This window comes from Pseudophryne corroboree, chromosome 1, assembly GCF_028390025.1.
Source record: "Pseudophryne corroboree isolate aPseCor3 chromosome 1, aPseCor3.hap2, whole genome shotgun sequence".
NCBI lineage: Eukaryota > Metazoa > Chordata > Amphibia > Anura > Myobatrachidae > Pseudophryne > Pseudophryne corroboree.
The window spans coordinates 960,285,133-960,429,311 of record NC_086444.1 but is presented as its reverse complement, the minus strand read 5'-3'; the positions used below and the strand labels follow the sequence as shown (position 1 = coordinate 960,429,311).

The 144,179-nt window shown below is 41.8% G+C and overlaps 1 protein-coding gene and 1 long non-coding RNA gene across 3 annotated transcripts; one reads left to right on the top strand and one right to left on the bottom strand.

Annotated features, from left to right (window-relative positions):
* The first annotated feature begins 88,308 nt into the window (after positions 1-88,308).
* On the top strand, positions 88,309-90,754 carry LOC134977634 (uncharacterized). Of its 2 annotated transcripts, none has more exons than XR_010190283.1 (3): positions 88,309-88,602; positions 90,328-90,477; positions 90,587-90,754. It is a non-coding gene; the product is annotated as an uncharacterized LOC134977634 (long non-coding RNA). The 2 variants fall into 2 exon arrangements; XR_010190284.1 differs by lacking the exon at positions 88,309-88,602 and adding an exon at positions 88,613-88,780.
* LOC134977468 (uncharacterized) lies at positions 88,985-91,567 on the bottom strand. The gene is made up of 4 exons (XM_063946514.1): positions 91,255-91,567; positions 90,613-90,672; positions 90,325-90,537; positions 88,985-89,712 (listed from the first exon to the last, which is right to left on the bottom strand). Exons 1-4 carry the CDS (start codon positions 91,406-91,408, stop codon positions 89,033-89,035), a joined length of 1,107 nt encoding a protein of 368 aa, XP_063802584.1. The 5' UTR covers positions 91,409-91,567; the 3' UTR covers positions 88,985-89,032.
* Between the last annotated feature and the right edge of the window lie 52,612 nt (positions 91,568-144,179).

Genomic DNA, 144,179 nt, shown 5'->3' with positions numbered 1-144,179 from the left:
AAATTGCTGATGCATTCTGAGCTCAGCCCTATCTTCATGGAAATCAAGTAAGGGCTCTTGTATGACAATGCCCCCAATTCTGACACATGTCTAGCAGATGCCAATGCCAACAGTGTGACCGTCTTCCAAGTAAGAAACTTGACATCCTTCTCCTGCAAAGGTTCGAACCAATCCGATTACAAGAACTGCAGCACCACATTAAGATCCCCAGGTGCCATAGGAGGCACAAAGGGTGGTTGGATGTGCAGAACCCCTTTCAAGAATATCTGAACCTCAGGGAGGGCAGCCAATTGTTTCTGGAAGAAAATGAACAAGGACAAAATCTGAACATTTATGGAGCCCAAGCGGAGGCCCACGTCCACACCTGTTTGCAGAAAGAGGAGAAACCATCCCAGTTGAAACTCCACCATTGGAAACTTCTTGGATTCACACCAAGAAACATACTTTTTCCAAATCTGATAATAATGTTTAGACGTAACTCCCTTCCTAGCTTTAATCAGGGTAGGAATAACCTTTTTCGGCATTCCCTTCTGAGCTAAGATCTGGCGTTCAACCTCCATGCCATCAAATGTAGCTGCGGTGAGTCTTGATAGGCGAATGGCCCCTGTTGTAGAAGGTCCTCGTGAAGAGGAAGAAGCCTCGGATCCTCCAGCAGTAATTCCAGAAGATCCACGTACCAAGCCCTCCTTGGACAGTCTGGAGCAATGAGGATTGCCTGTTCTTTTTTTAGTTTGAGAATCCTTGGGATGAGTGGAAGTGGAGGGAACACATACACTGACTGGAACACCCACGGAGTTACCAGGGCATCCACCGCCACTGCCTCTGGGTTTCTCGATCTGGAACAGTACCTTTGAAGCTTCTTGTTGAGAGGAGAGGCCATGATAGCTACCTGAGCTGATTGCTGATAGCGCCACCGTGTGCTTATCTTCCAAGAGGAGGATTCTTGTTACCTCTGACATTGCTGCTCTGCTCTTCGTTCCACCCTGTTGGTTTATGTAGGACACTGCCATTACATTGTCCAACTGAACCTGAATGGCCCAATCTTACAGAAGATGTGCCGCTTGAAGAAGGCCGTTGTATATGGCCATTAGCTCCAGGATGTTTATTGGAAGGATGGATTCCAGACTTGACCACCTTCCTTGGAAGTTTTCCCCTTGTGTGACCACACCCCAACCTCTGAGACTTGCATCCGTGGTTAGTAGGATCCAATTCTGAATCCCGAATCTGCGGCCCTCGAGTAGGTGAGAAGTTTGCAGCCAGAAGAGCAGTGTCCTTGTTGGCTCCAAATGTGACTTTGGAAGGTTCAGGATCCACCTGTGATCCTGGAGTAGTCGAGTTGAGAGAGCAAGATTCTGCAACAACCTCTCCCTGGAAGATGCTTTTATCAGCAGATCATCCAGATATGGAATTATGTTCACTCCTTGCCTGCGAGCGAGTAGCATCATCTCTGCCATGACCTTGGTGAACACCCTCAGTGCTGTGGAGAGGTCAAAATGCAGTGCCTGCAACTGATAGTGACAATCCAGCAGCTCACATTGGAGATTATCCTGGTGAGGCGGCCAGATCGGAATGTGATGGTACGCATCCTTGATATCCAGGGATACTAGGAATTCCCCCTCTTCCAGACCTGAGATCACTGCTCTCAGAGACTCCATCTTAAATGTGAATTCCCTCAAGTAGGGGTTCAATTACTTAATTTTGGCTTTACCGAACCGTCCGGTTTGGGTGCTACAAACAGGTTTGAGTAATATACCTTGTGTTTATTGTGAGGTGGACCTGGAACAATAACATTTGTTCGGACCAATTTTTTAATGGCTTCCTGCAGGATAGCACTTTCTGTCAGTGAAACTGGTAAGCCTGATTTGAAGAATCTGTGAGGTGGGAGTTCCTGAAACTTCAGTCTGTAGCCCTTGGTAACAATGTCTGTCACCCAGGGGTTTAGGCATGATTACACCCAGATGTGACTGAAATTTTTTAGTCTCTCTCCCACCTGCCCGATCTCCAGGCTGGGAGGTCCACCGTCATGCTGTAGATTTTGAGGAAGCAGAACCTGGTTTCTGTTCCTGAGAACCTGTTGGTGCAGGTTTTTTTGATTTTCCCCCACCACCCCTAAAGAAGGTGGAAGGGGATTTTGATTTTTTTTTTAATTTTGCGGCCCAAAAGGACTGCATTGTATACGTAGGATAAGATTTCCTCATCAGTGGTGCTGCTGAGGGGAGAAAGGTTGACTTGCCCACAGTTGCCGTGGAGATCCATGCATCCAATGCGTCCCCAAACAGATCCTGAACTGTGAAGGGTAGGTTCTGTACACTTTTCTTGGATTCTGCATCTGCAGTCCATTGGCGTAGCCAGAGTCCTCTGCGCACTGAAACCACCATGGAAGTAGCCCTTGCATTCAGCATGCCAAGGTCCTTCAAGGCTTCCACCATGAACCCAGCAGAATCCTGTATGTGACGCAAAAACAATCCAATGTCGCACCTATCCATAGTATCAAAGTCCTCTAGTAATGTGCCTGACCACTTTACTATGGCTTTAGAAATCCACGCGCAAGCAATAGTGGGTCTTAAAGCCACGCCTGTAGCAATGTATAGTGAGTTGAGTGTAGTCTCAATCTTGTGGTCAGCCGGCTCTTTTAGGGCGGTTGAACCTGGGACAGGTAAAACCACCTTTTTAGACAACCTAGAAACAGAAGCGTCTACTATAGATGGGTTTTCCCACTTCTTTCTATCCTCCTCAGGGGATGGGAAAGCAATGAGAATTCTTTTAGGGATCTGGAATTTTTTCTCTGGGTTTTCCCAGGATTTTTCAAATAAAGAATTTAACTCCTTAGAAGCCGTGAAGGTGAGCAAGGATTTCATATTTTCCGTAAAATAAGATTCCTGTACTTGTTCAGGAACCTTCTCAGAAATATGTAAAACATCCCTAATGGCTTCAATCATTAGCTTCACCCCCTTAGTAAGGGATGCATCACCCCCCTGCATATCCCCATCACTGTCCCCTGTATCAGAGTCGGTATCAGTATCAACTTGCATTATCTGGGCCAGTGTATGCTTTTTGGGGTATGTAGGTAGGTTAGTAGAGGAAGTAGTCGGAGCTGAATGCTGCAACGCCTCTACAGAATTTCTCAAAAACTGCATCTCTTTCTCATTATGGGACATCCTTGATGAAATCTGGGATATCATCCACCTTAATGAATCCACCAATGGGGGTTCAGATTCAGAAGGCTTGGAAAGCACATTGCAGTCTTGAGTACATGGAATAGACTCCTCTGGCGAAGATACACACTCTGCAGCACATGATACAGAGCCCTTAGACATGGTAATGTGGATATATACACTCACACACACATATACAGGAAAATGGCAGACACAGTTTGCCCCAGAGTACCTTCAGAGAGTTACCGAGTATAAGGAGCCAGCCACACAGTGCCTCTGTGGACAGTTATTATGATAAAAGCCTGGCGCTGACTAATCAACCTTAATAGGTTGAATAGTACTAACTACACTCCCCCCCCCCCCCCCCCCCCCCATCTATAACACCCTGGTACCACAGTAACTGGAGTTATGTGGGGTTCAGAGCTCCCTGTCAGGGTCCTGTTCAGCATTCTGGAGGGAGAAAATGGCATTGGTGAGTGCTGGATCCGCTCTGAGGAGAAGCCCCAGCCCCCTGTAATGGCGCGCGGCTACCTGAACAATGATTATACTAGTCTGAGGTCTCATGGTGCTAACAGCAGGATTAGCCCCTGTTAGCTATATACACCAGTGTTAGGGTGATCTTGCTGGCCCAGGAACCCCCTCAGCAGCATATACATACACATGTTGCTGAGTCTTTATAGAGCGCAGCCTGCCATAGCTGTGCTCAAACCCTTGTGCTGCCATTCCCACCAGCGACCCGCTAACCGGGCCACCGGCGCTGTACTCACCACTCTTCTTTATTCTGGCTCTGTTAGGGGATGGCGGCCATGCTGCGGGAGTGAGCGGTCACCTCGTGGGCTTGCGATCTGCACCCTCAGGAGCTCAGTGTCCTGTCAGTGGAGATAGAGAACCATTAACTTCTAGAGTTGGTTCCTAATCCCACCTCCCTAAGTCCCACGAAGCAGAAAGGCTGTAGCCAGCAGTCTCCCTGTACCTAACACTTTTAGAAAAAATATAAGGTAAGAAAAACTCCTAAGGGCTCCCCTAGCTGTGACCGGCTCCTCCGGGCACATTTTCTAAACTGAGTCTGGTAGGAAGGGCATAGTGGGACGAACCAGCCCACACTATTAAATTATTAAAGTGCCAGTGGCTCCCAAAGGACCTGTCTATACCCCAAGGTACTACATGGACTCCAGCATCCTCTAGGACGTAAGCAAAATTGAGCTTATTCAATTACTTTATTCAGTTTACCTACAGATCAGACCTTGTCTAAATTGCTGTATTGCACCTGCATATCACAGCTAATCTTCATTTACTGGAATTAGGAAAGTGTGATGACAAGTATACATAATCAGCTCTAATTCTTGAGCAAAGTGAGTTATTACAACAAAGATATGTAGTTTCATAAGTTCTGCGATAATAAGAATACTCATAAATGTGTTTATTATATCTGAATCCATAACCACTAGACATGCATTTTACTTATAAGAAGAATATCTGAATTACCAAGATATTTCCTGTGTGAAACTTCTATTCCTGCTGTACTCCAAAGCCCAAGAGAACCCACAAACTGTCTTGATTGGGCAAGATGGCAAGGCAGTTCCAACTGAATATAAAGAAAAGGAAGGAAACAATGGCCCTCATTCCGAGTTGATCGGTCGGTATTTTTCATCGCATCGCAATGAAAATCCGCTTAGTACGCATGCGCAATATTCGCACTGCGACTGCGCCAAGTAATTTAACAATGAAGATAGTATTTTTACTCACGGCTTTTTCATCGCTCCGGCGATCGTAATGTGATTGACAGGAAATGGGTGTTACTGGGCGGAAACACGGCGTTTTAGGGGCGTGTGGATGAAAACGCTACCGTTTCCGGAAAAAACGCAGGAGTGGCTGGAGAAACGGAGGAGTGTCTGGGCGAACGCTGGGTGTGTTTGTGACGTCAAACCAGGAACGACAAGCACTGAACTGATCGCACAGGCAGAGTAAGTCTGAAGCTACTCTGAAACTGCAAAGTAGTTTGTAATCGCAATATTGCGAATACATCGGTCGCAATTTTAAGAAGCTAAGATACACTCCCAGTAGGCGTAGGCTTAGCGTGTGTAACTCTGCTAAATTCGCCTTGCGACCGATCAACTCGGAATGAGGGCCAATGTGCAGAAAAACTCAAAATCATCGCCAATTGAATTCCACTTTATGTCAAAAGAAAAATCAATATCCATAGTTAAGGTATAAAATCCAACAAGTTCATAGGCTACTACAAGGAGATGGGAATTTAAAATCTGCTAATGAGATGTGAAATGGATTTTTCTATTGAGCACTGTCAATCTGAATAGAAAAGGGAACTGAGTTTCCAATGTTTTCTCAGGTAATTACTCACTTCAAATAGGGGCCAATGGTCATTAACCTACACTGATGTGTCTTTCAGGACCAATTTGTATCAATGGACTCAGTATCATTTTTAGTGTCTTTTGGGACTTTTTATAAAGAAAAGTAATTTATACTAATGGTCTATTTTGTGCGTTTAGCTATAAATATGTAATTTTGCTTCTGCGACTATAACAGCTCAATGAGATGAAGGAATAGCCTATTAGTATCCATTTGATGGCCGTATTCCTGTGACAATCATTTCTATATTTTATTTCTCCAGAGCATGAAAGACATTTTACTATAACCACTTCATGACTGAATGTTTTTCACACTTTGTTACCTCAATGTTAGTAATGATGCAACTAGGTGTTTGCATAGTACAATTTAATTAAATATTATACAGTACATGTTGATATTCAGTTTCACACAATTTGTGTGATTAGTTCAATTTTAACACATTAATTAAAAAAGTCTAATGCTCCCTAGCTCAATAATATCACGTATATAAGTTACTTTATAAATGTTATGACAAGAAGTAAAAATATGTATTTTTGTTGTATCAGTGACTGTTTCAGGGGTGAAAAGTGGAAGTGAGGAAGTAGTTTTGTATGTAAAAGGAGTATTTTTTTTGGAACATTGTGCAGGAACCACGTGTTATACATCATTGAAGAAATCGCTCATATGCCAAAACGCGTTGGTTGATGAGGCTGTAGCTGAAAGTTCCAAATGAAATATACATCTCAAAATGGTTTCTGGTGGACTTAAAACCTCTTTGGCTATTGCAAATTCAGTTTTGTGTTAATGCATTTTAACTATGAGCTTATAACCTTGTTTTAAGAATTGCATAAAAGAATTGGTATATTATTAAATGGGCTTTTCCTTCCCTCACTTATACCATTATCTCCTCCCACTACCAACAAAGGCACCAAAGTGTGGGCTTAGCTGTCACTGCTTATTTGGGTATTATGACTGCTGATGCAGCAATGTTTATAAACCTTACAGTATAAGTATCTTTTTCATGCTTTCTTCATGCCGTTTCTTTTATTGACTTTGTTAGGTGCTTCAGACCACTTGTGGTGCCATATAAATAAAAGACAAATAATATTATTAATAAAAGATTGTAAAGTCTGAAGGTCCCTCCAGAAAGGATAACAATGACCCCATAACTGTTCTCCTAAAGTTGCCTGCCAAAATCTTACAGGTTTGTGGTGTCTAAAACACGTACTCACTGGTGAAATTATTGGGTGGTCCAGGTGTGCACTGGACCACCCATTAGCCAGATTGCAAAAGAACAGCAGTTAAAGCGGTGTATAAATTAGAGATGAGCGGGTTTCGGTTCTCAGAGAACCGAACCATACGGAACTTCACGCTCTGAACCCGGTTCCGAGCCCAGCTCGGGTTTTCCCGCCGGACTTGGAAACCAGAACGAGGCAAAGCATCATTATCCCGCTGTCGGATTCTCGAGGGATTTGGATTCCATATAAGGAGCCGTGCGTCGCGACCATTTTCACTCCAGTCTCGGAGAGTGTATTGAGAGGACATGTCCTCAGTGTCTGTGTGGGCGGGAAAGTGGGGTGGCGAGTTTTGTGCTGTGTTGTGCTGCTCAGTCCAGTCCAGTGCAGTCAGTGTATTGTGCTGCATCAGTCCAGCCAGTCACAGTGTTGGTGTCCTCTGCTGCTATGTGTCCCCAGTGCTGCTGGCTGCTGTGTAAGTCCCTTGCATTTTTGCTGTGTTGTCTTGCATCAGACCAGGGGTAGTGTCTTTCTTGTGCAGCATCAGTCCAGTGACCAGTCACAGTGGTGGTGTCCTCTGCTGCCATATATCCAGTTTAGCTGTATAAGTCCCTTTCAGTGGTGCTGTGATGTCCTGCATTAGACCAGGGGAAGTCTCATGTGCATCAGTCCAGTGACCAGTCACAGTGGTGGTGTCCTCTGCTGCCATATATCCAGTGCAGCTGTATAAGACCCTTACAGTGTTGTTGTGTTGTGCTGCATCAGACCAGTGGTAGTGTCCTGGCCATCAGTCATTCCAGTGACGAGGCAGTCACAGTGGTATACGCTGCTGCTATATGTCCACTGCTGCCTTATAATAATAATAATAATAACAACAAGTCCCTTACAGTGTTGTTGTGTTGTGCTGCATCAGACCAGTGGTAGTGTCCTGGCCATCAGTCATTCCAGTGACCAGGCAGTCACAGTGGTATACGCTGCTGCTATATGTACACTGCTGATGTATAATAATAATAATAATAATAACAACAACAACAACAAGTCCCTCACAGTGTTGCTGTGTTGTGCTGCATCAGACCAGTGGTAGTGTCCTGGCCATCAGTCATTCCAGTGACGAGGCAATCACAGTGTTATACGCTGCTGCTATATGTCCACTGCTGATGTATAATAATAATAATAACAACAACAACAACAAGTCCCTCACAGTGTTGCTGTGTTGTGCTGCATCAGACCAGTGGTAGTGTCCTGGCCATCAGCCATCAGTCATTCCTGTGCCGCATAGTATGCTATTCCAGAATTCCAGAAAAATAATGGAGAACAAACATTTGGAGGATAAAATAGGGAAAGATCAATAACCACTTCCTCCTAGTGCTGAAGCTGCTTCCACTAGCTATGACATAGCAATGAAATGCCATCAACATTGTTTGTCAAGGCCGATGTCCATTGTGATAGCAGAGGGCATGTAAAATCCAAAAAGCCAAAGTTCAGTAAAAAGAACCAAAAATAGAAATTGAAATGCTCTGAGGAGAAATATAAACTTGCCAATATGCCATTTACGACACGGAGTGGCAAGGAACGGCTAAGGCCCTGGCCTATGTTCATGACTAGTGGTTCAGCTTCACATGACGATGGAAGCCCTCATAACTGAGGCCTTGACACTCATGTTGGTGTTTGACGTGCATCTGGTATCCGCCATTAGTGTAGTGGGATTTAGACAATTGATGGAGGTATTGTGTCCCCGGTACCAAATCCCATCTAGATTCCACTTCACCAGGCAGGTGATAGTGACATTTTGCCATTTAATTCCAGTGATTTGGAGGTATAATTCTTAATTCCAGTGATCTAGCCAATTAATTCCAGTGATTTGGACGTATAATTACAGTGATTTGGACGTATAATTCCAGTTGGAATTGTTTGTGTCGCTTGGCTTAGTCATACAGCTACCTCATTGCACCTCTTCGACATCTTTGCATGAGGTGCTGTTTGCGGCCTAGTTTTTGAAAAGTGCCATCTTGTGTGACACTGCCGTATGAGTCCAGGGGTACTGCTGTATTAGTCCTGGGGTACTGCCGTATAAGTCCACCAATTGCAGATTTTTTAAAAAGTGACTGGAGCGTGCTGGAGATGCTGTCAGTGGACTAAACAATTGCGGCCCACTCTCGACATTCAGCCACTGCGTGACACTACTAGATGGGCCAGGTGGTTGTGTCGCTTAGCTTAGTCAAACAGCAACCTCGGTGCACCTTTTTTTCTTCTTTGCATCATGTGCTGTTAGGGGCCTTTTTTTGATATCTGCCCTCCTGTCTGCCACTGCAGTGCCACGCCTAGATGGGCCAGTTGTTTGTGTTGCTTGGCTAAAGGGGGGTACTCACGGAGCGATAATCTAAGCAATCTGACTAGATTGCTTAGATTTTTAGCATGATCACTCCATGTGTACTCCCCACAGCGATGCGCAACCCCGCGCATCACTATCGCTGGTGCTAGATTGGCCTGCCATGCAGGCCAATCTAGCAGGTCTCTCATTTCACCCGCTGGGTGAAATGAGCGGCCCCCCCGTCTCCCCCGCACACTCAGCACACATTGCGCTGTGCTGAGCGGTGGGAGATATGTATGCTGAATGGTTCGCTCAGCACACATCTCTCCCACATCTGCCCATGAATACAGGCCTTTAGTCATTCAACTACCTCATTGCAATTCTTTTTCTACTTTGCATGATGTGCTGTTTGGGGCCTTTTCTTTTATATCTGCCCTTCTGTCTGCCACTGCAGTACCACTCTTAGATGGGCCAATTGTTTGTGTCGCTTGGCTTAGTCATACAACTACCTCATTGCAATTCTTATTCTTCTTTGCATCATGTGCTGTTTGGGGCCTTTTTTATATCTGCCCTCCTGTCTGACACTGCAGTGCCACTCCTGTGGGTAAATTTACTTAGATGGGAGTTCTATTTAAGATGGGATGTTGCCCATAGCAACCAATCAGATTCTACTTCTCATTTATCTAGCACCTTCTAGAAGATGGTACCTGGAATCTGATTGGTTGCTATGGGCAACATTCCATATTAAATAGAACTTTCATCTTAGTAAATGTATCCCCTAGATGGGTTAGGTGTTTGTGTAGTCCACTTGTGTCGCTTAGCTTAGTCATCCAGCAACCTCGTTGCAACCCTTTGGCCTAAAAACAATATTGTGAGGTGTGAGGTGTTCAGAATAGACTGGAAATGAGTGGAAATGATTGCAAAATTACCCCCCATCTCTGTAATTTTAGCTGTTGTTATGTTTTTTTTAAAAATCATCCAGATCCAAAACTAAAACACGAAAGGGTGGTTTTGGCAAAACCAAGCCAAAACCAAAACACGAAAGTTGATTTTAGAACCAAAACACAAAACACGAAAAGTGCCAGCCGCATATCTCTAGTATAAATGTGATATGATTTACATGCATGTAATGCAGGATGCAAAGTGATGGTGTTACACTACTGTAACTTGCACACCAAGACATTACAAGCTATTCATTATGGGGGAGAAGTGGTATCAGTGCCGTTATGTGCATGGATATCACTTCTCCCCCACGTATGAATGCAGGGATGTGTGCAAGGTGACAGGGGTGCTATGTGCAGGGCCGGTTCTACACTCTGTGGCACGCAGGGCGAAAGTTTCCTTTTGCACCAGGTGTCCCCCCCAACAGGCAAAAAAGGGTTAGTGCGCACCGTAGGCGCGCAACAAACAATAGGGGCATGGCTTCATGGGGAAGGGGCATGACCAGTTATGCCCCCTGTAGCTGTGCCCTCAGTAGTTGTGCCCACAGTACTGTACCCTCAGTAATTGTGCTCCCAGTTCTGTGCCCCAGTACTGTGCCCCCTTTAACTGTGCCCCTGTAGCTGTGCCACCTGTAGCTGTGCCCTCAGTAGTTGTGCCCCCAGTACTGTGCCCTCAGTAGTTGTGCCCCCCAGTACTGTGCCCCCTGTAGCTGTGCTGCTTACAAAAATAAATTATTAAATAAATAGTCACCATCCCCGCTCATGCTTCCCAACTGCTGCTGCCCACCGTCTTCAGCCACCGGCGCCGCTCCTCGGATCTATGGGAGAGACGTCATGACATCTCTCCCATAGCTCCTCATAGACAGTAGAGGTCAATTATGACCTCTAGCGGCTATGGCCGCTCCCACAATGCTGTGCGGTGTGCAATTAAATCATCTGGCACCAGTAGCGGATCTTGCCACGGTGGCGGCACCCTCGGGATGGCGGCGGTGCCCTCAGGGCAACAGCGCCCCGGGCAATAGTCCTGCTTGCCCGTGCAAGATCCGCTACTGGCTATGTGTCCCTATCTACCGGCGCTGCTATCTACAACATGTAACGTATGAACGGTAAGTGCTACTGATTTCAACAGCTGCAAGTGTCATTGCCCATGCACTACAGCAGAGACAGCACTGTCCCTGGCTGTGGCAGCTGACAGCATAGGGCTACACAGGAGATCTTGCGTGACCTGCGATATCTCGTGCATGCCCAGCAAGATGGCTAGAGAAAAGACACAGCACATCAGCACTAGGTTGATGTGCTGTGGGGGGGTCTGTCAGCGATCAATGGAGGCAGCAGTTTTCATTCCCCTGCCTCAGCATCCGAGATGTTAATTCTGCTAATTAATGCTTCACCTTAGTAAAGAGGCGAAGCAGGATGTATTCAGGGTGGGACTGGCCCACAGGGGTACAGGGGAAACCACCAATGGGCCCCACTGCCTGAGGGCCCACTCCTTTCTTTAGGGATTAGGTTCCAGACTGTGCACTTGTGTTATACATGGTAGATATGTGGCATTACACTGCACAAGTCTATTGTGTATTTGAAGCCTCTGTGGAGGTTGGCAACACCCTTTAGTATGGGCCCCTATCACTGCATTCCCCCGGTGGACCCTTCATGCCACTGTCCGACACTGGATGCATTATACAGTACCTGCACGATACATGCGGGTAGAATACATTTTTACCACAGTAGTTTATCGGTGTACCCATCAGTATCTGGAAAATTCTCCTCTTGAGAGACATTTAGGGATATGTCCTTTCTAACTGGAGGATGGTAAAAGAAGATGTATGGTAATAGGGCGCACATGCAGTAATGCAGTGGTTCCCAAACTTTTTTGAGTCAAGGCACCCTAGAGTATCAGATTTTTCCACGGCACCCCTAGATAAAAAGTTTCTTATTGAGAAATTTAGAGAGATATATTAAATTAAGTAAATTATGTTATATGTCATCCTCAGGGTCAGTTATATGGCGAGGGACAATATTCACTTTTGTTTGTCCACATATTTTATGATTGACAGCCACAAGCACTGGTTTTGTCTATTAAAATTACCAGAAATAATTTGAGTTGGTCCTGGACCACCAATCCAAGGCACCCCTGCACTGGTTTTGTCTATTAAAATGACCATAAATAATTAGAATTTGTCCTGGATCACCAATCCAAGGCACCCCAGGATGTTTAAGAACCACTGCAGTAATGCATTTTGGTCAGATGTTGCGCAGCAGAGCATTCTTTTCAACATTTCTTCATGTTCTTTAAAATATCAGACATTCCCAAAATTACTTGGGCTTTTAGGACCTGTCCGATGTGGTTGAAGTACCGATGTTTGAGCAGTTGAGTGATTTGTTTTGAGCTGCACATGCGCCACAGTGGCATTGCACACATGTGGAGGTTGAGTAGCGATGGTGGATGCAGTGTGGTTTTATTCACAAAGTGAGTTACAGCTAGTGAGTGTTTGGATAAAGTAATGGTGTTACTACAAAAACTGCAGGCACATCACAACGATTATCTGGTTGCAGTTGTAAAGGCTCCAGATGCGGATTATGAGCTTACTTGTGATGGGCATTGTGAGCAACCATACGTTTGATCAGATGATCAATGGTGCAATGATGTGTGACCGATGGTGCATTTTTACACACAAGTTGTTGTTCTCAGACTCAGCCGGTGGGCGTCTCTATACAAATTACAGCAGCTGTGGTATTAGCATATATTTGCAGTACTGCTACATACAAAGATACAGTCGGAAATTAAATAGCATACACCTCTGAATCGTGTTCTTAATTTGTAGACACTGTGCAGATAAGATATATTTCAATTACATTTGATCAGGTATGATAGTGGAACCATAGTGAGGTGTGACTGGATGTACGTTAACACTTGTTAGGGTCTCCTGCCCTGTGCTGCCACGTCGTCATGGCAACCGGGAGACAAGTGCTAGTGGAGTAACCTGAGCGCAGCTGATACTCCGGTTCGGGTCTTTTGCTGTGCAGTGGTTATAGGCTCGGTGCACGGCAGGGGATCCGGTGCTGGTTTTTGTGCTCACAGTCTGTGAGGTCTGAGTGGGGCGTGGACAGCACCTGCTTTATAAGGCCTCTTTTCAGGGTAAGCAGATGCTGCTGAATCTTTGTTGGTTAGTCAGTTCATGAAAGTTAGCCAGTACTGTGTAGCTTTGTATTTGTTTGTTGCTTACTGCAAATAGGCCTGGGGATTTGGTATTACACTCTGCCAATCCAGACCTAGCAGTAAGACTGGAGTCAGTCGTTTAGCTTGCTGGGGTTCTGTTACTACTCTGTGAACTTAGCAAGTTTGCGGCTGTATTCTAAGACTTGCCTGTCTAATCCTGTCTCACTGTGCTAGGTGTCAGGGGTCAGTTTAGTGGCAGTAAGCTAAAACCTGTGCACTGCAAGTGAGAATTAGGATTGTGGAGATTCTCCTTGTGTCTATCATTCCATCTCTGACCAAGGAGTTTACTGCCACACCCGTTGGTAACCCTTTAGGGTTTTGCTGTTGCCCTTAGCAACAGCATTTCGGGTTCTCTACGTATTAAAACACAACATCTTGCTTTTCCATCTGAGCAGTTCTAATACAAGGGAGATACCCAGTTCCTTAGCCTCTGGGCTTCTCTGTTCACTTTGTGTGTATTTTGTTACCCTATCACCTTCTGTGTACATTATGTCATATCCCCCAGTTTGTCTGTGAGTCCATCTGTTTTGCATAACAGTTCAAACACCAGTACATTCCTGCAGACACTGGAGTGCATAACAGTTCTGACACCAGTACTTTCCTGCAGGCACTGGTGTGCATAACATATTCAGCAGCCTAATACTCCTGTTGAAATTTTGTGGGAATATGGAGCATACCCCTCAAAATACGTTGCAACAGGTGGTCGATCAGGTGCAGGTCCTGACTCGACAATTTAATGATTTGTCCATTAAAATGCACACCTCCCAGGCTGCTGGCGGAGCTCCCGCAGCAGCAGCACCTGCAGGGGTTAAGGAGCCGAAAGTAAATCTCCCGGATCGTTTTTCTGGAGATCGCTCGCAGTTCTTTTGTTTCAAGGAGAGCTGCAAGCTATACTTCCGGCTTAGGCCTCAGTCTTCTGGGTCGGAGATTCAGCGGGTGGGCATAGTGATTTCCTTGCTACAAGGAGACCCACAGGTCTGGGCATATGGGTTGCAGCCTGACTGTCCGTCGCTTAAAAGTGTTGATGCTTTTTTTACGGCACTGGGCATGTTGTATGATGACCCTGACAAGACGGCCTCAGCCGAGGCTCAGATTTCGATCCTTAAGCAAGGGCGAAGGCCAGTTGAGGTTTACTGTACGGAGTTTCGGAGGTTGGCCCATGATACCCAGTGGAATGACCCAGCCCTGAGACACCAGTACCGAAGAGGTCTTTCTAACCAGATAAAGGACCAACTGGTACAATATCCCTTGCCTGATAGCTTGGATCAGCTCATGCAGTTATCCATCCGGGTGGATAGACGGCTGAGAGAGCGTAGGCTTGAAAGGGAGACTGAGATTTCCTTCCTTCCCAAGGGAACCTCAGACTCTGAGGAATTTTCTGAGGAGCCTATGCAGATTGGGGCTACCCGCCTCTCCTCGCGTGAGAAGACGCGGAGGAGACAGCAGGGGTTGTGTTTGTACTGTGGGAATAAAGGTCATGTGGTAGTATCATGCCCAGAAAAGCCGGAAAACTTCAGGGCCTGAGGGTGATGGGAAATATCCTGTCAGGCCAGAAGTCAGAATTTCCCAAGAAGACTTTTATCATTCCGGTGACCTTGAAGATCCTCGGTCAAACTGTCAAGACTGAGGCCTTTGTGGACAGTGGGGCCGACGGGGTTTTTATGGACCGCCAATTCACCCTGAAACACTCTGTTCCCTTAGTACCCTTGGCATCGGAAATTGAGATTTGTGGGTTAAACGGGGAACCATTATCCCAAGGTAAAATTACCTCTTGCACTAGCCAGATTTCTTTGTTTATTGGAGCCACACACTCTGAAAAATTGTCCTTTTATGTGACTGTCTGTACTTTTGCCCCATTGGTGTTGGGGTTACCCTGGTTAAGGGCCCACAATCCTCAATTTGACTGGGTCTCTGGGGAGATTCTTAGTTGGGGTACTGATTGTTTCAGGAGTTGCTTGAGCCTTCCAGTCAGGCTCTCGCAGCTAAGTTTGCCAGGATTGCCAGGGTGTTATGCAGATTTTGCGGACGTGTTCTCCAAAAAAGTTGCAGAGGTACTACCTCCCCATCGCCCCTATGACTGTGCCATTGATTTGTTGCCAAATGCTAAGCTTCCCAAGAGCAGGTTGTACTCCCTGTCACGTCCTGAGACTCAGGCTATGGCAGAGTACATTCAGGAGAACTTGGCTAAGGGATTTATCAGACCTTCACAGTCTCCAGTTGGGTCGGGGTTCTTCTTCGTGGGTAAAAAGGACGGTTCGTTGCGACCCTGCATCGACTTCAGGGAATTGAACCGTATCACGATTAAAAACTCATACCCACTGCCTCTCATTTCGGTCTTGTTTGACCAGCTTCGTACTGCCACCATTTTTTCTAAGATTGACCTACGCGGTGCGTACAATCTAATCCGAATAAGAGAGGGGGATGAATGGAAGACTGCCTTTAATACCCACTCAGGGCATTATGAATATTTGGTGATGCCTTTTGGGCTCTGTGATGCCCCGGCAGTCTTCCAGGATTTCATGAATGATGTGCTCAGGGAATATTTGGATAGATTCTTAGTTGTATACTTAGATGACATCCTAATCTTCTCCCATTCCCTGGAGGAACATCGGAAGCATGTACGCTTAGTCCTCCAGAAACTCAGAGACCACCGGCTTGGGGCGAAGCTGGAGAAGTGCGAATTTGAAGTTCAGCAAATCGCATTTCTAGGATATATTATCTCCCCAGAAGGTTTCCAAATGGAGGGTTCCAAGGTACAGGCAGTCCTGGATTGGGTGCAGCCCACTACTTTGAAGGCGCTTCAGCGTTTCCTGGGCTTTGCGAATTTTTATAGACGATTTATCGCTGGATTTTCGTCTATAGTGGCGCCCTTGGTGGCCCTCACTAAGAAAGGGGCGGATGTTGCTCACTGGTCTTGTGAGGCTAAAGCGGCTTTTGCCCGTCTCAAAAGGGCATTTGTTTCGGCCAAGGTGCTGCGACACCCAGATCCAGAGCGTCCTTTTGTGGTGGAGGTGGATGCCTCTGAGATGGGTATTGGGGCAGTGCTTTCTCAGATGGGAGTGTCTGATAATCGCCTTCATCCCTGTGCTTACTTTTCCCGTAAATTTTCGCCTGCCGAGATGAATTATGACGTGGGTAACCGGGAATTGTTGGCTATTAAGGATGCACTCGAGGAGTGGAGACACTGGCTTGAGGGGGCTAAGTTTGTGGTCTCAATTCTCACTGACCATAAGAATCTGGCATATTTAGAGTCAGCGAAGCGTCTCAATGCCAGGCAGGCACGATGGGCTTTGTTTTTTGCTCGCTTTAATTTTTTGATAACATATCGCCCTGGGTCAAAAAACATCAAGGCTGATGCGCTCTCGCGGAGTTTTGCTCCAATCCAGGAGACCACCGAGGAGCCGTTGCCCATTGTTTCCCCATCATGTATTAAAGTGGGCATTACCCAGGACCTCTTATCATTAGTCCTTAGAGCACAGGAGCAGGCTCCTCCAGACCTTCCGGTAGGTCTTTTGTTTGTGCCTCCTAGGTTAAGACAGCGAGTGTTCCTGGAATTCCATGCCAAGAAGTCGGCAGGTCACCCGGGTATTGCCAGAACTCGGGAGTTGCTATCTAGGGCGGTGTGGTGGCCCTCGGTGGCTAAGGATGTGGATCAGTGGGTTCGGGCATGTGACATCTGTGCCCGAAATAAGACTCCTAGAGGGGTTCCTGTTGGCCCATTACATCCACTCTCTATCCCATCTAAGCCATGGACCCACATTTCAATGGATTTTGTGGTGGACTTGCCCAAATCCTCGGGGATGACAGCCATCTGGGTTGTCGTTGACAGGTTTTCGAAGATGGCGCACTTCGTTCCACTGGTTGGGCTGCCATCAGCCAGACGCCTGTCTGAATTATTTATGCTGCATGTTGTGCGTCTCCACGGGTTGCCACTTGATGTGGTCTCTGACCGCGGATCCCAGTTTGTGGCCAAATTCTGGAGGGCATTTTGTTCCGATCTCCAGATTTCTGTCAGCTTGTCGTCAGGCTACCATCCGCAGTCTAATGGGCAGACTGAAAGGGTGAACCAGTCCTTGGAGCAGTTCCTCAGGTGTTATGTCTCCAAGTGTCAGACTGACTGGGTTGCTCATCTGTCCATGGCGGAGTTTGCCTATAACAACGCGGCTCACTCTGCTACAGGGATCTCTCCCTTCCTTTGTGTGTATGGGCATCATCCTAAGGCCAATTCTTTTGACCCCCTGGACTCCACGCCTGGTGGTTCCTCTGTGGTTTCGGTCCTTAGAGGTATTTGGCGGAAAGTGAAGAAAGCCCTTGTGTCTGTGTCATTAGTGACCAAAAGGGTTTTTGATAAGCGGAAAAGACCCTGCAGCTTCAAATTAGGAGACTTCGTCTGGTTGTCTACCAAGAATTTGAAGTTGAGACAGCCATCTCATAAGTTAGGGCCCCGGTTCATCGGCCCTTATAAGATCACCAGGGTTATCAATCCGGTGGCATTTCAGTTAGATCTGCCCCGTTCTTTGGGTATCAATAAAACATTTCATTGTTCCCTTTTAAAACGGGCGATTAGTAATCCTTCTTCCAGTGGAAGACCTTCCCCTCTTCTGATACGTGGCCAGAGGGAGTTTGTTGTTGAAAGGATTCTTGACTCCAAGGTGGTTCGGGGTCGGCTGTCATTTTTGGTGCACTGGAAGGGGTATGGCCCGGAGGAGCGGTCGTGGGTGCGCAGTTGTGATCTTCATGCCCCCAGACTGATACGCTCTTTCTTCTCGCAGTTCCCCGATAAACCCGGTGGTAGGGGTTCTTTGACCCCTCGTCAGAGGGGGGGTACTGTTAGGGTCTCCTGCCCTGTGCTGCCACGTCGTCATGGCAACCGGGAGACAAGTGCTAGTGGAGTAACCTGAGCGCAGCTGATACTCCGGTTCGGGTCTTTTGCTGTGCAGTGGTTATAGGCTCGGTGCACGGCAGGGGATCCGGTGCTGGTTTTTGTGCTCACAGTCTGTGAGGTCTGAGTGGGGCGTGGACAGCACCTGCTTTATAAGGCCTCTTTTCAGGGTAAGCAGATGCTGCTGAATCTTTGTTGGTTAGTCAGTTCATGAAAGTTAGCCAGTACTGTGTAGCTTTGTATTTGTTTGTTGCTTACTGCAAATAGGCCTGGGGATTTGGTATTACACTCTGCCAATCCAGACCTAGCAGTAAGACTGGAGTCAGTCGTTTAGCTTGCTGGGGTTCTGTTACTACTCTGTGAACTTAGCAAGTTTGCGGCTGTATTCTAAGACTTGCCTGTCTAATCCTGTCTCACTGTGCTAGGTGTCAGGGGTCAGTTTAGTGGCAGTAAGCTAAAACCTGTGCACTGCAAGTGAGAATTAGGATTGTGGAGATTCTCCTTGTGTCTATCATTCCATCTCTGACCAAGGAGTTTACTGCCACACCCGTTGGTAACCCTTTAGGGTTTTGCTGTTGCCCTTAGCAACAGCATTTCGGGTTCTCTACGTATTAAAACACAACATCTTGCTTTTCCATCTGAGCAGTTCTAATACAAGGGAGATACCCAGTTCCTTAGCCTCTGGGCTTCTCTGTTCACTTTGTGTGTATTTTGTTACCCTATCACCTTCTGTGTACATTATGTCATATCCCCCAGTTTGTCTGTGAGTCCATCTGTTTTGCATAACAGTTCAAACACCAGTACATTCCTGCAGACACTGGAGTGCATAACAGTTCTGACACCAGTACTTTCCTGCAGGCACTGGTGTGCATAACAACACTCTCATGTACAGGAGGACAAAATATGTAATACTCTGGACAACTTGCTGTATAGTCATCTATCAACCTGCAACACCAACCTTTACCTAAACTCATGGTAACGGACCTGGGTTGTCTGGATTCTACTATATGGGATTCTTTGTATCAGGGAGAGCAAAGGGCATTGCTTTTTTAAAACCTTGCTTTACCTGTTTAGTTTTAGTCTGACTCGGGATCCGGTCAGGATCCCAGCAGTTGGGATCCCGGCAGGAAAAATACTGATGCCGGAATCCAAACACTAGTCGGAATGCTGACCCTGGCATCCCGAATAGGGTCACAAGCCCAGTGCCGGAATCCCTTCTACTGTGATCCTGAACAAGTGTGTGCTGGCTCATCAGAGAAGTACGCTGTGATGGGGGGACATTAGATTTAGGCTGTGGGGAGGAGGGGTTTGGTTTAGGCACCCCTGGGGAGGGTTAGGGTTAGGCTGCGGGGAGTGGGGTTACGTTTAGGCTGCAGAGAGAAAGGGTTAGGTTTAGGCACCCCTGAGGAGGGTTAGAGTACTGGGGGGGAGTGTTAGGTGTACACAGCAGGGAGAGGGAGGTTAGGTTAGGCACCCCTGGGGAGGGTTAGGGTTAGGCTGCGGGGAGGGGGGTTACGTTTAGGCTGCAGAGAGGAAGGGTTAGGTTTAGGCACCCCTGAGGAGGGTTAGAGTACTGGGGGGAGGGTTAGGTGTACACAGCAGGGAGAGGGAGGTTAGGTTAGGCACCACCGGGAGGGTTAGGGTTAGGCTGCAAGTGTTAGGTTTGGGCTGATAAAACGGAGGGTTAGGGGGCTATTAGAGGAAGGTAAGTATAATTACTTTCCTCTGTCGGGATTCTCAACAACAGGATGATGCAGTCAGTATTCTGAACATCAGCATCCCGACCGCCGACATATCGATCCCAACCCATCTGACTCCATTCATTTGGTGCAAACCTGAGAGACACAGCTCTGTGCATCCATCTTTACATTGCTGCATATTCTCTATTAGGCTATATATTACAGCACATGCATTTTGTTCTCTCTTTACAGTCTTTTTAATCTTAAGTAGTGGTTTTTATTACCACTTGTTTGCATGTACTGGATTGTCTCACAAGTCTTTTTTGTCTGTGTTATATGCTCATGCTTGTTTTTTTCCTAATCAGATTATTTTGTACCAGGGATGTGCAGTAAGGGGAGACAGAGGAGGCACTGCCATTAATGATTAAAGTAATACAAAGAATATACTTACTGTATGACACATATTCTGTGTCATAAGTATCTTCTTTATATTATGGTAATCATTTCAGTGTAAATACATGTTTAAAATTTATTTCAGAGGCATCGAGAGCAATGCCATTCCGGCCAATTGTAAATGGCCGGAATCAGGGGGCGGGCAGGGGGTGGGGCCAAACATTGGGCTGTAAAAGCCCATTGAAAAAATCAGTGTAAGCGGCTCCTATACAAGTGCCTCAGTGCAGGAAAGTGCTTTCAGCCAATATAAAAGCACGCTCCTATCACTGAAGGCAGATGTGTTTGGGCACTGGGCAGAAGATTCAGCACTGACAGTGACAGTATCCTGCTGTCACTGTCAGTGCTATACAAGGAGTGAGAGCGATAGTGTCATCCAGTGTCTGCTGCAGTGTGTCAGTGCATGTAAGTGTTTAGTTACAGTACACTATCACACAGTTTATATACTACTATGGCTTTATTGTTGTCCAGGTCTTTAATACCCCTTTAACACTGACAAATATTTCCCGGGTTACTGCACATGAAAGCGCATCAACCCGGGAATTTGCTCAGTGTGAAAGGGTCCTGAAAGAATATCACAGGTCGAGCGTCCCAGCATTTCATCCCAAGTCTCTAGGCCTGGGTTGAAACTGGAACCGACCTGGGAGGCATGCAGTATGAACGGGTAAGCTGGGTCAAGGCGACCCGGCTTCCGATCTCTGCATAGGAGGAGGCGGTGCTTGGAGATGATTGTCTCCAAGCACCGCCTCCAGTAGCATCAGCGGTGAAGTCACCAACCCGGCAATGTGCCAGGTCGGTCCGCAAGTCTGAAGGGTTCTCAAGCAGGGTCGAACCTGGGAAGCATCCGTGTACAAATTCCCGGGCGTGACCTGGCTATTGTGAATCTGAAAGGGGAATCAGTAACTTAATAATAACTTAACTTAAATAATTACATTAATGTTCTCCTCACACTCCCTCCCTCCCCCCCACCCCCGCCCTTCTACACATGAAGGTTTTTTATTATTTATTTTTATAAAAATGTGCGCTGTATTTGCCTGCTCATCATGTTTGATGAGCAGGCACACTTTGCGGTGTGAGACCCGGCATCAGGGGTGGTAGCGGGCGAAGGCGGCTGCGGGACTTTAGCGGTGGCGGGACTTAAGTGGCAGCAGCGGGACTTATGTGGCATCGGAACTTATGCGGCGGCGGGACTTTAGCGGTGGTGGGCATCGGCAGTGGTGGCAGGACTCAGTGGCCATTTTGACTGTAGGCTCGGATCATGGAACCAGTCCCTGTCAGCCATTAAGGCACACTTTGCACTGGCATTACCAATTTTAAAAATGGCGCCAAAGTGCCATTTTTTCAATCCAAGATGACCAGCTTGGGCCAATCGCGGCTCGCCGAGTCATCGCCTCACCCCTCGGGGCTGGTTGATAGAAGCCAACACGAGCCATGTCAGGCAGTTCATCGGCCAGGAAGGAGTAGGGAAGAGCTCCTAAAGAAAGAAGAGAAATGAAGTCCTGGTGGGCGGTGGCCATGAACAAGAGCTTAAAAGCTGCCACCCACTAGGTGAAGACATCAGAAGCCCTGGGGAGGCAGCAGCCATGAAAAAGAGGTTACAGGTTGCTGCCCCCTAGGTGAAGGCGCTGGAAGCCCTATTGTGTTGGTGGCCGTGAAAAAGAGCTATATGGCTGCCATCTCGCCAGGTGAAGATGCCGGAAGCCCTGGCGGGTTGGCAGCTGCAAAAAAGAGCTATATGCCGCCAGCCCACCATGTGAAGCTGCAGATAAATGAATTATTAAAAAAGCCAGTGTTGTATTTTTATTTTAATATTTCAATTACAGGGGGGACTATAGGTACATAGTTACATAGTTTGTGAGGTTGAAATAAGACAATCCATCTGTCGAGTTCAACCTATTTGAGTTCTCCTACTCTGCATATTTTCAGGAGTAATTTTATCTGTTAATGAAGTTGGCCATTTTATTGTATTTTCTCCTTTTATTATAACTATGGTACGTGATCTATCCTCCATAACCCTGTATATCCTTATCCATAAGGAATTTATCTAGGCCATTCTTAAAAGTATTGACCGAGTCTGCCATTACTATTTTCTCAGGCTCTCTAGGCCTTCTGCTAGATCGTTTATGAAAATGTTGAACAATAGCGGTCCGAGAACAGACCCTTGTGGCACACCACTTAGAACTTCAGACCAATTTGAAAAAGTTCCATTTACCACAATGCGCTGCTCCCTATTATCTAACCAGTTACTAACCCAAGTGAATTTTGTGCTCCCTAGCCCTAGTTCATGTAACTTATAGGTAAGTCTCATGTGTGGCACTGTATCGAAGGCTTTAGCAAAGTCTAAAAAGATTGCATCCACCACCTTATCGTGAACAAGGTTCGCACTGTTTCATAAAAACCTAGTATGTTTGTTTGACATGATCTATCCTTCACAAATCCATGTTGGTTCCTAATAATTATTATTTTTGCTTCAAGGATCTTCTGTACATGATCCATCAGAATGGTTTCTAGGACTTTCCCCACTATAAATGTTAGACTAACTGGTCTATAATTGCCTGGTTCAGCTGTACTTCCCTTTTTGAAGATTGGCACTACTTTTGCTATACGCCAGTCTTTAGGAATCATGTCTGATGTAAGTGAATCATTGAAGATTAAAAATAGAGGTCTTGCTAATTCAGAGTGTAGCTCAATGAGAACGCTTTGATGAATACTGCACTGGACCAGGAGACTTATTAATCTTAATTTTTTTCAATCGGTCACAGACTTCCTCCTCACTTAAATAAGCACTAAGCAGTGGGACATTGGGGGTCATTCTGACCTGATTGCTCGCTGCAGTTGATCGCAGTTCAGCGATCGGGTCAGAATTGCGCATGCGCCGGTGCTGCGTTGCGCCAGCGCATGCCAGACGACCAAAGGCCGCCATTCAGTAGCGATTGCCTCTGCATGATTGAACGGGAGGGGGCTGGATGGCGGCATTAAGCTGCCATTTAGGGGGCGTAGTCCGGCCAACGCAGGCATGGCCGGACCGTTGGGGGGATTGATATATTTAAAAAAAAATTGGGGTTTGATTTTCTTTCCTTTGCTACTAGCGTTTCAGTTTCTACTTTAGCCCTTCTTATTTCTTTTTTGCATAATTTGTTGCCAACCTTATAGTACTGGAATGACTTCCCGTCTGTTTTGTATTTTCTGAATGCTCGCCTTTTTCTGACCATTAATTCCTTAATATTTTTATTAAGCTATATTGGTTTGTAGTTTTTAGTTCTTTGTTTGCTGCCCATGGAAATAAATTTCCGAGTAATCTCATCGAGCAGTAATTTTAACACCTCCCATTTTTCTGTAGTGTTTTTTCCTTGAAACAAAATGTCCCTGATCACAGGGATGCAAAAAATGAACCTTGTGCAGCAAATGGTGCAGTTTAATTCATAAGGTCAATGTTTCTGGGTTTGGAGACCCCATTGTCAGGACAAACCACAAGTGTACAGTGATAAAACCACAACATAAATACCTGTTCCAGTGCACCTCCAGCCCTCCCCGTCACGCTGTCATCTGCATTCACCACTTTTGCTCACCTGACCAGACGTAGAGTCTAATGAGCCGTCCAGTGGGGGCGTCGAGACTATCACCATGGCGACCACTGTAAACAATTACAGCAAAAATACAAATACAACAAAATACTTAAAAATATCAATGGCAACAGTCTCAACGCCTCTGTTGGACGGCCCATGAGACTCTACTTCCGGTCAGGTGAGTGAAAGTAATGAATTTGGAAACTGGACGATATTTTTGTTGTGGTTTTATCACTGTACACTTGTGGTTTGTCCTGATGATGGGGTCTCCGAACCCCGAAACGTTGACCTTATAAATTAAATTGCACCATTTGCTGCACAAGTATTCCAGTCTCCTGAGTACTGCCTCTTTACACGCTATGTGTATACATATATATATATATATATATATATTAAAAAAAAAATATATATATATATATATATATATATATACATAAATATATATACAGGGTGATTCAAAAGTCACATTACACCCTTTTGTTTCAAAAACTGTGCAGGAAATGGGAAAACTAAAAACTCCAGTAAGGTATGGGTGAGGTGGGATATCTTTTATGGTATGTACCAAACATGGGTGCCATCTTGAAATTGTCCATCTTGAATCTAATTCAGTTTTTTCAAATGGAAAGGGAGTCGTGTAACAGGTCAAACAACATCAGAATATGCTGAAAAGTTTATTGTTACAAACAGATTTGAAATATGAGATCAGAATGATTTAATTGAAGCAATTGGTTATGTGATACGAAATGATATGAAAGAGTAGATTAATGCAGCCCCATTTGTAGCAGTTGAAGTTGATGAGACAACAGATGTCACAAGCAAAGCCCAGCTCTCTGACACCCTGTACATGGCCAATGGATATGATCTCTGGCTGTCAAAAGGGGATCAGTACTAAATGCCGCCGGCCGGAATCCCGGCGGTCGAAATACCGACGCCGGAATCCCGACCACACAATCCCGACAGGGGTGGCGAGCGGAACACAGCCCCTTGCGGGCTCGCTTCGCTCGCCATGCTGCGGGCGCACTATTATATTCTCCCTCTATGGGTGTCGTGGACACCCATGGAGGGAGAATATGTTGGGATTGTGGCGGTCGGGATTCCGGCGTCAGTATTTCGTCCGCCGGGATTCCGGCCGGCGGCATCTTGACTGCATCCCATCAAAAGGGGTGGTCTTCAGGTTGCCAGCGGCCAGGCTCTCGATGACCACCATGCCGCTAGAGACGAGTTTGACAGTTTTTATAATCAATTTAATCAGAAATTTGTCACCCTTAGCCTGACAGACAATGCCCGAAGTAAGGTGATGAGATGAGAAGCAAAGAATGTTTCATAACATTTTGGACAATGTCAGTGTTCAAATGAAAGCTAGGTTTGACCAATTTGCTGAGTTAAGTTTCCTAGGTTTGGTTGATTGCACAAAATGTTATGATATGTCCCAACATTTTGACGACACCAAACTGCAGAGTCTTGCAAAATATGCTAAATACTTTTACTTTCTTAGACTAAAGACTGATCTTAATGGCTTGTATAGCTCAGAAATGGTGAGGAACGAATGCAAAACACCCACACAGCTCCTCAGCTTTGTGACCGAGAATAATCTCATGTAAACAGTTACCAAAGTGACAAAGTTACTCCAGCTGGTGCTCACCATACCAGCGACAACAGCATCCATTGAAAGGTCATTCTCTGTTTTGAAACGACTCAAAACATACACTAGGAATAAGACTGTGGAAGGAGGGACACGGAGGGCAAAGCGCGCGGCTCTCCTGTGTCCCTCCTGTGTCTCCGGCGGCGTGTGTGTGTTAAATGAACTGCCAGTTCGTGAGCTCTGATTGGCTCATGAACCGGCACTTCATTTAATACACACACGCCGCTGGAGACGGAGACGCAGGAGGGACACAGGAGAGCCGCGCGCTGTGCCCTCCATGTCCCTCCTTCAGAAGACAACGCGGGAGCGATGGAGGGTAAGTACCCTTCCTGGCACTGTGGGGCATATCTGGCAGCATGAGGGCACATCTGGCACAGTGGGGCATATCTGGCATATCAGGCAGCATGAGGGCACATCTGGCATATCTGGCAGCATGAGGGCACATCTGGCACTGGGGCATATCTGGCATATCTGGCAGCATGAGGGCATATCTGGCACTGTGGGGCATATCTGGCAGCATGAGGGCACATCTGGCATATCTGGCAGCATGAGGGCATATCTGGCACATCTGGCACTGTGGGGCATATCTGGCAGCATGAGGGCATATCTGGCACTGTGGGGCATATCTGGCAGCATGAGGGCATATCTGGCACTGTTGGGCATATCTGGCAGCATGAGGGCATATCTGGCACTGTGGGGCATATCTGGCACTGTGGGGCATATCTGGCAGCATGAGGGCATATCTGGCACTGTGGGGCATATCTGGCAGTATGAGGGCATATCTGGCACTGAGGGTTGTGTATGGCTAGAGCTGCATTTCCCACCCTAGGCTTATACTCGAGTCAATGAGTTTTCCCAGGTTTTTGTGGTAAAATTAGGTGCCTCGGCTTATATTCGGGTTGACTTATGCTCGAGTATATACGGTACATTAGCATCTTGAAATGTAATAAAGGACAGTGTGACTGAATAACAAAGAAATCTCAAGTTGAGTTCATGAATATTGTATAGGTATTAGTGACAGAAGGGGTGGAGGAAAGGAGACAGACAGTCAGGAGGTGCTGGACTTCAAAAAAGGGAGAAGCTGCAAGTGAAAAAAATAAAAACAGTCAATTAACAAATGCCACCAACAGCAACCCCCTACCCTGCAGCGCTATGCGATAGCAATTGAATTGCGATTGCTTCGCTGTCGGGCATTTGCACACTGGGCGGCCTTGCCCTATGCTGGACGGCCCCCAGCATACGATCACAGCTTCAGTTGCAAAACTGCAACTGAAGCTGAATAAGGTCCTAAAAACACAACCACAGGAGTACACTAGAGCTGATGGTAATTTCAGGTAAGCTTTTAGCACTATATATAACAAACTGGGTATAAGCTTACAAAAAGTCTTGGAGATGAACTTACAAAAACTCTAAATCTAGTTACATATCTATAGGTGCATCTGACATATATGAGGGGGTCTCCAAAAGAAACAGGAATTAATGATTGATTAATTAATTAATTATTTGTACACTTTTAAACTTCTGTCTCCCTCAAAGTACAATACTTTCCACATGATTCAATATATTGTCCAAATGTTTTTACCATTGCTCAAAACATTTTTTAAACTCATTTTCATTGAGCCTTTTAGTACTTTTGGCATTTTTTATTTCACCTCTTCAATATCCGCAAAATGTTTTCCTTTAGGTCTCTTTTCATCGGAGTGAATAAAAAATAGTCGTATGCGAGATCTGGTGAATACGGTGAGTGAGGCCAAGGTGTCATGTCATTTATGGCTAAAAGTTACTTAACACTCAATGTTGTGTGGGTAGGTGCATTGTCATGATGGAAGAACCAGTACCCTGTTTGCCACAAATCGGAACGTTTTGTCCTCAAATTGTGTCGCAACCTTTTCAAAACTTCCAAATACTTTGGTTGACAGTTTGATCCTGGGGTACAAATTCTGAGTGAACAATCCCCGTCACATCAAAGAAACAAATGAGCATTGTTTTCACATTTGACTTCACTTGTGCTTTTTTGGGGTGAGGATAAGTGGGAGTTTTCCATTGACCAGAATGCTCTTTTGTTTCTGAATCGTAACTGCAGCACCAATATTCGTTTCCTGTTATGATTTTGGTAAAGAAATTAGGTGTGCTTCTAAATGTTCCTTCAAAGCATGCCAATCAGCCAGGCGATTGTCTCTATGGTCAGCAGTGAGAACACGAGGCATGAATTTTGCTGCTAATTGTTTCATGCCCAAGTCCTCAGTTAAAATCAGCTAACAGGAACTCCATGAAATCCTAGTCAACTCCACGAGTTCATCAATGCACCGACATCCATCTTCCAGAATGGCTTAACACATTTTCATCACATTTACACCAGTTCGGCCAGACAAAGGACATGCGGAACAAGGTTGATATTCAATTCACATTGCACCATTCTTAAATTTGTGTTTTACTCATGGCAGCTTTCTTGTGAGCTGCATTTTTCCCCAAAAGGAAACAAAACTTAACATCAGCACATTGTTCGTATGAATAAGACATCACAAAAAAAGGCAAAAGAGTGAATAACTTGTTGGAAAAAAAACACTGCAGTCAAACGCTACCTTTTCTCCGCAATGTCAGTATGGATACTGGCTCGAAAGGTTTCCGCAAACATTTACCTAGCAGCGGAAGCCCATACTACAAGCCTTCTAGAACAAGATTCCGGTTTCCGGATTTTGGTGTTTTTCTGGTGTTTTTCTGCACACCTGCTGCTACTCACCAGGGCCACCATCAGAGGGTGACTGCCGGGACTGCAGTACCAGGCACCAGACAGATACAATATGGATAAATGACAATATGGATGAAAAAATAACACAAGGAACACATGGAAACATCACATTTAACATAAGTCAGCGAGAAAGCAACATTATAGGAGTAGTTATAACCCCGGCCGTGTCACCAATGTGCACGCACCATCCCGCATATGCGTGGCCACCAAATACTATCAACACACTATGAGTGCGAACAGCTCTGCCAGATTTGAAGGAAGAAGTGTCCGCGGGGTGGGTGGGTGGCGGTGATAAAGTGTTGCGGATGTAACGCAAGAAAAATGGTGGCGGGGCGGTGGTGTTTTCAGGGTGGCTGCATGACATCACATGCAGCCACTCCCATGAGAAAAATGGCGACTGACCGCCTGCATATGCAATATAGCTGCAGGGGGTCATCCACAGTTGCTGTGACCGCAATTAAATTGTGGTTGCATGCTGTGCAGCCTGCCCTCAGCAGGTGAAAGAAAGTATTGCAGATTCTGCTTTTCTGTGATCCCGGTGTGACTTTGTACGCAGTTGCTGAGATTAGCAAAGCCGCCAGTGACATTTGCATATTGTGGCACAGTATCTGCGTATGGAATTGCAGCTACAAATTAATTAGCATACAACTCTGAATAAGGATTATATACAGTGTCGGACTGGGGCATGAACAGCCCATCGGGGGAATGCAGTAGTTGAGGCCCATACTTAAGAAACTGGGCCAACCATTAAGGCGGGTACGCACTAGATGATATTGTGAATTAGGGACGTGCAGTGAAGTAAATGGCTCAGGAGGCACTGGTTAGTACTAGAGCCATATTTACTCACTATATATGAGCCAAAGGGTGCCTGTGGTCATTATATACAGGTGCAGCAGTATATACTCCTGGAAATTTGCTGAGTTTTGATCAAAGATGTGCGGAAAAGACAGGCAGGCGAGGCACTGCCTCACCTGCCATAGACTTTTTACTCCAGAGTTTTGATTATAAAAATGATTAGAATAATACAAAGAAGATATTTCTAATCTATTCTTTGTATTTTTCATATACTTTATACAGTCAAAACTCTGGTCCAAATGCTAGTGTGACAGGAAATGCTCTGCCTCACCTGCCTCACCTGTCTCACCCCACCGCACGTCACTGTTGTGAATTATGTGCCCGATCCGACACATCATTCACGATATCATCTAGTGTGCATGCACTATATTGCTGATGATATATCAACGTCATCCGTTGACCCTGCATGCACTGTTGGTCAGGTGGGCGACATCACCAGCGAGAGCCATGCTGCCAAGAGTAACAAGGTACAAAGCAAGTGCACGGTGTGGAACCTGATATTAGAGGAGGGTTGGGGGCCACAGCACTGGGGCCCTTTGGGGATTTCCCCTGTACACCTATGGGCCAGTCAGAAACTGCCTATATATTAGACCTACATGAGCACTACTGCTCCACAAAATTGCTTAAATATGAATTTCTTAAACTGTGATTTAACCTGCTTTTCCTTTTGTCAGGACACCATTTTATTAATGTAGATGAGATAAAAGTAAATAATGTTAAATCCATTCATTTGACACTAGAGATTTTAACATTTGAACTTCTTTGCAAACTTTTTTTTTTTTACCTCATGATACATTTCTGAAAGTATCATGGAGACTTCACCTTTTTTCCTGATACTGTCATAGCAGGAGTCAGAAGCAGGGTGTTATCACACTCCTTCATCTTAGTACATCAATGAATTCAGAAAACCAAAAGAAAAACATAGACGTACTGTATTTTATAATAGATACCGTTTGAATAAGTTTCTCTTTTACTTTTTTCTTTTACAAAGCTAACACTTTGATCATTTTCCACTTGATCAAAGTGCTCTTTGAAGTTATTTGAAGGATTACAGTATTGGAAGTGTATTTTACTTGTAGATAGGGGATAGGTATTAGGTACTAATAACTGGCTAAATAAAAAGGTCAGTGTTAAATGTGATGCAGATAGAAATTGATATACAATTTGAGCTGCAAAAACATTTCTGATATTGTACAGAGATAATGTAAGAAAATTTTGGCTACACTTAGTTTACGAATAATATATATATTTTATTATATACTGTACACTAGCATCAAACTTTATCTATATTGCAATTAGTTATTATAAGGGGTATATTTGCCAAAGGTCAATTGCCATCAATTTGATTTATTTAGTTTTTAAAAACAATTTAAAATTCATGAGAATAAAACTAACTGTTGTGTTTCAAGGGCTAAAACACGTTTACTAACACAATTTTTTGTATTCATATTTAAATGTTAGCAAAGGTGTGTTTTGTCCACTGAAACACAACATTGATACCCACTGAAAACTAAATCGACCTTTAGTTAATATACCCCTAAGGGTCAACCACATACTATACATTAAATGACTCATCCCACGTGTGCAATATAGTAATGAGTGGATTTTATGCAACACCAGCAGCAATATGTTGAACTGAACACATTATTGTATGTATTGTGTCCCTAATAAAATGCATTGTATTTATTGCAAGGATTGCCAATATGCTCATCATTACAATAATGGCCACACATTTGTCATGTAGCACAAAGTAGAAGTATCTGCAGTGGTGACTGAGCTGCAATTTATGAACAGGATTAAAAGAAGCTAGTAGATCAGGGGCATCTGTTTCTAGTGCTGGAACCAGCTTGTCACTTTTATTATGTTTTCAATGGCCACTCACAGACAGGGGTGTATCTATAGGTCTGAGCGCCCCTGGCAAAGTAAGGGAGTGGCGCCCCCCATGTTACAAATAGGGACAGCGCACAGAGAAAGAGGGGCATGGTCTTGTGGGGAAGAGACATGGCCACAGAAAAGTACACAAGCATTTCTAGAGATGACACCCCTCTGATAGGAGACATGGTACAGCATCACTATACATTTTATTAGAAGACAAAAAAAAAAAGTCATCCCCCTAAGTAATTTGGTCCCCTTACAGTTGTACTACCTGTATCCCTCTGATGGCATCCCAGGGAAAGCAATTACTTTTTTATTAGCATTCCTTCCAGTGGGCGATGTGTGGGACTTATTGTCGTCAGTTTTCAAGTATAACTGACGACACTCTCCTGCTGTAAACATGGTTGCTATTCCCGCTGCCGCCAAGGTCAAGTTGCAATTGTACAGTAGTTGTTGTAGCCTAATAGAAAATGTAATCATAACTGCTGCGTGCAGATGTTGAATAGATATACAAACAGGATTTTGTTATTGAATTCACATGATTCACTCATAGGGGACATAGGGATAAATGTATTATAGCGGCACGCATCATGCTGCTATAACACTTCCTGCTTTGTCTCACTACCGAGGCAAAGCAGGAAGGGACATCAACAAGATACCGAACTGGGGGAACGAAAGCTCCCCCTGTGGTGATGTCCCCTCTGATGCGCTGTGTCTCCCTGCCCGGACCAGCTCCACTGCGAATGTGCGGGATCTCGCTACTCAGGCAATATCCCAAGCCCACTCCAGAGCCAGCACCCGCCACAGACAGGGACAGCTCTGTCCCTGCTGTAGTGTATGGGCATCGCCATCTGTAACTGTCGAAATAGACAGCTGCAGGTGTCAGAATGGTCAGCGCTGCTGACCATTCATACATTGCCCCCTTATATCGGTGTGCAATCTGTTAGGTAGCAGCGCCAATATGGACATGTCACTGAGCGAGCACCGCAGCTGTTTTACATGGGGGAGAAGCGGTATAGTGCACATAACGTGCACCGATACTGCTTATCCCCCATATCGGAGGGTAATATATTTACCCCATATACTCCGGGACTAGAAGCCTATTGTCAAATTGGATTCCTAAAGAATTTAATTGTGTTACTGCACTGAGCCAAGACTTTGACTGGAGAGCATTGTGACTACTCCACAAATTTGTGTAGTATTTTAACAAATCATTACATTCCTTAGCCACATATACTATCTTTGGGTGATTATTCTGTCATCAGAGTAGAGATCAGATTAGCTCACACATATTGCATTACACTATAATTCATAATACATAACAACAATTCATGACATACACACCACCATATATTCCCTTCTCCCTCCCCACCCCCATCTGTGCCGCGCTTGATCAATTAATATTCATTTCAGTATACATTCTGCAGTGTCTTCTTGTTTTATTTTAAGACCCGTTATCCCGTCTCATCATGCCCCAGAGCCGGTACCTGGAGGCCACCTTTGTTCCCTTTTTCTTCTAGGGCGGCCCAACAGCAGGGTCCAACTCCTCCTGCAGCCTCCAATCTCCTCTTTATGATGAGCTAAGCCGGAGCTGTCTCTCCTCCATCACTGCCACTGTGCAGATGGCTTTGTTTTCCACAGTGGGAGCTGCCGGCATTCCCACAGGGACTTGCATGCAGCTGTATTCGAAATTTAAAGTGGTAGGTATGCCAAAAGGTTGAATCTTTTCTCTTTAAAGGGAGTCTCCAGGCACTCTTCAAGTGCCAGAGTATTAGGCTTCTAACTTGTATTCCAGTATCTGTTTTTGTTAAAGTTCCCTGTGAGATTTTGGTATGTGTGACTGGCAGACGGTATGACGGCGGTCACAATACCGATGTCGGCATCCCATTGTTTAAAATCCCGACTGGTAAAGTAAGTATGCTATCCCTTATTCCCTACCCCCTAACCCTATCCTTTCCTTCTTGCAGCATAAACCTAACCTCCACCTTAGTGCCTAACCCTAACCTCCCCCTAGTGGGAGGTTAGAGACAGGATTCCTTGTTTGCCACCATTTGGACAATCTGGAAGTCTAATTAGACCTGTGACAAGTTCTAAGTCTGCTTGAAAAGCACAAATATACGGTGCGGGGATACACAGAGTGAGTCATTGCTGTTGGAGACCAACAATTGTTTATATGTATTTTCCAATGTCTTAAATGTTATAGTATTTTTAAACATATCCGTTTAATTTATCATATACTGTATGAGATAGCAACAGTGCGATTGTTGGGATTGACACCCTTTTACCAGCTACTATTGATAGTGCAAGGAGAACGACTTGGTTTTATTGTAGTACCAGCTTTGTACTCAGTTTTTAATGTATCAAATATTGCAACCACTCTGGGGGTCATTCCGAGTTGATTGTAGCTGTGCTAAATTTAGCACAGCTACGATCATGTTCCCAGACATGTGGGGGGATGCTCAGCACAGGGCTAGCCCACCGCACATGTCTGTCCGGGACCCCCCACACAAGTACAAAAGCATCGCACAGCGGCAATGCTTTTGTACTTGTTGAGTAACTCCCGGCCAGCACAGCTTTTGCAATGTCAACGCAGTCCCTGCAGCCCACCCCCCGCACGGTCTGGCCACACCTGCGTTGGCTGGACCATGCCCCCAGGATCTCCCATTGGCACTACAAGGAACAGCATGCCTTCCAAATGCTGCTCCCATTCAATGCCTCTTGCACACAAGCAGACAAACAATTTGGAAGCTGCTCAATCATACCTGGAGATAATTATATATCAGATGCTGGAAGGGGGAGGGGTCACAGACAAACAACAGACAAAGAGGAAGGGGGGTGCAAATCCCCACCTCTAAATTCCCTTCCGCACACTGAAAATTACCTGTAACCATCCCTGAACTATCTGGTAATAAATTTATAAATGAGCCATTAAACAAATACAATATGCTAACAGTGAGCAAATTTTGAACATTTAAGTTTTATAGGTTCATATTAATGGGATTTGTTGTCCTTACAACAAGCAAATTTGTAATGATAATTAAATATGCAAGAGATTCTGATGAATGAAACTAATAATCTAATAATATAACCTTTTTTATTAAAATGTACCAAAAATATTATTATATTAAACATTTACATTTTATAGAAAAACATTATATAGGCTTTTTATCACAAATAATAATTAAAATTTCAAAATACTAAACAGTTTGTTGCAGAATTTCAGACCTTGTAATTATTTAGACTAATTATATAAAATTTAATTGAGTTTATAATTAAAATATAGTAATATTATAAGAAGATTTAGCAGTTTTTTATTAAAATATACCGTAAACAAAATTAAGCATAGTTCCCAGTTACACAAAATTACCTTTAGTATATTATCTAACCAGTTATGTTTTGTGTGCTATTTACATTAAATCTATGCACCATCATTTTCTCTTGCACGTTACAATCAGGTAACGTAACAGTAAAAAAAACAAGATTGGGTAATAACAGACCTAAAGGTAAGCGGATGGTGGAGGGAATGTATGTGTGTGTGTGTGTGTGTGTGTATGTTTGGGGGGTGCGGCTAGATGGTGTTGCAGGAGAACACTCTAGGCATATGCACTGCTAATAATAATAGTAAACCCTACAATTTAATATAGAGAAATAAAAGGTGGTGCTTGACATAATTTTTGGCTAAAAATATAAGGACACATCCACCTTGTTTAGATGATCTCATCATCAGATGGGTCCCCAACACTATGGTACAAAACCCAGGGCATGGGACTCCCCAAGTCAGCATAGGCCAACCACACCAAAGCACCACACTAGTGAGAGGTTAAACTTTGTGTTAATAGGAGTCCCAGATGCTTACTTGCCAGATGGGATTTGTATAGCCAATTTCTGCATGTACGGCAAAATTGTACAGAAGAACAAACTTGTTATGAAAAAGTGGAGGAGATGGGAAACCATTTCTTAGAAAAAGGTTATGTCAATTAATTAATACTAAAAACAAAAGAAAGCTAAAGGAACAGAAAGAAAAGACTTACTATTATTAGTTTTATAAAAGAGGAAAAGTAATTAAGGATCATCACAGGTCTTTTATCTGTAATTTTAATGCACAACATAGGGAGATCAAATCAGTTTTTCAAAAAGTATTGGAAAGTGCTGAAGGAGGATCCTAGAAATGGTAATAAAATACCAGAAAGACCATATATATACTGTGTGTGTATGTATATATATATATATATATATATATATATAATGTATATATATATATATACTGTATATATATGTATTTATAAGATAAGAACAGAATTCTCATGGGAACTATATCCACCTCAGAAGATAAAAAAACAATTTATATTAAACATTATTTATTAATAAAATCTATATCACTGTTGCAAATATTTGTAACACAAATGAATAAAAATTATTTTCTTAAGATCATATACATCAAATAGACAAAAACATATTGTTTGGACAATAAATTGAAGAAATGTATTCCGATGATATCGGCTGTTACATAAGGTGCCAGATCTTCAATAAATTATTTCAGATGTATGATCTAATCCACATATTTGAAGAAACCCAACGTGTTTCGTCCGTTAGGACTTCATCAGGGGATATAATCTAGGTGGCCATTAGGAAAGAATATGTAAGTCTTAGATTCAATTGTCATAAACACTCAAATTTTTCCTCGAAAATCCACATACATACCAGATATCAATATTTATGAATTTCAACATCATATCCAGATTATTATGCCATTGAATATAAGTAAGATATCTGAAAATGTCATCATCAAAATATCAGTTCACATATATGGAAAGGTACAATGTTCTAAAAAATACATAACAGTATAAATGAACATAGGAAGGAAGGAAGGAAGGAAGGAAGGAAGGAAGGAAGGAAGGAAGGAAGGAAGGAAGGAAGGAGAGCGAAAACAGGTCTGACAACATCATAAAGTCATATTTAATAATTTGCTAAATGATTGAATAATAGCTACACTTCACATCAAAAAATGGTTAATACAGTAATAACTGGTTATTAAGTTAATAATACATTTGGAAATCATTCCAGAAATCATTAAGTTAATATTACAACTATCAATCCCTTTATACTAGATAATGATAAGATAATTGTAGTCTTAATTAAGATCATAATGATAATATTAATTCATCAAATTTCAAAAAGATGACAAGGCTAATAATTGGATTGGTAATTGGATTAATTGATTTTAAATGAATCATTCAAACAGATTGGTGATCACATTCCATAAATGTACATACCAATTTAATTTCACCAACTGATATCAATAAAATGCAGTGCTGTGAACAATTCCTATGAGCAGAAAGGTATTTCAATAAACTTATTGGGAAATTGTTACCCCAAATATAATTAATATAAAACAAACAAATGGTATATCATACCCCTCAATAATATAGAGTCAAAGATTGCTAACACTATGATATAGTAACATAGTAACATAGTATCTGAGGTTGAAAAAAGACAATTGTCCATCGAGTTCAACCTATTTGTGGTCTCCTATGCATGATGATTTGACTAAAATTTCTGACTGATGCTGCTGTCAGCCGTTGCATTTTATCCCTATTTATAGTAACTATAATGCATGACTATGCACCATACCCCTGGATATCCTTATCCATTAGGAATTTATCTAACCCATTCTTAAAGGTGTTGACAGATTCCGCCATTACAACTCCCTCGGGCAGGGAATTCCAAACACGTATTGTCCTTACCGTGAAAAAGCCTTTACGACGTATTGTGCGGAATCTCTTCTCCTCTAACCTGAGCGAGTGTCCACGAGTCCTCTGTGTTGATCTAACCAAAAACAGGTCCCGCGCAAGCTCTGTGTATTGTCCCCTTATATATTTGTAGATGTTGATCATATCCGCTCTTAGTCTCCGCTTTTCCAGTGTAAACATGCCTAGTCTTTCAAGCCTTTCCTTGTATTCCATCGTCTCCATGCCCTTAATTAGTTTGGTCGCCCTCCTCTGTACCTTTTCTAGCTCCAGGATATCCTTTTTGTAGTACGGTGCCCAGAATTGTACACAGTATTCAAGGTGTAGCCTCACTAGTGATTTATATAACGGGAGTATAATACTCTCGTCCCTAGCATCAATACCCCGTTTTATGCATGCTAATATCTTATTAGCCTTCTTTGCTGCAGTCCTACTTTGGGTACTACTGCTTAGCTTGCTATCTATGAGGACACCTAAGTCCTTTTCCAGTACAGAATCCCCTAATTTTACCCCATTAAGTAGGTAGGTGTAATTTTTGTTCTTGTTACCACAGTGCATTACCTTACACTTGTCTGTGTTGAAGCGCATTCTCCATTTGGCTGCCCATGCTTCTAATTTAACTAAGTCGTTCTGAAGAGACTCGGCATCCTCCTCTGTATTTATAGCCTTACACAATTTGGTATCATCTGCAAAAATTGACACCATGCTCTCTAGACCTTCTGTTAGGTCGTTAATGAAAATATTGAACAATAGCGGTTTTAATACTGAGCCTTGCGGCACACCACTTAGCACTTCAGTCCAAGTTGAAAAAGATCCATTAACCACAACGCACTGCTCCCTATTATCTAACCAGTTTTTGACCCAAGTGCATATTGTGCTTCCTAGCCCTGATTCTTGTAGCTTGTAGATAAGTCTCATGTGTGGTACAGTATCGAACGCTTTGGCAAAGTCTAAAAAGATTACAACCACGTCTTTACCCTGATCTAGGTTTGCGCTTACTGTTTCATAAAAGCCAAGTAAGTTGGTTTGACAGGATCTGTCCTTCATAAACCCATGTTGATTCCTTTTAATGACCTTATTGACTTCAAGGAACTTCTGAATACTATCTCTTAGAATACCTTCCAATACTTTCCCCACTATAGATGTAAGACTAACTGGTCTATAATTACCTGGTTCAGCTTTACTTCCCTTTTTGAATATAGGCACTACTTCCGCTATACGCCAGTCTTTGGGAACCATACCTGATATAACTGAATCCTTAAAGATCAAAGATAGCGGTTTTGCCAGTTCAGAGTGAAGCTCCATTAGAACCCTTGGGTGAATACCATCGGGCCCTGGTGATTTATTAATCTTTAAATGTTTTAATCGGTCACAGACTACTTCCTCGCTTAAATAAGTACCTATCAGTGGGATATTCTCATTATTGAGATTGTGTGTCAGTCCCTGAATTGGGTCCTCTCTAGTGAATACTGTTGAAATAAACTAATTTAGTGTGTCCGCTATGTCATTATCATTTTTGCTTAAGACTCCCAACTTGTCTTTTTAAGGGCCTATACTCTCCTTCTTTAATCTCTTGCTATTAATGTATTTAAATATTTTTTTGGGATTCGCTTTGCTTTCCTTTGCTACTAGTTTTTCAGTTTCTACTTTAGCCGCTCTTATTTCCTTTTTGCAAATTTTGTTACATTCCTTATAGTGCTGAAATGACTCTGCTTCCCCGTCAGATTTGTATTTTTTAAATACTCGCCTTTTCTTGCCCATAAGTTCCTTAATCTTTTTGTTAAGCCACATCGGTTTATGATTTTTATTCCTTTTTTTGCTGCTCATAGGAATACATTTGAGTGTATTTTTAGCTAGCAGGAATTTTAGTACCTCCCATTTCTCTGTAGTATTTTTTCCTAAAAACAAACCTTCCCATTCAATATAATTCAGCATAATTCAGAACAGATGGAAACCCTCAGTCGGGTAGGGTCATCATAATACATATACAGAATTACAAACAGATGGAAAAAACCCTCAATTGAATATGGTCACATTAATATAAGGGACCATGCTGATGATGGACTTGTATTATCAACTAGGGAGATCAAAAATGCCCATAATAATGAAATTAATTTAATTAACATTTATGTAATAATTAAAAAATGGTTATAAATTGATCTGTATAAATTGGAATTGAATTAATGGGATTATTGTTGTCATGATATTCATTATACATGAGTATGAATTCATGTAGAGTGAATATTATGATTACTGTTAGTTATTATTATTTATAAATTAAAATAGCCCAATTATAGTACACCTAGATTATATAGCCTTAATAGATATATTGATTAATTAATGTAGTCACATGTCACATAAAAGTTATCCACAGATTATGATCTTAATTAACTAGTCATTTCAGACTAATTGGATGAGTCACTCTTATCAAGCTATTAAATTGGAATTGGCATCATTATTATATTAAAATAATTTAATTAGTCACATTTCACCATTTGATTTATATTATCGTAATTTTTATAAAAGTTAATTAATGTAGTGAGTACTTAAGATCAGTGAATGGATACAATTACCGTTCATAATAAATAATATTAAAAATCACATTGATATGTATTAGTTTTTCACTTATTAAACACATAATATATATATTTTTATTAGTCATATATTTTATAGTCATATTAGCACTAATATATTCCAATTCACATTGTTAATAGTCAATTAATAATAAATGAATTCCATAAACAACAGAGATTATCAGATCCTATAGGGTATGGGAATTGAGGATACAACAGAGATCAGTGCTATATTTCATTTTATAGTTGCCGCTATTGCTAGCGGCTATGTACTGGATCTTCCAGCTGGATCTTCCAGCTATTGCCATCACCAGCGGCTACGAGATGCGCCCATTGGAACGCACCACGGATCTCAGTGGAATGCACAACGCACTTCCGATAAGGCCTTTCCGCCGGAACCGGAAGTGCGACCGTGGAACGCACGCCACTCACTAGATGGAACACAAAAAGCATTCTTAGATGCTTTGGCCCCTTATTATTCATCTTTTGGGACATAATAATAATAAAAAATGTCTCTGAGTTACAATATGAAAGTTTTTACAGTCTGGTCTTTCATTTCAATAGCTAAAAATAGGCTAAAAACGTTTATTTATACTAATTGTTAAACAGGAAGTGATGTAATCACATTAGGTGTATATATAGTTGCCCAGGTCTCACCTTCACTTATAGCTGTGAGGTGAATCCTGAGGCATTGTGAAGGTGAGCTCATTTTCCACTTACATTTAATAATTTATTAAGATTTAATGATTAACTGATAGTTTTTCAATGATCATTTAGGAAATTGTAAATCCTGTCCTTGAATCACACCATCACTTTCACTTATTGTTGTGAAGTGATTATTGATACACCTGAAAGGTGAGCTTGAAATTTATTTATAATTATTTATATTTATTATTAATTTGTAGAAGTGGGATTGAACCATCTATAAATTTGATAGGGACTCAATCATATTAGCAAATATAGAATTGGACAGAAACTCTGTCATGTCATTAATTACATAAATGTTAATTAAATTAATTTCATTATTATGGGCATTTTTGATCTCCCTAGTAAATAATACAAGTCCATCATCAGCATGGTCCCTTATAAAATTATTTAAATGATGTGTAAAAAATTTATTAATGTGGCCATATTCAATTGAGGGTTTTTTTTCCATCTGTTTGTAATATATGTATTATGATTACCCTACCCGACTGAGGGTTTCCATCTGTTCTGAATTTTGCTGAACATATCATAGTATTAGCAATCTTTGACTCTATATTATTGAGGGGTATGAGATACCATTTGTTTGTTTTATATTAATTATATTTGGGGTAACAATTTCCCAATAAGTTTATTCAAATACCTTTCTGCTCATAGGAATTGTTCACAGCACTGCATTTTATTGATATAAGTTGGTGAAATTAAATTGGTATGTACATTTATGGAATGTGATCACCAATCTGTTTGAATGATTCATTTAAAATCAATTAATCCAATTACTAATCCAATTATTAGCCTTGTCATCTTTTTGAAATTTGATAAATTAATATTATCATTATGAGCTTAATTAAGACTACAATTATCTTATCATTATCTAGTATAAAGGGATTGATAATTGGAATATTAACTTAATGATTTCTGGAATGATTTCCAGATGTATTATTAACTTAATAACCAGTTATTACTGGATTAACCATTTTTTTGATGTGAAGTGTAGCTATTATTCAATCATTTAGCAAATTATTAAATATGACTTTATGATGTTGTCAGACCTGTTTTCGCTCTCCTTCCTGCTTTCTTCCTTCCTTCCTTCCTTCCTTCCTTCCTTCCTTCCTTCCTTCCTTCCTTCCTTCTCTCAGATGTTCATTTATACTATTATGTATTTTTTAGAACATTGGCCCTCATTCCGAGTTGTTCGCTCGGTATTTTTCATCGCATCGCAGTGAGAATTCTCTTAGTGCGCATGCGTAATGTTCGCACTGCGCATGCGTCAAGTAACTTTACTAAGAAGAAAGTAATTTTACTCACGGCTTTTTCGTCGCTCCGGAGAACGCATTGTGATTGACAGGAAATGGGTGTTACTGGGCGGATGTACGGCGTTTTAGGGGCGTGTGGCAGGAAACGCTACCGTTTCCGGAAAAAACGCAGGCGTGTCTGGAGAAACGGTGGGAGTGCTTGGGCGAACGCTGGGTGTGTTTATGACGTCAGCCGGGACCGAAAAGCACTGAATTGATCGCACAGGCAGAGTAAGTCTGGAGTTACTCAGAAACTGCTAACTCGGTTTTGATCGCAATATTGCGAATACATCGGTCGCACATTTAAGATGTTTAGATTCACTCCCAGTAGGCGGCGGCTTAGCGTGTGTAACTCTGCTACATTCGCCTTGCGAGCGAACAACTCGGAATGAGGGCCATTGTACCTTTCCATATATGTGAACTGATATTTTGATGATGATATTTTCAGATATTTTACTTATATTCAATGGCATAATTATCTGGATATGATGTTGAAATTCATAAATATTGATATCTGGTATGTATGTGGATTTTCAAGGAAAAATGTGAGTGTTTATGACAATTGAATCTAAGACTTACTTATTCTTTCCTAATGGCCACCTAGATTATATCCCCTGATGAAGTCCTAACGGACGAAACACGTTGGGTTTCTTCAAATATGTGGATTAGATCATACATCTGAAATAATTTATTGAAGATCTGGCATCTTATGCAACAGCCAATATCATTGGAATACATTTCTTCAATTTATTGTCAAAACAATATGTTTTTGTCTATTTGAGGTATATGATCTTAAGAAAATAATTTTTATTCATTTGTGTTACAAATATCTGCAACAGTGATAAAGATTTTATCAATAAATAATTTTTAATATAAATAGTTTTTGATCTTCTGAGGTGGTTATAGCTCCCATGAGAATTCTGTTCTTTTCTTTTATCCTATCTTTGTACCTATTCTGTTAGGAGGTATTTCTCATTGGTCCAAGCTCTTCTTAATTTAGAGCACTAAAGGGACTTAACTATTTCTATAGATATATATATATATTATACAGTAGACACCTTCCCTGAAAGATAAGCTGGTACATAGTGCAATTGAGGATATAAAGAGAACCAGTAGTAGAAGCCATGGTTTTTATAGATGTGGTCTATGTACGATTTGTAAAATAGTGAAGGGCCAAAGTAAGATCAAGGAGTTCCAGGAAGATGGGGCCAAGTATGAGATAAGGGACTTCATCACCTGTAACTCTAAAAACATGATTTATGGGTTAGAGATTAAATGTGGATTGGTCTAAATTAGAAAAACCAGCCAAAATTTAAAAACCAGCTTAGCGGAGCATAACTATAATATCAGAAAGGGATTGAAACCCATACTGTATATATGCACTTTAAAAAAGAACATTCCTCAAATCTGTTACATTAAAGCGTTTTGGAGAATTATGGAATAGGGATACTGAAATTAGGCTTTCTAAAGCAGCAATGAGCTGTATACACCAATTAAAAAATCTGGTTCTGAATTTGTCTTAATAAGGAATTCAAGCTCAAATGGTTTTAATACATTTTATGCATCTGTCTAATTCAATATTTTTATCATTTGCTTTTTGTATTTTTATCATCTGTTTTTTGTATTATATGCATTGCTATTTTTTAACATAGTGTATATTTCTATTTTAATATATACGGACTAAGACTCTCTTTATTTTCACTCATTTGGTGTAGCGCTAAGTACCACCTTTTCACCGATATATATATATATATATCAACTGGACTTTTGAGGACTGATTTATTCAATCATATGGACTCAAGATTATATGGAAGACATTTAATATTTCCCCACCATGGATTTGATTAAGCAAAGTATCGCGGGATGGTTTACTTAAAGTTTTATCCTGTTGGAATACATGGTGAAATTCAGATGCACTTCCACCGGTCATTTCCACCGGCAGCATGAAGCCGCAAGTAGTGGAAAAATGGAGCTAGTATAGGAAAAACTGATTGGACCTTGTTAACTATAAATATGTGTCTTAAATACATAGTCACTATGCTTCTGAGGAAGCATGTGGTATCCGAAATGCTTAAAGCAAGGTGACTACTGATCGGGTGAATTTCTGTTGGAGCTATCTGTTACCAGGAAAAGGAAGAAAAAGCACCCTGGACTTTTTAACTCCTGCTCCAGGAGTTAATGTTAAACTGACTGCCAAAGAAGTGGTACCCCTGTCCATTTGAGAATGGTTATATGCTTGTTATACAATTTGAATCTGTGAGTTTGATGTGATAATCAGTTTCTAACTTTGCTTCCTGGCAATATTGTACTAAGAACATGATTCAATAAGGATTGCAAATTCTGCTAAGCAGTGGAATTTGCAATCCTTTGGATCAAATCCTGCGGGCTGCCGATCACAGGGCAAGGCCGCCCAGGATGCTATCAGCCACCTTGACCATGCTGAAATTGCAGTTGCACCTAAGTTTCAGCATAATCGCAAAAAAATAGGTAGCCTCCTGCCGGCACGGATATCCGCCACCATTTTTCTGATCGCAGAAATCATGCCCCTGTCACACTAATCATTTGACTGGCACCACTCCCGTTTCTCCATTGCCGCCCCCACAATGCTTCATCTCCACCTTTGAAATGGAGTGTTTCCACCCCCCGCGAATGCCTTTGCCTGATTGACAGACAGAGGCATTCGCATTTTCTTCGGTTGCCCGCAGAATATGCAGATACATGCGCAGGATGGGCCATGTGCCCGCATCCTCTTTGTAGCTTTTTCATATTGCAATCCAACCTGAATTAGGTCCTATGTCCTCTTCTTTTTTCTGCATTTGAGATAGCAGGGAAGTGATACTATTGGGGATTAAAGTGTGGAATTGCCTCTCATAGGAAGTAAAACGACCCTGAAAAAGTAAACAGTCATAACAAGGTTTGGAAATCTACCTGATCTATTGAGAATTAAATGTCAAAGACTTCTTCCTATGTTTAATGTGTGGTTTAACATAAGGTTGAGTGCGCCAATTGTGAGAAATCATTTTCTTTTCATTGTTATTGCAGAGGAGTGGTAAAACCTCCATTTTTTATAGGCTACATTCTATAGGTTTGCACAGTCCAGATCATTTTCTGTATAAAGTGTTAATAAGATGCAAAATCTATGTGTTACATGGGTGAGCTGTAATGTTAAATGATGTTACATGGGTAGTAAAAGGTAAGAGAGCCCTGTTTACAAGCTTACAATCAACTGTAAAGGGAAATAGGCATGGATACATAAGGTTAAGTGCTATATAATGCATATTGATCTAGCCAAATTGAACTGTAAACCATGATTGATTAAAAAGAAAATCTACAGTTTCATCATATTGTTTTTTAATGCAACTTTTGGTTATATATTGGCTATTTTTAAGTCTAATACAGTGGGGTATATTTACTAAGATTCGTATTTTCCCGTTTGAGGTCAAAGTTCAATCACGAATGACATCGAAAGTGTAAATATGCAACTTTTTGAATTGATTACGACTAATTTACTAAGCTGCCGTATTCTGCATTTTCGGGTTTTCCGATGTCGATGTCATTCGTTTTTTTTGGCAGTGTTTTACGTGAGTGACTTGTAAAACACTGCCGACTTTAATACAATGAATCTCGGCCGGATCTGAGAGATCCGTGCTGGGCTTCATTGTGCACTTTGTTAAAAAAAAAAAAAAGTTTAAACTTAAAAAAAAAATTGCGTGGGGTCCCCCCTCCTAAGGCAAACCAGCCTCGGGCTCCTTGAGCCGATCCTGGTTGCAGAAATATGGGGAAAAAATGGACAGGGGTTCCCCCCAGTGACGTGCGGTGGGGTGAGGCAGGTGAGGCAGAGCCTTTCCTGTCATACGAACATCTGTGCAAGAGTTTTTACTGGATAAAGTATATGAAAAATACAAAGAATATGTTAAAAATATCTTCTTTGTATTATTCTAATCATTTTTATAGTCAAATCTTTTGAGTAAAAAGTCTATGGCAGGTGAGGCAGTGCCTCACCTGTGTATCTTTTACGCCCATCTCTGATCAAAACCAACCAAATTTCCAGGAGTTTATACCTCTGCACCTGTGTATAATGCCCACATGCACCATTTGGCTCATATATTGTGTGTAGATCTGGCTCTGGTACTAACCAGTGCCTCCTGAGAAATTTACCTCACCGCACGTCCTTGGTTCCCCCATATTTAAACAACCAGCATCGGGCTCTGCGCCTGGTCCTGGTTCCAAAAATACGGGGAACAAAAAGAGTAGGGGTCCCCCGTATTTTTGAAACCAGCACCGGGCTCCACTAGCTGGACAGATAATGCCACAGCCGGGGGTCACTTTTATACAGTGCCTTGCGGCCGTGGCATCAAATATCCAACTAGTCACCCCTGGCCGGGGTACCCTGGGGGAGTGGGGACCCCTTCAATCAAGGGGTCCCCCCCCAGCCACCCAAGGGCCAGGGGTGAAGCCCGAGGCTGTCCGCCCATCCAATGGGCTGCGGATGGGAGGCTGATAGCCTTTGTTCAAAGTGATTGATATTGTTTTTAGTAGCAGTACTACAAGGCCCAGCAAGCCTCCCCCACAAGCTGGTACTTGGAGAACCACAAGTACCAGCATGCGGCGGAAAAATGGGCCCGCTGGTACCTGTAGTACTACTACTAAAAAAATACCCCAATAAAGACAACACACACACACCTTGAAAGTATAACTTTAATACATACATGCACACCAACATACATACATACTTACCTATGTTCCCACGCAGGTCGGTCCTCTTCTCCAGTAGAATCCATGGTGTACCTGTAGAAAAAATTATACTCAGATACTCCAGTGTAGAGGGCTCCTCTGCTTGTAATCCTTTTGTAATCCACGTACTTGAAAAAATAAAAAAATGGATACCCGACCTCGCACTGAAAGGGGCCCCATGTTTTCACATGGGACCCCTTTCCCCGAATGCCAGAAACCCACTCTGACTGATGTCTAAGTGGGTTTCTTCAGCCAATCAGGGAGCGCCACGTTGTGGCACCCTCCTGATCGGCTGTGTGCTCCTGTACTGTCTGACAGGCGGCACACGGCAGTGTTACAATGTAGCGCCTATGCGCTCCATTGTAACCAATGGTGGGAACGTTCAGGTCAGCGGTTGACCGAAAGTGACCTCACCGCTGACCTGAAAGTTCCCACCATTGGTTACAATGGAGCGCATAGGCGCTACATTGTAACACTGCCGTGTGCCGCCTGTCAGACAGTACAGGAGCACACAGCCGATCAGGAGGGTGCCACAACGTGGCGCTCCCTGATTGGCTGAAGAAACCCACTTAGACATCAGTCAGAGGGGGTTTCTGGCATTCGGGGAAAGGGGTCCCATGTGAAAACATGGGTCCCCTTTCAGTTCGTGGTCGGGTGTCCGTTTTTTTTTTTTTTTTCAAGTACGTGGATTACAAAAGGATTACAAGCAGAGGAGCCTTCAACCATGGATTATGTGAGTATAATTTTTTCTACAGGTACACCATGGATTCTACTGGAGAAGAGGACCGACCTGCGTGGGAACATAGGTAAGTATGTATGTATGTTGGTGTGCATGTATGTATTAAAGTTATACTTTCAAGGTGTGTGTGTGTTGTCTTTATTGGGGTATTTTTTTTAGTAGTAGTACTACAGGTACCAGCGGGCCCATTTTTCCGCCGCATGCTGGTACTTGTGGTTCTCCAAGTACCAGCTTGCGGGGGAGGCTTGCTGGGCCTTGTAGTACTGCTACTAAAAACAATATCAATCACTTTGAACAAAGGCTATCAGCCTCCCATCCGCAGCCCATTGGATGGGGGGGACAGCCTCGGGCTTCACCCCTGGCCCTTGGGTGGCTGGGGGGGGGACCCCTTGATTGAAGGGGTCCCCACTCCCCCAGGGTACCCCGGCCAGGGGTGACTAGTTGGATATTTGATGCCACGGCCGCAAGGCACTGTATAAAAGTGACCCCCGGCTGTGGAATTATCTGTCCAGCTAGTGGAGCCCGGTGCTGGTTTCAAAAATACGGGGGACCCCTACGCTTTTCCCCCCCGTATTTTTGGAACCAGGACCAGGCGCAGAGCCCGGTGCTGGTTGCTTAAATATGGGGGAACCCCTGTCAATTTTTTCCCCATATTTTTGCAACCAGGGCCGGCTCAAAGAGCCCGAGGCTGGTTTGGTTTAGGAGGGGGGACCCCACGCATTTTTTGGGGGGAAAAATTATAACATTTCCCACCCCTTCCCACTGAAAAACATGCACGGATCTCATGGATCCGTGCATGCCTATACAAACACGGGATAAAAAAGCAGGTCTGTTTTTTTTTAGCACTTTTTCACGATTTGTATTTTATCACGGCAGTGTTTGGCTATTGTCGGCAGTGTTTGTGTTTTGCACTTTTTAGTAAATTCCCGATTTCTACCAAATTGCAGGCGTATTTGACCGATGGTGTATTGATTCGTGATTTTTTCCTAGGACTTCCAAAATATTACGAATGCCCTCATCACTGCCGTGATTTTTGCTTAGTAAATTACCGAGATGACACTTTGAAGAAAAAACGGCATCTCGGTCAAAATCGGGACCTTAGTAAATATACCCCAGTATTGTTTATTTACATTTTAAATGTGAATAAATACTAAATAATGTTATATTGATTCAAATCAGATTTGTATTAAACTTTATAAAAATCTGCTTAACGTTGTATTGATTACATCACTTGTAAATAAATTATATCTAATCTAATTATATCTGCTTAAAGTGACTAGGTGTTAATTAGTTGCTTTTATCATTCATGTATAAATAAAAGTGCCAAAGTGCCTAACTATTATGTAATGTTATTTTAGTTGCATCCTATAAATCTTTTTTAAATGTATTTGCTATACATATAAATATTCCTACTACTAAAAATTAGAGATGTACGACGGGCACTTTTTTCGTGTTTTGTGTTTTGGTTTTAGATCTGGATCCTCGCTCGTGTTTTGGATCTTGATTGGTTTTGCCAAACCACCTTTTCGGGTTTTGGTTTTGAATCTGGATGATTTTTAAAAAAAACACAAAAACAGCTGGAGTCTCATAATTTGGGGGTAATTTTGATACCTCAATAACATTCATTTCCACTGATTTCCAGTCTATTCTGAACATCTAACACCTCACAATATTGTTTTCAGGCCAAAAGGTTGCACCGAGGTCACTAGATGACTTTACAAAGTGACACAAGTGGGCAGCACAAACACCTGGCCCATCTAGGAGTGGCACTGCAGTGTCAGACAGGATGGCAGTTTGAAAAACTAGGCCCCAAACAGCACATCATGCTAGAAATAAAAGAGGTGCAATGAGGTAGCTGTATGACTAAGCTAAGCGACCCAAGTGTGCGGCACAAACACCTGGATCATCTAGGAGTGGCACTGCAGTTGCAGACAGGATGGAACTTTTAAAAAAACTAGGACCCAAACAGCACATCGTGCAAAGATGTAAAAGAGGTGCAATGAGGTAGCTGTATGACTAGGATAAGCGACACAAGCATGCGACACAAACACCTGACCCATCTAGGAGTGGCAATGCAGTGGCAGACAGGATGGCACTTTTCAAAAACTAGGCCCCAAACAGCACATCATGCAAAGAAGGAAAAGAGGTGCAATGAGGTAGCTGGATGACTAAGCTAAGCGACACAAGTGTGAGGCAAAAATACCTGGCATATCTAGGAGTGGCACTGCAGTGTCAGACAGGATGGCACTTAAAAAAGCTAGTCCCCAAACAGCACATGATGCAAATTAAAAAAGAGGTGCACCAAGGTCGCTGGATGGCTAAGCTAAATGACACAAGTGTGAGGCACAAACACCTGGCCCATCTAGGAGTGGAACTGCAGTGTCAGACAGGATGGCACTTTTCAAAAACTAGGCCCCATCAGCATATGATGCAAAGAAGGAAAAGAGGTGCAAAGAGGTAGCTGTATGGCTAAGCTAAGCGACACAAGTGTGTGGCACAAACACCTGGCCCATCTAGGAGTGGCACTGCAGACGCAGACAGGATGGCACTTAGAAAAAACTAGTCCCCAAACAGCACATGATGCAAAGAAAAAAAGAGGTGCACCAAGATCGCTGGATGGCTAAGCTAAGCAACACAAGTGTAAGGCACAAACACCTGGCCCATCTAGGATGGGACGCAGTGGATGAATGTCAAAAGTGATCCACAATTTTTCGGGCCACCAACAGCATCTTCTGCACACCCCTGTCATTTCTCAAAAACTTCTGCACCACCAAATTAATTGTACAGTATGTGCAAAACATGGGATGTGCTAGAATTTGCCCAGATGTAATACACGCAAAATATTGGTGGCACAGGAGAGTGTACCCCTAAACCACACACACATGTCAATGCCTGTAAAAATACTTTGGATAATAATAACCCTTTTATTTGGACGGAGTTATATAACAATATGCAGCACAGAAGAGCATACCCCTAAACCACACAGGGCAAACCCTTAAAAATTATTTGAATTGCTATTAAATATGAATAACCCCTTTGTTTGGAGTAAATAATATGCAGCACAGGACAGCACCACTGGACTTATATGGCAGTATCACTAGGCTTATACAGCAGTACCACTGGACTTATACGGCAGTATCACTGGACTTATATGGCAGTACCACTGGACTTATACGGCAGTATCACTGGACTTATTCGGCAGAACCACTGGACTGGACTTATATGGCAGTACCACTGGACTTACACGGCAGTACCTCTGTACTTATATGGCAGTACCACTGGAGTTATACGGCAGTACCTCTGGACATATACGGCAGTATCACTGGACTTATACGGCAGTATCACTGGACTTATACGGCAGTACCACGGGACTTATACGGCAGTATCACTGGCCTTATATGGCAGTATCACTAGAATTATATGGCAGTACCACTGGACTGGACTTATACAGCAGTACCACTGGACTTATATGGCAGTACCACTGGACTGGACTTATATGGCAGTACCACTGAACTTATATGGCAGTATCACTGGGCTGATATGGCAGTACCACTGGACTGGACTTATACGGCAGTACCACTGAACTTATACAGCAGTACCACTGGACTTATACGGGAGTACCACTGGATTTATACAGCAGTACCACAGTGGACATATATGGCAGTATCACTGGACTGGACTTATACGGCAATATCACTGGACTTACACAGTAGTACCACTGCACTTACACAGCAGCACATGGACACCACCACTTGACTGATGCAGGACAACACAGCACCTCTGCAATGGACTGGAATTATACAGCATCACTAGACATATGGCAGCAGAGGACACCCCCACTGTGACTGGACTGATGCAGCACAAGACACCACCACTGGAGTAGTGCAGCATGGCATAGCACCACTGGACTGGACTTATACAGCAGCACTGGACATATGGCAGCAGAGGACACCACCACTGTGACTGGACTGATGCAGCACAAGACAGTACTGGAATGACAAATAAGACAGAGCAGGTCACCACATCACTTTCCCGCACAGACAGACACTGAGGAGAGAGACACATCCTCTCGCTACACTCTCCAGGACTGTAGTGAAAATGGTGGTGACGCAAGGCTCCTTATATGGAATCCAAAACACGCAAGAATCCAACAGCGGAATGATGATGTTTTGCCTCATTCTGGTTTCTGAGTCAGGTGGGAAGTCCCGAGCCAGGCTCGGATCCGGGCTCGGGAATTGATGTTTAGGGGGGGGGGGGGGGGGGTTCAGTTCTCAGAGAACCAAACCCGCTCATCTCTACTAAAAATATGTGTGATAAGAAATTTGATTTAATTTTTTGCACCTGATTTGCTATATATTTGCCCTGTGGTATTATGACACTAGTACAGGGCCACCACACCTGACACACTGGGCCTGATTCAGAGAAACATGCATTGCTGATGTTTGCAGACCACTGTATAGTGATTGTTTTTGCTACTGTGTGTGCATGAAAATCCTAAAGAAGTCCTACGGCACAAGCATTACACAGAGTGTATGCACAAAGATTCCATTTGTAGTGACTGAGATGCAAAGTATCACATTTTTTGGAAAAATCCTTGGCATTCCTGGGTTGTGACTGGGAGATAGCTGAACAGACGCAGAGATGTCTGTCATACTGCCGTACAGTGTTTCACTTAGTCATGAACGGCCCACCAGGGGAATGCAGTAGATAGGGCCCATGCTTAGGGATGCGGTTAGCATCCAGAATGGGTGTGGCCAGCCACCATAGAGTATTGACTAACAATTACAGAGTGCATGATCTGGGACACTTCATAGATACAGAAAATACTGCTAGCATACACGATAATGTACCAGATTAATAACAGTTATGCACTGAAGAAAATACAGCATAATACTGTGCAGTATAATTTAACATGTGTATAAAGTATAATTCACGGGAACAGTCTGAAGCCGTATCCCTAGAGGAGAGGGTGGACCCTCAGGGAGCAAGGCTCCATCGGGGGTTTTCCCTTTACCCCTGTGGGCCAGTCTGACCCTACTGCCGTATTACAGGAATCTTGCGAGTAGTGCCACTGAAGTGTTTGCATACTGAAATCTGCACTTGCCATTTCAATGGTGCAACTGATAGTGGCATTTAAATATGCAGCAGCTGTTATTACAGCATCTGTGGATGCTGAAAGTGGGTGTCTCAGAGGAGGACTATGTACAGAGCCGGCCCTACCACTAGGCAGCTTTAGGCAGCTGCCTATGGGCGCCGGCATTTTAAGGGCGGCGCAGAGTAAAAAAAAAAAAAAACAATGTAAGGCCACCGCGTCCCGGCTCACCAGGTGTCTTCCCTCCTGCTCCTTTACTGCTGCGTCGCTCACTCCCCCCCTCCCTTCTCATACCCGCCCCGATGTCCGGGGGTGGCACATTCACCCAGGGAGGAAAGGACTTCTTCCCCTAATGGCACACCCGTCACCCCTCGCAGCGCGACCTGACCGGCGGCAGTTAGAAGAGCAGAAGGTGCGGGACAGGAGGAGGGGGTCAGAGTGCCAGGCACATATTTTTAGCAGGCAGCCGGCGGTTATCAGGAGGAGCCAGGCTGACTGATAAGCTGCCAGTGGCGTAACTACTGCCCCCGCAGTCCTCGCGGTGGCTTGGGGGCGAGGGGCTGCGGGGGCGACACTGACTTAGCACAGATTGACATGCGGACGAGCGTCCGCATGTCAATCTGCGGTCTCCTTCCCTCCGCTGCTGTAAGGAGGGACACGGAGGGCACAGCACGCGCCTCTCCCGTGTCCCTCTTGGCTCTCCGGCCGGTCTAATAAAGGAAGTGCCGTTCGTGAGCTCTGATTGGCTCACGAACCGGCACTTCCTTTTTTAGACCGGCCGGAGAGCCAGGAGGGACACGGGAGAGGCGCGCGCTGTGCCCTCAGTGTCCCTGGGGGGGGAGAGCAGGCACTGTGGGGGAATATCTGGCACTGGGGGGAGCAGGCACTGAGGGGGCAAATGTGGCACTGTGGAGGAATATCTGGCACTGGGGGGAGCAGGCACTGAGGGGGCATATGTGGCACTGTGGGGGAATATCTGGCACTGGGGATATATACCTGGCACTGTGGGGGAATATCTGGCATTGGGGGGAGCAGGCACTGAGGGGGCATATGTGGCACTGTGGGGGAATATCTGGCACTGGGGATATATATACCTGGCACTGTGGGGGAATATCTGGCACTGGGGGAAGCAGGGGAGCAGGCACTGAGGGGGCATATGTGGCACTGTGGGGGAATATCTGGCACTGGGGGGAGCAGGCACTGAGGGGACATATGTGGCACTGTGGGGGAATATCTGGCACTGGGGATATATACCTGGCACTGTGGCGGAATATCTGGCACTAGGGGGAGCAGGCACTGAGGGGGCAAATGTGGCACTGTGGGGGAATATCTGGCACTGGGGGGGAGCAGGCACTGAGGGGGCATATGTGGCACTGTGGGGGAATTTCTGGCACTGGGGGGAGCAGGCCCTGAGGGGACATATGTGGCACTGTGGGGGAATATCTGGCACTGGGGGCATATACCTGGCACTGTGGGGGAATATCTGGCACTGGGGGCATATGTGACACTGGGGGGGGTATATTTGGCACTGGGGGCATGTACCTGGCACTGTGGGGGAATATCTGGCACTGGGGGCAAATGTGGCACTGGGAGCACGGCCCTAGCAACAAGCACTACCCCTAGCAATGAGCATGACACCCAGTGCATGAAACCCCTGGCAACGAGCAGGTAATTTAAAAGTAATTAGAAGCCTTACTGTAGGACTTAATGTGTAATGGGCATTACGGTGTGTGTCATAATGTGTCAGGCATTACGGTGTGTTGTATACTATATCACGGGCATTGTGGTATGTGGTATAATGTTTCAGGATCATTGCGGTGTGTGTCATACTGTGTCACAGACATTGTATGTGCTATAATGTATCAGGGGCATTGCAGTGTGTAGCATAATGTATAACATTGCGATTCCTGTCGAAGAATTTTTGGCTTGGGGGAGAAAAATTTCTAGTTACTGTAAGCTGCTGCTGGTCGGGGCTGTACAGGGGGACGGATCTGCAGTTAGTGGAGTAAGTCCTTTCCTGTCATCCCTGGGTGAAGGTGCCGCCCCCGTTTTTTTTTTTTTAATGGTGGAAATCGCGCCTGCGGCAGCCGCTAGTTGCAAATAGGGGGAGATGCAGCAGAAGCGCGCAGCTCCTCTCAGCAGTAATCATCTGTGGGGCTTTGTGACAGAGCCGGGTGAGAGCAGGGTAGCGGAGCCGGAATAACGGTGAGTCAATGACTATCTCCCAGCCGACGGGAAGGGTGGGGAGGTGAGTGCGGTGTGGTCTGTGTCTCTTGTTATTTGGGTGTGTGTTTGTCTCTGCAATATGTGTATGTATGTCTTTACTCTGTGTGTATGTATGCTCTGTGTATGTGCTACTGTATGTGTGTCTATGTATGTATGTAAACTACTTTATATATTTATCTTGATGATGGGGGATGGTTGACCCAAAAACACTGTTGTTGTGTGTTGATATCCCGCCACAGGTGAGCACTGGCAGTTGTTTGTTTATATTCACATGAGTAAAGGGTTGCTGTCCCCCGCACATATTGAGTGCCTAGTTATTGACTTTATGCAGCGATGGGACCTGGGAGGCATTAAGTGTATTCTCGATGTGTTTTTTGTCTTTTACAGAGCTCAATTGATGATCTATTATATGTATATATATATATATATATATATATATATATATATATACACATACAGCAAAGGTACCCGGCACTCCCATGGCATGTATTTATTTTTTTATTTTATCATTTGCACACACATATATATATATATATATATATATATATTTTTTTTTATTTTTTTTTTTTTGGGGGGGGGGGGGTTGCTGATGATTTGCCTAGGGTGCTGGGAAACCTTGCACCGGCCCTGACTATGTAACAGCATTTTTATAAAGTTGCAGAGGGGCGACCGCCTAAAAGTGCGACATGTCTGCATCCATCTCTGAATTAGGAAAAAAAAATTGACTCTCATATTGTATGATTGGATTAATTGTAATCCTACATATACACCTGAAATGTAATTTTGTGAGTTCATTTGGAATAGAGTGTACTTTTGACTTTTTATTCAGTATGACATTAATATTACAATATATCAATATAATTAATAGAGTTCAGGGATGGCAGTATTTGTAGAAACAAGAAGATTTCTAGATTAAAGGGATTTGTAGATTTATGTATGACTGAAAGGTCACACACAAACAAAAAAGGCAGATTAAATTAGGTTCTGCTGTCAATTTCTTTGCTTATATACAGTGTGTTGTCAAATTAGCACTTTAGATTTGTTATTCCTTTTAAAATACAGGTTGAGTATCCCTTATCCAAAATGCTTGGGACCAGAGGTATTTTGGATATCGGATTTTTCCGTATTTTGGAATAATTGCATACCATAAGGAGATATCATGGTGATGGGACCTAAATCTAAGCACAGAATGCATTTATGTTTCATATACACCATATACACACAGCCTGAAGGTAGTTTTAGCCAATATTTTTTATAACTTTGTGCATTAAACAAAATGTGTGTACATTCACACAATTAATTTATGTTTCATATACACCTTATACACACAGCCTGAAGGTCATTTAATACAATATATTTAATAACTTTGTGTATTTATCAAAGTTTGTGTACATTAAGCCATCAAAAAACAAAGGTTTCACTATCTCACTCTCACTCAAAAAAGTCTGTATTTCGGAATATTCCGTATTTCGGAATATTTGGATATGAGATACTCAACCTGTACTTCAAAGCCTAACATATTTAAATGGTGCTGTAAAAAATGTCTATGAGGCCGAGCCCACCCCAACGTTCAGTTTCTAAGTGAATCAGACTGCCAGCTCAGGTTTTCTCACCTTGCTCAGATTCCAAAATGACATCTTCTCAGCGTTGGATCTTGTGTGTTTTAGAATCAATATAAGTCCTTCCTGCAATAATTTGGGCACCATTTCACACGTGATCGGTATGAAATACCTCCAATCAAAATCCCGACGTTCAAAATCCCGACACCAATTGACCGATGGTCAAAATCCCGACAAGGTCAAAATACCGACATGGACAAAATACTGACATTTAAAATACCGACAAGGTCAAAATACCGACATGTAAAATGCCGACAGGTCAAAATACCGACACACATTTTCTTGTTGTTTTTTGTGTGTATGTCGACATAAGTCAACATGGACACCATATAAAGTGTACCGCGTCCCCTCGCATGGCTCGCTGCGCTCGCTATGCTCGGCACACTATTATATTCCCCCTCCAGGTCCACTGGGATGGTAAAGTATGAACAAGTTGGTTTCAATGAAAAAAATCATGAAAAACTCATGTCGGTATTTTGACCTGTCGGCATTTAAAAAAATGTCCGTATTTTGACCTTGTCGGTATTTTAAATGTCGGTATTTTGTCCATGTCGGTATTTTGACCTTGTCGGTATTTTGACCATTGGTCAATTGGTGTCGGGATTTTGAACGTCGGGATTTTGATTGGAGGTAAACTGACTGCATCCCTTTCACACAGGGCCACCAAAGGGAGGAAACTTTCACAGATTTAAGCAAGCATACTGTTTGATAGGCACCCACATGTCCCTAGTGCTAATACTGGCTAAGCTAGATGGATGTAGGCAGTTAGCAAAACATTCTTCTTTTTTTATTTTTATAGTGCAGGAACATAAATATTGCTTGCAATTTGGCTGAGTGTGGCACACTGATGCTGTACCTTATTTGCAGTGTTAACCCTTGGTGTACACTGTTGTTGAATTTTTGTCACTGTCCATAGTGCTGCCCAGAGCTCCCACTACAGGGCAGCATAAAGAATTTACTGGTGTACACTGGTGCTGTAACTGTCCACAGTGCAGCCCAGAGCTCAAAATACAGGGGCAACATTAACTCTTGATGAACACTAGTGTTTTTTTTATCACTGCCTGCAGTGCAGTATTAACCCTTTATTGATACACAATGGTGCATGTCATCATTACTATAAAATAAGCGCAGTGATTCACAGCCGTGTGTAAAAAAAAGTAACAAAAAAATGTGGGTGTTGCTGTGCCAAGGCATTAATAATATAAATGCCGTGAGTCACAGTGTGAAGTAGTTGTCAATTGTTAAAAAACAGAATAAAAGTTTTAATTTGTAAAACATGTGTGTCAACAGGGCCAGGTCGTGCCAATGCATTAATAATATAAGCACTGTGAGTCACAGTGTGAAGCTGCTATCATTTGTTAAAAAATAAATATTAAAAAAATAAAATTGTGTGTGCTCAGGGCCAAGCCGTGAAATTGAGTTAATAATATTTAAGTGCTGTGAGAATCACAATGTGGCGTTATTGTCATTTGTTAAAAAGAAAAAAAGTGATGTATTTAAAAAAACAATTGTGTGTGTTCAGGGCCAAGCCATGCCACCGTGTAAATAATCAAAATGTATTGTGAGTTGATATGGATCATAATCAGTTGATAGAAGAACAGGAGCAGCAATCAAGTACTAGAGCTGTGGCTGCCGACAGTCATGATGATTGTGATATTAGTACTTCAACATCTACTAAGCCAGTGCTGAAGGCATAGAGGTTTTAAGAAAGGGCCCCTGAAATAAAATAAAAATATTTCAAAATGCAAGGAAAGTTTACTGCCAAAAAAACATAAAATTGCCAACCACAGTAGCAAGGAAAGGCTCAGGCCCTGGCCTTTATAGAACTGCTTTTAGACAGGCATCTTCTCCTGTAACCTCACATGATGATGCAACACCTTCTCACTCAGAGTCTAAAATGGATCAATTTGGTGGTACAGAATTTGTTAAAATATTACAGGGCATGCCAGGATGCTGTCTGTGTCCCAAAGAATGTCAGGACTTTTTTTTTTACATTCAGCCATAGCATGTAGTAGATTGCAGCAGCTGCAAGAACCATTTAATTTGCCATGCCACCCACTGAAGCAAGAGGTAGTAACAAGGTAGTAACAACACTTTATATGATTCAGCGAATGGTGGAACAGCAGCATGTCATCCAAGCATACACAACAAGCCATGACATAGGGAGAGGAAAGAGAACGTACCTTAGTCCAGTACACTTGGGAATTCTATTCATTTTATACAAGGTACTGAAACCATTTGAAGTAGTACCTGTGAAGTTCAGACAGTGCCATCATATCTGAAGTAATTCCCTTAATTAGACTAAAGGAAAGGCAGCTCAAAAAACTGAAGGAGGAAATTAAACAAAGTGATTTCGCTAAGTATGTTGGACTTCTAGACCAAGTTCCTTATTCACTTCACCAGGACCAAAAGGTTGGCAGCTCAAGTGGCACATAACATGATGACATCTCCTTCAGTTTCTTCTGCAATGTCAGCATCTGGAGTCTTACTGTACCTCTGGTTCTGGTCTCTGTGGCCTTCCTGTTAGCTGGCTGGTGTGGCTGCAGCAGATAGGAGCTGTAGCAGAGAGGTCCTCAAGTGCCGCTGCCAAGTGTCTGGAGGCTGGGGTCCGGGTCCTGGGGAGCGGAGCATGGCAGCCGGAGGTGTCTGTTTTCAAGTGTTCTATTGCTGGAGTGCGGCATCTGGGAGGCTGAGGTCTGAGGTAGTGTCTGTGTGCTGGTTCCACATGTGTCCACTGTGCATGGAGCCACCATGTTGCAGACCAAGTCAAGCCAAGCCAATAGGTATCCCAGTTTGCATCCAGCCAATCTTGTGCAGTCTTCCCTTATAAAAAGGGGTTGATGCTTAGTCATGGTGCCAGTGCTTCAAATTACTTGCTGCTGTAAGATGCTCAAGCTCTGTGCTCCCAGGTTAACCCCAGGTATCCTGGTTCTGTTGTGGCCGCCCGGTGGTCAGTTCTGTTATTGCAGTCCTTTGCTCCCAGTCCAACTGTTCTTGCGGTTTAACCACTGTGTCCTCTATCTGGCAGAGGGTCTCCGTTTGCTGACGGTGCTCACAGTGATCCTCTCTTCAACATCGTTCTTCAAGTCGTCTTTTCATTCAGTGTTCTTCAGCATCGTTTACAAATCACAAGTCAACTCTTCATTCAGTGATCTTCAGTATCGTTTACAAATCACAAGTCATCTCTTCATTCAGTGTTCTTCAGCATCGTTTACAAATCACAAGTCTTCTCTTCATTCAGTATTCTTCATCATCATTTTTAAATCACAAGTTATCTCTTCATTCAGTGTTCTTCAGCATCGATTAAAATCACAAATCATCTCTTAATTCAGAGTTCTTCAGCATAGTTTACAAATCACAAGTCATCTCTTTATTCAGAGTTCTTCAGCATAGTTTACAAATCACAAGTCATCTCTTTATTCAGAGTTCTTCAGCATCATTTACAAATCACAAGTCACTTCTTCATTCAGTATTCTTCAGCATCGTTTACAAGTCACAAACATTTTGTCTTTCAGAATTCACTCAGACTTATCTCCTAGTCGTTGTGTATGATTGAGGTCTCAGTAAAGCTGAATTAATCTTTCTTCAGTGTATCGTTCTCGTTCATTGGGGGTAATTCTGAGTTGATCGCAGCAGCAAGTTTGTTAGCAATTTGGCAAAACCATGTGCACTGCAGGGGGGCAGATATAACATTTGCAGAGAGAGTCAGAATTGGGGGGGTTATTTCGTTTCTGTGCAGGGTAAATACTGGCTGCTTTATTTTTACACTGCAATTTAGATTTCAGTTTGAATACACCCCACCCAAATCTAACTCTCTCTGCACATGTTATATCTGTCCCCTCTGCAGTGCACATGGTTTTGCCCAACTGCTAACAAATTTGCTGCTGCGATCAACTCAGAATTAGGCCCACTGTCCTGATTGCCTACCCCTCTACATCTTCGGGCCTAAGTCTTCAATCCATGAGTAAGAACTACATTCAGCCACCTCATTTCCTTCCTTTGCCGATAGCTGCTCCCTCAGTCAATTATCAGTCATCAGATCCCCAACTCAAGCCAAGCGTGACAGTAAGCACTGGCGCCATGGATCTGACGAGTGATCAGGCTACTGGGGGTGATGCAGCCTCAGACATCCTGTCATGTTTAAATAAACAGGAAGCTACGCAAACTCAAATAGTGCAGTTTATGCAAAGTATGTCAGCCCGTCTCGACTCTCTCCATGCAATCATATACATACCTTAAGTGTCAGCTTCCATTCCTGCCACTCCAGTTCTAACAGCTCCTGTGCCAGTTCCACTTCCATGATTGCAATTACCTTCACATAGTAAGTTTGACAGTACTCCAAAGCAATGCCACGGATTCCTCAACCAATGTGAGATTCAGCTTGAGTTAAAGTCGGTGAATTTACCAACCGCCCAACCAGGATAGCTTATATTTTTCTATGCTGACTGGTCAGGCGTTGGAATGGGCATATCCTCTGTGGGATAGAGCGGATCCCATTCTTTCAAATTACTCCGAATTTGCATCAACTTTCTGAAAGATTTTTGATGAACCGAGCAGGACTTCTTCAGCTTCTTTGGAGATTCTGCATTTGCGACAGGGAACTCGAACCATCAGTCAATACTTTATCCAGTTTTAAACCCCCTCTTCCAAACTTGGTTGGAATGAAGAGGCTCTTATAGCAGCTTTCTGGAATGGTCTTTCAGACAAGATTAAGGATGATCTAGCAACTCTAGACATTCTTTGCAAGTTGGACAAACTAATCTCTCTATGCAACAAGTTGGATCTGAGGTATAGAGAGCATTAATTGATGGTAGGCTGCACTTTACTCTTTCTAATATTAATATAAGGTAGCTGCTATTTGAACACTAATAGTTAGGGAAACTCGTTCCCCTAACAGTTAAATACAGAACCCAAATACACGTTTCCAGCGCTTTCCTTATATTAATTCACTCATATAGATTTCATACATGCAAATGAGTATAAAAAGTAGATAATACATTTTATTTAAGATAGCGGTATTTATATATGTATCAATATTCATATATTTATAAATAGTTTAGTATAGATACCTATGTGATCACAAACATTTCCTTAGCTTCTGTTAATAAGCTGATTTGAACCTAATACCAGTATAATCAAAAATAAAGACAACACAAACATAAACTAATTAAATACACAAATGACATGTATCTTTGTAAACGGACACAACTGTTTCGATTGTGCGGGAGCTGATACACCAACTGGCGTTTTACTCTTCTCCCTTCAAATTAAAATTATGGTTTCTTCTTGTCAGAAACAGGCAAAAGTGTGTGAAAATCCCGTGTCTACAGGTTTCAGTCCCACAGGTGTCTGGCGATAGGTAAGGATCGGGGCTGGCTCAATCGATATTATCTGCAATCTATGCATTTTGCCTTAAAGCTTTGTCAGGATACTGGAGATAGTCGATTGCATTATGTTGCTGCTTTTTATCCCGTATGGACTCCATTCACATTGCCGCCTCTGGTTTTTACTATTAATTTATCATGTCCTTTGATTCTGTTAATTAATTAATTATGTCTTTTCATACACAAAACACATGACAACACAAGACAGAAAAAACAGAATAAAACATTCCTATCTTTTTATCTTTTTTATATAAAACTGATTTCTTCATAAATAAAATTAAATTAAATGTAGTTAGTATTCTTGTATTAATCTTTTATTTGGTGTATGATCCTATGAAACTTCCTTTTTACTTCCAAAGTGGCTGTGAAAAATAAATATAATTTAGACTCTTTAATCTTTTAAAAAGGGTTTCAATTCAAAGTCTATATTGAGCCCTTTCAGACACAATGTTCCTAATTCATAGATTAGTTTTGTTTCTTCTTTTAATAAAAGATCCTCCAAAGTGCCTCCTCTCCATGGCAATTTCACATGTTTATGTCCCACAAATTGTAGTAGTGATGGATCACTTTCATGATATTTATTAAAATGTGCTGGTACACTGTGATCTTCCTTCTTGTTCTTAAAATTACACAAATGTTTGTTTATTCTTTTGATAAGTTTCCTAGATGTCTTGCCTATGTATTGGAAATTGCATGGACATGATAATAAATAGACTACACCCTTCGTGTGGCATGTTATTTTATCTTTTATTGTGTAATTTATACTGTTTGACGTTGAAGTGATTGTTGTTATTGCCTTATTTGACACACTACGGACTTTCTTACATGCCGCACACATTTTACAATGGTAGAAGCCTTTTCTGTTGTCATTGCTTCCATGAGTGCTTGACATCTGTGAAACCTCTGCGCACTTTGAATCCTTCTGAACTCCTGGTAGTCTATCAGGACTTTCAAGATGTCTTTAGCAAACAGGGAGCTGACACTTTGCCTCCCCTTCGTAGTTAGGACTGTCCCATTGATTTGATACCTGGTAAGACTCCTCCAAAAGGTCGAATATACCCTCTATCCCTTCCAGAGACCCAGGCCATGTCAGACTACATTTTGGAAAATCTCAGTAAGGGTTTTGTTCGCCCCTCTTCCTCCTCGGCCAGGGCAGGGGTTTTTTTTTCGTGAAAAAGAAGGATGGGGTTTGGGGCCATGTATAGACTACCCGGGGTTTGAATGAGATCACTGTGAAGAACAGATATCCTCTGCCCCTGATTCCTGAGTTATTCAATCGAGTGACAGGGGCCACCATTTTCACTAAGTTGGACCTTTGAGGTGCTTATATGATGATACGTATTCGTTCTGGAGACGAATGGAAGACCGCTTTTAGCATCTGGGATGGACATTATGAGTATCTAGTGATGCCCTTCGCTTTCTGCAATGCTCCAGCAGTCTTCCAGAAGTTTGTGAACTAGATATTCAGAGATCTTCTTTACAGTTGTCTAGTGGTATACTTGGACGATATTCTAATTTTTTCTAAATATTTGAACGTCCATCGTGAGCAAGTCAAAGAGGTCTTAAACCATCTTAGGAAGAATCATTTTTTTTTGTAAGTTAGAAAAGTGCACCTTTGAGGTACCCTCAATCTCCTTTCTCAGTTATGTCATCTCCGAACAGGAGCTACAAATTGATTCAACCAAGGTCCAAGTGATTCGTGATTGGACTCTTCCTACAACTCTAAAAGGGATCCAATGATTTCTTGGCTTTGCCAACTTTTACAGAAAATTTATCAAGGACTACTCCACTACCATCACCCCAATTACCATGTTAACCAGGAAAGGAGCCAATCCTTTAATTTGGCCACCTGAGGTTCTGAAAGCCTTCACATTCTTAAAAGAGGCCTTCATGTCTGCTCCTATTCTTTGCCAACCTGATCTCAGTCGCCCCTTTCAGGTGGAAGTAGATGCTTCTTCGGTGAAAGTCGGGTCAGTTCTTTTTCAGCCCTTTGAAAATAAGAAAAGTCATTCTTGGGCACATTTGTTTCGAAGATTCACCCAAGAAGAGCAAAATTATCCTATTGGTGTACAAGAACTGTTGCCCATAAAATTAGCTTTTGAAGAGTGGCGATATTTATTAGAGGGAGCACAACACCCTATCTCTGTTATCACGGATCACAAGAATCTTCTGTACCTTCAGACAGCTCATTGTTTAAACCCACGGCAAGCCAGGTGGGCTCTCTTCTTCTCTCAGTTCTCCTTCAAACTCTCTTACTGCATAGGAACCTTAAATCGAAGAACAGATGCACTTTCTCATTCTTTTCACATGGATGATTCACTCGAATCCTCTGTAAAACAATTTATTCTGAATCCGGCTTAATTTGCTTCAACTCATACTGTTCCTCTTCCTCCTCCGGGGAGAACTTTTGTGGCACCAAAACTTTGCAGGAAATTGCTTACATGGGCTCATTTTTCATCTTTCCTGGGTCATGCCGGTGGGCTTAATACTCTCAAGTTCATTCAGTGATTCTACTGGTGGCCTATTCTTAAAACGGATGTCTTTGAATTTGTAGCAGCCTGTTCCAAGTGTGCTCAATATAAAAGTCCACAAACATCTCCCTCAGGTCTTCTTCATCCACTTCCAACACCTCAAAAGCCTTGGACTCACATCTCTATGGATTTCAGAACCGATTTGCCAGTCTACAGATGGCACAACACCATTTGGGTCATTGTGGACTGATTTTAGAAGATGGCTCACTTCATACCCCTCACCGGTCTTCCCTCTGCTCCAAATTGTTTTTCTCATAGATTTTCCATTTGCATGGTCTCCCACAGGAAATAGTTTTTGATTGGGGTCCTCAATTCATTGCCAAGTTCTGGAAAGCTCTCAGCTCTGTCCTAGGAATCAAGTTAAGCTTATCTTCAGCCTATCATCCCCAGACTGATGGACAGACTGAAAGTGTCAATCAAGATCTGGAAACTTTCTTATGGATGTTCATGTCCCCTGCTCAGGATGACTGGATGGATTACCTCCCATTTCCTGAGTTTGCACACAATAACCTATATCATTCTTCTACCAATTCCACTCCTTTCTTCATTAACTATGGTTTCCATTCACAAGTTCCTTCCTTTGAATCTCTCCCAGCTCTCGAGGTTCCTGCTGCTGAATCCGCTCTTCATCATTTCACTAAGATTTGGGGACAAATTCATAAGGCACTACTTAAGACTTCCCTGAAATATAAGACCTACGCCAATCAGAAAATGAGGGCTATTCCTAGTCTCAAAGTGGTAGATCATGTTTGGATATCCACCAGAAACCTCAGATTTAAAGTTCCTACCAAAAAGTTTGCTCCAAGATTCATCGACCTGTATCCTATTTCATCGGACTGTATCCTATTGAAAGAGTGTTGAATCCTGTTTCATACAAGGTGAAACTGCCTCCCTATTTGAAAATTCCCAATGCCTTTCACATTTCTCTGCTAAAGCCTCTTGCACTAAATTGTTTTTGGGCAGCTTTCCCTAAACCTCCCAAGGTTCAAGCCGCTCAAAATGAGGAATTTGAGGTTCATAAGATTCTTGACTCCTGCAAGAGTTATGGTCATCTCCAAGTATCTCATAGATTGGAGAGGATATCGTCCAGAGGAAATATATTGGGTGGCTGCAGAGAATGTTCATGCTCCAAGACTGATTCGTGACTTTCATGCCAAGAATCCCACTAGAGACCACCCTAAAAAGGGGGGGGACTGTAAGCATCCACAGTCTTACCTCAGGTTATGGTCCCTGTGTCTTTCCTTTCAGCTGGCTGGTGTGGCTTCTGTGGATAGGAGCTGCGGCAGCGAGGTCCTCCAGTGCAGCTGCTAGGTGTCTGGAGGCCGGCGTCCAGGTCCTGGGGAGCAGAGCATGGCACTGGAGGTGTCTGTTTCCAAGTGTTCTGTTGCTGGAGTGTGGCGTCTGGGATGCTGAGGCCTGAGGTAGTGTATGTGTGCTGGTTCCAAATGTATCCTCTGTGCAGGGAGCCACCATGTTGCAGACCCAGCCAAGCCAATAGGTATCCCAGTTTACATCCAGCCAATCTGGTGCAGTCTTCCCTTCTAAAAGGGGGTTGCTGCTTAGTCATGGTGCCAGTGCATCAAGTTACTTGCTGCTTTAAGGTGCTCAAGCTCTGTGCTCCCAGGTTAACCCCTGGTATCCTGGTTCTGTTGTGGCTGCCCGGTAGTCAGTTCTGTTATTGCAGTCCTTTGCTCCCAGTCCAACTGCTCTTGCTTTTTTATCCGCTGTGTCCTCTATCTGGTAGAGGGTCTCCATTTGCTGATGGTGCTCACAGCGATTCTCTCTTCAACATTGTTCTTTAAGTCATCTCTTTATTCAGTATTCTTCAGCATCATTTACAAATCACAAGTCAACTCTTCATTCAGTATTTTTCCGCATTGTTTACAAATCACAAGTCATCTCTTCATTCAGTGTTCTTCAGCATCATTTACAAATCACAAGTCATCTCTTCATTCAGTGTTCTTCAGCATCGTTTACAAGTCATGAACATTTCATCTTTCAGAATTCACTCAGACTTATCTCCTAGTCGTTGTGTATGATTGAGGTCTCAGTAACGCTGAATTAATCTTTCTTCAGTGTATCATTCTCATTCATTGTCCTCATTGCCTACCCCTCTACATCTTCAGGCCTAAGTCTTCAAACCATGATTAAGAACAAGTACATTCAGCCACCTCGTTTCCTTCCTTTGCCAATAGCTGCACCCTCAGTCAATTATCAGTCGTCAGATCCCCAACTCAAGCCAAGCGTGACATGCAACTGCTGCTGCCTGGTAAAAATCTTAGAGTTCCCAAGAGACCCACTGGAGATGAGGATGAATCAACTCAGCACACCAGAGTGTAACAGCATTTTGACATCTTGTCAGGTGTCAAAGAATTGACAAATATTAACCAAAATGCATGAAGGTGATTTGTCAAATTAGAACCAAAACACAAAATTAATACAGAGCCAGAACCAAAACACAGGGGTTAGCACACATCTCTACTTTATATATGTCACTGTTCTTATTATATTAGGATATCAAACTTTCAGCATGACAGTCCAAAGACACATATCTCTAAACAAATATTTTCAGAAGACATCATTGCTCAGCAGCAATGATTGATAAACACAGCACACACTCATGTCCAGGGACCTGAGACTGTGTGCCACATCACTATAAAGCAATAGGATCCTAATCTGCTAGTTTGCTTTTCCCTACTGTACAACAGTGGTTCCCAAACTTTTTTGAATAACTATGCCCTACATTACAAGATTTTTTTCATGGCACTCCTAGGCCAAAAGTTTTTATTGAGAAATTTAAAATAAATATTAAATTAGGTAAACTGTGTTTATATGTCATCCTTAGGTTCACTTGTGTGGTGAGAGAATGGATTTGCTACTGTTTGTCCACAAATTTTATAATTGACAGACACCAGCACAGGTTTTGCCTATTTCATTGGTCAGAAATAATTTTAATTGGTCATGGACCACAATCCAAGGCGCCCCTGCAAGTGTCCTGACGCGCCCCTGGGTGCCATGGCACACAGTTTGTGAACCACTGCCTTACAATTATGTGCTACTGTCTGGGTGCTGATTGAGGTTGTAAAGATGGAAACAAAACATGGCAGATGCACTCACTACAGTTTGCATGCACCTACGTTGGAACCTAACTTGCTCATCAGAGACTTTCATCATTTTTTCAATGTGCTCCTATGCTAATGATACCACAGTCACATGGATCTATAACTCTCTCTACGTGTGGGACTGAACATTTGCAGTTGCTAATAATCCCATAAATCCTTGCTCAGGGCCATCAGTGCACCCTGCAGAGTTATTGTCAGAAAATGCTTGCACACTTACCTAGATATTTGACTATTTCATACAGATTACATGTAACTGTTATTGAGCCCTTCAGTGAGTCTTCTAGTGGTAGTGTGAAATGCTCCCATTCTAAGGCAAAGACAAGGCTTAGACAAAATTAAGGATAGAGAAAATGTAGTAAACCTCAATCAGGTTTGCTCTGCTAGAGTAGTTTCTGTTCTATAGCCTGGAAAGAATTTGTAGCCACCAACCAGGGCCAGCTCTACCATTAGGCAGCTTTAGGCATCTGCCTAGGACACTGGGAACTGGGGGGACTCCGCTGAGTTTGCCTATCACAAAATTAAGGATGTTTCTGAAATATGCAAGTCATGGCTGTGGAACTTATACAGTAAGGCACACTTTCATCTGAAGGGCTGGGAAGAGGGTATCGGTAGTGGTAAGAGGCACCCTGAAGGCTAACCCTACAACATAGTGTGAAGTGGTTGTTTATTATTTTGAAGAGTCTTCAAGCTTTTCCATATTAGCAAAGAGCTAATAACACTCCCTGCCTAAACCATCACCACCATTATCATACTGGATCTACACTCCATATCTAAAAATCCATCATTGCTTGTTAGAACCAGAGACCATTAACTGCGGAGAGATAGAACATTAATCAAACAAGTCACTGTGGCATACTGCCTGCTACCCCCACAGAGATTGTTGATGATTTAGAAGAAGGGGAACCTGCCATCCCCCGCAAGCATTTTTTTTTAAATACTGCTATATAAGGTTGTAATTTTAAGTCAGTGAAGATTGAAAGGTTCGCTGTAAGGGAGTCCACCCCTGATATTATAGGTCTCCTGGGGGACATTGTTTGTCTTTGTGTACTTTAGGAAGATAGTAAAAGATGAGTACTAATGGGTGTTTAAATAGAAGATATTTAAATTCCTCATTACATATTAGGTTCTGCTTTTTAGAATCATATAGTAGAACCTGAAGTTCTTCCTGAAAGATATTGGTGGGGTTATCAACTAACCTCTTATATGTGGAGGTATCATCGAGAATTTTATGAGCTTCATGTGCTGTATATAAGCTTTTCTTTCCTGTATATCCACAGCACCCCCTTTATCTGCATTTTTGACACAAGATGTAATTTTGTCCTTTTGATAATTAAATCCTATAATCCACATAACCATACTATCAGTGTGCGCTTCATAGGAACAGGAAGCTGACATAAGTTGAACGCAAGTGTTCACTAGCATGCGTTCCACAGTCCCATGCTAGTTCTGGTTATTATGGTACACAATTGTTGTAATTTGAAAATTGTTTGAATTGTATATTCTGATTTGAACTGTTAATCTTTAATAGGACAAATTAAGTCTATTGAGGGTCCTATTCTGGCCCAAACTGTCATCTAAGCATTACTGGGGATACAGTTTGGTATGTACTTTGAAATTTATCAATACATGTCTATTTATGCTGTAATTTCTATTTGCTCTGATGACCAAACATATATTTATTCTGATTAAAACAATTTTATTGTAGGGTAAATGTAGTTCTATTAGGATTCCATATAACCATTTTTCTCTGGGAATGAGTTTATATTGGATATAACCTGGTCCTGACACACCTTGTAATAAATACATTTTGGTATGGATATATATTTTAAATATCCCCTGATTCTAATGGAGGCCTTATTTATGGCCTAAAAATTGGTTATTTGTTCCATCAAGCCTTATTAGGTCCAATCTGGTTTGGAGAAGAAGATCCACTCAATAAATATTACAAACTGGGATAAGCTCCATTTGAATCCCTTACCTTTAATTATTCCTTGGTATGTATACTCACCAACCTAAAAATTGGTTATTTGTTCCATCAAGCCTTATTAGGTCCAATCTGGTTTGGAGAAGAAGATCCACTCAATAAATATTACAAACTGGGATAAGCTCCATTTGAATCCCTTACCTTTAATTATTCCTTGGTATGTATACTCACCAACCTTTAAAACTATAAACCTTCCCACATTTGCCCTCTTGTGATGAATCAATGTTTGTATCCACCCATTTTTAAGATACTTACCCCTGAAGAAGTCCAATGGACGAAATGCTTAGGGTGTTTCAGTTCAAGGCTTATTGTCCAATAATGTGAAGCACCCCCCTTTTTGAGATCACACCTTAATAAGGTGAAGGTGGGGTTGTCTAACAACTCTCCTGTATTGTCTTTAGGCCATTGCATCATGTCGGGCACTATTAATACAAAATATGTGTGTGAAAAATAACAATATATATAGAGACAATTAATTGGCTGCCTTCACACTGTGGACCTGGATATCCACCGATGAATACAAAGACAATAGAAATATATATATAGTGAAGGCGCACAAAAAATGTCAGCTGCTGGTTTGATTCAAATGTATAATTAACCCGAAACATTGGTCACTTGTTCCAGTGATGAATTAAACACAATTTATTTGACTTTACCTGCTGTACCGAGTCTCTGAGTGCCGCTGCATGTTGGACATTGATTTTATATCTATATATATATATATATATATATATATATATATATATAAAAAATATATATATATATACATATATATGTGATATTCAAATGTACACTGGTAAGATGTTTCTTTATACGGTTACTAGATGAGAAGTAAAAATATATACACAGTGTTCTCAGCGCTATGCCAGAAAAACGTCCGGATGACCATATGAAGAATTGCAATCACAGATGCCCAAATGGTAACTTTTGGAAAGAGACTTACATTCGGGTTCTCACCTGTAGACCCTAAGCAGTTTCTTTTTACCAGCCTGAGTGACAAAGGTGTGTGAGTTGAATGCAGGCTGACACACCGGTAGGAAATACACTTACATTAGTGTTCAATCCCACATTCCCATAATGGTTTCTTTTAGATGGCTCCAGAAGATCTCCACACCATATCAATTTCCAAAAAATATTTTTAATATAATCACATAGATAAGATATGACAGATTCAGACCACTGTCCGGATAGTCATGCGCTACTAGATGTTATTCAATTCAATATTTTCACTTAGCCCCAGAGGTCCAGAGTTCTAAAATGAAAAATCCAATAAGCCTCCCTTCTACATAATAGATTAAATCAGTCCCCTCCCCTTTCTGTTAATTTTGTTTGCTCAAGAATACAGACTCTAATGCCTGGCAAATTCCCCTGTTCACATTGACTTGTATGTCTAGTTAAACTATGGAGTAAGCTCTTATTTATAATATTTCTTCTATGTTCAAGGAAGCATACTTTGAACTTCCAAATAGTTCCCCCCACATACTGTTGGCCACAGCCACATTCAATAAGATACACAACATAAGAAGATTCACAGTTGACAAAGTCTGATATATGGAAAATTAATCCTGTGTTTGTAGATTTAAAGCTCTTAATTTTTAAACCAATATTTTTACATGTGAGACATTTATTTTTTGCACTCCTGAAGAAACCCGTTGGTTTCTCAATTAACCAATATGAAGAGCTAATACTTTTCATCACAACGCTCTGTGTTATAGGTTTTTTTTCTAAACATACTAGGGGCAAGTTTATGTTGTAAGATATCAGACTTCCTATATACAACCTTAAAGTTGGTACCAGTTTCTGAACTTCATAAAGGATCTATTTTGAGAATGGAAGAGTTTTTATGAATTATTTGTCTTATATCTGTAGCATCCATATTATATTGTGTCAAAAAAGCCAATGTGTCATCCAAAGGGTTCTTTTTGGTCCTGTTACTTTTGTTCAGAAGTGTATGTCAAGTGACGTATACAACAGGTGGACCGCAGGTGGAACACAAAAACCGGAAGCCGGAAGCACCAAACCCATAAGTTGAAAGACGCGATTCCAACAAGCATACCCTGGTATTCGCAAGCTGCTGCACAGCGTGCATCCCAAGTCTGATGCAAAATCCCTCCTCCCACTTCCATAGCTGGGACTCCAAGCTGCACGGAGAATTTAGGAGGATACACGAGACCGTGCAAAGTAAACAGTAGTGTTCCTATATCACCACTGCTTAAATGGAAGGGCGAAGTATATAATGACCTAACACCCCTTACTGTTGTGACTTGAGAACTGAGCATTTCATTACCACTATCTTTTATTGCACGTGCATGCTAATCAGTTAAGTATAAAGAGAATTCAACTAACAGCAACTTGCTAGCTTGCATGTAGTTATACAGTGTTCACAATTTCCCTGTTGTGTATGTGTTATATGCTTTTTTAATGTGTATTTTTATAAGCTTATAGCTTGTTCTAAATTTAATAAATCAAACCAGCAACTGAGATATTTTTGTGCGCCTTCACTATGAATATTTCTATTGTCTTTAGGCCTACTGATTTTATGCAGATGTAAACAACTAATTGTATTTGTTCAATACTGGATTCATCTTTTAATTGTGACTAAATACTTTGGTATCATTTACTAATTGGTCATTTGGCCTTGTTGTTGGGTGAACTCATTTGGTGAGAATGTATTTCCACAGGACATTTTGGATATTTATCATATTTGGATACAATTTGGATATTTATACCATAAGAAGATTTTAACCTGATAACCAAAGAGATTCATACAGTATACGGACATCCAAATATGAACTTACTAGCGCACTCTAGAACTTTGTATATGTTTGTATTATTCTTGGTTCCCACTAACAGGGGTCCCTCCTCCATGTGGTGCTGCTTAATATTTAGCACAAGATAAGTATTTTCATTGTTTTATATACAGTGTATATATACATATTAGAGATGTGCACCGGACATTTTTCGGGTTTTATGTTTTGGTTTTGGATTCGGTTCCGCGACCGTGTTTTGGATTCAGACGCGTTTTGGCAAAACCTCCCTTTTTGCCAAAAATTTTTTGTCGGATTCGGGTGTGTTTTGGATTCAGGTTTTTTTTTTCAAAAAAATCTCAAAAACAGCTTAAATCATAGAATTTGGGGGACATTTTGATACCATAGTATTATTAACCTCAATAACCATAATTTCAACTAATTTCCAGTTTATTCTGAACACCTCACACCTCACAATATTATTTTTAGTCCTAAAATTTGCACCGAGGTCGCTGGATGACTAAGCTAAACGACCCAAGTGGCCGGCACAACCACCTGGCCCATCAAGGAGTGGCACTGCAGTGTCAGACAGGATGGCACTTAAAAAAAATTAGCCCCAAACATCACATGATGCAGAGATAAAAAAAAGAGGTGCAAGATGGAATTGTCCTTGGACACCCTCATGTTGTATAAACAGGACATGCACACTTTAAAAAACCCATCATTTCAGCGACAGGGTCTGCCACACGACTGTGACTGAAATGACTGGTTGGTTTGGGCCCCCACCAGAAAAGAAGCAATCAATCTCTCCTTGCACAAACTGGCTCTACAGAGGCAAGATGTCCACCTCCTCCTCATCATCTGATTCCTCACCCCTTTCACTGTGTACATCCCCCTCCTCACAGATTATTAATTCATCCCCAATGGAATCCACCATCTCAGGCCCCTGTGTACTTTCTGGAGGCAATTGCTGGTGAATGTCTCCACGGAGGAATTGATTATAATTCATTTTGATGAACATCATCTTCTCCTCATTTTCTGGAAGTAACCTCGTACACCAATTGCTGACAAGGTGACCGGCTGCACTAAACACTCTTTCGGAGTAAACACTGGAGGGGGGGCAACTTAGGTAAAATAAAGCCAGTTTGTGCAAGGGCCTTCAAATTGCCTCTTTTTCCTGCCAGTATACATACGGACTGTCTGACGTGCCTACTTGGATGCAGTCACTCATATAATCCTCCACCATTCTTTCAATCATATGCAGTGACAGTAGAAAACATGTCAGTAATAGTTGGCAGGTCCTTCAGTCCAGACCAGGTGTCAGCACTCACTCCAGACTGCCCTGCATCACCGCCAGCGGGTGGGCTTGGAATTCTTAGCCTTTTCCTCGCAGCCCCAGTTGTGGGAGAATGTGAAGGAGGAGCTGATGACGGGTCACGTTCCGCTTGACTTGTCAAGTGTGTCTCACCAGCAGGTCTTTGCACCTCTGTAGACTTGTGTCTGCTGGAAAGAGAGATACAACGTAGGCTTTAAACCTAGGATCGAGCATGGTGGCCAAAATGTAGTGCTCTGATTTCAACAGATTGACCACCCGTGAATCCTGGTTAAGCGAATTAAGGGCTCCATCCACAAGTCCCATATGCCTAGCGGAATCACTCCATTTTAGCTCCTCCTTCAATGTCTCCAGCTTCTTCTGCAAAAGCCTGATGAGGGGAATGACCTGACTCAGGCTGGCAGTGTCTGAACTGACTTCACGTGTGGCAAGTTCAAAAGGTTGCAGAACCTTGCACAACGTTGAAATCATTCTCCACTGTGCTTGAGTCAGGTGCATTCCCCCTCCTTTGCCTACAGTATATCATAGGCAGATGTATAGGCTTGAATGGCCTTTTGCTGCTGCTCCATCCTCTGAAGCATATAGAGGGTTGAATTCCACCTCGTTACCAACTCTTGCTTCAGATGATGGCGGGGCAGGTTCAGGAGTGTTTGCTGGTGCTCCAGTCTTCAGCACGCGGTAGCTGAATGCCGAAATTGGCCCGCAATTCTTCGGGCCACCGACAGCATCTCTTGCACGCCCCTGTCGTTTTTTTTTTAAATTCTGCACCACCAAATTCAATGTATGTGCAAAACATAGGACATGCTGGAATTTTCCCACATGTAATGCACGCACAATATTGGTGGCGTTGTCCGATGTCACAAATCCCCAGGAGAGTCCAATTGGGGTAAGCCATTCTGCGATGATGTTCCTCAGTTTCTGTAAGAGGTTGTCAGCTGTGTGCCTCTTATGGAAAGTGGTGATACAAAATGTAGCCTGCCTAGGAACGAGTTGGCATTTGCGAGATGCTGCTACTGGTGCCGCCGCTGCTGTTGTTGCTGCGGGAGGCAATACATCTACCCAGTGGGCTGTCACAGTCATATAGTCCTGAGTCTGCCCTGCTCCACTTGTCCACATGTCCGTGGTTAAGTGGACATTGGGTACAACTGCATTTTTTAGGACACTGGTGACTCTTTTTCTGATGTCTCTGTACATTCTCGGTATCGCCTGCCTAGAGAACCTAGATGGTATTTGGTACCGGGGACACAGTACCTCAAGCAATTCTATAATTCCCTGTGAATTTTCGGTGAATACCAGACACACGTTTGACACCACCGCAGCTGCCAAGACCTGAGTTATCAGCTTTTCAGCAGGATGACTGCTGTGATATTTCATCTTCCTCGCAAAGGACTGTTGGACAGTCAGTTGCTTACTGGAAGTAGTACAAGTGGTCTTCCAACTTCCCCTCTGGGATGACGAACGACTCCCAGCAGCAACAACAGCAGCGCCAGCAGCAGTAGGCTTTACACTCAAGGATCCATCGGAGGAATCCCAGTTAGGAGAGGACTCGTCAGACTTGCCAGTGACATGGCCTGCAGGACTATTGGCGTTCCTGTCTAAGGAGGAAATTGACACTGAGGAAGTTGGTGGTGTGGTTTGTAGGAGCTTGGGTACAAGAGGAAGGGATTTAGTTGTCAGTGGACTGCTTCCGCTGTCACCCAAAGATTTTGAACTTGTCAATGACTTCTGATGAATGCACTCCAGGTGACGTATAACGTAGGAATGTTCCTAGGTGGTTAACGTCCTTACCCCTACTTATTACAGCTTGACAAAGGCAACACATGGCTTGACACCTGTTGTCCGCATTTCTGTTAAAATAATTCCACACCGAAGTGGTGATTCTTTTTGTAATTTGACCAGGCATGTTGGGTGGTCTTCAGTATGCCGGCTGTGGGATCCCAGCGCACAGTATACCGGCGCCGGAATCACGACAGCCAGCATACCGACACTTATTCTCCCTCGTGGGGGTCCACGACCCCCCTGGAGGGAGAATAAAATAGCATGGTGCGCGTATCGCGCCGCCGTGCCCGCAGCATGATGAGCGCAACGAGCCCACAAGGGGCTCATTTGTGCTCGCCACACTGTCGGTAAGCTGGCGGTCGGGCTCCCGGCGCCAGTATGCTGGTTGCCGGGAGCCCGACCGCTGGCATACCATACTACACCCGGCATGTCAATGGCCATATTCGTCCCACAGACAGCAGGTGTCTCCCTGGGTGCCTGACTTAAACAAACCACCTCACCATCAGAATCCTCCTTGTCAATTTCCTCCTCAGCGCCAGCAACACCCATATTCTCAACCTGGTGTACTTCAACAGTGACATCTTCAATTTGACTATCAGGAACTGGACTGCGGGTGCTCCTTCCAGCACTTGCAGGGGGCGTGCAAATGGTGGAAGGTGCCACCTCTTCCCGTCTAGTGTTGGGAAGGTCAGGCATCGCAACCGACACAATTGGACTCTCTTTGGGGATTTGTGATTTAGAAGAACGTACAGTTCTTTGCTGTGCTTTTGCCAGCTTAAGTCTTTCCATTTTTCTAGCAGGAGGATGAGTGCTTCCATCCTCATGTGAAGCTGAACCACTTGCCATGAACATAGGACAGGGCCTCTGCCGTTCCTTGCCACTCCGTGTCGTAAATGGCATATTGACAAGTTTGCGCTTCTCATCAGATGATTTTAATTTTGATTTTTGGGTCATTTTACTGAACTTTTTTGGGGGGATTTTACATGCTCTCTACTATGACATTGGGCATCGGCCTTGGCAGACGACGTTGATGGCATTTCATCGTCTCGGTCATGACTAGTGGCAGCAGCTTTAGCACGAGGTGGAAGTGGATCTTGATCTTTCCCTATTTTACCCTCCACATTTTTGTTCTCCATTTTTTAATGTGTGGAATTATATGCCAGTAATATATCAATAGCAATGGACTACTGTACTGTACTATATATGTATGCTGTTGGTCACCAAAATGCTGCACTGTAATACTTGAAGCTATAGAAAAGTATCTATATTATTGTATATATCAGTACAGAGCGGTGTAACTGTGACCCATGTGTCCTGACAAGCAGTATAGAAGCTATAGAAAAGTATAGATATTATTGTATATATCAGTACAGAGCGGTGTAACTGTGACCATGTGTCCTGACTAGCAGTATAGAAGCTATAGAAAAGTATATATATTATTGTATATATCAGTACAGAGCAGTGTAACTGTGACACATGTGTCCTGACAAGCAGTATAGAAGCTCTAGAAAATAAGAAAAGTATATATATTATTGTATATATCAGTACAGAGCGGTGTAACTGTGACCCATGTGTCCTGACAAGCAGTATAGAAGCTATAGAAAAGTATATATATTATTGTATATATCAGTACAGAGCGGTGTAACTGACCCATGTGTCCTGACAAGCAGTATACAAGCTATAGAAAATTATATATATTATTTTATATATCAGTATAGAGCAGTGTAACTGTGACACATGTGTCCTGACAAGCAGTATCGAGGCTATAGAAAATAAGAAAAGTATATATATTATTGTATATATCAGTACAGAGTGGTGTAACTGTGACCCATGTGTCCCGACAAGCAGTATAGAAGCTATAGAAAGTATATATATTATTGTATATATCAGTACAGTGCGGTGTAACTGTGACCCATGTGTCCTGACAAGCAGTATAAAAGCTATAGAAAAGTATATATATATTATTGTATATATCAGTACAGAGCAGTGTAACTGTGACACATGTGTCCTAACAAGCAGTATAGAAGCTATAGAAAATAAGAAAAGTATACATATAATTGTATATATCAGTACAGAGCGGTGTAACTGTGACCCATGTGTCCTGACAAGCAGTATAAAAGCTATAGAAAAGTATATATATATTATTGTATATATCAGTACAGAGCAGTGTAACTGTGACCCATTTGTCCTTATAAGCAGTAGAGAAGCTATAGAAAAGTATATGTATTACTGTGTATCAGTACAGAGCGGTGTAACTGTGACCCATTTGTCCTTATAAGCAGTAGAGAAGCTATAGAAAAGTATATGTATTACTGTGTATCAGTACAGAGCGGTGTAACTGTGACACATGTGTCCTGACAAGCAGTATAGAAGCTATAGAACAGTATATATATTATTGTATATATCAGTACAGAGCAGTGTAACTGTGACCCATGTGTGTCCTGACAAGCAGTATAGAAGCTATAGAAAAGTATTTAAAATTATTGTATATATCAGTACAGAGCAGTGTAACTGTGACACGTGTCCTGACAAGCAGTATAGAAGCTATAGAAAAGTATATATATTATTGTACATATCAGTACAGAGCGGTGAATCTGTGACCATGTGTCCTGACAAGCAGTTTAGAAGCTATAGAAAAGTATATATTAGTATATCAGTACAGAGCGGTGTAACTGTGACACATGTGTCCTGACAAGCAGTATAGAAGCTATAGAAAAGTATATATATTATTGTATATCAGTACAGAGCGGTGTAACTGTGATTATGTGTCCTGACAAGCAGTATAGAAGCTATAGAAAAGTATATATTATATACTGGTGGTCCCCAGTCCCCACAATGCAGCACACTGATCAGATATTTGCAGTACGCTGAGCACAGATATGGAGCGTTTTCAGGCAGAGAACGTAGATATTTTCAGCACACTGAGCACAGATTATTTGCAGCACACTGAGCACAGATATTTTCAGCACACTGAGCACAGATTACGAAGCTTTTCAGGGAGAGAATGCAGCCACGTCCTCTCCGTTCAAGCTCCAAAGCATGAGATAAAATGGCGGCGATGCATGGCTCCTTATATAGAATACGAATCTCGCGAGAATCCGACAGCGGGATGATGACGTACGGGCACGTTCTGGTTAACCGAGCAAGGCGGGAAGATCCAAGGCTGCCTCGGAACCGTGTAATATAGGTGGAGTTCGGGGGGGTTCGGATCTCGGAGAACCGAACCCGCTCATCTCTAATATATATATATATATATAGAAAAAAAGAGTGTTTCCCCAGGGAGCTAGTGATTCTACTAGGTATGTCAACAAATGTATCACTTATAATAAAATAGTCATAAGAAATAGACTTATTTATTTTTAAATAAAACTCAGTAAGAAATGAGCTGTATCACATTAAATCCAAAAAGACAATCAATGTTCCATACATATAATGATGTTGGTAACAATTCAATTCAATCATATGTCAGTATACAATTGATCTTCCTTGAAGAAATGACAAAATCGCTGTCTTAATCCAACGCGTTTCGTCCTACAGACTTCATCAGGGGTATTTTATTTACAATCTAAACAGAAGATATATACAAACATTACATCAATAGATCTTCTCAATGATCAGTAATATGTTCATATCAATTCTAATTAAAATGTATACATACCAAAAAATCACAGTATGGACAAGTAACTTAATGTGTCTTCAATAGGCAGGTAAAAACACTTAAAAAGTGATATCGAACTCGATTACACCACATGAAACATCTGTAAAATTATGACATAAGTTATACTTGTACAGTAACATGCGAAAGGTGGAAAATACAATCGAAGAGGAGGAGTTGAGGAATCTATTAAATTAAGAGAAATATAATTTGACATTAAAGGGTTTAGATCAACCTATTTGATATATGGTGCTATTACATTTAATGATTCTATAGAAAAATAATATATCCTTATAGGGACTAATCATATTTATCATTTATAAGCTAGATGGTTATAGCGGACATCATACTATTCATATATGATATTACCGTATGGTTCCAAGATTATATTGGTATGATACAGCGATACATACCTCTTTAGCCGAATATTCAATACGACTCATTCTATGTTTGTTTAATGATCCCCACTTGATAAGGTGATTTCTAATAACAACAGTGGTGGAACCTATAATGACAGACCAAATTCCTATTGCTGTAAGGGTACAGTACATATCGGTACTGGCCCATGATGTTTATTCATACATACCAATAGTAATAAGGAAAACTCTTAGAGCAGCTTCCCACTAAATCGTATTGAGTTGTGGACAGAAAATCGTAATCGTGCCTATGTTGGAACAAATTATATGAATGTAAGACCCAATATGTAAATCCGATCAGCTTTAATTGAATCAGAACTATAATAAAGAGGAATTGGTTTCAAAATTCATTATTATTAATGTCTATATTAGTCATGCACTATTATTGCACATTCCCCAAGAAACAGACGTTTTTACCACAATTTACTCATACCTATATTATGTGGCTTAATGAGACTGGGAGATAAACTCCTTGTCCCTAAACGTACTAAAATAATGTGTCAGTGTAAATAAACTGTCACTTCTAAAAATATTAATCCCAGACCGATGTCGGTTGTATTAGAGTTTAAAAGGCTATCAATTTAGTTGGAACAACTTTATAACTATATATCACCATTGGTCATCGATATCAAATATTTTCAAAGCTGGGATTTAACCCCACACATTATTACCAGCAATATTAACACTTGGATTATCAACAACATTTGTGATTACACACCAAAAACAAACTAAAAAGGACCATGAAATCAGTATGCTTACCTCTACACTGTTAGCAATGCTTCTGGCTGCTGCATACAATTGGAACTAAATCCACTGGGTTTTTAAACCCACTATGTGTGACATCATTTCCTGTCATAGAATTAACTAAAAATCGGATTTATGCCGTTATTTTATACTATTTTTTATATACATGATGGGCTGTGATATTAAATTTATTTGAGAAAGATTATATATTTAAAGCTGTAGGGTTAATTATTATAGAACCCTGAAGGTTTACAGAAAAAAGATAATTGCGTTCCATTGCCCTACATGGCGTGCGTTCCACCGTCATAATCCGGCTTCCTGCATTCAAAAATGAATAGTGACTATTCATTTCCTACATGGCGTGCGTTCCACTGTATTAGTGGGGCTTCCTGCACCGCCACGTACCGCTGGGACAACAACGCCTACATGGCGCGGCTCCCTGACGCAGATGTCCCTTGGCAACCAAGTGTTGCCATGACGCGCTTCCGCCTTCCGGCGCGTCATGCGTGTCAAGGTACAACGACTTCCTATATGTGCGTTCCAGGCATGAACTTACTAGGCATCGCGGGCACGGATGGTTTTAATATACAATCACCAGGGATATTATATTATTATTGATACATCTAACAATTGGAGACAGAAATATTGGAGGTTTCCTATATATATAAAATAAATCCACATTCTTAGGCTCGATTTGGTAACCGTAACAATATAAAAGTGATAACTTAATATGTATTAGAATATATTGTTTTAAACACTCATTATCCTAAACATACATATATGTGAATTAACCTAATTAAATATTTGTACTACTAAACTCAAACTACTATTTATTATATTCTTATTAATTAAGATGCAATCCGTTAAGTGCAATACATCTTTAATAGTGCTCTTAAATATTGGATATATTTTAATGTGCTAGAGACAGTCAATATACCGCTATATTTAGCCGCCTCACATTGTTAATAAAAATCCAAATGTGTTGTGATTCATATCCGTCCTAAATATAAATTAATAACTAGTGAGAGTGACTCTTACTTCTAAAATTACACATTGTGCGATAAATATACCGCTATGTCAAACCCCTTAACATTATAGAGATCCAATTGTGAGTGATTCACTTCAATAATACTAAATTTAATCGTTGGTGATAGTGATTCATTATTCATATATTGTACAATATGATAACCTAATACTTTCGGTGTTGTAATGCGCTAATCTCATTAGACAGAATACTAACAATCTTGGGACATTTATTTGGACCCAATGATTAAATAGAGAGTACCTAGCATAAAATTTCATGATTCTTTATTTACAACTCCATACCATTTACAAATGTAAGTCAATAGTACAAATTGGGAGAGAAAAACCAGATAAAAGAACCTGGCCTATATTGACAGGGTCCTTATTTGATAATATAATGCATTTAACAAATATAGACGGACCTATAGGCGTATATTAACACCATCAATTTTAACCATAATCCACTAAATTCTTTACTAATACCCAAAAAATGAAAACAAGATGGGGAAGAGGGGTAGATGGAACCCACCTAATATAAGATCAAACCAGGAGAGAGAACCATTGGTAAAATTACCTTCGAAATTTTACCCAGTCGAATCTAGAGGAAGCAACCTCGATATATTCTATGAATCAGTAAAAGATGATTTTAAACAAATGAAAATACAGAAGAATAAGTATCAAACTAACCTCAGTACACAAGAGAAAGGAGCACTGAAGTCACTAGCTAAAGACCAAAATATCGTCATTAAAAATGCCGATAAGGGAGGGGCAGTGGTCATACAGACCAAAGCGACATATATGGATGAAGCCTCGAGGATTCTTGACGATGGTTTAACGTATGTAGAATTACCATCCAATCCGATTGTTGAATATCAGGAAGAACTTAAAGCCCTACTTCTTAAAGCTTTAAATGAGAATTTGATCTGTAGAGATGAGTTTGATTACTTATATGTAAAATTTCCTATAATTCCAACATTTTACCACATCCCAAAGGTACATAAAAGTCGAACTTCACCACCCGGACGCCCTATAGTGGCAGGGATCAATTCCCTGACGTCCAACCTATCACACTTTTTAGATTTGAAGCTACAACCATACGTAGTAAAACTCACCTCATATTTGAAGGATTCAACGAGTGTATTACGTAAATTGGAAAGTTTCGTCTGGTCGGAGGAATTCTGCTGGCTAACGGTTGACGTTCAGGCCTTATATTCATGTATTCCTCATGCTAAAGGTCTTGAAGCGATTAAGAAAATACTCTCAGCGGATCCTGAAAAATCCATTAAGGAGATAGAATTTCTTATGGATAGTATAATTTTTATATTGAATCATAATTATTTCGAATTTAATAAGAAGTTTTATTTACAACAACAAGGGACTGCGATGGGGACTAAGTTTGCCCCATCGTACGCAAACATTTTTATGGGAATCTGGGAAGATCAATTTATATACAATTCAAGGTTCTCCAACAATGTACTATTCTATCAGAGGTATATTGACGACCTATTATTCATTTGGAGAGGTGATGCAGACAGCATTGCTGATTTCATCTCCTTTATACACTTGAATGATTTCAACTTGAAGTTCACCTACAAAATGGACCCCAAGATTATTGATTATTTGGATTTAGTTCTAATGGGTCAATCTGGAGAAGTAGTTAAAACCAAAACCCATTTTAAAGAGGTGGATGCTAATAGTTATATACCACAGTCTAGCTGCCACCACCCTGCATGGAAGAGAGGGGTGCCATTTGCACAATTTGTGCGTCTGAGACGTAACTGCAGCAATATTAACGATTACTGGGAACAAGCCACTTTGTTACAAAAAAGATTTTTGGAAAGAGGATATACCCATGATTTGATCAGTGAAGCCATGAATAGAGCATCGGCCAGAGACAGAGGACAGATGTTACAACCTCGGATCAGGGAGCAGGAAATCAAGAAACCACCAGTTCGGCCATATGTCACGCAATATAATCGTGAGAATCAAACCATCAGAAAAATTATGGATCGTCATTGGGGCATCCTATTAAAGGATCCGGTTTTAGGCCCTACTCTACCAAGAAAACCAGAAATAGTATTTCAAAGAGCCCCAAACTTGAAAAGCAAAATGGCCCCAAGTAGAATTGTTGGGCCAGATATCCCAAACCCTCGAGTAGATTCGCTTATTCCTACAAAGGGTTGTTTTCCATGCTCAAGGTGCATATGCTGTAAGCATATGGAACGTAAACCCTTTGTACACAAGTTAGATACGGGACGAATGTATAAATTACACCACCTGGTCAACTGTAACACGGAATTTGTAGTATACAGGATCACTTGCAGTTGTAAGATGTCGTATATAGGAAGGACCAAAAGAGCGACTAAGATCAGGATACAAGAGCATATGAGGAATATAAAAAACAAAATGACCACCCACAGCCTGGCAAGACACTACGGAGAAAAACATAATTCTGTAGTCAACAGGGAGAATTTATCTTTTACTGTGTTGGAGTTTATACCAGTGGACACGAGAGGCAGTAGTCGAGAACTCACACTTGCCAAACGTGAAACGTTTTGGATTTACACCTTAAACACCCAGTCCCCCACTGGCCATAATGAGGGCATAGACATTGTCTCTTTTCTATAGTTTTTGATATAATATTATACCAGCAGGAGCCATTACTCATCATTTGAGGCTTCCTTCCATCTACCCCTCTTCCCCATCTTGTTTTTCATTTTTTGGGTATTAGTAAAGAATTTAGTGGATTATGGTTAAAATTGATGGTGTTAATATACGCCTATAGGTCCGTCTATATTTCTTAAATGCATTATATTATCAAATAAGGACCCTGTCAATATAGGCCAGGTTCTTTTATCTGGTTTTTCTCTCCCAATTTGTACTATTGACTTACATTTGTAAATGGTATGGAGTTGTAAATAAAGAATCATGAAATTTTATGCTAGGTACTCTCTATTTAATCATTGGGTCCAAATAAATGTCCCAAGATTGTTAGTATTCTGTCTAATGAGATTAGCGCATTACAACACCGAAAGTATTAGGTTATCATATTGTACAATATATGAATTATGAATCACTATCACCAACGATTAAATTTAGTATTATTGAAGTGAATCACTCACAATTGGATCTCTATAATGTTAAGGGGTTTGACATAGCGGTATATTTATCGCACAATGTGTAATTTTAGAAGTAAGAGTCACTCTCACTAGTTATTAATTTATATTTAGGACGGATATGAATCACAACACATTTGGATTTTTATTAACAATGTAAGGCGGCTAAATATAGCGGTATATTGACTGTCTCTAGCACATTAAAATATATCCAATATTTAAGAGCACTATTAAAGATGTATTGCACTTAACGGATTGCATCTTAATTAATAAGAATATAATAAATAGTAGTTTGAGTTTAGTAGTACAAATATTTAATTAGGTTAATTCACATATATGTATGTTTAGGATAATGAGTGTTTAAAACAATATATTCTAATACATATTAAGTTATCACTTTTATATTGTTACGGTTACCAAATCGAGCCTAAGAATGTGGATTTATTTTATATATATAGGAAACCTCCAATATTTCTGTCTCCAATTGTTAGATGTATCAATAATAATATAATATCCCTGGTGATTGTATATTAAAACCATCCGTGCCCGCGATGCCTAGTAAGTTCATGCCTGGAACGCACATATAGGAAGTCGTTGTACCTTGACACGCATGACGCGCCGGAAGGCGGAAGCGCGTCATGGCAACACTTGGTTGCCAAGGGACATCTGCGTCAGGGAGCCGCGCCATGTAGGCGTTGTTGTCCCAGCGGTACGTGGCGGTGCAGGAAGCCCCACTAATACAGTGGAACGCACGCCATGTAGGAAATGAATAGTCACTATTCATTTTTGAATGCAGGAAGCCGGATTATGACGGTGGAACGCACGCCATGTAGGGCAATGGAACGCAATTATCTTTTTTCTGTAAACCTTCAGGGTTCTATAATAATTAACCCTACAGCTTTAAATATATAATCTTTCTCAAATAAATTTAATATCACAGCCCATCATGTATATAAAAAATAGTATAAAATAACGGCATAAATCCGATTTTTAGTTAATTCTATGACAGGAAATGATGTCACACATAGTGGGTTTAAAAACCCAGTGGATTTAGTTCCAATTGTATGCAGCAGCCAGAAGCATTGCTAACAGTGTAGAGGTAAGCATACTGATTTCATGGTCCTTTTTAGTTTGTTTTTGGTGTGTAATCACAAATGTTGTTGATAATCCAAGTGTTAATATTGCTGGTAATAATGTGTGGGGTTAAATCCCAGCTTTGAAAATATTTGATATCGATGACCAATGGTGATATATAGTTATAAAGTTGTTCCAACTAAATTGATAGCCTTTTAAACTCTAATACAACCGACATCGGTCTGGGATTAATATTTTTAGAAGTGACAGTTTATTTACACTGACACATTATTTTAGTACGTTTAGGGACAAGGAGTTTATCTCCCAGTCTCATTAAGCCACATAATATAGGTATGAGTAAATTGTGGTAAAAACGTCTGTTTCTTGGGGAATGTGCAATAATAGTGCATGACTAATATAGACATTAATAATAATGAATTTTGAAACCAATTCCTCTTTATTATAATTCTGATTCAATTAAAGCTGATCGGATTTACATATTGGGTCTTACATTCATATAATTTGTTCCAACATAGGCATGATTACGATTTTCTGTCCACAACTCAATACGATTTAGTGGGAAGCTGCTCTAAGAGTTTTCCTTATTACTATTGGTATGTATGAATAAACATCATGGGCCAGTACCGATATGTACTGTACCCTTACAGCAATAGGAATTTGGTCTGTCATTATAGGTTCCACCACTGTTGTTATTAGAAATCACCTTATCAAGTGGGGATCATTAAACAAACATAGAATGAGTCGTATTGAATATTCGGCTAAAGAGGTATGTATCGCTGTATCATACCAATATAATCTTGGAACCATACGGTAATATCATATATGAATAGTATGATGTCCGCTATAACCATCTAGCTTATAAATGATAAATATGATTAGTCCCTATAAGGATATATTATTTTTCTATAGAATCATTAAATGTAATAGCACCATATATCAAATAGGTTGATCTAAACCCTTTAATGTCAAATTATATTTCTCTTAATTTAATAGATTCCTCAACTCCTCCTCTTCGATTGTATTTTCCTCCTTTCGCATGTTACTGTACAAGTATAACTTATGTCATAATTTTACAGATGTTTCATGTGGTGTAATCGAGTTCGATATCACTTTTTAAGTGTTTTTACCTGCCTATTGAAGACACATTAAGTTACTTGTCCATACTGTGATTTTTTGGTATGTATACATTTTAATTAGAATTGATATGAACATATTACTGATCATTGAGAAGATCTATTGATGTAATGTTTGTATATATCTTCTGTTTAGATTGTAAATAAAATACCCCTGATGAAGTCTGTAGGACGAAACGCGTTGGGTTAAGACAGCGATTTTGTCATTTCTTCAAGGAAGATCAATTGTATACTGACATATGATTGAATTGAATTGTTACCAACATCATTATATGTATGGAACATTGATTGTCTTTTTGGATTTAATGTGATACAGCTCATTTCTTACTGAGTTTTATTTAAAAATGAATAAGTCTATTTCTTATGACTATTTTATTATAAGTGATAAATTTGTTGACATACCTAGTAGAATTACTAGCTCCCTGGGGAAACACTCTTTTTTTCTGTTCATAACTATTATACCCCATCTAACAGGGGGTATTTTCCCTAAGGTGTAGCTCCACATAGTGTCAGCGCGAGACAGGTCTTATATATATTTTTCACATATATATATATATATGACAAAAACACAATTTACCAGGTGCGCTAGGTAAAAACGTATTTACGAAGGTTCTTCCAATAAAATTCCTGTAGGTATGGACTGTATACTGGAGAATACTTATATCTGGGGACCTGTAACAGACACCCCTCACCAGAAAATCACCCAAGCAAGAGGCCCAAGGCCAATTAGTAAAAAATTTGTTTAATAACATACATTTGATCAAATAGATGTCACGCATAGTTCATCTTGTAGTGTTTACGATAAAAATTATCTAAAATATTGCCAGCAAGTTACAGCCAGTAAGTTTGATGTACAATAAAAATTCTAGATACCCCCTCACCTTTTGCAAGGTGTGAGCTCAAGAGGGAGTATCTTCACAGACTGGTTTAGTAGCTGTAACTTGCTGGCAATATTTTAGATAATTTTTATCGTAAACACTACAAGATAAACTTTGCGTGACATCTATTTGTTCAAATGTATGTTATAAAACTAATTTTTTACTAATTGGCCTTGGGCCTCTAGTTTGGGTGATTATCTGGTGAGGGGTGTCTGTTACAGGTCCCCAGATATAAGTATTTATCCAGTATACAGTCCATACCTACGGACATTTTATTGGAAGAACCTTCGTAAATACGTTTGTACCTGGGAAATTGTGCTTTTGTCTTGTATGTTAATGAGATCTATCAACAGAGATCTCTCCCATAGTGCTGCTCCTATCTTGGCGCAAGTTAAAGATACTATTGTGTTTTCCATATGTATATATATATATATATATATATATATACATACATAGGGGGAAATTTACTAAGCTCCCGATTTTGACCGAGATGCCGTTTTTTCTTCAAAGTGTCATCTCGGTAATTTACTAAACACTAATCACGGCAGAGATGAGGGCATTCGTAATTTTTTGCAAGTCCAAGTAAAAAATTACGAATGAATACACCATCGGTCAAATTACGCCTGTTTAGATATGAATCTCGGTCATTTACTAACCATTCGTAATTGTAATTGCTGCCGTGAAAATGCATTCGCGGCCGCGAAAAATTACAAATCGTAATTTTTTCCTAAAAAAAAACGCGCCAGCATTTGAAAAGCGTGTTTACATGTGTACTCAATTATCCATTACTCACACCTGAATGTTTGGCCCTATAAAAGTGTTCCAGGCACATTTTGAACTTCTCTCACTCTGAAATGGCGGCTGTGGTGTGTGGCAATGATTTTTTGTTTGCTGTGGGATACCTTAGACTGCTCCATGAGGCTTCCAGGAATCAGGCCCAGGTAAGTGAACATGGTCAACAGGTTGTCCAGGTACCGCGGAGGCTGCGCCAGCCTCGTTTTTTTAGAGGGCGTTTAAACTTAAATGCATTGTCCGATGATAGGGTCATACAGATGTTCCGCCTAAATAGAAACAACATTTTCCACCTGTATGACCTTGTCAAACTGGGCATAGACCCTGAGACAGCACACTCTCGCTCTGTCTCAGGCCTACACAAACTCCTGGCTGTGTTACACTTTATGGCTACTGGGAGCTTCCAGGCTGTGGCAGGCGACGTCATTGGTATCTCACAGCCCACCTTTTCCAGATATTTGATGCAGGTGAGTCTAAAAATACATAGGCGGTTATGTCTAAGTGTTGCTTCTGTAAGTTCAAACAACACAGTATTGTAGAGAATACCTAACATGACACTCACCTTAGCTTCTTTAATGTCCACTCAGGTTTTGGATGTGTTGGAGCCACACATTAATGCCTCAATCTGCTTCCCTACCGAGGAGTCGGAGTGGAGTGCTGTCAGGGTAGCTTTCTATGAGCTTGCTGGCATGCCCAATGTGCTGGGGGCCATAGATTGCACACACGTTCAGCTGAGATCACCTAAGGGCCGCCAATATATATATACTAATAGACATCTGTCCCAATCAACTAATGTCCAGGTGGTCTGTGATGCAAACTTAAAAATTATGAGTGTTGTTGCAGGTTACCCTGGTGGCTGCCATGACTCCTTCATCCTCAGTCAGTCATCGCTCTTCGATAAATTTGAGGCCGGACAAATGCCTGATGGCTGGCTGTTGGGTATGTTTAAAATGTTTTGTGTGTATGTCTTTTATCCACAAACTCGAGTTATGATTAGGTGAAAGAATAATCTAACATATGTACTAATGTGGACTATATCTGTTTTTCAGGTGATGGGGGTTACGGCTGCTACTCTTGGCTCCTTACTCCATTGTCCCAACCTGATTCTCCTGCTGAACACAGTTACAATCATGCACATAAGGCTACGCGGAATGTGATAGAAAGATGTTTTGGTGTGCTGAAGTCACGGTTTCGGTGTCTGGATAAATCTGCTGGCCTTTTGTTGTATAGTCCCTCAAAGGTGACTAGAATTGTGTTCTGCTGCTGTTTTCTCCATAATCTGTGTTTAACCCAACATCTGGCACATGATGAGGGAGAAAGCAGTCGGCAAGCAGAGGAGTTAGACCCATCTGGTGACAGTGTGAGTACATATGTAGGGAGGCAGGTACGGCAAGAAGTGATCCTGCGCTATTTTTCAGGTCAGTTTTAGTAGGCTGTAATTATCCTTGACTAAACACTTTGCACTACTTTCTATTGTGTGTTTTGTTACTTACTGTTTGTAGTTTATAGTGGTGTGTCCATTGTACTTAGTTTATGCTAAAAATACATTTTCAGTCATTACCCATGAAAAATATACATACATACAGAGCAGCTTCGACAATGTTTGAGACGGACACAGGAAGTTGTGTGTTTGTCAAATACAAATTTTTATTTTGCCAATCACATTGGGGTTATTTTTTCCGCTTGTGTGTGCTGGGTGCTGAGCTTTGTGCTGGCTCACTGGCACGTGCTCTGGAGGAACGCCGAACAGGGGAGGTTACTGGCGTTTGGATAGGGGTCGTGGTCCCCGAGCTGGAGGTTACTTGGTGAGCTCCCATCAATGAAATATTGCTGCTCAAATTATTAAGGCTTGCAATCAGCTGAGTGTTGGTTGCAGTGTGGCTGGCTACAATCCTGGATAACGACTCATTCACCACTTGGTTGTGCTGAATGAGCTGAACGAGTGCCTGCTGATGGCGCTGTTGCTCATCTATGATGCGCGATAAATGAGCAAGCATTTGGCTGTGGTCAGCCCTTATTTGCTCCATTGAGGTTGCCATTCGCCCTACTTGTACAATCAGTCTGCCCGAGTTGCGACTAATACGCGGTAGATGATGGGGCAGACTGGCAAGGTGTTGTGTATGTGCGGTCAGGCTGGCATTGCTTTGGGCCTGTTGGCTTGTCCAACTGGCCCAAAAATCATCTGGTATTTGGCTTGGGGGCGGAGCTTGTGCCAGTTGTGGACTGATGGAGGCTTGGGGGATATCCTGCAGCTGTATTGGCTGGCTTGGGTCAACAGGTGTAAGTTGCAGTGTGATGGTTGCCTGTTGGTCTTGTCCCTGCTGGTCCACGTCGGCCATCAAGCTGGGCTCTGTATGGGGTGGCCAACATGCAATGTTTATTTGTAAATTTTTAGCAAGGCTACTTCTACACATTACTACATTCATAATACTCCATTTTTTTACTTTTTGGCGTTGATTTTATAAACTTATAATGTTTTTTATGCTCAAAAACATATATACCAACACAGGCGGCCACATAGACAGATTTGCATAATCCTCACCTAACTAACTCCCCTCCACAGCATTACACTGTTAGATTCCCTCCCCTGACCACGATATAGACTACTTACCTGGATAGTCCAGAGGAGCGGAGCAAGTAAGCCATCTACATACTGGACAGGGGAGATGTGTGAACACTATAATGTTGTGGATGCTTTTTTTTTTTTGGAATTTTATTGTTATTTTATTTAAATGTGCACGTGTGTGGGGCAAATTTTAAAAAAATTCTGATATTTATTAAAAATGATGTTGGCGAGAACATCCACTAAGACCTTATAAAATTTTTTTTTCACCTTTAGCAATTGAAGACGTAACATCACATTGCTTGTTCTGGAAAACATGTAATCTCAAAACCAACTAACAACATATTAACTGTACTGTGTATATTATTGCCTATGTGTTTAATTTCTGTTTTTACTCACCAGATAACTGAGGGGATCGGGGCTCATCACTCTGCGAACTCGCCAATAGTGCCAGTGGTGGCTGGGGTGACACTGCCGAAAGTCGTCGCCTGGGTGGGGATGATGGAGCCGCAGATTCCGAGCCAAGACGCCGTGTCTTACTTGGCCTCCTGGGTAAGTGGCCCAAGCCCTGTGATGGGCGCCTTACAGGAGGTCGGCTTCCAGAAGCAGAACCTATGTGAAAATATAAACATTAATATTTTGTACTTCTATGTGTTTGCAGAATATGTGACTACACTGAAGTCTTACCTGCAATCCCAGCCTCATCCTGACTTGTCTGAGGCCTGTCTGGCCGGCTGGTCTGTGGGACTGTTGAAAAAGTGTACCAAACATTATTACCATGCTTTGTGTAAAAAAACCCCCTGCAAAGCCTTATTGTACTGTAACCATCTATTATGTATTGGATAAACAAATAATTTCTGATTAAGAGCTTCAAGCATCATTATTTTGTGGTGTATATCCAAATGTACATGATGTTGCACACAATAAATGTGTTACATTTTAGAATTATGCCTCAGATATTGCAGAGATTGACTACTTGCAAATGTTTCTCAAATTTAATGTTGAAATAATTGCACCGTTTTTCAGAAGTAAATAAATACAAAAATCTTTTTAAAATAAGCAGACAACACAGATGTCCAAGCAATATCGTCAAAAAAAAAATCATTTTTTTTTAAAAATTAAAAAGCCATTGCACATGTTTTTGCGCAATATTAAATTTACCAAACAGCCAATGCAAGGTGAAAAAAGCACATTCTAAACACAAACACACCTTAAGGGTGCATAGGCCTGCAATATGTGAAACACAATTTATGCATCCTTTACCCTTTAAAAATGACATTTACAACATTTAGAGGACATTTAAATAAAAATATAACACATCAAACTTACCATCCTGCGTGGGTCGGTCCGAATCCCGGACATGAGTAGCAGACACCACTTCGGCAGGAATCAATGCCCGCACAGGCTCCTCCCAGTCCCGATAGGTGGCCCGGAAAGGGGGGCCACCTCCGGTTTTTCTTGCAGATTTGGCCTCTTTGGCCATCTTGGCCTTGACACGCCGCTTTATATCATAAAACCTCTTGCGGCACGTGTCCTCAGTCCGCCTCACCACACCCTCACTATTCACGGCAAGTATTACTTGCCCCCACAGGACAGACTTCCTGCGGGAGGACACCTTGCCAGCATCCTGACCAAACAATTGGCGATGGTGCTTCATCAGCTCACGCACCAAAGCCATGTTTTCAGCATAGCTGAACTTTATATTCCTGCCAGTCTTGGTAGTGGTGCGTGGCTGCGGAGCCACAACACCATCACTATCACTGGAAAATACAGCAACAGGCACCCCCTCCTCCTCCTCCTCACTAACCTCCTCCCTCTCACTACCCCCCTCCACCTCACTAACAGCCTCCACCTCACTACCAGCCTCCACCTCACTACCAGCCTCCACCTCACTAACCTCCGCCACCACACTGACCTCTGAGTCTGACATGACAAACAACAAAAAACACTGAAAAATCAAAACACAAAACACACTCCTCCACTACTCCTACTACTACACACCACACAGCCAACACACACGCTCACTCACTCACTCACAAACAATGACAAAAGACTGTAAAAAAAAAACAAGGACAAAAAAGTAGACAAACTGTGAAAAAACAATACTACAAATATGACAAGACTACTTACACACACAGTACAGCACTCAACAATCACCAAACTCCTCTCCAAATCCACCAAAAACTCCACCAAACTCACCAACTCCAAATACACCTTCCTCTCTCCTCTCCACTAGCTAAACCCACGAGGTGCGGTGTGTTTGGGGCGGTTTTATAGTAATATGCACAGACACTCCTCCTTCACGAATACAACCAATCACGGCCGCGTGACGAAAACGAAACTTAGGACTAAAAACGCGGCAGCAATTTCTAAATCACTGCCGTAACAGACATGTGACGCAGTCGTAAAAAAACCCATAAACGCGGCCGCGAAACAGCAAACGCGGCCGCAATCTACAGCAGAAAAGCACGAATGACATCGACATCGGAAGAAACGAAAAATACGAATACGACAGCTTAGTAAATTAGTCGTAATCAATTCAAAAAGTTGCAATTTTACACTGTCGATGTCATTCGTGATTGAACTTGGACATGATTCTGGAAATTACGAATCTTAGTAAATTTACCCCATACAGTATATACGTATATGTGACAGAACAAGTGCAGAAATTAGTGACCTACTATTGTGAAAAGCTTTAAATTCAGTAATCTGCATACTGGATATTGTGCTATAAAGTGCCTCAACGATATCCCTTCATATGAATGTGCCCAGGAGGATCATTTATTTACAATTTCACACTGTAAACAATGATCGTTTATTAACAATTACACACAACGATCTAAGACTCTACTATCAGAAGCATAAATGACAGCTCAACTATCAAAATATCTTAAGTAATTCCTCCTGAGGGAGCCATTGAAAGGTGAAATGCATTGGTCTTCTGACTGGTACTTACCTCATCTACCTCATCTTACACTGTATACTTTACTGGAATAAATCCAGGAAAAATAATATCCCCAGAGGGACCTATTGGTGATACCATGGCATCCCATTCTTATTGTGGAATAAGTCAAACTATTTTAAAATTTGAGTTGTCATTTATGATACTACAGCTTTAGATCGTTGTGTGTGATTGTATATAAATGGTCCCATTTGTTATATTTACATACCACATTTTGCAATGGTGTTGGAGCAAAATAGAGGACCAATATGGTGCTGTAAGAGTCTAGATACCTGCTGACAATCTCTGATCATCTCCTGGGCACATTCATAAGAAGGGATATTGTTAAGGCACAAAATATCACAATATCTAGTATGCAGATTCACTGTATTTTAAGCTTTTCTCAATAAGTCACTAATTACTAGAGATGTGTAGCGGGCATTTTTTGTGTTTTATGTTTTGGTTTTTGGATTCGGTTCCGCAGTCGTGTTTTGGATTCAGACGTGTTTTGTCAAAACCACCCTTTCAGATTTTTGTCGGACTTGGATGCGTTTTTGATTCGGGTGTTTTTAAAAAGAAAAACCTCAAAAACAGCTTAAATCATAGAATTTGGGGGGGGGGGGGGGGAAATGTTGATCCTATAATATTATTAACCTCAATAACCATGATTTCCACTCATTTCCAGTCTATTATGAAAACCTCACACCTCACAATAATATTTTTAGTCCTAAAATTTGCACCAAGGTCGCTGGATGACTAAGCTAAGCGACCCAAGTGGACGGCACAAACACCTGGCCCATCTAGGAGTGGCACTGCAGTGTCAGACAGGATGGCACTTAAAAAAATAGTCCCCAAACAGCACATGATGCAAAGATAAATAAAAAAAGAGGTGTAAGATGGAATTGTCCTTAGGCCCTCCTACCCACCCTTATGTTGTATAAACAGGACATGCACACTTTAACAAATAAATCATTTCAGCGACAGGGTCTGCAACACGACTGTGGCTGAAATGACTGGTTGGTTTGGGCCCCCACCAAAAAAGAAGCGGGAGGATGAGTGCTTCCATCGTCATGTGAAGCTGAACCACTAGTCATGAGGAACATAGGAGAGGGCCTTAGCCGTTCCTTACCACTACGTGTCATAAATGGCAAATTGTCAAGTTTACGCTTCTCCTCAGATGATTTTAATTTAGATTTTTGGGTCATTTTACTGAACTTTTGCTTTTTGGATTTTACATGCTCTCTACTATGGCATTGGGCATCAGCCTTGGCTGATGACGTTGATGGCATTTCATTGTCTCTGCCATGACTAGTGGCAGCAGCTTCAGCACTAGGTGGAAGTGGATCTTGATCTTTCCCTATTTTACCCTCCAAACTTTTTTTCTCCATTTTTTAATGTGTGGAATTATATGCCAGTAACATATCTGGAATTAGACGGCAGTAATGTCTGGAATTAGATACCACTAGATAGATACCAGATACCACTGTTACTGGAATGATGATAACCTATGCACAGTGACAGGACACTACCACAGCACCCTACAGCAGCAAGATGCAGCACAAGACACTGTACTAGTATTAGTAATGTAGTATTACTGAGCACCACAAGACAATGAGCAGTGATACTGAGCACTGCTGATACTGAGCACTACAGATACTGAGCACTAATTATACTGAGCACTGATGATACTACTGAGAACTGACACTGAGCAGCACGATTAGCACAAGACACTGTACTAGTATTACTAATGTAGTATTACTGAGCACCACTAGACAATGAGCAGTGATACTGAGCACTGATGATACTGAGCACTGATGATACTACGGAGAACTGACACTGAGCAGCACGATTAGCACAAGACACTGTACTAGTATTAGTAATGTAGTATTACTGAGCATCACAAGACAATGGCCCTTGTTCCGAGTTGTTCGCTCGCTAGCTGCTTTTAGCAGCATTGCACACGCTAGGCCGCCGCCCTCTGGGAGTGTATCTTCGCTTAGCAGAATTGCGAACGAAAGAGTAGCAGAATTGCGAATAAATAATTCTTAGCAGTTTCTGAGTAGCTCGAGACTTACTCCTACACTGCGATCAGCTCAGCCCGTTTCGTTCCTGGTTTGACGTCACAAACACACCCTGCGTTCGGCCAGCCACTCCCCCGTTTCTCCATCCACTCCTGCGCTTTATCCTGGCACGCCTGCGTTTTTCCGCACACTCCCAGAAAACGGTCAGTTTCCGCCCAGAAACACCCACTTCCTGTCAATCACACTCCGATCACTTCAACGATGAAAATTCTTCGTTTGGACGTGAGTAAATCTACTAAGTTTTGTGCTAAATTACTTAGCGCATGCGTACTGCGTACCATGCGCATGCACATTTTTGCCTTAATCGCTCTGTTGCAAAAATTGGCAACGAGCGAACAAATCGGAATGACTCCCCATGAGCGGTGATACTGAGCACTGATTATACTGAGCACTGATGATACTGAGCACTGATGATACTGAGCACTGATGATACTGAGCACTGATGATACTATGGAGAACTGACACTGAGCAGCACGATGCAGCACAAGACACTGTACTAGTATTAGTGAGCAGCACAAAAGCACTCTGGAATTGTCACCCCCCAGATACCACTGTGACTGAAATGATGATGAACGATACACAGTCACAGGACACTACTACCACTGCACCCTACAGCAGCAAGATGCAGCACAAGACACTGTACTAGTATTAGTGAGCAGCACAAAAGCACTCTGGAATTGTCACCCCCCAGATACCACTGTGACTGGAATGATGATGAACGATACACAGTCACAGGACACTACTACCAGAGCACCCTACAGCAGCAAGATGCAGCAGAAGAGAGACAATGTACTAGTATTACTGAGCAGCAATAAGCACTGATACTGAGCACTGATACTGAGATTTGACACTGAGAGAACGTAGCCACGTCCTCTCTGTAACCTCTACAATGCACGAGTGAAAATGGCGGTGATGCGCTGCTCTTTATATGGAATCCAAATCTCGCGAGAATCCTACAGTGGGATGATGACGTTTTGCCTCGTTCGGGTTTTCCGAGTCAGGCGGGAACAACCAAGCCTGGCTCGGACCCGTGTTTGACACGTGAAGTTCGGTAGGGTTCGGTTCTCAGAGAACCGAACCCGCTCATCTCTACTAATTACTGCACTATCTGGCACTTGTTCTGTCTTCATTATTTTCAGAATGTCCTGCCTACATACCCAGTGGCACCATTGATGAACTGAGTAGCCACCCACTGTTAGAAGGTGGGGAGTGCATTTGGAGATCTGGTGACAGGCATTCACAGTTAGAAGGAGGGTAGTACATTTGAAAACCTGGTAATAGGCATCTTTTCACATTATTCCCTGGGAGTGATCCAATAGGATCCCTTCCACTGTCCCCAAAGAGTCACGCATGCGTTGGCCAATGGCCACTCATGCACAGAAAGGCTCCTGAGTCACAAACTTGGAAGTCCTGTCAGTGAAAAGGACAGCTTTTATAAGAAGAGCTGTTCTTTGCATTTTTGATTGCAATTGTACATGTACAGTATATGGTGTTACTAAATGCTGCTGTATATACGATCAGTGGCAGGATGCATCACATTAAAAATGTGATGTTTGATACAGCTCACCCTTGCCAAGTGAACCCTTTACTTTTTTATCTAGAATTGCCTTTTAGAAATGGGCGCCAGCTCATCGACCAGTGTGGTGCACTTGTCCCTAGTCTAAAATTTGTCAGCCAGCTCCAGATTGTACAGTAAGTCTGTTGGATCATTCATGGATAGATTTTTCTATAAATGGCTTCTTGAGATGTTTCATTGCAAACTATGTGGAATTGATTGGTGATACTTGGTCTCTTGATTGTCATTAAATATTGAGAGACGAATAGCAGTATTAAAAATGTGGATATAATGCTGATTTTGATATTTATGCACAAAGACTTTGTCTAATGTCTGCTGCCTATATCATCTAAACAAACTGTATATATCAAGTCTGTAACTACCTATGGCATTTTAACATTAGCTGGGAATATAAACTATTATTAGGTATAGCTCTAAATCAAAGTAAAATGATGAAGTTGTTATCGTTAGTTTGCATATGTTTCCTGTATTAAAATTGTTGGCTAGAAATTTTGCCTCCATTATATAGCATACTGTATCTTTCTATTGCAGGACATTGTTATCAGATCATGTTATATTAGCATTTTTATCTGCTGTAGTCACAATAGGAAATAATGAATCTAATACATAACAGAATTAATGATAGTTTTGGAAAGCTGTTAATTTTATGATGTTATGTGGTGTGGACAAGGTTGAAGTGTAAGGATCGATCTTTATCTACTTAATGGTCTAATCATTGTTGAATAATATATTAGCATTTTTTAATAAATAACATTTCATTGTAAGGTTGAGCCTGTTCATCATACTGACAGTGTGATTACAATGAACATTTATCTAGATTTTGTGGTGTTTCCATGAAAGTTTTCAAATAATAGTGTGATTACTGGTTTGTTCTACAGTAGATTAACTGTTCTGTGCCATCAGATGTCTCCCTTATTATCCTTTGCCACTTATTATGGAACAGGTACAGTAAGTTCTTTTACCTTACACATATGCAGGGCCGGACTGGCCATCTGGCACTTCTGGCAAATGCCAGAAGGGCCGATGGCCACGTGGGCTGGTCCAGCGGTCACTGAGACGTGCTGCCGCTCAGTCCGGCGGCAGCGCGTCTCAGCTGTCAGGATTGGAGAGCTGTGAGGGACGGGGGTGAGAGCGCCGGGCGCCCGCCAGCACGGCTGTGTCTGGCGCGGCGCGTATAGCGGACTTCAAAGCAGCCGCCGGTTCGTGAGCCAATCAGAGCTCGCGGACCGGCAGCCAATCAGAAGCCGCCGGTCCGCGAGCTCTGATTGGCTTACGAACCGGCGGCTGGTTTGAACGCTATACGCTGCCGCGCCAGACACAGCCGTGCTGGCGGGCGCCCGGCACTCTCACCCCCATCCCTCACAGCCCAGAGGAGGAGCATCAGCAGTGCAGCAGCGGTAAGCAGCTGCAGCACTGGCTGCTGTGGGGGCAATTGTATACCTGGCACTGTGGGGGCAATTGGCTGGCACTGTGGGGCATTTGTATACCTGGCACTGTGGGGGAAATTGTTTACCTGGCACTGTGGGGGCATCTGTATACATGGCACTGTGGGGGCATCTGTATACCTTGCACTGTGGGGGCATCTGTATACCTGGCACTGTGGGGGCATTTGTATACCTGGCACTGTGGGGGCATTTGTGGATCTGGCACTGTGGGGGCATTTGTATACCTGGCACTGTGGGGGCATTTGTATACCTGGCACTGTGGGGGGCATTTGTGGATCTGGCACTGTGGGGGAATTTGTATACCTGGCACTGTGGGGGCAATTGTTTACCTGTCACTGTGGGGGCAATTGTTTACCTGGCACTGTGGGGGCATCTGTATACCTGGCACTGTGGGGGCATATGTATACCTGGCACTGTAGGGGCATTTGTATACCTGGCACTGTGGGGGCATTTGTATACCTGGCACTGCACTATCGGGGGCATATAATGTAAATTTCGGCTCATACCGGGTGCTGTAATGTGAATTTTGGCTCATACTGTGTGGTATAATGTGAAAGGGGCAGCAGTACTAGATAGTATAAGGGGTCCTACTATTGTGGTGCATAATGCGTATAAGGGGTGTATGGTGTGGTAAACTACACTGAAGGCCACGCCCCCTTTGAGTGACCACGCCCCTTTTCCGGAGCGCGCGCCATCGGCGCGCGCTTAATTACAAACCTCACATTTTTATACCCCCACTTAAAAATTTCCACTTCAACCACTGGTTGTGTATATTTTAATAGAGAATGATGTACGCCTGTATGTTGTTAGAATATTATTAATGATATTTGTAAGAACATAGACTAATAAGTGGGAGGAGTCAGGAATAGTAAGGGGAGGAGTCACAGAGGTGGGCCTGTGTGCTTCAAAAATGCCAGGGCCTATTTTTAGTCCCAGTCCGGCTCTGCACATATGCTAATAAAGTGCAGATGAACAGGTGTATTACATGTACCTCCAGGCATACAATATTTTTGATATTTCTGTAATAGTGAAATTCAACTGTAAATTTTTCATGATAGGAACTACACATTTTTCAGCCCCAAATTGTATTTAATAGTCTTTTGTCACCCCTCCCATACCCCCACCCACCACCACCACCACCACCACCACCACTGTATGTGTTGTAATAAGCATTATGTACTTTGAAAAGTCACCCATCCACCTCATACAGAAGCTTATACTGTACCTAGCTGTGCATTTCTAAGTGAACATCAACTTGTAAAACTTTGCTGTAGTGTGCTCAGCCTTCACAGACATTTTCAAATATACATAATGTATTAGTCCATTACCACTCACAGAGTACAAGACCCAGATCATTGCAGCAAATGATGTAACAAGTAGTACATGTTCAGTATATATTTAGCTATCACCCCAAAATTGGTGGGTTAATTTCCATTAAGAATGTGTATACTGTATGAAGTACTTGATTGAGGACTGGTGACTTAATTAGCGCAGTATCTCAGTCAATCTGATTTTACCATCTGGGCTGTTACAAGCTGCCGCTGTGGCTCATCTCCCTGGCAGGTCCCAGTCATTGTTAGGCGACTAGGACAAGATAGGGATTCCGGACCGCAATACCTGGCAGTTGCTAAGCAAACAGGATGCCGGGTGGCTGCAGGGGATTCTGAGGCTGTTGTGCCCTGGCAGCCAGGATGCTTCTGCTTCATGGAGCACTATAGCTGCAGAGACTCTCTCATTAAGGAAACCTTATAATTCTGGCTGCACTGATTGGTGCACTATCCTATTAAAAGGCAGTCAGTCCTGCATCACCCTGCCGGATATATCTTGTGACTTCTCAGTATAAGCTGCCTGTCCCTGTTTCCGGATATTGTGAGACATGCCAGTTTTGTGGATATTTTTCCAGATTCTTTACCCTTTTGTTACCAATTCCTTGCCTATGTTCAGTCCTTGTGTGTATTAATCCACCGTCCGTCATACCAGTGTTCCCTCACTCAGCCTGCAAAGTGTACCATCTGCACAGTGCCTGCATTCCATTTTACTGTGCCTAATATGCCCACGCTAAGATCCTGGCCCATCCAAGACCTTAACCCTCTGTGCTCCTGTATGTCAATTTACCCTTAGATAACTCCAGCTCATTATCCTGTGCTCTGCAGCCTTTTCTGGGAACTCCAACTGCTAAAGGTTTATGTCCAAATGGCAACCTAATTACTGACATGCGTGTCATGCACTAAGGGAACAGCTCTAGGGGTCTCACACTAATAATGCTGGCGTTCCCTAACATGGGCTCAATCATGGGTATTCTTATGACTACATTTGGGAACCTCTGCAAGAGTGTACTCACGCTTTACAGAAATTGCAGCTAACCTCTCACAGTACAAGTCCCTGATCATTGCAGCAAATTACATACAATAACTACGTGTTTAGTACATGTTTAACCGTTACTCCAAAGTTAGGGAAGTATAACTGTGACACATGCTTTGCACATACTGTACTGTTCAAGTTCAATATAAATAATAAAATGTTGCTGCACCCCATTAATTTCCATTGAGAATGTGCGTGATGTATGAAGTCCACAACTGCTCAGAGTACAAGTCTCAGGTCATAGCAGCAAATGATGCACAAGAAGTACATGGCTAACCATTATCCCAAAGTATATAAAAAAATGTTGCAGCCTACCCTTCATTTCAAGTTATGCTATCCATGTATGATTGGCCACTGAATTAGGGCCTGCTATGCAGCAATGTATATTAGTGTAGTCTCCATCTACTGTTATTGCAAACAGTTCTGTCGTTTTCCAGAGAAGCACTGATAAATTAGTGGTTAAGGTCTTTATTGCATGCTGTTGATCCTCTAGCATCTTTGCACACTTACAGCGGCTCTGTCACAAATTTCACATTCTGTGACAAATGCGCCAGTTTGACGAGCCATGGTGACTTAGAAACATTTGTATCTGTCACTGCAGCTAGTTGAGGATTTTAATAAATATTTCCTGTTTTATATGTGTTTATTTATTTAATTGTTTAGTTAGTACTCAGTACTTAGAACATTCTGTATTTTTAAGTACTAAGCTGCCAGTAGGACTCATCCTTCAAAGTCTGAAGGTATTTGTGGAGGATAAGTCCCTTTCATCCTCCAAAGCAAAAGTGTTAATGTTCACAAGATCTAGAAAAACAAAATGGCATCACATTAAATATTACAAAAACTCACTCTCTGATGTTAGGAAGAGAATGAATAATTTGAATTGACAATCGAAACAGTGCAATTGATTAATTTTATCAGATGTAAAATACATCATTCTGTCAACCTTTCCTTCCGCCACTCAACTGATTTTTTGTAAGCTTCAGGCTAAAAACTTTGTTTATAAACTTATCAAGATGTGTAACACAATAGCTATAAATCATTTTCATTTTACTAAGAGCACCATTAAGATAAAGTTGAAATTAGTTGGAAGTGTGAATTACAGACCATAAACAAATGCAACATCTACCAGTAATGAATCAGGTGCCATTCTAGTGACGGATATACAGCACATGGACCATTCTAGTGCCAAGTATACAATATACCATTTTAGTGACAATAAAAAGACCATTCTAATGACTGATATTAATAAAAGCACTTTGTAGTGTACCACTGTAATGTAGAAAAAAATAGCTGATGTACTGTAGCATAAAACAATCTTTTCTACTACATATACAATAACAAACTGAAAGCAAGATGGTATCAAATAATTCACAAAGGTTTTTACAAGTGTAATAAATTCAGTCCTTGTCAGCCCATTGCTGTGTGACAGTTGTGAAAATCCAAAACAGAATACTTGACTGCACCTGCACCTTTTTTGTTTGGGTTGTTTGTCTTTGGGGGAAGGGGGGGATGGAGTTTCTGTAACACTGTGAAATAGATGTGCCAGCAGTGGATTCCAGTCACATCTGATCTGTCCAGCTCTGTACTACCAGCCACGTGTGTGGATTTCAATGTGAGACTTTGGGATCTATTTACTAAACCTTGGATGGAGAAAAAGTGGATGGAGATAAAGTACCAGCCAATCGGATTCTAACTGTCATTTTTCAAACCCAGCCTGTGACATGGCAGTTAGGAGCTGATTGGCTGGTACTTTATCTCCGTCCACTTTACCTCCATCCAAGGCTTAATAAATAGACTCCTGAGGCTCTTACCAATCAAAGAGACAGTCTCCAGTCACGGGTACAGTAGCTGTAGCATGCCACTTTGACTGCCCCTTATACAATTGACTTCACTCACTGGCACTCTCTGTACTGTAGCCTTTATTCCCCATTCAGAAAATACATTTAGGGCAATCAGTCTCCTATTGGTCAAATCCCATGTGCTGCTGCTGATCTCCAGGTTAAGCAGCCTCTGGGTACTAGTTCCTGCAATGTTTAGTAGATGGGTTTATGTACTGCACCTGGCACAACTTTACAATGTGCAATGGTGGCCGCTTTGACATCAAAACTGATCTGGTCCAGCAGGTGGATGGCACTCTGCACCTGGCCCAGCCCACCCTTTGGCTAGGCAATGCTTGACACCACACCTTTTTCAGAAGTAGTCTGTTTGGTGTAATCTTCAGTTGTCTCTAACTGGATTCTTTAAACAGTTTTTACAATATTTACTGATTCAATGGTAAAGTCTTCCTACTGACTGTGTTACTGTGCATATCCTGCAAAATTAGCTTCTCTGTAGCTTACATGGTGTATAATAATTCCACAGACAGCTACTGTATATGAAGGTCATTAAGTAATAAAGTGTCATGGTACTAATTATATAGTAAATATACATCTAGAGTATGTCTGTGTGAACTCCTGTGTCAAGGATATTATTGAATATAGTGGACACAATATCTGAATCAGACTGTATAATTAATTTACTAATAGCTTAAACAACATTTGAAACATACAAAGACAGTGAAGCAATCTATACCTTTTTACTCATAAACACTACTTAACCACTTAGCTGACAACTTGTTTCCCCAAAAACTGATCAAAAATTTTTAAATGAGTGAATTAGGTGAAGAACACGAATTTAACACTATCTAAAATGATTTTAGTAAAAAAAAAAAAAGAAAAAAATATTTTGGGATTTTTTTGTAACCCCCCCCCAAACATCGGAACATCGATTGGGAACATTGTGACAATCGGAACATCAATAACAACGCAAACATCGCGACTTTAGTTTTTAGAGCTCGGATAGCTGCCAGGTACACAGGGGTGGCTTGGGGACGATGATTTACATTTACCAGCAGTTGCTATTGTCTGCAGACGCTGGAGGTGGGGGATCCTTCCATACTGACCAATCAGCAGTGATCAGCAGCACAGCAACACTGGGGGCTGGGTGCTGGAAGGCAGAGGGGCCTTCCGGTTCCTCTGACAGCAGCAGTGGAGGGAAGTTTCCCTTCCCTGCTGCTGCTAACACAGTTTATCTGACTGGTTGCATCCTGTGCAGCCAGGTCAGTTAAAGCACTTGCAGGCATGGTCGCATCTGATGCGCCCGTGCCAGACAAGTGGATAAATGAAATAAGCAGATTAAATATACAATAGCTGTAAAGAAAGTATCATAGTTACAGTGTCAAGCAATTATAGTGTAAACTACATTATATGCAATAAAGTATCCCCTCCCTCTCACTATTTTGATGGCTGGATTTTAAAGACATCAAAAGTGGGTGTCTGGTTGCAGTTTAAACTACAACACTGGACTGCAGGATCAGAAATGAACAAGCTTATCTCTGCTTACTTGAGTTACTAACATGACATCTAATAGGATCTGTAAGAATAGGGCACAAAGTCTACAGCTCTTATGGATCCTCAGCAAAAGAAGTTTTGCAGCATGTTTTATGTTTTATAGCTACAGGAAACTTATTATCCCTCCAGGGCTGAAAACTGTGCAAGCAATTTAAAATATCTAAATGGCATTCTGCTAACTTGTGAAATGATAAGTACATGCAGCACCCCTATTACCGGCAATTCGTGGTGTTGCCGAATTTCTATATTAATGACTCTATCACAATGCATCCTGTTCTAAGTTTCTAATGCAAAAGTTTGAAAATATATTTTACAAACTTTATTATCTTTCAGACTTCTTTCAATAAAACATATTTAATGAAGGACAATAACATGAAAATGATAGCCATATTTAATTCAAGACGCAAGCTATAAACCACCATAATGAAAAAATGCTGCCCTCTTGAATTATGCATAATTAAGAAGATTTGTTATATCTACAGGAGTCATGTTTAATCCACTTTTTTTCTCTGTAAATACTGTATGCGTTTTGTTTTTGAAAAGTATCCTGCAAATATACAGTACACTTGGGGTTTCACAGAATGAAAATATATTTGTCATCCAATACAGTTCATTTTTCTATTTTCTCATATCTTAATAAGGGTTATCAGATTAATGAGACCATATGGAGAAATGAATGGGTTGTGTTCTTGATAAACTATACTTCTTCCCCAATATCCTTTATTCTAATAGTCCTGTCCTTCATTCAGACATAATGTAAAGGTGTCAAACGCTAACAATTCAAAGCAATGACATTTTGGAATGCCGTGGTTGGTGCAATCAGTTGTATCTCAATTAATCATTTCTGCTTTTGCTATGTTGTAATTCTCTTTTACAATGCATGTATTGTCAAAAATAAGTCACTATTCAACTGCATAAATTATAAAATCAGGTTTTCATGGTTGAGATAACCTAATGTAGTGAGAATTCTAACAATCTATCAACAAAAACTGTTTTAAGGGAGAAATATCATTAAAACTTTGATAGATAAATGTAAGTTAATCCTTCACAAGAGATGTAATTTTAACATATGTTTACAATATATTCTTATACTGTACCTACATTAGGAAATGCATTTTGCAAGAGTTGTTCCTTAAAGTAAGGGATACAAGTATTTGCCTTTTTTTCGCCTGTACCTTGCCCTTGTTTCCACTCCTAGTGGCAAAGAAAGAAAACAAAAGGGAAATGTATTGGTGTTGTAATATAGGTTTTTTTTTGGTTTGGAGTCATTCATGAATAGCAATCAATTCTACATCAAGCAGATAACATACAGTAATGTAAATATTTTTAGTATCATTTTATTTGATTTTTTTGGGGTAAAGTGCTGACTTGCCACACAGTGCAGTACAGTCCAGTAAGGTGATCATTTAATAAACAAATTACACTGATATTAAACTAAAAGTAAACATTGCCATGCACAAATGAGGTTACGATCTAAGAATTTTGGGGAAGTCTTCATACACATGGTAATGGAGTACCAATTATTGCTGCTGGCCATGAATGTGAATACAACTGTTATAGGATTCACCATATTAACTGGCATATTTATAGTGAGTGCAGTGCACACAAGCCCTGAGTCCAGAGGGGCCCACACTGCACACGCTACACCCATTATTTGAATATTTACCCCTCCGGACTCCCACGTCAACATTGTTAAATCACCGTGAAAATGGTGCTTCGACCATTTTCATGGAGTTCTGCACATGCGCAGTAGAGGAATCACTGGGAAAATGGCCGCCAGAGATCTGCTCATGCGAAGTACAGTCTGAGCCCTCTAGAGCTCAGACTCTCAGCGCAGCTGGCAGAGAGGAGGGAACTCGAACAGAGGAGGCTGCACCCGGGCCTTTTTCTTTCTTAAAGCACCCCTGACCATATACTTATAAAACAATTAGGGTCCCATTTAGTAAAAAATTGTGAAAATAGTTGGCAATATACTACTTGTTTTCACTGCAAATCTTCAAACTTTTTTTGTACCGTGTTAATGCCAGGACAGACTTGTGCTAAAGGTCTGTCCCAGTGGACTCTATTCACTAGTGCAAACACACAGAGGTGCTACAGGTCCTGCCAGACACCACAGACTCTGCAGGTCACTGCTAGGACACCACTGGGCATCCCCTGCACCAATCCCATGGCCGGACATTTCCTGCACCCAGAATAATTTAGAGCCAGGGGGCAGCTTAGGCAGTAGAAATATATTGAACCCACTCATGCTGTCCTTGGAAGGACACCATACATGTGACCAAGCAAATAAATAAGAGTCCACAATGACCATTAGGAGTCATGAGGTGTCAGTTAAATGAAAGGACACACTGCTGATGTCCTGCTTTTATCTTCCATGTGTGTCACATCCTATTGATTGCAGTTGGTGATGGAAAGCCAGATATAGACCTGGGGTCTCTGTGATTTTCAGTGGAAAAGGCAGGACCTGAAGGTGAGGCTCTCCTAAGCTGCTTAGAGCTGAAGGTGTATCAGGATAGGTGGCTAGTCTGTTCTGAGATAGCCACAGCGGTGCAGGGTAGGGGCTGTGAGTTGTTTGTCAGCTGTGCTTGGTGGAGCAATCTCTGGGGACAGTCATTAAATGTGTCACTGCCAGTGGCGTACCTACTGCCCCCGCAGTCCTCGCGGTGGCTTGGGGGCGAGGGGCTGCGGGGGCGCCACTGATTACAGCAGACTGACATGCGGACGAGCGCCCGCATGTCAGACTGCTTTCTCCTTCCCGCCGCCGCTTGTTGGAGGGACACGGACGGCACAGCGTGTGCCTCTACTGTGTCCCTCCTGCATCATCTCCGGCGGCCGCGGGTCTAATAGGGGGAAGTGCCGTCCGTGAGCTCTAATTGGCTCACGGACGGCACTTCCCCCTATTAGACCCGCGGCCGCCGGAGATGATGCAGCAGGAGGGACACAGGAGAGGCGATCTGTGCCCTCCGTGTCCCTCCAATAAGAGGCGGCGGCGACGGCGGCACTGGGAGGAATATCTGGCACAGGGGGGGGGATGTCTGGCACTGGGGCATATATGGCACTGGGGGGGAGATGTCTGGCACTAGGGGGGATATCTGGCACTGGGGCATATATGGCACTGGGGGGGGATGTCTGGCACTGGGGGGGATATCTGGCACTGGGGGGGGGATGTCTGGCACTGGGGGGGATATCTGGCACTGGGGGGGGGGATGTCTGGCACTGGGGCATATATGGCACTGGGGGGGGGATGTCTGGCACTGGGGGGGATATCTGGCACTGGGGGCGGGATGTCTGGCACTGGGGCATAGATGGCACTGGGGGGGAGATGTCTGGCACTAGGGGGATATCTGGCACTGGGGCATATATGGCACTGGGGGGGGGGATATCTGGCACCGGGGGGGAGGGGATGTCTGGCACTGGGGGGGATATCTGGCACTGGGGGGGGGTGTCTGGCACTGGGGCATATATGGCACTGGGGGGGGATGTCTGGCACTGGGGCATATATGGCACTGGGGGGGGGATGTCTGGCACTGGGGGGGATATCTGGCACTGGGGGGGGATGTCTGGCACTGGGGCATATATGGCACTGGGGGGGGATGTCTGGCACTGGGGGGGGGATGTCTGGCACTGGGGGGATATCTGGCACTGGGGGAATATCTGGCACTGGGGGCATATGTGGCACTGGGGGGGAATATATGGCACTGGCGGCATATCTGGCATGGGGGGAATATCTGGCACTGGGGGCATATGTGGCACTGGGAGGGAATATCTGGCACTGGGGGCATATGTGGCACTGGGGGGGGTATATGTGTACCTGGCACATGGGGGGGGCTATATTTGGCACCGGGGGCATGTGAGTACCTGGCACCGTGGGGGAATATCTGGCACTGGGGTCATATGTGGCACTGGGAGCACAGCCCTAGCAACAAGGACTACCTCCTAGCAACGAGCATGACACCCAGTGCATGAAACACCTGACAACGAGCATGACACCCAGTGCATGAAACACCTGGCAACGAGCATGACACCCAGTGCATGAAACCCCTGACAACGAGAAGGTAATTGAAAAGTAATTAGAAGCCTTACTGTAGGACTTAATGTGTAATGGGCATTACGGTGTGTGGCATAATGTATCACGGACATTGCGGTGTGTGTCATAATGTGTCACAGGCATTACGGTGTATGGTATACTATATCGCGGGTATTGTGATATGTGGTATAATGTCTCAGGGTCATTGCAGTGTGTGGCATAATGTATCACGGACATTGCGGTGTGTGTCATAATGTGTCAGGCATTACGGTGTGTGGTATACTATATCACGGGCATTGTGTTATGTGGTATAATGTCTCAGGGTCATTGCAGTGTGGCATAATACATAACGGGCATTGCGGTGTGTGGCATAGGGTATAACGGGCAGGGCATTGCGGTATGTGTCACAGGCATTACGGTGTATGGTATACTATATCACGGGCATTGTGGTATAATGTCTCAAGGTCATTGCGGTGTGTGTCATAATGTGTCACAGGCATTGTATGTGCTATAATGTATCAGGGGCATTGCAGTGTATAGCATAATGTATAACGGGCATTGCGATTCCTGTCATAATGTGTCGGGGGCATTACGGTGTGTGGCATAATGTGTCACAGGCATTACGGTGTGTGGCATAATGTGTCACAGGCATTACGGTGTGTGGCATAATGTGTCGGGGGCATTATGGTGTGTGGCATAATGTGTCATGTGCATTATTGTGTGTGGAATAATGTCTAAGGGCCATTGCAGTATGTGGCATAATGTATACTGGGCATTACTATAAGGAGGAAAAATGACAAATAATGTAAGGGGCATGAATCAGGATTATTTTTCTTTCCTGTGGTGGCTAACGTCTGGGCGTGCAGGTTGCAAAACTGGGGTATAAGGTAGTCTTTTCCTGCAATACCACGCCCCTTTATGAGAAACCACGCCCATTCCAACAAAACCACGCCCCTTTTTTTGCAGCGCGCGCCTTCGGCGCGCGCATATTTATCCCTTTCTTGCTCCCAATTATGCGGCGGGTGGGGGTGGGCGCCAAAGAATTTTTTGGCTTGGGGGAGAAAAATTTCTAGTTACGCCACTGGTCACTGCAACTGACAATACTTCAAGGTGGACCCAGTGAGTTGGCTGTACAATCAGAGGAAGACCTTTAAGAGATTTAAGCTAGGTACACACTTCCCCAATCATCAGCAAGGCAGATTAGATTCCAGATCAGACTGTTTATACAGTACAATCCTACTGCAGACCTGCTCGCAGATTCAATCCATGCCCACACACTTGTCCAAGTTATCAGCAGCCCTCCAAGCTATGTCTGCTGAACCACTCTGCTGTAAAAATGAATGTAGCTGTGGAGGGAGTGGATTTTATTAATGACAATATTGAGGGAATTTGTTAATAACAAAGGTGAGGGAGGGAAGTTAGAATTAACTGATGTGAATGAGGTTTGACATATAATTTTTTTTTATAATAATTGAGTTTCCCTCAAAACTCAATAACCAGCCCTGGACCAATTAGCCTGATCTGGTTTCCCATATTTTCTGAAATCAAACATCAGCCATAACCAGCCAGGGGGATAATGCGATAACAGGGGAGCACTCAGTTTGTGCTCCCCCTACCATCACATTAACCAGCACCAAAACTGGTCAGCCCAGAACTGAAATTCCTTGGAAAATGGGAGACCCAACAAATAAAATGAGGTCCCCCCCTTCCGAGCAAGTTCTGTGCCCCCGCACCCCTGGTGGTGGTGAGTGCAGGCTTCATAGTATGTTAATATTGTTCTTTACAGGTGGCCTACAGGTGCCAGTATGCTAGCACTTGAGAACCACAAGTGCAAGCATACCCAGAGATTAAGGGCCCGCTGGCACCTGTAGTCTGCCTATAAGGAAAATTATAAAAATAAAGACAAAACACCTAATGTGGTAATAATTTATTATACAGCACCTTTACCTGGGGGATGGAAGCCTTTAAGCTCTTTTGCATGTCTACTGCCTCCTGCAGGACTTGCGACGCCTTCTTTTTTTATCTCCACCTTGGGGACAGAGGCCTGTAAACTCTTTTACATGGCCGTTACCCAGTAGGACTTCCTCTGGCTTCTTCTATCTTCAAGTGACTTCTTTGCTCCTACTCCACTGACATCCACTGCCTCTTGCTTGCTAATATTAGCTGAAATAAGTAGATAGCCGCAATTGACTCATCACAGGCCATCTTTAATTTCAAAATGGCGCTGTGGCACCATTTTAAAAATGGGAATTGGCACCATAGCAGTTTTGAAAAAAAGGTTTGGTAGAATGTCAGAGGCACTCCTTGTAAAGTGAATCCCCTGCTGCCTCCCCCTAACACCACTGGATTAATCCCAAGAATAATCCAAATTTGAGCAAAAACTAGACAAGGTGTATGGGTGTAGGGAGTTGGCACTTGAGTAGGGGCAAGGGGTAAGGCTGATGATTCAGCTGGGAGGTTATTGTTTTTAAGTGATGGAAATGAATGAATACTTATCTTGATAATTTTCCAATATGTTCCTGGTCCCTAGTAGGGAGATGTTTTCCTCCAGGAAAAATGGGATCATGCAACGGAGTGGTATGAAAAACACAAAACAATAACAATGTTTTGAGTTAAAAATCCTCAATGGGATCTTATATATGAAATATGCATTTTTGATAGTAGGTATACAAATAGATTTCTCCAAGTGAAATCATCATACCTCACTTACGTAAAGTGAGTGAGGTTTAAAGCGTGTAAAGGTTTCTTTTAAATACTGGTACTATGATTTTCAGCATACCTAACTTACCTACTATCAAAAATGCATATTTCATATATAAGATCCCATTGAGGATTTTTAACTCAAAACATTATTGATTATTATTTTCTTGATTGAGTCTTTTACTGTGTTGAGGTTTGGGTACCGCTTGCCTCTCTGATGTGTGTGTGTGTGTGTGTGTGTGTGTGTGTGTGTGTGTGTGTGTGTGTGAGTGTGTGTGTGTAGAAAACAAGAAGCATCAGAAACAATGAGTACAATGATTAGCAAACACCCTTTGGCTGTCACAAATGGACTAGACAATTATGAGTAGCATGGTGAAAGAGGGGATTAACCGTACTTACAGTGCATCTGGAAACTATTCGCACCACTTCACTTTGTCCCCATTTGTTATGTTACAGCCATATTCCAAAATTAAATAAATATTTTTTTCCCTCCAATTTCGACACACAATTTTCCATAATGACAACGTGAAAAAAGGTTGTTGTTTTTTTAGATTTTTGCAAATGTATTAAAAAAAAAAATAAGAAATCACATGTACATAAGTATTCACAGCCTTTGCTATGAAGTTCAAAATTGAGCTCAGATGCATCCTGTTTCCACTGATCATCCTTGAGCTGTTCCTACAGCTTAATTGGAGTCCACCTGTGGTAAATTCAGTTGATTGGACATGAATTGGAAAGGCACACACCTGTCTATATAAGGTCCCACACTTGACAGTGCATGTTTGAGCACAAACCAAGCATGAAGTCAAAGGAACTGTCTGTAGACCTCTGATAAAGGATTGTCTCGAGGCACAAATCTGAGGAAGGGTACAGAAAAATATCTGCTGCATTGAAGGTCCCAATGAGCACAGTGGCCTCCATCATCCATAAATGGCAGAAGTTTAGAACCACCAGGACTCTTCCTAGAGCTGGCTGGCCATCTAAACTGAGTGATCGGAGGAGAAGGCCCCTAGTCAGGGAGGAGACCAAGAACCCGATGGTCACTCTGTCAGAGCTACAGCATTCCTCTGTGGAGCGAGGAGAACCTTCCAGAAGGACAACCATCTTTGCAGCAATCCACCAATCAGGCCTGTATGGTAGAGTGGCCAGATTGAAGCCACTCCTTAGTAAAAAGCTCATGGCAGCCCACCTTGAGTTTGCCAAAATGCACCTGACGGACTCTCAGACCATGAGAAACAAAATTCTCTGATCTGATGAGACAAAGATTGAACTCTTTGGCGTGAATGGCAGGCATCATGTTTGGAGGACACCAGGCACCGCTCATCACCAGGCCAATACCATCCCTACAGTGAAGCATGGTGGTGGCAGCATCATGCTGTGGGGATGTTTTTCAGTGACAGGAACTTGGAGACTAGTCAGGATAGAGGGAAAGATGAATGCACCAATGTACAGAGGCATCTGGATGAAAACCTGCTCCAGAGCACTCTTGACCTCAGACTGGGGCGACGGTTCATATTTCAGCAGGACAACGACCCTAAGCACACCAACGACCCTAAGCACACAGCCAAGATATCAAAGGAGTGGCTTCAGGACAACTCTGTGAATGTCCTTCAGTGGCCCAGCCAGAGACCAGACTTGAATCCGATTGAACATCTCTGGAGAGATCTGAAAATGGCTTTGCACCAATGCTTCCCATCCAACCTGATGGAGATTGAGAGGTGCTGCAAAGAGGAATGGGTAAAATTTCCCAAAGATAGGTGTGCCAAGCTTGTGGCATTATATTGAAAAAGACTTGAGGCTGTAATTGCTGCCAAAGGTGCACCAACAAAGTATTGAGCAAATGCTGTAAATACTTATGTACATGTGATTTCTTAGTTTTTTATTTTTAATAAATTTGCAAAAATCTAAAAAAAAAAACATTTTTCACATTGTCATTATGTGGTACTGTGTGTAGAATTTTGAAGGAAAATGAATTTATTCCATTTTGGATTAAGGCTGTAACATAACAAAATGTGGAGAAAGTGAAGCGCTGTGAATACTTTCTGGATGCACTGTACAATGTATTATTCATGAATAGTTTAACTCAGCACTTCAATAGTTTATTATCAGAAACTTCAACAAACAAACACATTTCATATATAAAATATATAATATATAAGTATGAATATGGCTTGGTAAAACTAATCATAAAGTTTTTGCAGGCTGAAATGTCAAAATATTAAAAAAGCTGCATGAGCTCAATAGCAAAAGTACATGGACATCTCACAATACTGGAAAACAATTATTATGTTTTGTGATAATCCAAAATACAGTCAATGGTTCAAGAAATATCTATGGAATAATGCCCAGCAAAGGGAAATAATTTTACTTAGCTTGATGAACAGAGTATGAGGGTCATTCCGAGTTGATCGCTCGCTAGCAGTTTTTAGCAGCCGTGCAAACGCATTGTCGCCGCCCACCCAGGAGTGTATTTTCACTTTGCAGAAGTGCGAACGCCTGTGCAGCAGAGCACCTGCAAAATCTTTTTGTGCAAAACAAGACCAGCCCTGTAGTTACTTATCCTGTGCATTGATTCTAACGACGGAGGGATGGCTTTTGACTTCAAACACCCGCCCAGCGAACGCCCAGCCATGCCTGCATTTTCCCCAACACGCCTGCGTTTTTCTAAGCACTCCCTGAAAACGGTCAGTTGACACCCAATTACTGTCAATCTCAATGCGGCCGTCTGTGCGATTGGAATCGTCACTAGAACCAGTGCAAAACCACAATGGACTTTGTACCCATACGACGCGCGTGCGCATTGCAGTGCCTATGCATGTGCAGATTAGCCATTTTTTACACTGATCGCTGCGCAGCGAACAGCAGCAGCTAGCGATCAACTCGGAATGACCCCCTATGTCTCAAGAATTACAAAAGAGTCTGGCAATGGCTGTGGTGTGATGATGCCCAATGATGCTTGTGAATCCAGTAGGCTGGTCTGGATAATTGGGTGAGAGCCCTAGTAGTGTTGGCATAACGTGTTTCATTATAGTAAAAGCCCAAACTTCCTATCTTTATATATTTTATATATGAAAAGTGTTTATTTGTTGAAGTTTGCAATAATAGACTATTGAAGTGCTGAGTTACACTATTTATGAATGATTCACTGTAAGCGCAGATCATCCCCTCTTTTAGTATTTTATGTTTAATTGCACTATTGGAGACAGACAGCCTCCTTTGAACCAGTAGCTTTTTATTCTAGAAAGCACCAACCTGGATCTCTTTCATTTTTTGTAATTATGAGTAGAACATTGAGGCATCATGGTCGGGACGTAATGAAGTCCGAGTTCAGCCTCCATGCTAAACCATTCCTTGTACATGATTGACCCTTTAAAAAAATGCTTGAGTTCGGCCTGCATACCACCTAGCCTCCGTACGCGAACTTCATTACATCCCGGCCCATATATGAAGGATTTTGTGATAAATAACTACACAATGTTAACTTGTAATGGGCTAATTTGCATACCTGGTTTATATTTGTTTGTGATTGTATATAACATTTTTATATAACATAATATATTCTGGCTTGTGTATGATTATAGGATTTTGTTTAATCTGTGGTGTTTCTGTAATTTCTTTACAAAATGAAGTTTCCCAGCATGTAGCCGTAAGAGATTTATGGGGGTTTTGTATCAAGCAATGAAAATAATTTAGAAGTGGACAAGTGGAGAAGTTGCCCATACTGTAGCAACCAATTGGCTTCTACCTATTATTTTATTGAATGTACTTGATACTGCAAAGCTGATTGGTTGTTATGGACAACTTCTTTAATGGGCCACTTCTCCGCTCTTTTCACTGCTTGATAAATCAACCTCTTAATGCCAGTTGGACTTATTTGCATATATAATTCTCAGGTATTATAGAGACACAAAATCTCCTTACCTTTCTATCTTCTCTCTATCCTCGTGTAATCCATTTTGTGCTATACCAAACAGTTGTCTATATTTTGAATGTTGGTGAATATTATCAAGACTAATCAGCATGTTAATGACAAATACAAAATACCTTACCTTTTACTAGAGATGAGCTGTTCAAATTCTGAGGCAGTCCGAGCCACAACCCAAATCTCCTGTCTGCCCTGGATCAGTATCTGAGGCAAAACCTCGATATCCCATTGTTGGATCTCATGGTTTTGCCTCTGGGGCCAATCTCTAAAGTCCTTTTGAAATAAATAGGCTGACCGCTGATTGGCTGAGAGAGCCGGCTGTCAATGGGCAGATTCATGCAAGATGGCGGCCCCCATTGCTGCACACACTGTTAACACTGACAGTGCCCCTGCACTTCCGACACCATCTGCACCCCTGCAATGAGGACACGGCCGGCACTCTAGCACTGCTGACACCACCAGCACCCCACACTGAGGACACCGCCAACACCCCATGCACTGCCAACATCTCCAGCACCCCCCACTGCCGACACTCCCGAACTCCCAACACTTCCTGCACCTACACACTGAGACCATCACCGACACCCCTGCACTACTGACACCCCTGCACTGCAGACACTGCCAGCATACTCACCATGAGAATACCACTAGCACCCCTGTAGTGACAGTTCCTTTCCAGGTTCCTGTATAAGCACACACAGGACCTTGCTTCAGAAGTACACAGTGCAAGGATTACCGTTGCTGCAGCCTACCGCATAGCAATCCAGCCTAACAACATAAGAGAATGCTTACAGCTGCGGTGGAGGGAACCTCACCTTTCACAGAAGTACTTTCAGAGCGCCTTCTTACTGTATATGGCATTTTGCAGTGGACAATAGTACACATGCATTATGGATTTACATGTAATAGAATGTGAGGCTTGTAATAGCTACTTTTTGTTGTGGTCATAACGTGTTATGGTCACATCTGGTAATACTGTGTTTCTCTGTTAGCATGATGCTAAGATACAGAGGGCAAATTTGCCTTATTATACCGTGATTCCCTACATGAATATCTTAAAAACAAATATCAGCTGTATATTTAGATCTGCGGTACAAGCTGATCCCAAGGAAAAGGTATGATTCCGCACCAGTACAATGGTTCAGACAATACTGTATAGTACCAGAATTATAACAGTGTACAGGAATGATTCCTATTAATTGTACCTGGTGGTGCACCCAGAGTCAGAGAGAAACTTGGAGAAAATTGGCTTACAGAAGACTCTTGTGTGGGTGCACTCTTGTATTTATTTGTTTATATGAAAATATTAAAACTTAACTTTTATTAACTAATCATTTAAAAAAAAGATCCACACGCTCATATTCCACCACGGTTAGTTAGTAAGGATATAATGGTATCTGTGTATATACATACAGATCAACCAACATATATCTCTTAGGGGTAAAGTATCGCCAACAGTGTGGTTAAATAAATTGAGCAGAAATGTATACAATAAGTATAAAAGATAACCCAATTAATTGATTAATTAATTGAAAAAAATTGGAAATGTACTGGTTAGTCTGTCCTAGTAGACTTGTAGGGGGATGTAGACACTGTGGCTCTACCCCCAAATCCTATCCAACCAGCACAAGCAAAGCTTGTTTTAATGAGACCTCAATGGGTCATTGGACCGGACTAATATTAGGAGTGTAGATCCTAATAAAATATGCGTGAGTGGGGGATGTCTTCTATAATGCCTCGTAATTATCTATATTAGATTTTACCAATTTTTCCCGGGATATCAGAGAAAAACAGCACGAAGAAAGAGAAGAAAAAGGAGAGAGGAGAGAGGATTAAAGGAAAAATGTGGTGATCCTGCTGTTGGTATATAGTCGAGATAGGTCATAAATTACAACACCGGGTATTCTCTGAGGGTCCCCCTCAAAGATACTGACCCAGCCCACCACCGTTTTGCTTCCAAGATCGGACTAGATCGGGCTCTATCGGTGGGGTATGGTAGTAATTGTTGGACACAATTTTGTCAACTTACCAATGAGAGTGCACCTAAAAAAGAGTTGGAGAGGAGAAAAGTTGCGGATCTGCTGTCTACGTTAGGCACAGGGTTAACCTGTGAATCATAGATGAGAGTCCACAGATGTAAATAAGTAGGAAGCAAAGAAATGAAAAAGAGTCAATTGGGACTATGTCAGGTGTCAACCTGTATTTATTATACAGGCACAGCGTCAGAATTAAAGCTTAGATGCATTAATCAGACAATTTGCAATATTCTGTATTTTAACATATGCCTTCAAATCAAAACAAACAGGGGCACACAGGCCCTAATGAGTGCTAAATTGCCCCGACTGTTCCTGCATACATACACATTCAAGCAGATCATGGTGCAGGGCTGTTTAGGTTATGATGGACAGCTACTGGAAAGGGTACATCCAGGAAGTATTGGTGTCCCTAAACACTGTCTAATTGGTAAGGATTTCAATTTAATGATGCCCTGTACTGTTGAGTATTCCCCGTTACCTGCAGGATGTCATATACGCCGATATCAATGCAATCAGTATACTGTATCTGAAAAAGTGGAGGATATCGATCCCTGCCAAGATCCCTGGGTTACCTTAAAAGTACAATCAATTTGATCCCAATGCAGGGTTATTAAGTTTGCAATAGATAGCCTACTGGGAAAATGGTATGCCCAGAAAATATCAAGGTCCCTGAGACCTTTCGGTTTCGTGTAGATTAGAGCTTGTAATGCCCTGTGCTGTTAAATCAGTTAAATGCATATACCAATATATATGTAATTGGTGTATCAAGTCTGGTAAATTGACGAAAAGATACCGGTCCCTGCCCAGGTCCCTGGGTCAGTCTGGGGTTAGCAGGATCTAAAAGGTACTCCTAGCGTCCTTGGTCCATGCTGGAAAATGCGTTTCACTCGTCCTGCGGGCTTGTTCATTTTTTTTAAAATGATTAGTTAATAAAAGTTAAGTTTAAATATTTTAATATAAACAAATAAATACAAGAGTGCACCCACACAAGAGTCTTCTGTAAGCCAATTTGTACAAGCTGATCCACAAGTAACTTTTAAAGTGAACCTTTAATTTATATACTGCTTGTATCAAATTTTCTGAAACATTGTTAGCCTGGGTTGTAATAATATGTGACATTATGTGTATAAGAGGCGCTATTTTTGTGTGACAGTGTATAAGGTGCACTACTGTCACTGTGGGGTGTAATGTGTATAACGTGCACTGCTGTGTGGTGTAATGTGTATAAGGTGCACTACTGTGTGGTGTAATGTGAATAAGGATCAATACAGTGTGGTATAATGTGAATAAGTAACAATGTGGTGTGGCTTAATGTGAATAACGAACCTTACTTTGTGACATATCGTGAATAAGGAGCACTATTGTATTATATAATGTTAATAAGGTTGCATTACTTTGTGGGGTAATTTGAATTAGGGTTACTATTTGTGGCCACGCCCCTTCCCAGTAAAAACATGTTCCTTTTTTGACCCACGTGCCATTATTTAAAATATTGGGGGTGGGGTACCAATACTCTTAAAGGCAAGGGAAACCAAAACTAGGCAAGGGAAACTAAAAATACACTCAAATTTATTCCTACGAGCAACAAAAAAAGGAATAAAAATCATAAACCGATGTGGCTTAACAAAAAGATAAAGGAATTTATGGGCAAGAAAAGGCGAGCATTTAAAAAATACAAATTTGACGGGGAAGCAGAGTCATTTCAGCACTATAAGGAATGTACCAAAATATGCAAAAAGGAAATAAGAGCGGCTAAAGTAGAAACTGAAAAACTAGTAGCAAAGGAAAGCAAAGCGAATCCCAAAAAATTATTTAAATACATTAATAGCAAGAGATTAAAGAAGGAGAGTAAAGGCCCTTTAAAAGACAAGTTGGGAGTCTTAAGCAAAAATGATAATGACATAGCGGACACACTAAATGAGTTTTTTTCAACAGTATTTACTAGAGAGGACTTAATTCAGGGACTAACACATAATCTCAATAATGAGAATATCCCACTGATAGGTACTTATTTAAGCAAGGAAGTAGTCTGTGACTGATTAAAACATTTAAAGATTAATAAGTCACCAGGTCCCGATGGTATTCACCCAAGGGTTCTAATGGAGCTTCACTCTGAACTTGCAAAACCGCTATTTTTGATCTTTAAGGATTCAGTAATATCAGGTATGGTTCCCAAAGACTGGCGTATAGCGAAAGTAGTGCCTATATTCAAAAAGGGAAGTAAAGCTAAACCAGGTAATTATAGACCAGTTAGTATTACATCTATAGTGGGGAAAGTATTGGAAGGTATTCTAAGAGATAGTATTCATAAGTTCATTGAAGTCAATAAGGTAATTAAAAGGAATCAACATGGGTTTATGAAGGACAGATCCTGTCAAACCAACTTACTTGGCTTTTATGAAACAGTAAGCGCAAACCTAGATCAGGGTAAAGAGGTGGATGTAATCTTTTTAGATTTTGCCAAAGCATTCGACACTGTACCACACATGAGACTTATCTACAAGCTACAAGAATCAGGGCTAGGAAGCACAATATGCACTTGGGTCAAAAACTGGTTAAATAATAAGGAGCAGCGCGTTATGGTTAATGGATCTTTTTCAACTTGGACTGAAGTGCTAAGTGGTGTGCCGCAAGGCTCAATATTAGGACCGCTATTGTTCAATATTTTCATTAACGACCTAACAGAAGGTCTAGAGAGCATGGTGTCAATTTTTGCAGATGATACCAAATTGTGTAAAGTTTTAAATGCGGAGGGGGAAGCTGAGTCGCTTCAGAATGACTTAGTTAAACTAGAAGCTTGGGCAGCGAAATGGAGAATGCGCTTCAATACAGACAAGTGTAAGGTAATGCACTGTGGTAACAAGAACAAAAATAACACCTACCTACTAAATGGGGTAAAATTAGGGGATTCTGTACTGGAAAAGGACTTAGGTGTCCTCATGGATAGCAAACTAAGCAGTAGTACCCAAAGTAGGACTGCAGCAAAGAAGGCTAATAAGATATTAGCATGCATAAAACGGGGAATTGATGCTAGGGACGAGAGTATTATACTCCCATTATATAAATCACTTGTGAGGCCACACCTTGAATACTGTGTACAATTCTGGGCACCTTACTACAAAAAGGATATCCTGGAGCTAGAAAAGGTTCAAAGGCAGGCGACCAAACTAATTAAGGGTATAGAGACGCTGGAATACGAGGAAAGGCTTGTAAGACTAGGCATGTTTATACTGGAAAAGAGGAGATTAAGAGGGGACATGATCAACATTTACAAATATATAAGGGAACAATATACAGATCTTGCGCAGGACCTGTTTTTAGTTAGATCAACACAGAGAACTCGTGGACACTCGCTCAGGTTAGAGGAGAGGAGATTCCGCACAATACGGCGTAAAGGTTTTTTTACGGTAAGGACAATACATGTTTGGAATTCCCTGCCTGAGGGAGTTGTAATGGCCACCTCAGTCAACACCTTTAAGAATGGGTTAGATAAATTCCTAATGGATAAGGATATCCATGGTTACGGCGCATAGTCACGCACTATGGTTATTATAAACAATGGGGTAAAACGTAACGGCAATCATCAACTTCAGTCAAAATTTTATACAAAATAATCGTGCATAGGAGACCACAAATAGGTTGAACTCGATGGACAATTGTCTTTTTTCAACCTTAGATACTATGTTACTATGTTAGAATTGCTCTAAGTGAGGGGTTATGCATGTTACTGGCTGCTGTTGAGATCTGATGGATAGATGGACACAGTGACATCACCACAGCCCCTTAGAGATGGACACAGCCCCAGCAGCACAGCCCCTTAGAAATGGACACAGCCCCAGCAGAACACTTGGACACTGCAGAACAGAGCACAACATGCAGAAGCGTCACTGGACTAGAGTGAAATAGTGTCAAGTCTCGACTGGGGCTCCCGATATAGATTCCAAAATGGATTTGCTTACCCCTTGGTGATTGCCGCAGTATGAAATATAATATTTGTATATAGGTTTCATCCAAATAAGTTGCAGATCACATTGTGAACATCAGCTAGTAATCAATTAATGAGACCCACAAGTATAGTCTGCAGCAAATACAGAATAGGTAGAATAATATTCTTTGTTATAACATTCCCTCATCCCAACCACAAAAAACTCTGCAAGGACCATATGTCCAGCACCTAGTGATCGTGATGGTTAAGGGTGTATAACCGGTGAAAATGGCTTGAGGGAAATCCCTAGGTAGTTGTCATTCATTTTAAAGTGGGACAAGAGCCAATTAGGTCGTATTAATGCATTAGATTGGGAAGCATGGTTACTGTGTTAGTGAGAAAGGCCAAAAGGTCATCTGCAAAGAGATCAAGAATATACTGTAGTCTGTCTAGCCTACACTGATCTCTGAAACAGTGGGGTACAATCTGATCACTTTCATTTACATGAAAAAAATCAATGGCAAGACCAGGCACCCCTGGTGTGTCCCATTTGAGATTTAGATTTTACTTGAGAAAATAGTGTTGACCTTAACAGATACGGGCATGCCAGATGTAAAGTCAAAATACTGTGAGGGCAGTTGTTTCCTATACCCAAGCACTCCAGTGCACCTCTCAGTTAACTCCAATCACCCTGATAAATTGCCTTTTTTGGCATGGGAGAGGAGGATTTCCAGTTATGATGAATTAAGTCAATCACCATTGTGCTACTATACATAGCCTCCCTCCCTGGTACAAAACTCACCTGATGACAATGTTGTTGACAATGGGTATAGCAAATATTTTGACATCAATATTAATGAGTGACATTGGGTGATAACTGGAGCACCTGTCTGGGTCCTTCCCATCCCTCAGAATAACCATAAAATTGGCCTCTAGAGACTTTTCCCTCAGAAACAACATAGGGAAAAGTTGAGATTAGAATGTTTTATAATAAGTGATGGACTCTTACCTGGAGGGGATGATCTGCTGACATTTAACTGTTTAGTGTCTGTAAAGTGGATATCGTGAGCCTGCGCCACATCCCCTGGAAGTAAGGGAAAGTCAATGTCCTCCTGATATGCCTGAATCTCCTTCTCCCTAGCCAAGATCTCCTGATGTGTTATGTGTGCGTGAGAGATCCAAGTTATAGAATAAAATAATTTAAAAGCTTCTGCTATGTGAGTCAATGCATCTCACAGATTCCATATACAGTAATGGTGAATACAAAGAATATAGGTCAAAGACAAATGATATCTAAGAACCCATTAACTTATTCTACCCAAATTGTTGCTCCGCTAATAATGTCTGTTCCTACAACATGAAATATCCCATTCAATATCACCATTGAATCGCTTCAGTAATTCAATGGCATTTTGGAGTTGCACCCAGATAAAAGTTGTACACAAATTCCAAGTCCCAAATCCTGGATAATAGTGCATAAAATATCGCATTAGTTTTTTACATTCAGTTTTTTGTTTTTAAGAAGGAACAATTGGATCAGTTTATTCCTGATTACAGAAGTCAGCTCCCCGCTAATCTACACTAAGGATTACAATACATTATCCAATACGAGACCCGTGTATTGGCGCAATACGGCTCAAAATTAAACAGCGGGTACGGTCTCATATCACTCAAACCAGCGGCGTTGATATATCAAGCTGGCTACCTGCTGGATATTAGTCATACTATCTGTGGGGAACCATATTTCATATTAGAACAAACGGCCTCCTTGTCTGCAACGTGCCGGTATCCACCTGAACCTGGTAAATATAAGCCATATACGTTAGCAATCAGTAATAACCTTATCATCTTGAGCAGCTCATAAAGCTAATTGCATCAAAATTCCGGGGACGCCCGGTATGATCCATTAGTTTCATTGTTATTTGAACATTTGTACTGATATATGGACTTGATTTTTTAGCTTTTTTAAACTGTTCTGGTATAATTGATTGAGTAATGAAACTGAGTGTTATTTATATATATATATATATATATATATATATATATATATACATATATTAGATAATTGATTACATAAAGAGTATAAAATAACAAACAAAAGTTTGGTTTTAATAAAGAATTTTTTATTCATTAATTGGACTCCTTGGCTGGTATATCTGAGATACAGTGCATATGGATATATGAGCGCCTCTATTAATTTATTTTAATTAGCTGTTCATGCTAATTAGTACACTAATAGAACATACTGTACAGAGATACTAAGGATGGTGATTTGGCATCCAGGAACTTAGGGGGAGCTTTTGTCTATCTTCGTTATACTTAGAAAGATTACAATGGAGCAAGATAAACACTCCTCCCTAAGTAACTGGATGCCAAATCACCGTCCTTAGTATCTCTGTACAGTATATTCTATTAGTGTACTAATTAGCATGAACAGCTTGTAATGTACAGCGGCAAGATTAATCTTTCTATGTATAATGGAGAGAGATAAAAGCTCCCCCTAAGTTTCTGGATGTCAAATCACCATACTTAGGGGGGTAATTCCAAGTTGATCGCAGCAGGAAATTTTTTAGCAGTTGGGCAAAACCATGTGCACTGCAGGGGAGGCAGATATAACATGTGCAGAGAGAGATAGATTTGGGTGTGGTGAGTTCAATCTGCAATCTAAATTGCAGTGTAAAAATAAAGCAGCCAGTATTTACCCTGCACAGAAACAAAATAACCCACCCAAATCTAATTCTCTCTGCAAATGTTATATCTGCCCCCCCCCCTGCACTGCACATGGTTTTGCCCAACTGCTAAAAAATTTCCTGCTGCGATCAACTTGGAATTACCCCCTTAGTTTCTCTGTACAGTATGTTTTATTAGTGTACTAATTAGCATGAACAGCTTATAACGTACATCAGCAAGATTAATCTTTATATGTATAACGGTGATTTGGCATCCAGAAACTTAGGGAGGAGCTCCATCAACCACTCCTGAACCTGCCCTGCTATCACCTGAAGCAAGAGGTGGTAACGAGGTGGAATTCAACATTCTATATGCTTCAGAGGATGGAGGAGTAGCAAAAGTTCATTCAAGCCTATACATCCACCTATGATATAGTCAAAGGAGGGGGAATGAACCTTACTCAAGTGCAGTGGAGAATGATTTCTGTGTTGTGCAATGTTTTCCAACCCTTCAAACCCTTGCCACATGTGAAGTCAATTCAGACACTGCCAGCTTGAACCAGGTCATTCCCCTCATCCGGCTTTTGTAGAAGCAGCTGGAGAAGTTGAAGGAGGAGCTAAAATGGAGCGATTCTGCTAAGTATGTGGGACTTGTGGATGGAGTCATTCATTCACTTTGCCAAGATTCAAGAGTGGTCAATCTGTTGAAATCAGAGCACTACATTTTGGCCACCGTGCTCGATCCTAGGTTTAAAGCCTACGTTGTATCTCTCTTTCCAGCAGACACAAATCTGCAGAGGTTCAAAGACCTGCTGGTGAGAAAATTGTCAACTCAAGCGGAATGTGACCCGTCAACAGCTCCTACTTCATTTTCTTTTGCAACTGGGGCTGCGAGGAAAATAATAGAATTTCCTAGCCCATCCGCTGGCGGTGATGCAGGGCAGTCAGGAGAAGGTGTTGACATCTGGTCTGGACTGAAGGACCTGCCAACGATTACTGACATGTCTACTGTCACTGCATATGATGCTGTCACCATTGAAAGAATGGTGGAGGATTATATTAGTGACAGCATCCAAGTAGGCATGTCAGACAGTCCGTGTTTATACTGGCAGGATAAAGGGCAATTTGGAGGCCCTTGCACAAACTGGCTTTATTTTACCTAAGTTGCCACCCCCTCCAGTGTGTACTCCGAAAGAGTGTTTAGTGCAGCCAGTAACCTTGTCAGCGATCAACATAGGAGGTTACTTCCACAAAATGTGGAGAAAATGATGTTCATCAAAATGAATTATAATTTCTCCAGGAAGACCTTTACAAGCAATTGCCTCCAGAAAGTACACAGGGACCTGTGATGGTGGATTCCAGTGGGGACAAATTAATACTCTGTGAGGAGAAGGATGTACACACTGAAAGGGGTAAGGAATCAGAGGATGAGGATCACAGCTTGCTTCTGTAGTGCCAGTTTGTACAAGGAGAGATGAATTGGTTCTTTTTTGGTGGGGGGATTAATTGCTTCTTTTTTGTAGGGGCCCAAACAAACCAATCATTTCAGCCACAGTTCTGTGGCAGACTCTGTCACTGAAATGATTGGTTTGTTAAAGTAAGCATGTCCTGTTTATACAACATAAGGGTGAGTGGGAGTGCCCAAGGACAATTCCATCTTGCAACTCTTTTTATTTCTTCGCATTATGTGCTCTTTGGGGCCTAGTTATTAAAACTGCCATCCTGTCTGCCACTGCAGTGCAACTCCTAGATAGGCCAGGTGTTTGTTCCGCCCACTTGTGTCGCTTAGCTTAGTCATCCAGCGACCTCGGTGAACCTCTTTTTTTCTTTGCATTATGTGCTCTTTGGGGCCTTTTTAAAAAAAATAAAACTGCCATCCTGTCTGCCACTGCAGTGCCACTCCTAGATGGGCCAGGTGATTGTGACGCCCACGTGTGTTGCTTAGCTTAGTCATCCAGCGACCTCAGTGAACCTTTTATTTTTTTCTTTGCATTATGTTTGGGGCCTTATTTTTTAAAACTGCCATCCTGTCTGCCACTGCAGTGCCACTCCTAGATGGGCCAGGTGTTTGTGCCACCCAGTTGTGTTGTTTAGCTTAGTCATCCAGCTACCATGTTGCATTTCTTTTTTTTTATTTGCATTATGTGCTCTTTGGGGACAAGCTTTTAAAACTGCCATCCTGTCTGCCACGGCAGTGCCACGCCTAGATGGGCCAGGTGTTTGTGCCGCCCACTTGTGTCACTTAGCTTAGTCATCCAGCGACCTTGGTGAACCTCTTTTTTTTTTTTTGCATTATGTGCTCTTTGGGGCCTTTTTTTTAACTGCCATCCTTTCTGCCACTGCAGTGCCACTCCTAGATGGGCCAGGTGTTTGTGCCGCCCACTTGTGTCGCTTAACTTAGTCATCCAACGACCTCAGTGATCCTTTTATTTTTTTATTTGCACTATGAGCTCTTTGGGGCCATATTTCTTAAAACTGCCATCCTGTCTGCCACAGCAGTGCCACTCCTAGATGGGCCAGGTGTTTGTGCCGCCCAGTTGTGTCGCTTAGCTTAGTCATCCAGCGACCTCAGTGAACCTCTTTTTTTTCTTTGCATTATGTGCTCTTTGGGGCCTTATTTTTTAAAACTGCCATCCTGTCTGACACTGCAGTGTCACTCCTAGATGGACCATGTGTTTGTGCTTTCCACTTGTGTCACTTAGCTTAGTCATCCAGCTGCCTCGTTGCACTTGTTTATTTTTCTTTGCATTATGTGCTCTTTGGGGCCCAGCTTTTAAAACTGCCAACCTGTCTGCCACGCCTAGATGGGCCAGGTGTTTGTGCCGCCCACTTGTGTCACTTAGCTTAGTCATCCAGCGATCTCAGTGAACCTCATTTTTTCTTTGCATTATGTACTCTTTGGGGCCATATTTTTTAAAACTGCCATCCTGTCTGCCACTGCAGTGCCACTCCTAGATGGACCAGGTGTTTGTGCTGCCCACTTGTGTCGCTTAGCTTAGTCATCCAGCTACCTCATTGCACTTCTTTGTTTTCTTGCATTATGTGCTCTTTGGGGCCCAGCTTTTAAAACTGCGATCCTATCTGCCACTGCAGTGCCACGTCTAGATGGGCCCGGTGTTTGTGCCGCTGACGTGTGTCACTTAGCTTAGTCATCCAGCGATCTCGGTGAACTTTTTTCTTTGCATTATGTGCTCTTTGGGGCCTTAGTTTTTAAAACTGCCATCCTGTCTACCACTGCAGTGCCACGCCTAGATGAGCCAGGTGTTTGTGCCGCCCACTTGTTTCGCTTAGCTTAGTCATCCAGCTACCTAGTTGCACTTCTTTTTTTCTTTGCATTATGTGCTCTTTGAGGCCAAGCTTTTAAAAACTGCCATCCTGTCTGCCACTGCAGTGCCACACCCAGGGCCGGTGCAAGGTAAATTGGCACCCTAGGCAAAACTTATGCCCCCCCCCACACACACACACACACACACATACACACACACCCATTGATAGAAAGGTGTGGAGGTGATAGATCTGTGTCAGGGTTAAGTTCCACCGCAACATGCTGGCGCTGCACCGTGACCTGTGATTGGCCGTCTGGTGGGCTTGTTCCTGTGCACAGTGCGGGACCTCCCGCAACTTCTGTCGCTGTGATTGGTCGGTGGATGTGGGGGCATGTGGGAGAGCAGTGGTATATCTGCAGGGTGCAGTATGTACAATGGGCGCTGCTGCTGACTTGGCTTCCAGCTGCGTAGCAGGGGACCATGGTGGGTAGTGTGTACCGGACCTGCTCCCTGGGGGATGGCGGCCGAGGGCCTCCCGGATCACTACGTGGATGGCCAAGTGCTCTGGTTACTACATCTGAGACAAGCGAAGTCACAGCGATGAGTATCGCTCAGGGATTTTGTCCCTCCTGCAGAGGCATGGCTGCCAAACCACGCTGGACGCTGCCTGTGGCATAGGGTGAGCTCAGTGGGTAAGTGTGACTTGTACCAGAGAGAGAGGACTGCTTCCCCGTCACTGCTACAGTAGTGTCTGTTATTCACATTACGCCGCACAGTAGTGTCCATTATTTACATCACGCAACACAGTAGTATCCGTTGCTCACATTAAGCTACACACTAGAGCCCCTTGTACACATTATGCCACACCGTAGGGCCCCTTACATATTATCCCATCTCCACTCCCAAACCCCTCTTCCCTCCAGTGAACTGAAAAATAAAGCTGGAAACATGAGAGCTTGTAATCTAGCATGATGAGAACAAGCAAGGGGACTGGCAGACCTAGAGTTATAGAAAGGAAGATCCTGAATGTAAAAAGTGATGGGCAGGGGGGGGGGGGGGGGTTGGGGTTGTAACACCACACCTGCTATACCTCAGCAGGAGAATGAGACAGGCCAGAAGAGCTTACAATCTAGCCCAGTGGGGACAAGCTAAAGACCTGAAGGGGACTGGGGGACAAAGAACTGGAATGCAGGAATATAAACCAGTGAGGAGGGAGGGGGGATATTACACATCAACTTTACCCTCAGCCATTAGTGAGTAGTTTGCTGAATTTGTGGCACCCTACTAAAAGAAGAACCATCTGCTTCTGCATATTGTTGTTATATATTTATGATGTGTGCCTTATTGGTTATAATAGTATATTTGTGTTGTTAGTAAATTATGTATTGTGTTCCTTATGACATTGGTGACAGTGGGGTGTAGTGCTGGCCATGCTATTTATGCATCATCCATTGGTGGCAGTGGACTATCAGGGACAAAACTGCTCACTGGAGCCGGCGCGTGATCATGTTCTGAGACTACCACAAGCCGGTCCCCAGACACAGCAGGAGTCTCGTGGGGAGAGGAGATGCAGAGCAACGAGTGCACTGACCGTTGGAACCAGAGGAGGAGAGGAGTGTGTGCTGCACAATCACCACTCATGCTGGAGGGAGAAGTGCGGCTCCGGTGATCTCCGACGGTGACCTCGGCGGGACCTCCGGTAGTGTGTCCCTGCTTCCACACTTTGTCCTGCAGTGCAGACAGTGTGATGGGCCTCACTATCCTTACTGAGGCATGAGGCCCATGCAAAGGCGATCCGCGGCTGGACCAGCATCAGACAGGAGGGAGAAGGTTTAGTAGGGGTTGAGGGGGCGGGTCTGTTAGAAAGAGATTCACTTTCAGTTTATTGGTGGCTTAAGGGAGGGACCAACCACATGCGATTGGCTGAACTCGTCTCTGACAGCGGATTGTGAATGCTGCATCACGGGGGTGGTGGGCGATTGCACACCAAGCTGTGTCCCCTGCACCCCCCATGCTATCCCACCCTTGTTATGACACAAGTATATCCCCTGGCTGCGGGTCCAGTGCTATCACCCTGTACTGTCCCTAATCCACTGTTTTCAGCCTCAGCTGGCCGCCCCTTCAGATCCCCCACCCATAGGCAGCTGCCTAAAGCTGCCTAATGGAAGCGCCGGCTCTGGCCACACCTAGATGGGCCAGACGTTTGTGCCGCCCACTTGTTACGCTTAGCTTAGTAATCCAGCAAACTCGGTGCAAACTATTGGCCTAAAAACAATATTGTGAGGCGTGAGGTGTTCAGAATAGACTGGAAATGAGTGGAAATGAATGTTGAGGTTACTAATACAGTAGGATCAAAATTACCCCCAAATTCTGTGATTTTAGCTTTGTTTTGTGTTGTTTTTTTTTTTAAATCATTCAGATCCAAACCCAAAACCCAAAAGGGTGGTTTTGGAAAATCCAATCCGGATCCAAAACACCAATCCAGATCCAAAACACGAGCAGTGATCCAGATCCAAAACCGAAACCCAAAACCCAAAAAGTGTCTGCCGCACATCTCTAATTTAAATATCTATCCAGTTCCCAGTTGTATTAATTCTAAAATACTTCCATCTCAAAGGAAGCTTTTATCAAGATGCAGGCTCTATTTGCTATATAGATTTAATTGAATTTCATTAGACATAGGCTACAGCTTTTATTACATTCCAGTGTATAATTGTATGGAGTATTTATAATTTGCAGGTGCCACTGCAGAAATATAATCAGTTGGGTTTATTTGCTGATAAAGGGGGTCATTCTGAGTTGATCACTCACTAGCTACTTTTTGCAGCCGTGCAAATACATAGTCGCCACCCACTGGGGAGTGTATTTTAGCTTTGCAAATGTGCGAACGCTTGTGCAGCTGAGCAGTACAAAAACAGTTTCTGAGTAGGTCTGAACTTACTCAGCAGCTGCGATCACTTCAGCCTGTCCAGTCCCGGAACTGACGTCAGACATCCGCCCAGCAAATGCTTGGACATGCCTGTGTTTTTCCAACCACTCCCTGAAAACGGTCAGTTGTCACCCATAAACGCCTTCTTCCTGTCAATCTTGCGATCAGCTGTGCGAATGGATTCTTCGTTAAATCCAACGCCCAGCAACGATCTACTTTGTACCCGTATGACACTGTGCATTGTGCTGCATACACATGCGCAGTAGTGACCTGATCACTGTGCTGCGAAAAATGGCAGCATGCAATCAGGCCGGAATAACCCCAATGTACAAATGTGTAAAATTCTATACAACCCAACCTGACAATGCTGTGTTTGACTAATGTGTACTAAATCAAATTAAGATAATGGCCGATTGTTTTTTCAGTCTAAACAGAAAAAATATAATATTATTTGAAAAATAATAGAAAGAAAAAGACTGCAATAAATATAATAAAACGTACGTATTTTTCTATTGAAATATTTAGTTTAGCAAAATTTCAATTGAATTAACTTTTTGAATAAGATAAAAAGAGTTCATCCTTTTCAGTACATCTTTTAAAGTTTACATTAAAATATAAGAAAACTAATGTTATTAGTGTTTCCCTGCTTTAACTAGGGTTAATACTGCAGAATGAACAAATTATTTCAATACTGTAAGTAGAGAAACGAGGAAGGTTAACTTTTAGAACAGCTTCAAACATTTCATTGTTATTTTGAAACTGACACTACTGCAGATAAACTGTGTGTGAAATATTTGGTCAATCCCTTGTAATCTGCACCAATCTTTCATTTATCTGTCATTCTCATATATATGTATAACAAATCAACTGAAGGCACTTCAAATCCAAAAATGAAAGGGTCAGTCAGTATCAATGAGCATCTATGGGAAAAATTAACTAATGTCAGCAATGCTGGAAATTACCAACCTGAATATCGCATACATATTTTTATTAAGAGTCAAAAAGGAAAATGTTAAATGGTATAATATGCATATTAGTAATTACATTTGAAAGTTTGTCATTGGCCTTTATATATTATAAGACTGGAATCTGTCATGCTTCAGTATTTTTTAAGAAATGAACACAATTATGAGGTTGATAGCATCATATATCACTCAACCCCCAAGCAGGAGTTATTAAATATTTTATATACTTCATTTAATGCAGAAATTAACCAGTGGTTTATGTGTTAGTCAAAAAATGTCACATAAATATAAATCACTTGTAGGTCATCTGCCAAGTCCTTCAAAAAATGAAAATAACAAATTAAAAACAAACAAGCAAAAACATTACAGTAATTCATTTACAGTATATGCTTGACATAATTTTGAAGTCATGCTCAACCACCATGGTGAATGTGAAATATGGACTATTGAGAATCACATTTTAAAATAATATAACCTATGCATACTGCAAAGTATAATAGTTTAACAACATAACCTCCTTTCAAAATTCTAAAAACAAAAGGTTGTGTAACAAGATCAAATGCACCTATGAGCAGTCTGTTGGATAAGTAAGTGTAGTAGCTTCAACCCAAACTACTAAACAATACACAAAAGGAACAAAATCACCAGTTTATCCTTCGGCGCTGTTGGTAGGACAAAAGACAATTTCAAGATTCCACCTCCACAAGTGTTCCTCAAGGCAGAAACATATCTTACAGCTCCCAAGTACACTCAAAAATAGAAGGAGAGAAATCTCATAGTGCATCACCCCTTCAATATATTTTGACATGCAAGGTTGATGATATAGCCCCCTACCGGAAATGGTGGTCTACTAAATATGTAGACAATAACACATTCACTGGAGCGCCTTCAGCCAATCATGATCCTAATCCTTCCTTCAATAAACTTTTAATGTTTGTCCATTGTATATGTGGGAAAAAAGGAAAAGCTTCCACTTGTGATATACAATCTTTTAATAGATTTCATAAAAAAGAACAATATTTAAAATGGACTCTCACCCAGTCATATGGTCTACCCAACAAAAAAGCAAATGCACATGGATTTTAACAATATCATAGATGTCCCCAGGATATCCACTGTACCATCTGACCACGAGAGAGCTTAATAAAAAAGTCCTCATCAAACGCAGTTCGATATCTAAGTATCTTCCTCAAGGCATGAGGAGGAAATGCCATAGACTGCTTTGTATACCCAGTCTATCTAGTTAACAGTAAGTCCTATTTCCAGACATGTAATCACTATCCACTCTAAAAACCTATCTTTTCCCCACATAAACTTCCTCTTATCCATTTCTGCTTCTATTAAAAACCTCCTAATGCCGCCTTTCCCGCCGTTTACTGCGGCCCTGCATCACTTCCGGTCCTGTGTAATTTCCAGTTTCGCGTCACTTACGATTTCACATCACTTCCGGTCTCGTGTCACTACCGGTTCGGAAGTCTGAGGTCTGTGCTCCATTTTCTATTCAGATTTGAGATACTCGAAGCTGGACGATCATATATCACATACTTCCGCTTACTGTATATTAATCAACAGGCAACAATTTGTCCTTAATACAGCACATTCATGGATAAGTTCATTCCCATAAAGAAATGTCCTTAAGGCTGGCGGTGGCCATTTTGGTGGTGACAATCCCATTAAAACCCATTGTATACTTCCATTTTTAAGTGGATCAATTTCTAAACAATAAAATAAACATATTAGTGATCACATTAAAATCTTAACTTCAACAGTACATAATTCAGTTTTATTGTAGCGTAGTTGTTATAACCCACCATATAGAAAAAATGTCCAGAATCTACTTATAAAATTTTACTAAATTGCTGAGAACTCATAAAAACCATTTTAGCTCAAAATCTTTATTGAGCCCCATTAGAATTAAAGTCCTATATTTATAAATAAATAGCATTTCTGTTCTAACTAAAAATTGTGTACATTCTCTATTTCTGACAACTGATGTATTCTTTTTTAAACCATAAAAATTATTTATGTGAGCAACATCACATTGGTGAACCTAGTGCCCATAGTGGTACCTCTATTCTGTATATAAAATTATTTTTAGAAAGGCTCCTAATTTAAGATCTAAATTAGTGAGAAGTCTGTGTCCTTCATCACATCAGTTGGATTTTACAGATGTGGATTCTGTATGTGGTGCAGGAGCATTAAGAACACATTTGGGAATAAGAAAACAAGTGTGGATATCAATGGAAAGAAGGTTGAGATAAAATAATTTATAACATGTCAATCCACTAATATAATATATGGAATTGAATACTCCTGCTATAAATTTTATATTGGGCGAACTAGTAGATCATTAAAAGTGAGAGTAACAGAGCATTAAAGAAATATAAAGAAAGGAGTTGAAACACAGGCACTGTCTATGCACTTTAAACAGGTCCACCAAAGTGATGTTGCTCACATAAATAATTTGTATGGTTTAAAAAAGGTTAAATCAGGTGTCAGAAATAAAAAAATGTGCACAATTTTTTAGCTAGAACACAAATGCTATTTATTTATAAATATAGGACTTTAATACCAATAGGGCTCAATAAAGATTTCGAGCTAAAATGGTTTTTATGAGTAGATTCTGGACATTGTTTTTCTATATTATGGGTTATAACAACTAGGCTACAAGAAAACTGAATTATGTACTGTTGGAGTTAAGATTTTAATGTGCTCACTAATATGTTTGTTTATTGTTTAGAAATTGATCCACTTAAAAATGGAAGTATACAATGGGTCTTAATGGGATTGTCACCTCCGAAATGGCCGTCGCCAGCCTTAAGGACATTTCTCTATGGGAATGAACTTATCCATGAATGCGTTGTATTAAGGACAAATGTATGCCTGTTGATTAAGATACAGGAAGCGGAAGTATGTGATATATGATTGTCCAGCTTCGAGTATCTCAAATCTTAATAAAAAATGAGGAACCCTAAGGAGCATGGACCTCCGACTTCCGGACTAGACGTGACGTGAAACCGGAAGTAACGCTGGACTGGAAGTGATGCGGGAGAACGTTAAATGGTGGGAAAGGTGGCATTAGGAGGTTATTTAATAGAAGCAGAAGTGGATAAGATGAACTGGAGTTTATGTGGGGAAAAGATTTTTAGAGTGGATAGTGTTTCCATGTCTGGAAATAGAACTTTTTGTTAACTAGCTCTCTCGTGGTCAGACAGTACAGTGGATATCCTGGGGACACCTATGATATTGTTAAAATCCATGTGCATTTGTCTACTTTTTTGTTGGGTAGACCATATGACTGGGTGAGAGTCCATTTTAAATATTGTTCTTTTTTATGAAATCTATTAAAAGATTATATTACACTAGTGGAAGCTTTTCCTTTTTCCCACATATACAATGGATGAACATTAAAAGTTAATTGAAGGAAGGATTAGGATCATGATTGGCTGAAGCCGCTCCAGTGAATGTGTTATTGTCTACATATTTTGTAGACCACCATTTCCGGTAGGGGGCTATATCATCAACCTTGCATGTCAAATATATTGAAGGGGTGATACACTATGAGATTTCTCTCCTTCTACTTTTGAGTGTACTTGGGAGCTGTAAGAGATTTGCTTCATGGAGGAATACTGGAGGAGGTGGAATCTTGAAATTGTCTTTTGTCCTACCAACAGCGCCGAAGGATAAAGTGGTGACTTTGTTCCTCCTTTCAACATTTTTGCTAAAATAAATGCTATACAGACTATAATATAGACTAGACACTGGGAGACCTTTACTGTACTGTATGAGATTTAACTAGATTTCAACTAAATTATAGAACATGGAAATGTATATTGGTGAGCTGCTCTACCTGTGTCAATGGTGACTACTATGTGACTGTCCTGCCACCATAAAACTGTCTACTTTGCCTTTATTTATTATAAGGAAACTAGTTGTTTTCTGGGGTGCAAAAAACTCCCCTAGAAGTGTGCATTAAATGGTGTGAAGGGACTGTAAGGAATTAAGGAAACCCTACAAGCCTGAGCTCAATCCAAGGGGAGTGGTGAATACAGAGCTTTATGGATCCAGCATATCAGCTTATGTTTAATGATTTAAATAGTACAGATGATACATACTGCAGGGTCAAACACAGGATTTCTAAAAGGGGGTTTCCAAATGCATACCATTGGAGCAGACCACTCCTCAGACCATTGGAGCAGGTGTAGAAGTCTAGGGGAGTATTAAAAAAATGAGTACTGACCCTTTACATTAATGTACACATTGGTCTTACCATTTGACTAGATGGTCTAATCAGATGCCACCAGGCTGGACTTTCCCTGACATGGTTACATCTGATGCGACCAATCAGAAACACCAACTGTGCAGCTGATGGAAAATAAGTAGCCATAAAGTTATGTGTGGGCTGTATAGATGGGAAGTAATCAGGTAGGAAGCTTATGAAGGATATGTAGATGGTTCTGAAATTTGATAAGAATGTCAGAAAATGTGAATTTTCAGGGAATGCTTGAAGGTTTGGAGGCTAGAGGATAATCTTATTATGCATAGGAGGGAATTCCACAGAGTGGGTGCAGCCCGAAAGAAGTTCTTTAACTAATGTCAGCAAGTATTGAGTGTGAATGAGCTACAGAGATCTTGTGCATAGCAAAGTGGTCGGGTTGAGAGATATATTGATATAAACAAAGAGATGTACAGTATGTTGGCACAGTTTGGTTAATAGCCTTATTTGTATGTAAAGGTATTTTATATTACATTTGGTACAAGACTGGAAACCAACGGAGGACTGACAGAGTAGAGCTCCAAACATTGAATGTTTAGTAAGGAGGATAAACCTTGCAGTTGCATTCAAAAGGAATTGTAGTGGTGATAGCCTGCTTTGGGGAAGATCAGTAAGGAAAAAATTGCAATAATCAATGCAGGAGATTATGAGTACATGAATTACAGTTTTTGCAGTTTCTTGCATAAGATATAGTTATATTCAGGATATGTTTTTTATCTGTATGTAACATGATATGGAGACAGATTGAATGTGGGGAACAAAGGACAGTTCAGAATCAAGCAAGATACCTATAAGGTGAGCTTGTGGGGTGGGGTTGTTTATCAAGTTACTATATCTACAGTGATAGAGATATCAGGGTAGTAACTGCTATTGGGTGGTTGAAAAATAATTCTGGTTTTGAAATATTAAGTTTGAGGTGATGAGTTGACATCCAAGAAGAAATGGCAGAAAGACATTCAGTAATGTGGACCTATACAGATAAGGGTGACAAACCAGAGGAGGATATGTACAGTAGATTTGATTATCATCCACATAGAGATGATAATTAAATCTGAAAGAACTGAATAGTTTGCCAAGAGATATGATATAGATTGAGAAAAGAAGGGGGGCCAAGACTGAGGTTTACAGTATTCCAAGTGATAGAGTTAGACAAAGGGAGGTGGAATCAGAGAAACAAACACAAGAGCGATTTCTGATAAGTAGGATGACAACCAGAATAGAACTGTGTCTTTATGTTCTAGGGATTGTAGTGTTTGTATGAAAAGATAGTGATAAACATTGTAAAAGAGAGAGCAACATTAGAAGAACAAAAAGTGAGTAATGGCCTTTAAACGTACAGTGATCATATCATTCACTACCTTAGGCATTACTGTCTCTGTGGAGTGTTGGGAATGAAAGCCTGACTGAATTGGGTCCAATAAGTTGTGCAAGTGAAGAAAGTGTAGGAAAGTCTCTCAAGTAGCTTGAGGAGGCATGGGAGCTCAAAGATGGGACTGTATTTTGAGACTTTGAGTTATGGTAAGAAATGTGTTTATTGTTTTTCAGAAAAAAATGCTGCTTCTATGAACAGTGATGGAAAGATACCAGTAGAAAGAGAGATTACAGATTTTGTTAAGATTGGGATGACCACAGGAGACAGAGCTAAACTGATTTGTTAGGGTACAGGAACAGATTGTAGAGTAGGAAGATAAAAACAGTGTATATGCTTCATCTTTATTTGTAGGATCAAATGAAGAGAAGGAATGTGTATCCAGAGAAAAGCTCAGCACATAATGGCTTTTAACTTTTGGAAATAGTTCCTAGGCTTTAGACCTATTTATTGTGGGTTGATTATTTATTTATTTATTAACAGTTTCTTATATAGCGCAGCAAGTTCTGTTGCACTTTACAATTGGTTGATCATAATATAAGTCCAGCTGGAGCCTGCTCTGCTTTCTTTTTAATGAATTCGCAAATAACCAGAGATCTGTCAGCTCTAGTTTAGTGAACCAAGCAAGGTAGAAGGCACAAATAAACTCTTGCCCAGTGTGATGTGTAAAAAATTTTAGTCCAACTATATTAAGACATGTGCAGTGGGTCATTTGTGTCAAATTTTCTGCATACTGACCATTACAATATGGCTGTTTATGAGGCATTTGCAATTACATTTAGTCATGTTACAGATGTGTTCTCAAACACCTTGACTCAATATGCCTTGCAGTGGGAGATGCCTAGCGTGAGTAAGCTGACAGATTCCATGCAACTGTGCTAGCATCGAGTGTCATTTTTTACTACACAACAGAACTTGATGTGGAAAAAAGCCATAGCCACAGCATCATAGCACTTCTAATATAAATTCAGAGACTTAGGCATCTATTTACTAAGCCTTGGATGGAGATAAAGTGGGTGGAGATAAAATACCAGCCAACTAGATCCTAAATGCCATGTCACAGGCTGTGTTTGAAAAATGACAGTTAGGAGCTGGTTGATTGGGATTTTAACTCCGGCCACTTTAGCTCCATCCAAGGCTTAGTATATAGACCCCTCAGTCACCCAAACATATGTAAGTGTCCATATCAAATTAATCAGCACAGTCTCCTGGTGCAACCTAGTCACATCATGTGGTGTCTAAAATGCATTTTTGTCAAAAAAGACATCCAACACTAGCAGAGTCTTGCAGAACCTAGCATGCTAAGAAGGGGTATATGGCCATTTTGCATCTGATATGATATATACTGTATAAATATAACTTTCCATGTAATTTTGTGTATAGAATCTAAATATATCCCAGAAATCTTATATCATGAAAGGCTTTTGAGATATTTTGAAATATTGAAATTCAAAAGTAATGTATTTAATCACAGTAATTGCTCAACTATGGGGGATATGCTTTGTGCCCAGACTGCTCATCCTCTGTGTCATCAGAATCACCCTTCCATTTTTCCTCATACTCCCCCATGTGCTGGTTCCGAGGCAGAACCCTCAACTTAGTGCTGGGTGATGGGGAGAAAAATAGCAAGTACACTCCATTGGTTGAGCCACATAAAATAATTTTACCTCTGCTTCACATTAAGTTGGGCCTAATGAAGAAATTTGTGAAAGCTCTGTATAAAGATGGCAGCCGCGCTGAACTCTGATTCTCCCCCATGCAGTGACACTTCATCTGAGACGCAGCTGGACAGTATGGGTGAGATCTCCCAGTTTACACAGCCCTCACAGCTTGCACAGCCTGCTTACTCCACACATGACAGACCCATTACCTATTTGGACATGGTTAAAGCCATTCAAGACACCTTGGGTCTATACTGGACACACATGCTATTAAGCTCTCACAGGCGGTGCAGGACATTAAATACCAAATTAAACAACTGCCTTAAAAAGTCAATACTAATGAGAAAAGACTGGGTGAATCTTTCCAAAATATATCTGTTCTGAAAACACAGCTTTCCACTTTGCAGAAAACTAATTACAGTATATGCTTAAGAATAAATTAGATGACCTGGAAAATAGGTCAAGGATGAACAAACTCTGCATAATAGGCCTTCCTGAATCCCTTAAAGGGCCAGCTCTACTATCATTTATAACAGATACACTTTCGGAGATTCTTCAGATACAAGACACCTGCTCTGATTTAGTAGTGGAACGAGCATATAGATTGGGTCCCCCACGATTCACAGCAGATAGCAAACCAAGAGCTGTCATTTCTAGATTCCTCAGTTACATTCACAAGGAGGGGATATGGTCTGCTTCAAGATGTCATCGTGATTTATGCTGGAATGGTACCAGGATACATATTTTCCAGGACTATTCAGCAGAGGTGATGAAAGCTAGAAAGGAGTTCTCTCCCCTGTGCTCCTGCTTATTTAAGGAACATACGAAATTTGCACTCGTCTTCACAGCTAGACTGCATTTGTTTGATGGTGACACTTTTAAAGACTTTCTCATGGTGGCAGATGCAGAGGCTTATCTGGCTGATATTCCTCAAGACACGTGAGCCTTTTCCTCCGAGCCATCAGGCACTGATATGTGAAGGTATACACTGTATATAAAGATTTGGAAAGAGAGGGGTGAGGAACTGCGCTATTTCTACACACAATTCCCTCTAGCTGGTTGCGGCTGAAAACACCTTGTGGGTACACTATAGAGTCCCACTGTGAATGTATACGGAATGGATATGGATATGGTGTTTAGCGCATCCCTAGCTTGAGCATTAAAATTATATTGAATATTGTACTCTGTAAATAATGTCCACAGTGAGACAATGTAGGTGAATAAAAATGTACAATTTATTTGTTTAAAAACGTATAATCTTTTTAAAAAAAAAATATTATTACAATAACCTTTGGGTCTGTGCAGCGGTGGGTACACTGTACTCCTAAAATCTCTCCCTATTACCGGTACACAGAACAAACACACAACACAAAGACAAACATAAACAGTCCTGTGGGCACACTTTTAGGCGTTTTACCCCACTGGTGTGAAATTCTATTTGTAGACCAATTTCTCTGCGGTCTTGTGAACTTGGAAATAATAGATAGTGTGGGCTTTACAGTTCTTGTATGTGAACAGTCTCTGCAGTGATTGCCTTGTCCCGTCACTGGAAACAAATGTCTACATGAGTAGGGCAGCACCTGTGCCCGAGTCCTGGAAATAAAGTCCCCACTGGCAATAAGAGCATTAGGTAAAGGGATCACCCTTTAACCTACCTCTATTTCCGTTGCTGCTGTGTGGGGGTCCTCGTTGGTGGTATATACAGGATGCAGGATTGTTCTATTTTTTATATGAGTTTACCAAACACCCTTAACATTTTTTTCTACTCTTGCTATTTGAATACCCATGATGACTTTGCGACTTCACTGACCTTTGTTTTGCGGTATGTGATTGTACTTTGCAAACAATATTTGGACATGCAGCTCTTCTATGGGTTACGCTATTCCTTTTTGTTTTGTATACTCTGGCCTGAGATTCTGCTCTCATAATGTTTATCTCTTTTTTATTCTTATTTTAGGGTGCTCTTTACTATTTTCCTTGCAGAGGTGCGTGGCTATTCCTGTCATCACTATATTTGCACTCTACTTTTATATTTGAGCTGGGGTTGGCTGGGAGTCAGTAGCAGATCTTGCCATGGGCAAGCAGGACTTTTGCCTGGGGTGCCGCCTTCTGGAGGGTGCCGGCGCCATCCGGAGGGTGCCAAACCATGTCAAGATCCGCTACTGTGCCCCCCACTGTGTCCGCTGTGTCCCCCGCTGGTCCCCCGCTGTGAAGGGAACTATGCTACTCGTCTAGTTTCCCTTTGTGGAGAGGACCTTTGCTGTGCGGTGCGCGATGACGTCATCGCGCACCGCACAGTATTGTGGGACTGACACAGACGCTAGGGGTCATTATTGACCTCTAGTGTCTATCTGTCTCATAGATCCTAGGTCTGCAGCAGTCGGGAATCAGGAGTGGGGATAGTAAGTATTATTTTTTTTTGTGTACAGGGGGCACAAATGGGGGCACAACCCTACAGGGGGCGCCCCCTGTATGAAGCCACACCCCTATTTTCCGCCCAGGGCACCAAAAGGGCTAGAACTGGCCCTGCTGGGAGTACCCATGTTTCCATATACATTGTCTCTATATATACAGACTCAGATAATCTGGAATTTTCTGTGTGATGTTTTTTTTACAAAGGACACAGATTCTCTGTTTCTTTTGTACAGTATGATGTTTTAGTGTGGCTCTTCCCTATTAAGTATTGCTGCATGGTTGTGGCCTTCTTTATTTACATGTTTTTCTTTCTGTTATCCCTCCTCTGTTCCTCTTGTGTCTTGTCCTGTCCTCCCACATATGTTGCACTGTGTTTATGACATTTATGGCTGCTATCTCTGTTGTTCTGATAAATGCCTGAGATTAGTATTGGTACCCTCAATGTTGGGGGAATTCCACTCACCGAGTAAGAGAAAAAAAAATATTGATATGTCTGTCGAAACTTAAGATGGATGTTGTTTTATTGCAGGAATCTCATCTCCTACCACCTGAAAGTTTGAAACTTAATACGCTTGGCTGGTCAGTGCTGGCCACTAAGGCGAGAGATGGTTCTCATTTTGGTACAAAAATTGCTGCCTATAACTGTTTACTTGGTGGAGGCTGACCCCCAGGGTCGATATGTGCTTGCAGATGTCTCTGTTTTTCAGAATAGATTTGTTTTCTGTAATATTTATGCTCCCAATGTGTACTCTAAAGATTTTTTCTGCATAATTTATCTCTTTTATATCACCATGCTGAAATATAAGTCTATATTTCTTGGTGAAGACTTTAATATCACAGCATCTCCCCAAATGGACAGAAGACTAAGACACCTTCTCCCAAGATTGGTATACGCTATATGCTACAACAATTACACTTAATAGATATTGTATATAGAGTGTGTCATCCTCTTGAGATCAATCTCACTTGTCTTTGTTTAGCTCATGGAACGCTCTCATGGCTAGACTATGTACTTCTATCTTCCTCATTGTTCCCCCATGTTATTGACTCTGCACTCAAAACTATTTGTATATCTGATCACGCTCTGGGTCAGACTTTACATGACAATGGATAGAGGCCCATATCTACAGTGGAGGTTCCCTTCTCATTTCTCCAACTCTATAAAATTTAGAAATATGCTTGAGGCATCTTGGATGTCATATAAACATAATAATTTGGATATGGAAGTGAACTCTCCTCTTATCTTTTGTCCTACACAGTGATATAATTTCTTATTGTGCCTTTAGAGATAGGGACTCACGTAACCTGTATCTAGAGATGCAACAGTCTTTGACAGCAGCATATAGAAAATTTAAGATGTCTCCTACCTCGGCACATAAGACTAAGTACTTACATCAGAAATCTTTTTTGATAACCTACTTTCACAGTATGAGTCTTGCTATACTTTTAATTCTAAATGCTGATTTCACAAGTTTGGATGCAAATCTAATAAATTGCTTTCTAATCTTTTGCAGGGGCAACACCCTCCTTCTATTATTAAAGCCCTTAAGACTCCAATGGGTACTCATGTGATGTCAGGTAAAAAGATTTCTGAGGTCCTCCATTTGTTTTATGCAGAATTGTACAGAGTTGATGGGAATAAAAGAAATGCTTTTTGGAACTCCCTTGATTTACCCCAATCTCTTGAGATCAGGCTGATGCCTTAATAACTCCAATAACCCTAGAGGAGGTCTTGGCTGCAATACATCAGCTTAAATTAGGTAATGCCCCTGGACCAGACGGTCTCACAAATGATTTTTATAAAATTTTAAAGCTCCTAAGCTTGCTGAAACTTTGTTGTTGGCGTATAACAAATGGATGTCTGTCGAATCCCCCTTACTGTACTTTAATTCTGCTCTCCTTACGGTACTTCATAAATCTGGTCATGATCCTGAATCTCTGGCATCATACAGACCGATATCCTTGTTGAACACCGACTACAAACTGTTTACTAAAATTTTATCAGACAGACAAGTTTATTTTGCTGAATATAATACATCCTGATCAGTCGGGATTCATTTGGGGGAGACACTCCATGGTTAATATTCGTAAAGTTCTAGCAGTTATGCAGTGGTTGGTGACCTCGGGTACATTTCAAACACATGCCATCTTGTCTTTGGATGCGAAAAGGATTTTGACATTGTAACCTGGTAGCACTTATTTGATACGCTTCACAGGTTTGGTTGCCCTGAGGCCTTCATCTACATTTTTAAACTGCTCTAAACTGGCTCTTCTACTCAAATTTAAAAAAATGGCTATATGTCCCACCTCTTCTATCTCCACCGAGGGACTAGGCAGAGCTGTCCACATTCCCCTCTCCTATTTGCTATGTCTCTGGAACTCTTACCGATTCAATTGCACTCTTCTCCCCTTTTACTCTTGTTTGATCTTAAGAGATCAAGAAATTAAACTAGGCTTACTTGTCGATGATATGTTGCTATTTATCTCAGACCTCCCCACATCCCTGCTGGCTATTTTTACTCTAATTGACAATTTTAGATCCTTTGCAGGCTTTAAAGTAAACTACAATAAATCCAAATTGTTTCCCTTAGGGCCTAATTGCATTTTGTCTGCCTCACATCCTTCTGGTGCCTTATTTTCCCATTGCATGACTGTGCTTAAATATCTTTTAATTTTAATTCCACATTCTCTATCCTCCTTATATAAAATTAATGTAAAGCCAATATTGTCATCCCTCTCCACACTCCTCTCAAACTGTTTTTTGCTCCCTTTATCTATGATGGGCAGAATAGCTGTGATAAAAAGTATAGCTTTTCCCAAACTGTAATACTTATTGGAAATGATCCCAGTGACTCTCACAAGACAGGATTGAAAACTATTTCATACCCTCCTCTCTAGATTTCTATGGGCTGGGAAGAAACCCAGGATCGCTTATAATAGATTACAGATCCTGATATTTACATTTTTTCTCACTCAGCTTTGTTTTGATACATATTGGATTGGTTCACACAAGGCTCTTCCTATACGAATGGATGACTGAAAGAGAACCTTTTCTTACCATATTCTCCTAGTGCTTTGTTGCATGTGCCGAGGAGGTTGATACCTCCTGATATTGCTACTAACATTTTATTTAGAGACAAATATAAGGCCTGGTGCTATATAAATACATTTTTGGGTAGAAGCTCTTCCAGCTCTCCCTTTATAATTTTTTGGGGAAACATATGTTTTTCCCCTTGTTTAGCAGCTAATCTTTTGGTGAAGTGGAAAACTTCTGGAATTGCCACTATTAAGGATATATATGACCCTGGGGGCAGGATCCACACTTTTGCACATTTATCAGATACATTTGAACTACCGAATAAGCAATTCTACATGTACCTTCAAGGTAGGCATTTTGCTCTATCTCTACCCCCAGTGTTACCCTCTAGATCCCATTGTCTCATTTATCTCATTGACCACTGCCAGAGGTTATAAAATCTGTTTCCTTTATTTAGACCTTATTAATACACAATTTGAGGCTCTCTGGTCCTCTGCTCATTTGAAATGGTCCTCCGATATCCCAGTTATACCCCTGCTAGCTCATTAGTATTGCATGGTGCCTCCACTTTCAAACATCTACAGTCTGCAGCTTTGCAAGAAGTACACCTTAAGATGATTAATAGGGCCTAAATTTCCCCTGAACAACGCAGATATATGGTGCCTGATGAACTGGGCAGCTGTCCAAAATACAAGATGCATGAAGCAGGGCCGAAACTAGGATTTGCGGCACCCGGGGCAAGGCAGTAAGTTAGCGCCCCCCCCCCCCCCCCCCCCCACACACACACACACACACACACACACACACACACACAGAAAAGAATAAAAACATTTTTTATTTATATTTATATTTATATTTATATATATATATATATATATATATATATATATATATAAAAGCAACATGGAACTCTCCTGGCAGAGAGAGTAATACGCGGCACTGCAGGATTTTTAAATAGCAAAAGTTTACTTCAACGTTTCAGGACCCAAAGTCCCGTCGTCAGGAAAAAATCATACACCTATTTCCTGACGACGGGACTTTGGGTCCTGAAACGTTGAAGTAAACTTTTGCTATTTAAAAATCCTGCAGTGCCGCGTATTACTCTCTCTGCCAGGAGAGTTCCATGTTGCTTATTGATAATCACGAAGGCACGCAGGTACTGCACTAATAATTGTGAAGAGTGCCGATTCAGCTGTATACATATATATATATATATATATATGATAATAAAGCACTAATAATTGTGAAGAGTGCCGATTCA

Excerpts from the sequence above, each read along its gene's own strand:
- LOC134977468 (XM_063946514.1), bottom strand. The coding sequence starts at position 91,408 with ATGGCCAAAGAGGCCAAATCTGCAAGAAAAACCGGAGGTGGCCCCCCT. Across the intron at positions 90,673-91,254 it reads GGACCGACCCACGCAGGATG|TCCCACAGACCAGCCGGCCA; the intron begins GTAAGTTTGATG and ends CTTTTTCAACAG. Across the intron at positions 90,538-90,612 it reads GGATGAGGCTGGGATTGCAG|GTTCTGCTTCTGGAAGCCGA; the intron begins GTAAGACTTCAG and ends ATTTTCACATAG.